Raw genomic sequence first — 144,179 nt, 5'->3', positions numbered from 1 at the left:
AACAAAAGCAAAAATGAACTTTTGGGACTTCATCAAGATCAAAAGCTTCTGCACAGCAAAGGAAACAGTCAACAAAACAAAGAGGCAACCCACAGAATGGGAGAAGATATTTGCAAATGACACTACACATAAAGGGCTGGGATCCAAGATCTATAAAGAACTTCTCAAACTCAACACCCAAAAAACAAATAATCAAGTCAAAAAATGGGCAGAAGACATGAACAGACACTTCTCTGAAGAAGACATACAAATGGCTAACAGACACATGAAAAAATGTTCATCATCATTAGCCATCAGGGAAATTCAAATCAAAACCACATTGAGATACCACCTTACACCAATTAGAATGGCAAAAATGGAAAGGGAAGAAACAACAAATGTTGGAGAGGTTGTGGGAACCCTCTTACACTGTTGGTGGGAATGCAAGTTGGTACAGCCACTTTGGAAAACAGTGTGGAGGTGCCTCAAAAATTTAAAAATAGAGCTACCTTATGACCCAGCAATCGCACTCCTGGGTATTTACCCCAAAGACACAGATGTAGTGAAAAGAAGGGCCATATGCACCCCAATGTTCATAGTAGCAATGTCTTCAATAGCCAAACTGTGGAATGAGGCGAGATGCCCTTCAACAGATGAATGGATAAAGAAGATGTGGTCCATATATACAATGGAATATTACTCAGCCATCAGAAAGGATGAATACCCAACTTTTACATCAACATGGATGGGACTGGAGGAGATTATGCTAAGTGAAATAAGTCAAGCAGAGAAAGTCAATTATCATATGGTTTCACTTATTTGTGGAACATAAGGAATAGCATGGAGGACATTAAGAGAAGGAAGGGAAAATTGGGGGTGGGAATTGGAGGTAGAGATGAACCATGAGAGACTATGGACTCTGAGAAACAAACAGGGTTTTAGAGGGGAGGGGGGATTGGTTAGCCCGGTGATGGGTATTAAGGAGGGCACGTACTGCATGGAGCACTGGGTGTTATAGGAAAACAATGGATCGTGGATCATCACATCAAAAACCAATGATGTATTGTATGGTGACTAACATAACACAATAGAATTTAAAAAATAAATAAATAAATAAATAAAAATTCATCACTTTCCTTAAGAATTTGTAATCTAAGAGGAGAGAAAAGACAAATATATAAATAATTTAAACACCTGGTAGAGGAAGATAAGAGCATGAAAGAGATATTAACAGAGCTCGATGGCACTCAAGGGAAAGAGAAATTACTTTTCAGGTCAGAGAGGAGGGTGTTTATGAGGGAGAGTGCCATTTGAGATGAACCTCAAGGACTGAGTAGAATATCAAGGTGTGGGATGTTGTGGCAAATGAGAAAGGAATCCTATCATCCCACCTAGTACAAGATAAGTGAAAGAAAGGAGTCTCAAAAACATAGACTAAAAAGCCAATGTAGAGTTCCTCAGTGTCTGAAATTTAGAATCTGTATGAAGGAATAGTTAAAACTAAAACTGGAAAAATTATTTGAACCTATATTGTCAATGACATAAATACCAAGAAGAGAAAAACTTTTCCTTAATTTGGTAAACAATGAGTTACCTTCAAATAATTTTTATGCAGGGAAAGGTGAATATGAATAAGAAAAGATGGGACCTTGGGCGCCTGGGTGGCTCAGTTGGTTAAGCGACTGCCTTCGGCTCAGGTCATGATCCTGGAGTCCCGGGATCGAGTCCCGCATCGGGCTCCCTGCTCGGCAGGGAGTCTGCTTCTCCCTCTGACCCTCCCCCCTCTCATGTGTTCTCTCTCATTCTCTCTCTCTCAAATAAATAAATAAAATCTTTAAAAAGAAAAAAAAGAAAAGATGGGACCTTATGATGGGCCAGGGGATCTTGTAGTAGTTCAGACAGGAAAAAATTTGGTCCTAATTCAGTGTATTTGGCAAGGGAAATGGGAATTTGACTTCATAAGCTTCTCATAATTTCTTTTTTTGGAGGACTAACATAGGACTACCAACATTCTATTTGCCTGGGAAAGGACATTTTAAATGTATGTTCTGGGGGCACTTGGCTGGCTTAGTTGGTAGAGCATGTGATTCTTAATCTTGGGGTCATGAGTTGGAGCTTCATGTTGGGCATAGAGCCTCCTTAAAAAAAAGTATGTTCTGATATAATGTCATGACCTACTCTGCAGTTAATATTGTCCACACAGTGATACTTAAAAGATCCTTATTGTCTGGTTGGGTCATCAAGACTGACCTTGTGGTCATTCACTCAATTCATAAATATGTATTATGCAACTACTATGTACACTGTACTCTTCTAGGCTCTGGAATTCTGCAAAAGCAAAACAGACTGCTCTCTTGGAGCTTACCTTTAGCAGAGTGAGAAAGATAAAAGAGAAACAAATATAAACAGACTACAAATAAAAGTAAAAGCATTGGATTTTATTCTGAGGTAGAGAAGTCTTCAAAGGTCTCTAACTTTGTTTTAGAAGGATCACTATAGTTGATGTGTAGAATTTTCATCTGTATTAGCAGAAGAGAAGAGATGAACTAGTGCAGGAGGTGAGTTATTCTGTGTGAAAGGTGATGGTTGTGCAGACTAGAGAAATAGCATGGGAACTGAGGAGAAACTGCAGATATTTTCTGAAAGCGGAGTTGACAAGGTGTGCTGATGGTTGGGTATGAGAATGAGAGGGAAAAAAGATGAAGGTAGACACTTCAATCCAGATAACTCTTTGCTGTGGATGACCCTCTGAGCATTGTAGCTACTGTGACCAGTAGCATACATGACCTAGTTGGTACATCCAAAAATGTCTCCAGACTTTGCCAAATATCTTCTTGGGGATGAAATGACCTGCAGTTGAGAGCCACTGTGTTAGAATAAAGAAGGAATAGATTCAAAAGGGGATTATTAAAACTTTGTTTTAAGATACACTAATCTGGGTTAATTCTTATACATCCTAAAGGAGCTATCAAGTTGGAATTTGTGGGCACAAATATATAAATTAGGAGAAAAGTCAGGGCTGAAAATGCACATGGGAGAACCATCAGCATATAAATGAGATTAAGACCTTGGGAAGGAAGGAGAGGCTTTGCAGTTACAGAAAAGAAAATGACTAAGAACTGAACTTGGAATGTGCCATGTTTAGCTGTGGGGAAGATGAATCAGACCCAGGTAAAAATAACTGAAAGTAAGCAAGAATGGTATTCCAGAAGACAAGACAATGTTTAAAACAGAGAGAAAAACTACTTCAGATGTTGTTGATAAGTCTAGAAAGATGAGGATTGGAATTGGGATTTATTACTGTGAAGGTTATTGGTGACCTAGATAAGAGCAGTTTTTGTAGAGAGGTGAAGACTGAAAAACTGAAATAAGTTCAAGAGATAATGGAGGTAAAGAAGTGGCACCCACTAAAACAAAGAATACTTTAAAAGAAATGTATAGATTTGCTAGAGAGGAGAGCAAAGAATTGAGCAGTAGCAGAAAGAGAATGTGAGGTCAAGGGAGGCTTTTTGCTTTTGTTTTGTTTTGTTTTAAAAATGGGGAAAACTGCCTGGGTGGCTCAGTTGGTTAAGCATCTGCCTTCAGGTCAGGTCATGATCCCAGGGTCCTGGGGTAAGCCCCGCATCCATCGGGCTCCCTGCTCAATAGGTGTCTGCTTCTCCCTCTGCCCCTGCTCCTCCCCCTGCTTGAGCTCTTTCTCTCTCCCAGCCGCAAATAAGTAAATAAAGTCTTTTTTAAAAAATGGGGAAAACTATAACGTATATGTTTGCTGATATTAATGATCCAGTTAAGAGGCAAAGCTGATGAAGCAAGAAGAAGGGAGAATGGCTGGAGTGAAGTCATTGAGTAGGGTAGTAGATGCCAGGATCTACAGCACATATGGAAAGATGTTAAGAGCATGGATGGTCTAATCCAAAGATTCCAGGGAGTGAGTAAGTGCTAGACTGTCAAGCCCCTGGAGCAGAAGTGAGTTTCAACAGGCCACTACTCAGAAATGACTTAGGAGACTTACCACCCAAGTTTGGTTCCCAAATAGCCAGCAGCCAAAGATATTGTTAAGGCAGCCAAAGATATTTTTCCAGCCCCATTGTGAGTAAAGCCAAGGGCCACTGTAGATACATTTTCTTGCACTGACTATGGGATTAATTTGGATATGTTGGTTGGAGTGAGGATGAATACGATTATTCCCTCGGCAATATCATTCACTTAGAAAAGTTCAGTTACCACCTACATGCAAAAATCATTCCCTATGTGCATATATAATTTTGGAAATACATTTACTAGGTAAAATAAGTCCACTTTTGTTAAACTCTGCATCTCTTAATTCCAGATCTGCCTTATTTTAGGTACTCAAAATTATTTTTCATGGTCTAGTTCAAGTGCAGTACTCCCAAGTTATAAAAATTGAATTGTCATGACCCTGAGAAAAATAGGAAATAGAAATTTTATTTTGCTCTATTTTGCAGGCAGATTTTTTTTTGCTTACATCTACATTTAAAATTTTATTTTTAAAAAATACACCAGATAGCAATGTAACAATGACTATGAAGATATGTCTTATGAAGTGATTTATAAAATGATTTCACAAGTTTTGTAATAACACAAACTGGAGAACTATAGAAGTAATTTGCTCTTTTAGGTTTTAACTGCTTCTGCAGATAGAAGGAGAGATCAGCCTTGATGATATTAATACATTTAGAAGGAAGTACTTACCAAATGCATATTGTTAATTTGGTTACATGGTTCGGCTTAATTTGACTGTATTTCTCCCCTAAGAATAGTTTATTGAAATGATGTCCTACAACTATGAACAAATTCAGATTATAAAATCTTATAATGCCCTTGCTTGTAATCACAAAGTAAAATTTTTTTACACTTTTGAACCTTTAGAATATATTCAGTGTATAACCTATCTATTTCAATCCTACTCTTAAATTTATTTGGTGCATTCTTTAAGGTCAGCAATGTAATACTAATTGGATCAAATTCCCTTAAGCACATTCTCGTCTCCTTCTAATGTACAACAAAATAAAATAGTTTTCATTGTAGACACAGTAGAAGCTTAAAAAGGAAAATAACATTGGATATTTATAAAATGCTGGAGTGATCTTTCTGCAGGGCTGCTTCTTGTGTTTTTTTTTCTCTTTGCTAATGTGGGTTTATCTTATCATTTTAACCAAAGAATTCATTATCTTAAAGGAGGACATAGGTTTTCTATTTTACATCTCCATTTTATCACCCTTTAATAATAAATTATAAGCTTATAAATAATGCTTATAACTATTCCTGGAAAAAGCACAATACTAAAATTCAGAATTTAATTCATCCACCATGCACAATAAGGATTTCCCTTCCTGTTAACATTTATGGAATATAGCACTTAGAAACAAATTGGGTTTCAATTCCTTTAAAAATATTTATTGGTTATAGGGAGTAGCTCCTTTTCCATACTTTTTGTGTGGGAGGCAAAGAAGGGGCTCTGTATACGACATCATTATGCCCTCATTCTCCTTTGGCAAATACCTTTCCCTGCTCTTTAGTCTCCCTGCCAAGGTCCATGAAATGTACTTTTGCATTTCTCTTCTCTTAACGAAAATGCATCAGCCTTTGACATATGAATATATACAAATGTGTGTATATACACACATACACACATATAGATACACATATATACATAAATACACATACATATACATATATATTATTCATATATACATCTTCTATGTATGTATACTAAAATACATAAGCTTTCTATATAACATTTGAATCTGATTGAGTTCATCCACTTTTGTACTTTAAAAGAATGGGTTAAATACAGGAAACCAATTAAAAAATTATTGAAGCAGTCCATGTAGCTAGGATTAAAGAAGAGGATATAGAAAAATGAATGGATTTGAGAATTATTTAGGAGGCAAAACCATTATGACTTGGGGATTGGATGCAAGGATGAAACAGAGGGAGATTTAAGAGCTAAAATCTAGGTGCCTCTGTCTCTAACTAAAATCCAAGTTAGTTTCTCTTTCTAAGTGATTGCAAACATCCCTTTGCCAATTCGATTCACCTGAAAAGTCTCTTTACTGTTAAATTTCATCATTTTCTGTAATGGAGTGACCATTGTTTAGTTAAGGTTTCGAGGACAAAAAAAGAATATGGAGTAAGAGTGGGACATTTTTCTTAGGTTCCTATGCCTAAACTTTAATGATTCTCCCTTCTTGAAAACAAAGAGTGGGTCACTGATAGGCTTTATCCTTACAAGTGACCCCTTTTTCCAAGCACATATAAACTGTTTTCTGTTACTGACATTGTCATTTACTCCATCGTATACCAGTCCCTCTTTTTAACTATTTAACTTATCTGCCATGATGAAAAATGGAAACTGTCATTACCACCACAACAAAAGATAAAAGAGTAGCCTGGAATCTGGTTGTGTCTGTGGTAGATATTATCCTTCCTTACATCTCAGAAAGTTAGCACTGCTGCTTGATAAAAGAGCATGATGAAGCAATGAGGTGCTCTGCATTGAGATTTGATTTGGAAGTTGGAATCAATATTCAAAAAGCTTCAAAGTATAAAATCAATGATTATTTTAAGGAAAAATTTATGCAAGAGAATATATGTGTAACAGGAAAAAAGAGCCCTGAAATTCCAGAGAGTGAAATTGCAAAGCCCCAGGAATCATGGACTTGGCATGGCCATACCTGAGAAGGGATGGCTGGAGGCACACATCAGAACCTGACAGTTTTGTTCCGCAGAAGGTCCAAGTCCCATGTACTTGAATGTGGCACGTGAACTTGGTGAGTAAGATTGCCAATTTGAAGGAACCAATCAGAGAGGAGACAAATGGAGCCTTCCCCAAGTGCTTGGAACAACTAAACATACCAAAACTTGTCAAGAACCTGATACCCTCCTTCCATATCATTTCTTTTTCAGCTAAGTACCAATGTATAAACCTACTCTTTTATCCCAGCCGTAAATAAAACAATTCTTGCACAGCAACTCCTATCTTAACTGGAAAGAGAAATATCCTCTCCTCTCCTCCATCTACATTCCCTCTCCAGATTATTTCATCTAAGCTCCAGAGCATTAAAAAAATCTATGTCCCGCCATTTCCAAATTTTTATTTTCACACCTTGGTTTCTCTTGTGAGCTCACTTCTACCTATCTGCCTATTTCTGCTCACATGTCTATTAGCTATCGTAAATTCAACATACCAAAAGAGAACTATTGATTCCATATCACTTCCAAAGTGATTTTTTTAATTCTTTCTATCTTAATTGATGGCACTACCATCTTCTTGGGTCCCAACCTAGACCTTATCTATGATAATTTTCACCTCATTCTCCATTGAACAGTAAAGGTTCTATTGATTATACATCCAAAATACATTCCAAATACTACGTACTATTTCTCACCATCTCTACTGCTACTTGCTAACGTAAGCTATGATTATCTCACTTACACCTCATTAATGGCCTCTAAGAGGTCTCTAATTCTATGCTAATGCCTTATAGTACATTCTCCTTATATCTTTTTAGCATAGTCTTAAACATTTCTGTGGCATCTGATTGCAACCAGACCAAAATCCAAATCCTGACAACCCCTGATTTGATCACCTACTATTCTCCAGCCCTCACATAAAACCTCTCCAGAAATACTGGACTTCTTTCTGATCTCTAAATAGACCAGAATTTTTTTCTGGGTCATGACCTTGGCACACGCTATTCCATATGCCTAGATCACTCTCCCCACGCCTCTCTTTTCCCCTTACTGTCACATATTTACCCCTTCTAGAATCAGCTCAGTTGTCACCACTTCAGACAGCCCTTCCCTAACCATCTTCATTGAAGTGGCCCTTCCTTCCACCAGGTCACTCTCTTTGCCATTGCTGCCCCTATTTTATTTTCTCTACAGCACTTAGCACTACCTGAAGTTATCCCATTTACTTGTTTACATAATTATAGACAGTGCTCTCACTTTAAAAAGTAAATTTCATGAAAGCAGGGACTGTGCCTTTTTGCCCTGAACCTAGAACATTGCCTAGGGCACATAAATCTTTGTTGAATGGCACAGACAGAGTATGGCCTCAAAATCATTCCTTAAAACTTCAAGTAATTTGACATATACATACTGAGAAAAACTTTGAGGAACTTTGGTGCTTATGGATTATGATGAAATGTTGCTTAGTACCCTGGATTATTTAATCAGATAATAACACCTACCTCAAATTTAATGGGACATCAGAACAATGGTAAAAGTCAATATGAATTAATAAGGAAAAGCAATTCAAAGATAATTCCCTGAAGAAGTTATTATCTCTTAGAGTTTCAAGAAAACAATCTTACTCTACTTCAGAAAACAAGACCTAAAGTTATACTTAGTTCACAAATAAGTATTGAATTATAATTTTATCTAAGATCCAAGATGATGAGTAATAAATTTTTTCATATAAGAACATTTGATGAAGATTAGTAAATATATATTCAAGTCTTTATTTTTCCTAAAGGAATATTATTAAGTTATACAACCCCAAAATAACTTAGCTTATATTTATTTCATAAAATGTTGCTAATTGCTTTTGGATTGAGATTCAGTTTCCCAATGCCCCTAAACTGATTAATAAAAGAGAAAGAAAAATCAACTTTTTGACATACATTACCTACATAAACTCCAAATAATGTATTAGCTAGATATATATCGATCTGAATTGTCATAAAGCTTAGAACCAGCTTCTGGGATAGAAACATCTGCTTGCTTTCCACTTTCCATCACATGAAGGGCAACACCACTACTTCTCACCTCCCCACCCCACCCAATCCCTGCCCCACTTACCCCATGACCTGGCCACAGTTTGCCTTTCCAGTCTTGCCTCCACACTGTCCCCACAAAACCTCACTCTATAGCCATTGCTGGTGGGTCATTATTGCTAAAATATATCACACATAGCCCCTCTGTTCAGGCTTTGACCATGCTTTTCCCTAGATCTAGAATGTCTTCCTCCACTAGTCAACCTAAAAAATGATTTTCTCAGGCTTCGAGAACAAGCGCAAACATGACCTCATATCTGCAGCTTTCTGTAATTATGTTTTTACTCCCAACTATCTAATCTTATTCAGAAAAAATCATTTCCTCATCAGTCTACCAATTTACGTTATAACATTATAACTCTACCACTTTTCTGCATGACACTGAAGCTTGACACACACTTGTGCTTGTACATCTATCTCACTTACTGGGTTGTAAGGCCCTAAAGGATACAAATTATTTCTTATTCGTATTCTTAGCAGCTAGATGGGGCCCACCAAATATTAGATGCCCAAGACATATTTGTTAAGTTGAAATCAAATAAAAGCTTGTCACAGAGGAAAGAGTGAATTGGATTTTCCATGCCCATTGGTTTTATTTATCTAGGTAACCTACAGAGCAATCAATCTTGTAACAATTTGTAAGAATCATAAAGAAGGCCAAAGGAGTCCAACCTTACAGTAGTCTTATCATTTGATAGAAGTAAGAGCAAGAGTTGATGTGCAAGTTACCTACCTTGGTTTGGTTTTACTGTTTAGTATTGTGATCTCCCTGTAATTTGTACAAAATAACTTTTTAAAGGGTATTTACAATTAAATAAAAGATTTAAAAATAATGAAAGCTATTACTAAAAACTATTTCTTTACTTAATAATATTTATTGAGTATAGATTTACAATAGCTGAGGCAGAGCCTTGCTCTCTTTAATTTCTCATGGACTAAATCGTTGAAATCATGGCAATAAATTATTTGAAGTAACCTGATGGATATCAGCAAAGAATCATTTTTATTATAATGTCATATGTAAAAAGTTTTTTAGAATTATCATATCAAATAAAATGGTTTCAGTCAAAATTTAGAGTGGCATTCTAGATGCTAGAAAAAAATAAATACTTTCTTAGTTTGGGAGGTGAAGACTAAAATTTCCTATATTTCAAGGTCAAGGATCATGAACTCTATGGATTCATATACAAAAGGATAAATCAACATATCTCTCTCTGGCATTCCTGACAAATTATTTGAACAATATAAAGGAAAATCATGTTCTGATTAAATACTGCTCTGGATAAATCTTAACAAATTTTTATCAAAGTCTGGAGAGAAACTCTTTCAAAGTCTTATAATATTTCCAGGGATAATATAGATGTGTGTTGTTTTTATACTCAAACTGCTATGGAGAACCAATGATTTACCTAAGTCTAAATCTGACCTTTGAATTCAATTGTCTAGGTACTTTTTCTTGGATAAGATAGGGCAAATGGAAGGCCTAGATTTTTTTTTAATTGTCTAAATTCCTTATTTTAATATAACATAAATACAACATAACACAATAACATTTGAATTTTTAATAAGGACTATCTTCTCAGTTTAATAACACAGTAGTTTGACAGACCCACTGTTCAAATACTAACTCATCAAAAAAAGCTAAATTTTTATAAATTGAAATAAGCATATTTTTAAAAGCGATCTTAGGAAAAGAAATGTTGTCCCCTCTTCAAAATATTGACCTCTCCAAAGAAGAATATCAAAAGCAATTGCTTTTAATCATTTCTTGTTTTAGGTAATTCTAACTTGTTAGTAGAAGGCAAAGTACTCTATCTTCATTTATAAAGACTAGTTTAAAAAGTACTGTTTAAATACTACTATGACATACATTTGAAATAATGACTCTAATTTTCAATAGAGAAAACTGCCTCTTGCATTTTATGTTATTACTAATTCATTGGGTGAAAATGAGAAGCATATCATTTTGGGTAAAGTCACAAGACCATGTGGCCAAGAAAGAATGGACTGCTGTCTGCTGCACTTGCCATTTCAATGTACTTAGTGTCAGAACCAATACTCATCATGATATGCTTCAACCCCACAAAACGGCCAATATGCATTCTCATTGGTCAGGCAGCCTCTCTCCCTCTGCCTCACTAATTGTTAAATAATTTGAATATTACCTCTAAATAGCATCCTATTAAAATAAGACTTATATTTGTCCCATATTTATCACAAGCTGTACAAGGTTATGCATCCATATGTATGTATATATATATTTATGTGTACACACACAGAAATGTGTAGATTTCTTAGATCATCCCTACAAGTTAATTCTTTTTTTCTCATTTTAAGATAGGGAGAGTGAACCTGAGAAAAGAGAGTAACTTTCTCCATGTCATTCTCTAAATAAGTAATGCAGCTAGATTTCAAACTCAAACAAAACTTATGTTCTAGGTATTAAACAAAATCTATCCAATCTCCATTCAGTATATAATAAAAAATCATGTTTTGCAGCATATAAAATTAAAGGTATATTTTATCATACTTCTAAGCCTATGTTCATTGACCCTCACACTGCTGGAGATGCCAGCAAACAGTCACCACAACGAGATGAGGTGGGACCCCTCAGGCTGTCTCAAGAGTATTTGGCCCTAGCCATTCGAAGGCCATGGAAAATTCTGACCAATCCTTGAGGATATCCACACAATGCAGAAATTTAGCTGGACCCACTTAGACCTGCTGCCAACATATAACCCCAAGCCTTCCCCCAGTGAAGACTCACTTGATTCCAGCATTTTTGTCCACTGTTGCCAGCACTGATATCCCCAGTGTACTGACAACAGCCAGCACTGGGAACCCTAATCCTATATAGCGATTGTAAGGCCTTGCTTCTAGACTGCAGCTGAGGCCATCAGTTCATAAGATCAAGATCAGAACCAAGCATATGATCTCTTTCCTCCCTGTATATATGAGTCATTGCCCAGAGTCCAAACCTCTCAGATCATCCAATCATTTCCTCAATTCTCATTTCCACAATGCTGTCAACATATTTTCTCCTAACCCAATATCTCATTCTAACATTCTTTCCTAAACCTTTCACATTTACCACTGATATTCCCCTAAATTATTTGTTATTTAAAATTACTTTAACTGAAACCTAGGTATTCCCAGAAAACAAAATTTCCTCTTTATCCTTCTCAGGCAAGGTGTTTTTGTGGGTTTCCCTCTCACATCCCAACTGTTTAAGTGTTGGGCTAAGAAGTGGGTTTAGTGTCCTCCAGGTTTTCATCAGGAAACATCCAAATCCAAAGTTCTAGAACTTTGTGATTTATATGACCCAGCTTCACCACTCTCCCCAACTCCAAACTCCAGGTCCTTCTTAAAGACTTCAACACCTGGGGCTCCTGGGTGGCTCAGATGGTTAAGCATCTGCCTTCGGCTCAGGTCATGATCCCAGGGTCCTGGGATGGAGCCCCACATCAGGCTCCCTGCTGGACGGGGAGTCTGCTTCTCCCTCTCCTACTCCCCCCTGCTTGTGTTCCCTCTCTCTCTCTCTCTCTGTGTCAAATAAATAAATAAAAATCTTAAAAAAAAAAAAAAGACTTCAACCCCTGTGCACAATCTCCATCTTCACCTTAACTGCTATAACCATCCCATGAATCCAATAGCCACCTGAATGAACCACCCAACAATCTCGACTGTGTTCACTCAACTTCCTAAGATCTCCTCCACTTCACCTAAGCCACCAACTCCCTCAATCACAACTTGAATTCTGCCACCTCAAGAAACTCAAATTACTCTCAAAGTACCCATTTCAAATATCCAACTCTGACCAAAACATCCCGTTCTTCCATTCTTCCAGTGACTTGCCAAGCACTCCCTCTAACCCCTGAAGCAGTTATTTGTATAACTCTTAGATCACCAACCCACTAACCCATTTTTTACTATATCTGGCAGTCTTTCTGTCTTCGGCTACACGTCTTCGGTGTATAGTGAACCACATTTCCAGATGAATCTCACTATAAACTTTCTCTTACAAAAACTTTCTGCAAATGTTTCTTAGTTATTCACCTTCACCTCACTGGTTTAGTCTGGTTTCTGGTTCCACCACTTGAAAAAAATTGCTCTTGTAAAGGAATTTACTAATGCCACCAAATGGCTAAATCACAGGAAAACTTATTTGACTTTTCTAGGGTTCTACAAGCTGACCACCAACTTCCAGTTCTTGAAAACCCCGTTTTCTTTTCTTCCTTAACAGGACATTCTCCTAGTTTTCCTCTTATTTCTCAGACAGCCCCTTCTAGTGGCACTCATCCACTCCTTCTCTGCTGCAAGACCTTTTAAATGTCAGAATTTTGTAGGCTCAGATCTAGGCTACGTACATGTTTAAATTTATCATCATTCCTTAAGTGTTTAGATCTCCTCCTAATTTTTTAAAAATTTTATTTATTTCGAGAAAGAGAGAGCATGAGTGGGGGAGCTGCAGAGGGAGAGGTAGAAGCAGGCTCCCCTGCTGAGCAGGGAACCCAATGTGGGGCTGGATCCCAGGACCCTGGGATCATGACCTGAGGTGAAAGCAGACACTTAACTGACTGAGCCACCCAGGTGCCCCATCTTCTCCTGCTTTTTTATATCATGAATATAAAGCACCTTTTATCCTGACCTCTCTTCTAAGCCTTACCTATAGCCAAATGCCTAAATGATATGCGAATGCGATATGTGAAATTTGGATATTTCACAATTAAATTGTTTATTTATTTAATTAACTTAACACTTTACCTCAATCTGCCTGTTGCTGTTAGGTAATGAAAAAGCAATTAACTCATGCATAATCAATAGAATTTCATGTCACAAATTCAAAAGTTAAAATCTACATTAACAAAATATTCTTAATATTTGTTTTGTTTCCCTAAACCACCACTAGGCCCCCTGCAGAGTTCTTCAGTGTATACTACTCTTTGTTCTTCTTTCTTCTGAAAAATACTCTGCTTTTCATTATTTTCAAATGTAATTGACCTCCTTTCAAATGCATATTGCTAGCTTTCCCTTTCAAAGAGACTTTGTAAGTTTATTTACTTGTGAGCACAGGGTTCATTCTCCTCCTGAATTATAAAACAATTCTTGAAAGCCTGGGGGTGGTAGTGGTGGTGAACTTGGGTTTCACTAACATATAAATGAGAATCTGTAAAATAAAATTGGTGTGTTAACGACTCAAGTATCTATATCTATATCTACCTGGTGGCTAGGTGCCTAATTTCTTTGCGCATGTAGATCATGAGTAAACAATGCCAGCCATATTTTCAAATTCAGAATCTGTGGTCCTTTTTTTTCCTTTGAGAACTGAGAGTACATTGGTGACCATGCCAGTGAGTCGACGAACATTTCCTGAATGCCCATCATCAGTGCAGGCCCTAATTTCCCTATATCTACCTGGTGGCTAGGTGCCTAATTTCTTTGCGCATGTAGATCATGAGTAAACAATGCCAGCCATATTTTCAAATTCAGAATCTGTGGTCCTTTTTTTTCCTTTGAGAACTGAGAGTACATTGGTGACCATGCCAGTGAGTCGACGAACATTTCCTGAATGCCCATCATCAGTGCAGGCCCTAATTATGACACTGAAGCTAAGTCACTATATGAACTACAAGAAAAGTAAGTCTAAGGACCCACCTCAAACTATTCTATGAAAAATAACCTGCTAGAGTTCCTCTTGTCTGTGTTTCATTGAAAAGAAAAACTGTGCCCCTAGCACCAACCCACTTCCAGCATGGTGGAGGCGTGGGCAGAGTGGCTTCTCTCTACAAACCTTCCGGTAATGAAGCCCTTCTAGCTGGGAACTGCATCCTGTCTGTCTGCCTCTCACTTTGGAAAACATGTTTATCAACTCAGAGATGAATCATTGCAGCATTTATGCTAAATCGACAATCCAGGGCGACACAGTTATTTTCCACTGCTCCAGCAGACTTTCTCTCCTATTTACATCTGAATCTCAGCCCACTCCTACTGAATAGAAAGCCTGGCCTCCTTCCAGACTTCCCAAATCTGATTCTGGAGTTCCCTGAGGATAGGTCTGATTGGCGTACACTACCTTGAGGACCAGCATGAGCTGGTGAGAAGCCTGCTGCTCTGCTCTAACTGGTGTGTTATGGAGATGTCATCCACTCTGAGTCATCAGCAGATGTAAGTTGGAGTACAAAGTGCCCTGCAATGATGCAGGGCAGAACAGAGTCAGGCTTCAGGTCCATTCTCCCCCGACTGCTGACAGTGTACAAGAGATTCAGAATATAAAGGTTCACACTGTAGTTCCTTAAAAGTAATGTCTGCCTTTTGTGAAGCAGTTCTGTGGTAATTAAAGACCTAGGGTTATGTATCAGACAGAACTGGATTCAGATCCTGACACTTACTAGGTAAGTGTCCTTGGGCACATTAATTGATGTCACAAAATCAGACTCCTCATCTGAGAATTTTGTCTAATCTTAGTATCTACCCTATAGAGTGGTTTTAAGAATTAAATGGAATATAGTATATAAAAGGCAGAACATAGAACCAGGCACAGGATGAGAGTTCAAAAAACAGTAATATTATTAAGGGTATTCTATACATTGTCTGTTTCTATAATAATCCAGCGTTCTTTTAGCTATTGCTAGCTTCTTTTATTTCTTTTTATTTAGTCATTCCTTTGACTTAACTCTCCATAGCACAAACTTTTACACCTTATCTTCCCTTTCACCTCAGAACAATCCACTCATCCAAAGGAATAAAGACAAGAAACCATTCATGTCTAAGAAGAGGCAGTAAATGAAAAATACAAATAATACTTTAAAACTCAAACACTAACTTCTTTGACATTAACTGGACCCAAGTCCTACCTAAAACCTGGGTGTGGTGTTTGCTTTTGTTATTCGTTTGTCTTTTGCTCTTGTGATTTCTAAAAATATGAATGGGCTTCAAATTAGGTCATTGAGTACTAAACCACCGAATATTTACTGATATGCCAAAATTCATAGGGCATTATGTTAGAAATAATACAAATACAGTGCAAAAGTCAAAGAAAGCCCCCATTCATACAATAGCTGAAACAAAAATCTATTTCTACCTGTACACTTGGGTTTTCAGCCATGTTCACTTGATGTTTGAGTAAGGCCGTGGCCCATCTGGATGTCTCTGTCGATCTCTATTTTAGCCAATCCATACTGCTAACAACTTTGCTGGAGTGGCCACTTGCTGTTCTTTTGGCCTTTTAAGTTTCTTAGATTAACTAACTTTTCTACCTCTGGTCTTCAATCAGTTTCTGGGTTTACAATCTCATATATTCCCATGTTTTAACAAAGTGCTGGTAGGTTCGGTTTTCCCCCAGGCCTCTCCCCTTGGCTTGCAAACAGCCTCCTTCTTATAGTGTCCTCACATGGCCTCTTCTTTGGTGCTCTTTCCTCTTCTTATAAGGATACCAGTCCTAACAAGGTCCATACTTACAATCTCATTTATTAACCTTAATTACTACTTTAAAGGCCCAATCTCCAAATAGTTATATCAGGGGCTAAGGTTTCAACATAAGAAATCTGGAGGAATACATTTCAGTCCTTAACAGCCTTGCAGATTATTCATTTGATAAAGATCAACCTCCCTGACCTTGTCTAGTGGAACACTGAAATAGCTGGACATTATTCTGTAGGTAGCTTCCAAGAAGTATGATGTTCATCCCAAAGGTAGACCTGGGCCCAATGTAATCAAATTACACAGGGCCTGGAAAACACTGAGACACATCAGTTGATTATAAAACCAATATTTATTTAGTGAGTTGGATTAAAAAAAAACACCTTTTTTTCTTTTTCATACTGAAATAATATTTCAAACATAGAGGTAATGTAAAGAATAATAAAATGGAAGTTAGGCACTCATCCAACTTAATCAAAACTTAGAAGAAATTTTATAATTCTTTTAAAAGAAACATAGTTCTTTTATTTTATTTTTTTAAAATGATTTATTTATTTGACAGAGAGAGATAGTGAGAGCAGGAACACAAGCAGGGGAGTGGGAGAGGGAGAAGCAGGCTTCCCGCTGAGCAGGGAGCCTGACGTGGGGCTCATTCCTAGGACCCTGGGATCATGACCTGAGCTGAAGGCAGACGCTTAACAACTGAGCCACCCGGGGTGCCCCAAGAAACATAGTTCTTTTATTTTTTTTTTATTTTTTATTTTTTATTTTTTAAAGATTTTATTTATTTATTCATGATAGAGAGAGAGAGAGAAACAGAGGGAGAAGCAGGCTCCCAAGGAGCAGGGAGCCCGATGCGGGACTCGATCCCAGGACCCTGGGATCATGACCTGAGCCGAAGGCAGATGCTTAACCATCTGAGCCACCCAGGCGCCCGAAACATAGTTCTTTTAAAAGAAATATATTACAGATGTATTTGAAGCCCCTGTGAATCCCTACTTGATCATACTCCCTTCTTTTCTTCTTAGAGGTAATCATTATTTTGAACTTGGTGGTTTTCGCCCTCAGGTATGATATTTTTATACTTTTGCTTCATATGAATAGACTTGTTTTTCTCATTATTAAATTTCATATAAGTGGCATCAGAATATAGGTATCGATCTCAAAATTCCTTTTATACATGTAGCTACAGCTATTTTAATTGTTGTATGGCATTCCAGGGTAGAATATGTCACAATGTAACTATTTATTCTTCTCTTGATGGACATTTACATTGTTTTCGATTTGTTGGTTGTTACAAGTAACACTTGAAGGACAATTTTTGTATCTAATCTTGTGTGCATGTTCAAAAGTTTCTCTAGAAACTGTAAGGGAGGAAAAAGTTTTCCCAGGTTTCTAGGTTCCCAGGTTTCTTCCTTTTCTCTTAAATCCTTTGCTTGTTTTTCAATGGCATTATCTGCCTTTTCTTATTGATTTTCAGGAGTTTATATATTCTAGATTTGAATCCTTTGTTGGATATATTCATTGCAAATAGATTTTGCTAGTCTCTAGCTCATCATAAATAAATTCATTTATGGTTTATGGTTGAATAAGTTTATCTTTTGCTATACAGAGAATTTTAATTTTCATATAATCAATGTCTTTCTTTAAAATTTTGGGGGAGGGGGCTAAGAAATCCTTCCTGACCTTAGCATCAAGATATTCATTTGAATTTTTCTTCTAAAATTTTAAAGTTTTATTTTCACATTTAAATTCTTAATCCATTAAATTAAAAAAAAGTGTGTGAATCTACTAAGAATACTAAATAATAAATCAATAACGTAGGCATGCATACTTATACTTTTTATCTGATAGTTCTAATATCTGAAATTTTAAGGGAAGTGATATCCTTGCTACTGTTTGTTATATCTGATGATTCTTGCTCATGGTAAATTTTTCCTTGTGGATTTTAAATTTTGTATTATTAACTTGTTTTCAAGATTCTTTTGTATGTGGATGTCCTGGGGAAACATAGGTTTGGCATGTCCCATCCAGAGTGGTTGTGTTTTTGCTTCTGCCAGGCATTCCAGAGGTACCATATCTAAGATTTCTTTTTAAATGTTATTTCTGATTATGGTTTTCTAGACTACCCATGTAGTTTAAATTGGAACCTTAATTCCACACAGTTATAAATTTTCAGCAGAGACACTTACTTTCCACCTGTGCCCAGAGTAATACTTACAAGTTTCTCTACGAGGGTAACTTTCCCTAGTAAAGTAGCTATTCTATTCTTTTAATGAGGGTATATCCCTCTAGGGGGCCTAGTTGAGTGTAGGATCTCTTTCAACTCATTCAACTTTTAAAACCTGAGCAAATAAAATAGAAACCTCCTCCACCCACTTCTTACCCTCTCTCCCATTCCACAAACCCGCCACCTAGTATGATTCTAGAGCTTCAGTACTTTTACTTTCTTATCTTGAATATTTCCCTTGTTTTCTTACATGTTCAGCTATGCATTTAAAAGGATTTTAAAAATATTATGATCATTCTAATTATTTTGTTGCTGTTAAGTATTGCTATAAGTTGATGTTCTGCTTTTCTATTTATAAATATTGTATATCAAATAGATTTACTTAGTGGTTCACTTTAATTGGGCAAAGCAGGATTTATATTCTTTTTTTTTTTTTAAGATTTTATTTATTTATTTGACAGAGAGACACACACCGAGAGACGGAACACAAGCAGGGGGAGTGGGAGACGGAGAAGCAGGCTTCCCGCGGAGCAGAGAGCCCGATGCAGGGCTCCATCCCAGGACCCTGGCATCATGACTTGAGCCGAAGGCAGACATTTAACGACTGAGCCCCTCAGGTGCCCCAGGATTTATAGTCGAAAAAAATTAACAAATAACTTTTATAGTTTCCATTTTCTTTTCAGCATTTTTATACATTTTTTTCTATTCAGAAATCACTTGGGAGGCATAGCAAAGGGTTTAAAATTCAGATTAATTTCCCATAAACAGTACGGCATCATGAATTATTTATTTTCAGAATTTCAACTGACTATGCCTGATTGCCAAATTTCTGCTGTCATGCAAATTCCAGAATAAATAAAATAAATAAAGCCCAACTGACATATTGTGTAACAAGAAATGTTCCCTATCTCCACCACTTGAAACTGGGAGCAGGGACAATTTCAATGTTTCCAATTTCTGTCAGTAATGTTTTGGTCCCATGCAGAACATCTCTCTAGGTACTTTTCCAGATGATCTGCTCCTAATACCACTTATCTAGCCATACCCAGAATCAAAGGATTCAGTCTATGTAATTTCTCACTTTCTCAGTCTGGAGAGAGACCATTCAGGAAAAAAATTAAAAATCAACCCAAATTATTTTACTCATCTCATCTATTTTTGCTGCTTTTTCTTTTCAAAACTCCTGTTCTTGTTTGCTCTTGGAAGACTGGTAGATGCCATATGGTTAATATAATTAACAAAGTAAAGATCTGCTTTGATTGTTAATATTCCCAGAAATCTGTTCAACATCTTTTCTTTTTTTTTTATGTCATTTTAAGGAGTAATATGGTAGGATCAGACTAATAGAGCCAATACAACAGATTTTCCAAAATTAAAAAACATAAGAGTAAGCATTTAAGTGCTTCTCGTGTTCATTCAACAAACCTGTCCTGTGAAGGAAGAGAGCAAGAGACCCTTCCAGTGTCCCCATTTTCTACTCAATGGAGATCATAATGTATCTTAAGCAAGTGTACTTGTTCATGAAGAATAAGTCATCAGAAAGTAGGTTTCTCACATTTTTCTTCTCTTATAAAATGCTTTTGACTAAAAATAAGTCTTTAAAAAACTCTAACACATGTAATACATGCTGCATTTTTTCTCAGTTGTCAGGAACATTAGAAGCCACTTCTGATGATCATTTCCAAGTAGCTTTAGATAATATGTTTCCAATATGAATCTTTTGGAGAATGTTCATTCTTATTTTCAATTTATATTTTTCCTTTAGTTTTTGTCTTTGACATAGAAATAGTGACATTTGCCCTCCCGAAATTTCACATCATTAGTCACTACATTGCATGGAAAGTACTTCAATATACATAGATAAATTTGTTTTATAAGATGTTCTGTATATCTTAGATCTTCCTTTTATTGGAATTTTGCTAATATGCCAATAGTGAAAACCACATTGCATTAAATAAACATAACAGAGATGGGGTTCTTTTATTACTATAAAATGACAAAAATCAATTTCAGTAGCAATTAAACAATTCATCTAATTGTTTGTATTATACAATACATGTTATATATGACATGCCTGATAAACTGTACATTATAACATATGTTATGTTACAAAATTTCTATTAATTAGAACTCTTTAAAAAGCAGAGTATCCTGATTAATTTCTGGTAATTTCAAGATATCTTTAAGTAGCAGAAAACTGTAGTAGAAATAACTTCAGCACTAGATAGCCATGTTTTAGAATCCTGCTCCTTCCACTTACTACTCTGAACTCATCTTCACAAAAATCTTTACTTTCATCAAAGTGAAGCATGAGTTAAAAATACCTTCTTTCCACTAAAAATCTACTTGGCACATAATATGTTCTTTTCTTCCATGTTTATTAAAGACATTTAAAAAGTAGATTAAGCTATGTATTAAATAATAGTTAAGGTAAAGTAATATAATTCTGTCTCTTTAGTCTAATTTCATTTTCTGTACTGCTGATAATATTGAAAACAAACTATTGGGACTACATCAAAACAAAAAGCTTCTGCACAGTGAAGGAAGCAATCAACAAAACTAAAAAGCAACCTACAGAATAGGAGAAGATATTTGCAAATGACATATCTGATAAAGTATTAGTATCCAAAATATATAAAGAACTTATAAAACTTAACACCCAAAAAACAAATAATCAAATTAAAATAGGCAGAAAACATGAATAGACTTTTTTTTTTCCAAAGAAGGCATACAGATGGCCAACACACACATGAAAACATGCTCAATACCACTTGTCATCAGGGAAATGCAAATCAAAACTTCAATGAGATATCACCTCACACCTGTCAGAATGGCTAAAATCAACAACACAAGAAACAACAGGTGTTGGCAAGAATGTGGAGAAAGGGGAACCCTTTTGCACTTTGGTGGGAATGCAAACTGGTGCTGCCACTCTGGAAAACAGTATGGAGGTTCATCAAAAAGTTAAAAATAGAACTATGATCCAGCAATCACACTACTAGGTATTTACCCAAAGGGGGAAAAAAAAATACTGATTCAAAGGGATACATGCACTCTGATGTTTATAGCAGCATTATCCACAATAGCCAAATTGCAGAAACTGCCCAGTGTCCATCAATTGATGAATGGATAAAAAAGAGTTGGTATATATATACGAAGGAATATTAATCAGCTTAAGAAAGAATGAAATCTTGCCATTTACAACAACATGGATGGAGCTAGACAGTATTATGCTAAGTGAAATACGTCAGAGAAAGAGAAATACCGTATGATTCCACTCACATACGGAATTTAAGAAATAAAATGAGCAAAGGGGAAAAAGAAAGAGAGAGAGACAGACCAAAAAACAGACTCTTAACTGTAAAGAACAAACTGATGGTTACCAGAAGGGAAATGAGTTAGGGGATGGGTTAAATAGGTGATGGGTATTAAGGAGGGCACTTGTGATGAGCACCAGGTGATGTATGGAAGTTTTGAATCACTATATTGTACAACCAAAACTAATATTGCACTGTGTGTTAACTAACTGGAATCTAAATAAAAACTTAAAAAAATATATTGATAGCGAACAGGTTAACCAATATTATTTAACATTCATTTGTATTTTGAGACTTTGTCAGAATTTTCAATGTTGCTTAATAATATTCATCTCAAACAGAAAAGCCTTGGTGTTCTCTGGCTTCTAGTTCAGTTTCATGACACTGTTGCTATTTCCCAACTCCCCATTCACCCTTGGTAATTTGCATTCTCCATTGATAGGGCATGAGTTTCTAGTGGTAAGAGCACATAAGGATGGTTGGTCTATAAGGCAGGAAACATTGGTCAAAAGCACTGTAGTAGCTTCCTCTTTCTTCAAAGGGGATCTGGAGGACTGGAAAAGGGCTACTACATATAGAAATATAAAAGATAAAAAAGCATTTGGAGCAAAAGAGGCACTGAGTTTATGATTTCCTATTATAGATGTTCTCCTTAATACTAAGATCAGTTTACAATGATAACAGGGTCAATCTTTCAAGAGGACATGCCAATTATAAACCTTTAAGTACCTAAGAGTAGAGTGTCAAAATACATGAAGTAAAAACTGACAGAATTGAAGGAAGTAATAGAATAGACAATGCAACAATAATCATTGGAGTCTTCAATATTACATTTTCAATAATGGATAAAACAACTAAACAGAAGATCAATCAGGAAATGGAATACACAAACACTAGAAACCCACTACATTTAATTGACATCTTCAGAACACTTCATATTTTATAATGTTTTACCTAAATATAAAAATGGAAAGTTTCCATTGTACAATAATTAACACTATAGTTAACATTTGCTATGTGTATACCAGGCACTATCCTAAGTGTTTTGCCTGTTTCTTATTTTTAATAGTCACAACATCCTAATAATTACAAAGAAGATTTTAAAAATTATCCTAACATTTCATAGCTGATGAATGGTAAGCAAGGATGTTATAGTGTGAATTATGTCCCAATTTTTTATATTGAAACCCTAATCCCCAGGACCAAAGAATGTGACTGCATTTGGAGATAGTGCCTTTCAAGTAGTAATTAAGTGAAAAAGAGGCTCTTAAGATGAGTTCTAATCCAATCTGACTCTTGTCTTATAAGAGGAGGAAGTTTGGACATGGAGAAACACCAGGGGCATGTGTGCACAAAGGAAAGACCATGTGAGGACACAGCAAGAAGGCAGCCATCTGAAAGTCAAGGAAAGAGGCCTCATAAAGAAACAAAACACACCAACATCTTGATCTTGGACTTCTGCCTCCAGAATGGCAAAAAAAAATAAATGTGTTGTTTAAGCTACCCAATCTATGGTATTTTGTTAAGGCAGCCTTAGGAAATTAATACAAAGGACCTAAACTCAAAAAGAGTCTGACCTGAGAGACCACAATGCTAACCACTGCTCTAGAGTATCATGGCTTACATGGTTATTTTTCTTTGTTCCCAATTTCTAAATATGTATGTGTTGTTCTAATCTATATATATTATTAATAGTTGTTTTGAACTTTTTCTCCAAATAATTGTAGAGAGCTATTTAGGAATAAGTCACCTTAGATTCTGAGTAACTTCAGAAACTTCAGGTTTCATGTTGGTTCACAAATGATGAATTTTATAAGAAACTGCCCTTGATTCTGGATCACCCATTCTGAAAGGTATAAAATGATTTTGTTAAAAACTGTTTTAAAGACTATTTGGAGGTTTCTGAACACTAAAAAATTTAGAGATAGAAAGAATCCCACTTGACATCTTGGTTACCATAACATTTCCTCTAATAATCCTGCAAGGATTTCGTCTTTGCTATATGATTATTTAAAGAGAAGGAATCCAAGGGAAATGACTGCTTGTTGAACACTTTCTGTGTATCCATGACCTCAGAAAATCCTGCCTAACATTATGGAAGAGTGCATAGGCAGCAGGTAAAATCTGAGAGCTTTTTGCCTAGGCTAATACATAAATTATCAGCAAGAGAAAAATAAATGACAAAACAATTATAAGAAAACTTACTGTCACTTCCAACCAATATGGAATACCTTACTTAATGTACATCAATAATGTCTAGAACATTTATTATTAGATTAGTAGGTACTTAGCTTCCTATGCCCATAATATTTTCTTTTCTTTCTTTAATTTGTAATATTGGAACACATTGCATTGAAGCACATATCAAAAGTGTCAATGATAAAAAAACATATCACAAAGGGAATAAACACCAGGGGCAAAGTTCCTACAATTTACATTTCTTTGAAACCTAGATTAGGCTTTTATTCCAATGATCTTATTCTTTTAGAGTTCAAAGTTCTTAAAATGGCAATCAATTTAAAAAACTCTTTGTACTATTGATTTGCAAATACTCTGGCAATTCCTCCCTCTAGAGAACAAATAGAAATGCCATATTAAAAAAAACCTATTTAAATAATGTTAAACTGGCACTAAAATAAGGGAAATCCTCAGATAATAAATATAAGACAGGTGTGAGAATCCAAGGAAGGATATCAAAGACTGATGACAGAGATTACTTAAAAATTAAAATATCTTTCAAAGATTGATGATGACCATTGACCTGGGATCTTTTACAAATCCTATTTCACCAAAGGTTTTGGTTTGAATAGTTACTGAAAGTACAGGAGATAAATAAGGGGGCCCTTAACAAGGCTGGAGCATTTGAAACACAGAACAATGAATGAAGGCAGGACTACCTAAGACTGTTAGACACCTGATGGGGGAGAACAGTATTTGATCTCCATCATTCACTACATGGAATCATCAATTCCACTGAAGTCAAGGATTAAATGTCAAAGGCAAACATGTAAAACATTTTGAAAAAAAAAAGAGGAAAAAAATCATTTCCTATAGGAAAAATCCATAGCTTTAACAATTTTTATTAGAAAATAGGAAAGATTAATAGTTTAAAACCCAAATTAAAAATTTATATTAAATAGACAAGATTCACAAAATTTAACACAAAGGACAAGGCAAATAAAAAAAAAGAATATAGTGAAATTAATGAAACAGGAAGCAAAGGTACAATAGAGTTTCAACTGAGCTACATAAACTCACAAAGCTATATAAAGAAGGTTTATTACAGCATTAATAAAGACATATATGAATAATCTGAGGAGTAGAAAGGGGAGATGAATACAAACACTGCATTAAAAAGTAGAGATTATTATAAAATCTATGCAAATCAATTTGAAAACTTCATTGAAAATGGTCAAATTCCTAGAAAAAGAAATACAGTAACTGAAACTGACTTAACTATAAACTGGAAACTTCAATAGTCCTAAATTCATTGAGGATATAGGAGTAAGAGTTTAAATATTTACATGAGAAAAATACTAGTCCCAAATCATTTTTACTAAATTCTGCCAGACATTCAAATAAGAGCTAACCCAATATTACATGAACTATTTGCAAAATGATGTTTTTCAGAGATATACACATAAGTGGTAAATTATAGAGAAAGTAAATAGTCAATATAATTTGAGATAGTTACCTTTAAACATAAATCAGAGGGCATCATGTAGAGACATAAAGGAGGATTTAAACTATTGGTAATGGTCTTTATCTTAGGCTGAGTGGTTGGCACATGGGTGCTCCTGTTATTCTGTACGTATAGTGTACTACAAACTTTTTAACTACCAGTAATGTCAAAATGCTTTAAGACAATAAAAAATTCTTAAGCTTTTTTTATTTGATTTTTCAATAAATAATACATTCACAAAATTCAACAATAAAAAAAATGTAGAAAGCTGAAAAATGAAAATTTCCTTCTTGCCCTTGTCTTAATCCACCCAATTTCCAACTCCCCCAACATACAACAAATGTTATTAATCCCTTTGGTTCTTCTGCATTTCCTCAATATACAAATATGAATATTTTATTTTCACCCCACTTTTTTACATTAATCATAACATATTCTTTACAATGTTCTGTCCCTTGCTGTTTTTCTCAACAATATATTTAGAGATCTATTTCAGCACATAAAGTGTTTTGTCATTTTTTTAGATTTGTATAGTGTTCTTGTTTATTTAAGCAGATTATATCAGATCTGCATATAACCATGGATATACCATATATTTTTAAGTTTTTCTTCCCAAATATTTTTCTCTGCAAACAATTATTCTATAAATATCTTTGGAAATATTTATCCTTGGAAATATCTTCTGAAATATTTCTCATGTGTGCAAGTATGTCTGAAGGATAAATTCCCAAAAGAGTAACTGGATCAAAGTATAGTCCCATTTGTAATTTTGACAGATATTGCCAAATTGCAGTCCTTCCTAAAAGCAATATAAGGAGAGCTTATTTCTTCATAGCTTCCTTGAGAAAGAGTATGTTATCAGACTACTCCATAGTTTGAATTTCTATTTCTCTCATTTTGAGTATGGCATAGCATTTTTTCATATTTTTAAAGATACTATATTTTCTTTTCTGTAAAACCATCTGTTCATATCAACTGTCCATTTTTTCTACTGGGTTTTTACTTTTCTTATCAATTTCTAGAAACCTCTTACTATATTAGAAAGCTTGACTCTATGTTGTGACATAAGTTGAAAATTTTCCTAGTTTCTTATTTGCCTTTTGACTTTGCTTATGATTTTTTCCATGCAAAAATATTTGAATTTCATGTTTTCATTTAGTCAAATGTATCATTTTTTTAACTTTTTGGAATTTGAATTATAGTATAAAGGCCTCTATTCCAAGATTATCAAAGCTTTCTTTCATGCTTTCTACCTATACCTCTGTGGTTCCCTTTTTTTAATTTGAAATTTTTAATATATTTGAAATGATATATGATATGATGTATGGAGCTATGTTGTTTTTCATCATAATTTTTTTCCCAAAGAGAAATCATATCTAAAGTAGATCACTCTCAACTTAGAATACAATAGTATCATAAGTACATCTTTTAAAATGTTTTATTTTAAAAGAGCATGACTCTGTGTATCATTTATATTCTCAGTGTGCATCTAATGTGCATCCAATACAATGTCTTCACACATTATTTTAACAGCCATAAAAAAGCAGTCAAAAAGTCACATAAAATGATAGTGGCCAAGTAATTCCAAAGCCATGCTTTCCAAACTCAACAATAGCAATCTGAAGTAATCTCCAGTAAAATCTGATGTAGAGCCTTTTTGCTCCCTTTTAGTGAACTGACTTAAATACGTTTATGCTTAGATTAGCCAAATTATTAAGATCCTCACTTCTCTCCATTTTTTTAAGGATTTCAGAAAATCCAATCCGTTAAATACTCCAGTCCGCAAAATTCCTGTAGTAAGTCCTACGAGGACAGCACATCAAAAATAAATACAGTAGGGGAAACACCTGAATCGAGTCATGGGAAGTTCTCCCAGACAGTAACCACAGCTCTCCTACATATCTTCACAGTGGCTGGCAGCCATCATGGAAATAACATTCTGTCCTACTTGCCTTAACTCACTGACAAATGTAGAGAAGATGGTCAAGCTAGATGGAGTAGCTGTGCTGAGATGCTCCACATCCCATTTCTTCTTGAAATCAAGGAACACATGCTTCTAAACACGATAGATGGCTTTATTAAATGACTATTTCATTTAGAGATAAGCCTGATAAAGTTTCATCTTCCTGTAGAACTGGGCTTATCCTGAAGCTATTGATTGCTAAGATCCTGAAAGGCTGGGAATAGTGGATATATACAGTCTGTCTCTAATTTGAAAATCCCTGAGTACTGCCCTCTTTGAATGAGTAGATTTCACCTAATGCAATACTGGTGGAGAATCCCAAGCAATGGAGAAAATGAAACAGGTTCATATGCAGGCAGAACAGAGTTAAATAGAAAAAGGGTAAGGAGAACAAGGGGAAAGTTATTAAAAGCAACAACAATATCACTGGACTGGTTGAGCCTTGGTTCTACCCTTAATTTGTTGTATGACTTCTAGCAAGACAGACTATTTATAGGTCTCCATTTATATACTAATAAAATAAGCAATTTGGATTATCTAATCTCTAAAAGATCTTCCAGTAGTGGCATCTATTATTCTCAAGGAATGTAAGAACAGAGGTAGTTTTTGGTTGAGGTGAGGGGGCTATACCTGAGGGATAATAATAAAACTTCTTTTGCTTTTTTTTTACTGAAGTGTTAATAAAAATCTGTCAGTCTCCATTAATCAAATATATTTATAATTAGTAAATATTCTCATAATTATTGCAAGTTAAAATATTTTTAGGTTTTTGTTTGTCTTGAAGTATACAGTTTCTTTTACTTCTCTTGAGAAAAGTTAAAACATGTTTGTAATGCCCATTAAATGACAAAAGGGCAATTGTGGCAAAATAAGTTTTAAAATTCTTTGCTCTAGAAGAATGCTTTCAACTACCCTTTAGTAAATACGTTGTGTAAAAATCACTATTTTTTCCTAAGACCAACTAGAATCTTCAGTATATAATCAATGAGGGAAATAAATTTATAAAGACTTCATAAACAAATAAGTTCACAAAAGTAGGCCATCTGAAGGGTGTCTATATCTTCCTGCTTCTAGAATCAAGATGTTTGATTATGATCATAATAAATTATGTCTTTTCTTCATAAATGTAATGAGTCAATTGTTGATGTTCTTAAATATTTTTTTATAAAAGTCAGCATGTGAAATAACTCAGTTTTTCTGTGTATGGATTAACATGCCATCTAGCCTGCCCTAACATGTACACTTTCCTTTAGTGATTTTCTATATGAACAGAAATAGAGAAGCTCTGCATTGCCTTAAGATGGAAGTCATTTGCTGTTTTTCTGCTATATTTCATAAGAGAAACTTTTATTTACTCATGGCGCCTCCTAGATGAATTATAATCAATATTCATGGTGTCCTCTACTCTACCCATATTTTGAACCTTTCCCATGGTGAGTCTCTCTAAGTATTTTATAATATGACTTTGCTTTTTAAAAAGCAAAATTTCTCATTAAGTTTCACATACCAGCAGGAAGTAATCCTTTTAATACTACCTAAATTAGTACCTTTGGAACTACAATGGTCAGAGCTTCCTTTAACTGTGGTACATAGAATATACCCAAACCTATCCAGGAAAACAATGGGTTTGTGGTTCTGTGTGGATAAGGGAAAATACCAGATGAAATGGAAAGATAAATCGTATCAGAATTTGCTGATCTTTGGTTCCTCTTTGTCTTATTTTCTGATGAAAATCAATGTTTGCTTTTCAGTTATAATGAGTTAGAGCAGTAAGGAATCTACCTTAAAAGGGAAAAAATTTTACAGGAGCTGACACCTCTGGACCACCCTGAAAGGCAGATGGTGAGCTGCATTACCTGTGAGTGTCAACAGCCCTACCCCCAGCCCCAGCAGAAAGGAAGGAACTAAAAAACTCTAATAGTCATCCCCAAAACAGCATGGATACGAGAATATGATATTGCATTTTTCCATGAAAAGGAAAGGGCCAGGTATCAAAAATTAGCTCACACTGTTGATACAATTATTGCCCCATTTCACAGATGAGGAAACAGAGTGCCAGCAGTCACACAAAGTAAGCTAGGCAAGTTTTTATCACATTGAAAACACCACGTGGCAGTATGTAACTTTGCTTATCTGCTGTTTGGATGTCTTCTCCACTAGAATATGACTTTCAGAAGAGCAGGGGCTTTGTTTTACTGCATATCCCTGGAACTTAGAACAGTATCTGTGGCAGGACAAGTGCTCAATAAATATTTGTTAATGTTGAAATGAAATAAACTGAAATCATCATTCAATCCACTCCACCGCTTCAAGGGGTAGACTTTATCATTGACACTAGCTTGTATCTCCATCTCGTCATTCTAGAAGTCAAGAAGTGACTTTATAGTGATTTGAAGTTAGACCAGTTTTATCAAATACATTGGATCAAATCAATAATAAATCAAAATAACATTACAATATGCCCACACATGTTTAAAATTCATTTGAAAGGGGCACCTGGGTGGCTCAGTTGTTAAGCTTCTGCCTTTGGCTCAGGTCATGATCCCAAGTCCTGGGATCAAGCCCCACATTGGGCTCCCCACTCAGCGTGAAGCCTGCTTCTCCCTCTCCCACTCCCCCTGCTTGTGTTCCCTCTCTCGCTGTGTCTCTTTCTGTCAAATAAATAAATAAAATCTTTTTAAAAAATCCATTTGAAAGCATTATATACTCCCAAACACTAACACCAATGTCGTGTCTCCATATTTTAATGACAAATTTATTCAAAGCTATTTAATATGATATATTTTCTAAATTTACAGAAATTTAGATTTTGATAAAAAAAGATTGAAAGGGATATATGCACATTCACATTTCTGAATCCAAAATTTCATTTAGTGACATTTTATTTAACAGAACTCCATTCATCCTCAGAGATCAAGAGGGACATGAAATAACCTCGACATGAAGTGGAACATTAATACTATGTTTTAAGAATATAATAGAGGACTTGTAAAATTCCTAAATCCATTTAAAAGTGGATAGAATTAATAAAATTTACCAATGAATATATCCTTATGATTCAATCATAAAAATAATGCATTAAAAAAAACAACAAAATTTGGTAGAAGATGACATGAACTACAGTATCTTCCATGCACTGTGTGTGCTTGAACTTGAACTCTTTATTTCTGAAGTGATGCTAAACACTTTCTTGAAGATTGGCAAAAAAGGATGTCACAGAGGCAAATGCCTTCTACTGTCCAGATGGCTAAAGATCAAAAAGTAAGAAACACAAGAAAATTCTGCCTTTTTCCCGAACATGGGCCATTTAGTCTCTTCTCTATAGAAGTTTTTCCAAATTACCCATTAACCCTGACTGCCATATATTTATGTAACTGGCAAGAAACATAATCTACATTGATTACCGATATGCTACACAGTACCCATTATAAAGCCACTAAAAGACTGATTGTCTTCGGAAAACATTTTCAAACATCTATTCTTATTCTTCAGGTTATAGTTCCTTCTTCAATTTCACCTTCAACACCACACTTATTTTTAGTATCTTCTTAATAGAAGACCTGGTAGGAGATGGTAAAACTGGAAGCTTGAATCATTATAATGTAGAGAAAGGCACACAGGGTTGTGGAGGGAAGGGAATAACATAGGTTTGGTAAGAATGTGAAGACAAACTGCAAAGGATAAAAATCAGCAACCCATCACAGGAACAAATATCTAAGATATTTGGTTACTAAAATTATGGAGCAGTCAGTCCAAATTGTAGGGGAAAAAAGTATGGGGATAGTCAAGGAAAATAAATGTGATTGTAAGGTTCAGAAAATAATAGCTGCTATTAAAATGCAGAGGAGAAGGGAGAGAACCAGTTGGAATATATGAACATGAGCAGTTCCTGTCATGTTGGTAACAGAACTATAAACCTCCCAAGTAAAAAAAATATACAAAGATATCAAATATAAAATGGAACTGATATGACTTCTGTTAAAGTGTTCCCAGACTAAATGGTTGTAATATATATTTCTAAGATCATGGGAAGATTTTAGAAACACCAAAAAACTTCATTTATGTTGTAATTGTTTCAGAGAAGAAGTGATCATAATTTCTTTTTCCTCTCCTCTTCTCTTCTTTCTCCTTTCCAGCTAAGGTAACTATCTTGGCATTTTCCCTTACTCTGGTTTCCAATATTGGAAGAGTTATAGTCTTTCAACTTCCTGCAAATTTTAAATTGGAACTAACTAGGATAATCAACGAAAAACAATTTACTATGGTTTTGAGCTCAAAATGATTTTCATCTGAACTATCTTGTAGTTTCTCCAAAAGTAAGGGTAAGCCATGCATATTATAGATAAAGGGTCCAATGATTTTAGACTAACTTCCAAAGACCAAGTTCAAACACTAATATAAAACTTGGGCCCTGGGGTAGAGACCAGATTTGAGGGAGAGTGGGATATAATTATTGATTCATGCTTCCATCATCATCAGGGAGGGGAAAACTCCCCCTTTGAGGATGAATAACAAAAAAATGTTTCTTATTAAGAAAAGAAAGGGGCACCTGGGTGGCTCAGTCATTAAGCGTCTGTCTTCAGTTCAGGTCATGATCCCAGGGTCCTGGGATGGAGCCCCTCATTGGGCTCCCTGCTCTGCAGGAAGCCTGCTTCTCCCTCTCCCACTCCCCCTGCTTGTGTTCCCTCTCTCTGTGTGTCTCTCTCTGTCAAATAAATTAAAACAAAAAACAAAAAACAAAAAACCACCTCTCCTTAAATGCATACTACTGGCTACTACATAACATAACATAACATAACATGCTGAAACAAATGAAGCTCTTCATGCAATCTTTTTGGATTTGCTACTAAATTCCAGGCACTACTAAGGCACCATTAATGCAACAGTAAACAAGACAGACAAAATCCCTGCTTGTGTGTTCATATTCTATTAGGAAAAAGTGTAAAATAAACAAAATAAATAAGCTATATGGCATATTAGAAGGTGACAAAAGCTATGGGGAAGAAATAGAGTAGAAAGGGGAAGTATGAAGAACTATAGGGCCATGTAATTTTAAATAGGAAAATTTAGAGAGTTCTCTCTAAGAAGGTGACATTTTAGCAAAGATGAACGAAATGAGGGAATAAACTATGTGGATATGGGGGATAGAAAGAGGCAGAAGGAACAAAAGTGCAAAGGTTCTGAGCTGGAGGAAAGCTTGGCAAACTCTTGGCACAGCAAGGATGACAATTTGGCAAGAGAATAAAGAGTAGAAGAAATATTCTTAAGAAATCTCTAAGAAAAGCCATGGTTGGGGTGAGAGGGTATATTATGTAGAACTTTAGAAGCAAGAAATTAAAGTATTTAACAATTACTTTTGCATCATACAGGTGAAAAGCCCAACCCAATCAGAAAATACGCTCTTCTGCTCTGCTGGCACTTACAGACTTCCTATCAACCCTCCTCATTCTCTACTATAAGGACATTGGTTTTTATTCTAGCAGGCTTTGAGAAGAGTGAAATGATCTGAGCTCACTCTTGCTAATGTGTTATAAATCCACTCTAACGGCCAAGGACAGAAGCAAAGAGATTAGTTTTTGGATTATTAAAATATTCCAGGTGGAAAATGTTGAAGTCTTGGAACAGGGTAATGATGTCATGGTTAGAGAAGTGGTCAGAGTGTGGATATTACATTTTGAAGGAGATCCCACAGTATGAGTTGGCTGATTTTGGATGTGGTTTTTGAGAGAGAGAGAGGAAAGAGGACGATTGGAAAGTTTTGAGCCCTGGAGCCCGGAAGGTTGAGTTGACACTTAGGGAGATGGAAAGGTTAAAGGAGAAGCAGGTTCAGGGTTAAAGAAGGGAAGCTTGGTTTTTTGTAAGTGTTAAATGTGAGATGTTCATTAGTCATCCACAGAGCAATGTTTAGACACATGAATTCAGAGGAAAGGTATTACTGGTCTTCTCCATGAATGGCAGATCCAAAAAAAATTTCATAATTTTCCAGCACTAAAATCTTATATGTTTTTGAAAAAATTTTAGGTAAAAATTTATAAATCAATAAGCAAACATTCAATCCTATGCAAGTGAGTGAATTATGTTTATATGTGTATAATGTCACATTTTTTCTTAAAAGGCAACAAAGTGTTTATGGTTTCTGTCTGATACTTTTTATGATTCCTGTTAGTCAAAAAAGGGGAAGAAGAGAGCATAGTCATTTTTATTTTCAGAGAGAAGTGATATTCAGAGACAGAGTTTCTGATGTTGTTGCAGTATGAAGATAGAATACACATCAGAGCCCTGACCATCGTGTCCTCATGGACTCTTTTTCTTGGCCAAGTATTTAACTCTTGATATCAGAAATCCTTGACATTTTGAAATCATTTTCTGCATGTACACTTTAATACACTTTAATGCACTTTTTAGTGAAGAGTGAATTCTGTATCTCTGGCTTTTTATGCATGCTCTGGTTGCCCTGGGTTTATTCCCACTCAAGATGCTTCTTCAGAAGCTGCTAGAAACATAGCCTCCTCCTGACATGGTTTCACAAAGAGGCAGCAATAATGATTCTTGATAACCTCAAAAGCTGTATACAGGGAAGTCATCTGCATTTGAGCCAGAGAAAGTCATAAAGTCTACCAAAGGGGTTCTAGGTAAATGTCTCTTTTCCCTCATTAGATTACTTTTCATCTATAGGTAGGTTAAATGAGGGAAACTCACAGAAGATACAAATGTGTATTTATTACTCATGTTTTTAAAATCAGGCTGAATAATTTTATTTTATTTAACATTTTCAAATGGGGTATTTTAATAGAATTTATTTAAATCAATGCTTTTTTATAATTTTGAATTTGTCTAATGCCATAACTTTTATTTTTTTAATGCCACTCCACACAAAGAGTGAAATGTTATTTACTGATCATTCCCATTGCTATATGCAACTTAAATGTTGATTTACTTCTTCATTCAAACTATCCTTTGAAATCTTGTCTAAAAGTTATACAATATTAAAAATGACATTTTGATTGAATGAATTCTGTTTCCCCTGTAAGCTCCAAACATAGAAGTGTCAGAAAAATCTCAGATATTCTAACCTAAATAGCTAACTAAAATTTCTTTAAAAAATAAAGTTATTGTTCATTTGAGATGACATTTTAGAAATTTACATTTTACAGGTGCAACAGATCCAATACTACCAAATTCAACATTCGCCATATGCAAAATGAATGCTTTTTTAAAAGCAGAAATGTATACTTATTCAAAAATTATATTATACCAGTTATACTATTGTATTGGAATAAATAGCTCCCTCAAATAGTAAACAGTGTGCTTAGTATTCTTATCAAGGACTTGTATAATTACCTCTTAGACATCTTGTTTTTTTCTGAACAGTTTTGAAAACAAAAACTACTTGGTTTTGGAATTTTATTTATATTTTAAATAAGTTGAAAACTGAACACTGGATTAGAAATAAAACAATGCTTTGAATCTCTGTTGTATGTAAACCAGCTTTCACCCATTGCAATTTTTTAAAATTATTGAGGATTGGCTCATTCTTAAAAGTTCCATTAACATTTATTTTGATTTTCATCTAGGTCCCTCTCATTCACCAAAAAATTATTTTGACAGAAAAAATGCATTGATATTGATATCATTAAGGACCCAAATATTTGTATTGAAACTTGAAACTAAGTCCAATACTGACCAAACAACCTTCTTCATTGTAACAATGTCCACTATCTACTATAAAAGTGCATAATCTATGCTTATTTTTTTGTTTTAATTTCAACAGTATCATTTGCATCCTCCATCTTTGAAAGATAGTACAATTTGGCTATTTCAATCCACAGAATTGCTCTTGTACATTTTTTTCCACAATCCAAAGGAATAAATTTCCACTCTCATCACAGAATAGACTTCATAACAGTATCTCCATGTGTGAGGTTAACCTATGGATATTTCCCAAATTAAAACTTGAATTTGTGAACAATTATGTTCTCTAAGCCATTAGGGTCATGATACAATAATGTTTCAAAGTCAAGCCTCCTTTTGTATTCTTACTTATTTGTCACCTTTCAAATAGTAAGTAGTGCTAAATAGTTCCAACTGCATATTGAAAATCAGGTTTTTTTCAACTAAAACAAAGAAGAAAACAAATCCTTTTCACTGCTGTAGATAATTATACATCCTGAATATTTAGCCAATCTTCTACTTTTATGCCAATATATTTTATACAACTTGCTGATTCTTACATGATCTAATGGCCTCATAAACTTAAAATGCACCACTATTTTTAGGCCATATATCTATATAGCATATTTAAATGGAATATAGGCCTACGAGCTTTTTGATGTGAAAAATATGGATACTGTATCTGAAAATTTAAATATTATGCCAGAGCTCTGCTCTTTTTATTTTGTGTGTTGATAATCACTCTAAAAAGTCCTCATGGCTGACGGCAACTTTTCAAGTAACCATTAATAAATATACACAAAATAACCAAAAAAGGTATTAACCAGACCAGTTAGACATTTAGATAAAACAATGGAAGAGTACATAGCCTCACAGCAGGTTTTCTTGATAGAATTTCTCTAAAGGACCATAGACATATCCATAAACCTTTAAGTTGTTTGGAGAAGGAAAGGAAGTCGGTTTCTGAAGATACACTGTCATGGCTCTGAGGGGTTTCTTTTTGTGAGAGGTAAACATGTTCCCCAAGGTCTAAAACAGTGCTCCATTTTCTTGATGCATCAGAGGGACCTCTGCTCCCTCAGGAATATTACAGAAACTTCAAATGTTCAATTTAACAATGTGACCCAGTTAACAATGTCAAAGAGAACCTAGCTGCTTGGCTTTCCTGCTTACGAATGTATGAATTTTCAGTCCTGTCAAGTAAACAAGCATTTTCTGTGAAAAGACTTAAGGAATGTCTGCCTACACTACACAAACTATTATTGAAATAAAAGAGATCATGTATGCCCACTTCAAAAACTTCCTTGCAAACACCTGTATATTGTTTTAGCGTAATGCCAGATTTGCAAATGTGTTCAAGTTATGGTATTGAACTGACACAATAAAGATTTAATGCTGTAGGGGAATGTTCAAAGCAAGGCCTCAACTACCCTTCTTCAAATGATACTCATATTTCACCCTTATTTAGATGCATGTATTTACTTTTCAGAAGAGACTACAAATAGAATCCATATTCTAGTATCACCGCCTTATCTCGTTCTTAAAGAGGCACTTCTTCATATTTCTTAGAGTGTATTTTCACGATAATCTCTTCCTTTTAAGATATCAAGCAAAAATGTGTGCAAATATCACTGACAGTAAAAGGAAAGTTAGTTATTTTTAAACCAGCTTTGGAAGCAGCTGCCCCTGAAACAACGGAAGAAAGAAAGGATATAAGAAAGAGCAGAACAGGCAGGGTGAGAGAAGCAGGAACTATTGGTCTGTTCTAAATCAAATGTGGTAATCCTTTGATGTCTACATATTTTCGGTAACAAGACAGCTACAAAAGGAAAGCATAGGTCTCAAAATAGGCAAATTCATTAGGGCAAACAGCCATGTGTATGCACGCATATGTACGCACAAAAGAGAAAGAGTGAAAGAGAGCACTATCACAATTAATTGACATAGAGGAGTGCTTATTTACTAAGTTATGTGACAACAGACATAGCTACGTAACAGGAAATTACATTAGGGGAAAAAAATCCCTAAATGGTGCTAGTTAGCTGATGCTGAAAGGAAGATTTATAAAGTTGACCAAATATCCTTTGACTAAGTAGCTCCAAAAACATTCCTGGACAATGAGTTTACTCACAGATTGAGCTAGATAAAGCAATTTCAAAAGGCATCATTGTTGTAATTTCTTCATTCATTTAAAAATATTTTACACAATGCAGCCAACTCTCAGTTGCTCATTTGAAGAAGAGCAGACGGACAGCAATAGGATGCAAAATTTCCAAATGTCGGGTAAGGGAGATAGTGGGAATCATACTTATAATTAGATAGGTATACACATACAATATGCCCTTCTGGTTATTTTTATATATGACACTAGCCTTATGAGAGGGGAAAGAAGCTGGCTATGCTGGTTGACATCTGAAGCTCGTAGAATTCTAAAATTTGGCAATAAACGGTGTATATCAAGAGAAACACATGAGAATGAAAAGTTGACCATCCTTCTGTACATTGTTTCTATTTTATCTTACTGCATCATATTGCCTAGCACTTGCTTCTATAGTATATAAAGTCCAAGACTATCAAATATATGTCAGGTAGGCCAAAATATAAGAATCCTGTGGTTAGGGTTCTTACAAAGGTAAGAGTTGCTGTAGCTTTTTACCCCCAATTCATTCCAATCTCCATAATATTTATGGGTAGAGCAGAGGGCCTGACATTATTCTTCCAGACTTGATTTGAGGTTGGCATTTTTAAGGTATATTTCAATCATATTATTTATGTATATTTATGTATTTTTACAAACACTGGTAGTCCATTCGTGATAGTACAGGTTGGTGTACTGATCTTGATATTAAGAGTTTTGTATAGAATTGTAACTGGAATTTTTGAAGCTTTTGGCTAAAAAGTATATAAAGGCTGCTACATGCCTTTATTTCTGTTGGTTTCCAAGAGTTCCTTGAGATATTTTTCTTTCAAAAGAATATTTTCAATCTCAAAAATTACCACTCTGAAAAGGTGGTAAAAATCTTGCTTTTTCACACTGGAATTTGAAATTTAAAGTAAGATTTTTAAAATGTGCTATAATTGCAGAATTTTTATGAAATGAAAACTAACATAAGCATTCCACATCTACATTTAAACTATAACATGCTATCTCAGATGCCCTCAGATGCTTTCACTATGTCTTATGGATGCAATATGTTCTTTCAATCTTTTCTGAAAAGAAAATCTATACTTATAGGATCATTAAGATAATTACCTTGAATTTGTGAGAAATTATATTACTCTTGGTCACCTGATACTGCCCACATTATGTTGAGACCTGTTGTTTTGTGAAGGAAAAATATATTTCACTAAAATGATACAGATTCAAGATTGCATTACAAATTAAATTAGAATTCCCTTAAAACAGGTTCACTGAAAGTCTGTTTCACTATACCTCATTTTCATTAACTTTAGTGGAAGTAGTTTTCCAGAGTTAGCATCTCACATAATTATTTATAACATCTCTAAGACCATTGAATATGTATGATTTATTTTATAAGCCTGTCACATCAAGGATTTATTAGAGCTCAATAAAAATATATATGTGCATGTGAATATATATATATATATATATACATATATATATATATATATTTCCAACCAGTGCTCAAGAATTAGAAATTAGCCCCTTATCTGTACATGGCAACTTTTATGTCCAAAGTTAGTTGTCAAAACACTATTCACGTATGAGTTCTCTTTCTCTTGGTCGAAGAGTTTTGGGGGGGAAATGTTCTTAAAGTACATCAGACATGGATACAATAGGATCTCAAATAAAAGACACATTATGAAGACAGCAGTTTAAAAAAATCCACTCTCTTTTAGAATACCACATCTTAATTTGGGGAACATATCTTTTCACAAGACTCCAGGAATTAAACAACATAGAAGAGTTCAAGTGTTTAGTTTACCAGCTCTTCTGCCATTCCTTGTCTCCAAAATTCAAGGCCAGTGATAGTCACTAGGACACATTTTCTGTGAAATGAAAATCACTAGGCAGGAAACACATTTATCATACTAATTTCCTAGAATCATCTAGTTACCTGTGTCCATTAAAAGTACATTGGAATATGACAATTTCAGAGAAAAACATTGAAACAATCACTATGAGAGCTGAAATATGGCTTCATAGGAAACAGGGCTACATTTAATTAGCTTCCATTTTGTATGTGTCTTTTCTGTTTTTTGTTATAGTTTATATCACTGGCATGGACTCATGAGCCAAACTTCTCCAATTTCAGTTACTACCAAAGTTCACAAACTTGATGTGAAGATTAGATTATATTTACAAAGAACTTGGCACTTACAGAATAAATTATTGACTTTTTTCTTTAACTCCAGACCAGGGCACCCATGGTTCAAGCAAATGGGAAACCCAATGCCTTATTATATATTATGCTACATTAACATGAATAAATAAGTTTCCAGCTGGTCATTCCTCCACAGTGCTGTCCCTGTTGCTGAAAACAAGTACCTTCCATTTCTAATCCATGGGGAGTGCAGAGAAGTTATCAGTCCAGAGATAGCAAAGGTTGCATGTTTTCTTCCTCATTTTTATCCATGCGTTTTAATACTGTAGGATCCACTACTGATTGGGATCTGGAAATGATAAGGCCAGTGTCAGTGAGTTATTACCAAATAATTACATTCCTTTCTCTGTGTTTTGTCCATTATTACTTTTCTCATGGATGTGGATTATCTTCCCTACATCAAGGGATTTATGAACTGAGAATGCTGCACATTTAGAGAGGGACATGCTTATAGTGGGTTTTGTATCAGAGGGAGAAAACAATCCCCTTTGAGCTCTAAATAGATAATGAGCAGCAAAGGATTCTAAATGCACCATAATAAGCTTAAGTTCTCTTCTTCACAATTGATCAAAAGTCTTTTTTTTTGAGAGTGAGAATATATAGTATAGGACAGATGGATGATAACAGAACATCTCCAAGTGGGAAATTATTATAATGAAATTATTGTTATGAGAAATGAAATAGAAATGATAGGAGTCTTAATTCCTGTCTTAAAGAGCTCTATGATCTGCACCTGGGTGACCCAACCAGTTAAGCCAGTACTCTTGATTTTGGCTCCAGGTCATGATCGCAGGGTGATGAAATAGAGCCCCGCGCTGGGTTCCACACTGGGTATGGAGCCTGCTTGAGATTCTCTCTCTCTCTCTCCCTCTCCTCTGCCCCTTCCCCAGCTCAAGTACAACCTCTATCTCTTTCAAATAAATACGAATAAATAAATCTTAAAAAAAAGATCTCGATGAAACAAATTCAATATGAATGTGCATTTTTAACCATCATTTTTTATTTCCAATGACCACATTAGAAAAAAAATCAAAATTTGAGAATTTTTGTTAAATTTCCCACTAGAACATCTGAATAAAATCAGTCTTACTCTGGAAAGTTTCATGAAACAATTTAAGACTTTAAAAAAAAAACCCTCTTTTATAGGTAGTGGCACTTTCTGATTAGGAGAGCAAGTAATTTGAACTCCTTATACCCGCTTTTGATAGTAGGTGGGAATTATATCTCAATTCATCATTAGGAAACAACATGAAACTGGGAAGGAGGAAAGTCAATGGAACATGCTACTGTTATGGCAGGAAACTGCTTTCTTAATAGCTATGGCATTAAAGAAGCAGCTGCCCTTTTAAAATCCTCCTCAATAATGAATTTTCCCCCTGCTGCTGCATTCCAGCCAATTGGCTATTGCTGTGGCAATATGCCTCTTAGCAAACCTCATTAACTCTCAAAAAGAAAGACTATAAGCTAAAATACAACTGCACATGCTAATGAAAAAGAATAGCAATGGAACTAATTATCAAAGCAAAAATAATTATAGGATTAACTGATTAATTGACTCATTCATTTAAGTAAACTTAAATTTGGTTCTAGAGAGGGAACAAAAAGGAAGGTGAGGACATTAAAACAGGAATGTTTTACTTCCTAAGTCATTTTCACCATTTTATCTCAATAATAGGTTATATATGTCTATATCAGAAAGGAGATCAACTAAAGTTGAATTAGCAGATGAGTGAGAGCGAGTGAGAGAGAGAGAGAAGTAGAGGAAGAAAAGAAGAGAAGGAGGAATAAAAGATTGTGTATCACTTTTAAATGCAATGATAATTTATCTTAGGAAAAATCATTTATATCATGAATAAAATACATTTTAACACAGCAGACAATTGCACAAAACACTTAGGAATTAGACCTTTACCACTATTTTACTTAGGTTCAACTAAAAAAAAAATTGTTTCCCAAGAAAAATCCATGCTAAAACACAAAAAAAGTTCATTTAATGTCCTGTACTGAAATATTAAGTTGACAACTGGTACCCACTTAACTACAAGTTCCATGAGCAGGGACTTCATCAGTTTCTCTCCTTATGGTGAGCACAACGCATATCACAGAGTCTTTTACACAACTAAATCTTGATATCTTAAATTCTACCCAAGAAATAGTTCCCATACTGAAAGAAGTTTGGTATTAGGCATTTAAAACCAAGAATAATGAAGATAAAGCAATTTATCCTATAAAAAAAGAAATTAACAGAAAACATGTTTTAAAATTCTCACAGTTAGATTTATTCTATAAATGTTGATATATATCCTAATAATATCGATCAGTACACACCAAACTTTTCAGACAGCACAAAGTACACAATTTAAGCATTTGCAAAAAAAAAAAAAAAAATATATATATATATATATATATCTCATGCACACACATGGGCACACACACCCACACACAATCTTTTAAATCTTTATGTTCCTTGACTATTAAAAAAATGATTAGACGGTATGGTGATTTTAAGGAAATATTTTAAATTACAGTGCACTATCAACCTGTGATTAAATTCTAGTTCGCTTTTATCATGCACAACCAGCATCAGAATTGTTGGATGATGAATACTGGCTCCAAATATAGAATAATTCCTCAATAAAACAAGCCAGGCAGAAATGATTTCCGATTAAGATTTTTTTTTTTTTGGTATTTAATTGTCCCAAATGTACTGTTATTTTAGTCCGGATTTTTTTTTCCTGTCTTATCCGAAACAACAGGGCTATTTTTACAGGACCACGACTTGTCAATGCATTGGTCTGTTTCTGCTGCCATAGAAGGAGTTGTTTATTATTAACTCACAGCATATCTGAGCAGTCTCCACATAGGCTCTGCTGTCTTTGCAATGAATAACTTTTTTTTTTCATGAAACCCTATCATTTAAGTTTAATTATTCAGGTATCATTTATTCATTTATTGTGCATCCACAATATGGTGCTATACCTTTGTGTTTAAGAGGATAGATTTTTGGACAGAAGGGGATTCCGATTCCAGTTCTGTTATTTGCTGGCTCTTGTGACCAGGAGGAGGCTATTTAAACTTCCTAGATTTTGTTCTTTTAACTGTAAGATGGAGAAAAATAACACCTACATCATACAGATACACTAAGGCTCAAATTCAATAATGCATGGATAAATCACAGCACAAATTCTGGCAGATAGCAAATGGTAGCAGTTAGGGAGATGACTTACAGAATCCTATGGCCTGTTTTCCAGTATTAGCCATGCTACTTTGCCCCTATGTGCCATGTGGAAGTTACTTACCTTCTCTGTATCTGGGTCTCCTCACCAATGAAAGGGAGATAGCACTACCTGATTAGTTGTTTACAGAAGCAAAGGAGTCAATATATACAAAGCATTAGATGGAGTTTGACAGGTAGTAACAATAGATGTTGATATTATTCGATAAAATCGGAGCTCATATTACAACGGCAATGTTAATATTGCTGCTCACTGCAGCTGTTATGTGCCTATCCTAGGCACTATCCTAGGTACTAGAGATGTAAGGTAAAAGATGTTCCTCTAGTATAAGGCCCCCACAATCGACTGAACTTTTTATCTTTTCACGTGACCATGCTATTCCTCCACAAATCAACACAGGAAAACAAAGTCTTCTTCTTACACATCTAGATAAATTCCCCTGAAGGAGGAAATATCTACAAGTCTCTGGTGAAGGAATGAGTTTTTTCCTCGCAACCTAATGATATTACAAAACTGGAAAAAAAAAATGGAGGAAAGGAGAGCAGGGGGGAACCTAGGAACAATTCTGTCCCATCCTTGATGGGGAGCTGCCACTCCCTGACACACAGAAGGTGAGAATCAAATGAAATGACTTTCTTAAGCTCATTCTTCACAAGTTTTCAGATAGAACCCTAAAAGCTTCGTAAGATACAAAACCTACACCAAACAAAGGATGGCTGAAATTCTAATCAATCCACGTCAGAAGCAAAAAACTCAGGGTTGGGGAGGTCGATGTGCCTTGAGCCAAGTCTGCAGAGGACAGAATAGCCTAATTAATTGGAGAAGAAAATCAGGATCCAAAAAGACTTCAAAAGGTGGACAGACCGAGCCAAATCTAACAAGATGGTGTTAATCAATTAAAATTATCTGCTTGGAGGAAAAAGCTAAACACAGAAAGAGAGAATTATGAGGATATGGATCTATAAGTGAAGAACCTTCTAGTGCTAGGGAGCTCAAAATGAGTCAGCAATGTGCTTTGGCTGCCTGAACCACAGCAACAGAGGCAACAACAGAAGCCAGTGAGGGCAAAGCTAGGGTTCTGGAACTTAGATGCAAGTAGTGATAGCAACAGATGTCACCTATTCAGTTCTGAACACTGGACTTATAAGGGGCCACTGACAGACAGCAGAGCGCTCCTTCATTCACTCTACTGATCCCCAGTGGGCACCCTTTGTGTTCCAGGCCCTACTCCAGGCACTGGAGATTCAGAGAATGGGACAGACAAAGTCATTGAAGTCTTCATGAAGCCTAAATTTGGGGAGGGGACATAACGTTAAATAAAATGAGTCATTTGACAGGCAGAAAATAAAAGAGGGGTCTGATAGGGAGTGACCAGAATGAGGAGGAAGTAGAGTTGATTAAGACCTAATGGTTGATAAAGACCTAACCACTCTCTTAGGGAGGTGACCTTGGATTGGGAGATGCAGGAAAAGAGCATCCTATGCAGCCGTGACACGTGGAAAGGCCTTTAGAGAGGAACAAGCTGGAGAGGGAGGCTGCAGGAGCAGAATGAAGGATATTATGGCTGAAAGACAGGGAGGAAAGAGATGGTGGGATATACTTAGAAGGGTGAGGGGGGCAGGATCAGATCATATAGCACTTTGTAAGCCATGTTACAGAATTTATTTTATTCACTGTATAATCATCAGTCATTAAAAAATTTAAAGCAGAGAAGTGAAATGATCTGACTTAGATTTTAAAAGATGTTTTAGATTGCCATGTGGATAATATATGGGGGCCAGGGGAGCAGGGTAAGGGTAGAGGCAAAGACACAGATAGGAAGTTTGGGAGGAGTGCAGGTACGCAGACTGCAGGTGATAGGATACAGCCAGGATGTGGAGGATATGGAGAGATACGTGCTCTGAGGAGGGAACCACGTTAGCGAACACGTCACAGAAGAAGTGGTTGAAGGAAATAGCACTGTTAGCTGGTAAAGGTAAAAACCAGGGATCACCAGTGACAGCGGTTTCCAAATCCTTATGTAGCTAGTTCCAGAGTGACAGCCTACGTCCTGCTATCTCAGAGGGTAGACAAGGAAGGCTTACGTCAACAACACGTTAGACTCTATACCTCATGGATTGGAACCCCAGTCCACTACACATAGACTATGTGACTTTGAGGATACAACATCCATTTAACAGGGTTTGTGTGAGGATAAAATAAATTAATGTTATGAAAAAGATACCTAGATAGGGACTGACTCATGATAAGTACATAGTAAATGGCAGATTATAACAACAACTAGGATTATTATTTTTATTAGAAGGAAGTTATTCTGGGGCACCTGGTGGCTCAGTCAGCTAAGCATCTGCTTTCAGCTTAGGTCACAATCCTAGGGTCCTGGGATCAAGTCCCAAATCGGGCTCCTTGCTCGGTGGGGAGCCTGCTTCTCCCTCTGCCCCTCCCCCTGCTTGTTGATTGGTGGAGAAATTAAAGCTGGAGATGTCTCCAGCCTTTCCCTTCTCTCCAAGGCATCGTGGAGCAGCCTGGGGAGAGGAGGACATCACACACACCAACAACAGTAGCAACAACAGCAGCAGCTGCACCAGGAGGCCCACTTTGAGAACAGCGGCACCCCAGCATGAACACAACTGTGACCAAAGGACCCTTGCTTTTCATCAGAGAAAGATGCAAGATAGTGTGAGGGATGACAGGGGTGATGCCTTGGTCCTCCCTGAGCCAGGTGAAAAGAGACTTGCAGGGGCTGTGGTACTTATATTTCTGTGATGGGAAATGAACAGAGAAATAATATTCGTTACTACTATCCAAGTGAACTCTGGCTTTCTGTGGCCTGGGGGAGCCTGAGAATTAGGTATCTTCTGGTTTGCTACAGAATGCAAAGTCAGAGGCAGCTATACATTTGGGCATGTTCAGCAACTCCCCTGCCTTCCATCACCACTAAGCTATGGCTGGATGTGTGTATGTTCACAATGAATCCAAAGCACCTAGGGAAGTGCCTATTACAGAGTATGTGTTCAATAAACCTGCATTGACTGAAAGAAAACAGGCATAAAAGTATCATGAGAGTCAAAGCAAGGAATCAGAATCTCACTCAGAAATGAACTTTATAAAGAGTAAAGCTGTAGGAAAATAGAACGTTTTGCCTCAGGAATGGCTAGACCTTTAAATCAGAAACAGAGCAGAGATACTAAAAAGAGAATATAAGTTTGAAATGTGTGTGCATGTGTGTGTATGTTTGTGTGAGTGTGTGTGAGTGTGCTTGCCATGGATCCCTTTCTTCAAATGAAATCTTATACAAAAGTCTAGTAAATTGCTTGGATAGAAGGAGAAGTTGTTCTCGTTGTGGAGATGGGCACTGTTCCCACACCACCTGCTAGGCCTAAGGTACTCCCCCAGAACTCTGAGGGTACAGTTTGAAAAACCACTGGATTTAGTGATCCCTAACAGCCTTGTTAGATTGTCTGTGAACATGGAACAAAACTGAGTTGACACTGCCTTGAATGACTTTATCTTTGACTCAAAATTCCTAGATGTCTAATCATGGGGGCATAAAAGGATTTAAAATCGCACTGAATATATGCTCCCCAAAAGTATAAACCGAGGAGTTCACTCGGGGCATTCCCACACTGGCTACAGCCCACTTCCCAGCCACCTCCAGCATACCTCTTCATGGACTTGGGGGAGAGTTCCTTTTCCACCTCCTTCACGGGCATGCTGTAGGAATCTACATTGTATTCACTGTCATCATCATACTCATGGTCTAGCAGTGTTCTTGCCCATGTTCCCATGTCATAAGGGGGCAGCATTCCTCCAAACTCAGAAGGCAGGATCTCGGGATGAATTAGTTGGTGTAGACTGTTCAGGTTGTTACCATGCAAAAATATCTACAAATGCAAGAAGAAGGGTGAGGAGAAACACACACAGGAGAATAAATACCATGCAAATGCTAGGAGAAGGGAGTGAGGCTAGGAAAAGCAAAAACAAGAGTTTTCCATGTCTGTTAAAATAGTTAAATCCTTCATCCACTCTGTGAAACATACAGGGATGGTACTGTTATCCTAATATCTCATATAGAAATCCTGAGGCATAGGAATCTTAAGTAGTTTCTAGAAAGTCAGATAGTGGTTGGCTTAAAGAGCTGAAACCTGAAATTTGGTTTCCTACTTTAGAGTTGAGGACATAAGCAGAATCCAATGGGCATGTTGATCTGTACATCATCTTGATGTTAGTTGTGCAAAGCTAATGATGTGCATAACAAATGCTGTTAAAAGAGACCATTCTCATAAGGGACTCATCAACTATAGAGCCCATCCAAGTTATTAAGCCCAAAAGCTGTTACCAGTATGGCTTTCTCTTTTATCATCAATAAAAATAAGAATACTGTAAACACTAAATTACTGCTTCATAATGCAAAGTGTGTGATGTAAATAAAAGTAGATTAGCATCATCATAATGAAAGGATGAGTGAAGGTTCACATCCCAAAGGACTTATGTTCTATAATGTTGCCAGCATCTTCTCTACTAGAGGTTTCCATGCTTATTGTTCAAATAAAAATGCAATAATGGAGTGAAAATGTAAAGCTGTATGTATACATTAATAATTGGTATTACCTAGAGCTTTTTTTTTAAACTGAAAAATTATTGGGGCACCTGGGTAGCTCAGTCGGTTGAGCGATGGACCTTTGGTTTTGGCTCAGGTCGTGATCTCAGGGTCGTGTGGTTGAGCCACACATTGGGCTCCTCGCTCAGCCTGGAGTCTGCTTGGCATTCACTCTCTCCATCTCCCTCTGCCTCTCCCCCTGCTCTCTCTCTCTCTTTCTCTCTTATAAATAAATCTTTTTTTCTTATTTTTTAACATATAATGTATTGTTTGTTTCAGGGGTACAGGTCTGTGATTCATCAGTCTTACACAATTCACAATAAATAAATCTTTAAGCTGAAAAATTACTCAAGGTACATACTCAAGATTTGTTTCTCCATAAATTGCTACCTCTTTTCTCTTCTTTCATTTCAATCTCAAAACTGTAGATCGGTCTTCTCTGAAAAAGCATTCGTGTCATCTCATATAATTTATATAATATTTGTTTAAGGATTATAGTTTATAAGTAACTTAGAAATAGTCACTCATGGTTTCTAAGTGACTCATACTTCAGGTTTATGATGAACAGGCTAACATAATTACCTTTGCTTTCTGTAATTTTAGAGTCCACTGAAGTAAATATATTGGAAAACAAAGAAAAACTAGTCTATAACATCCAACAAAATGATAGGGATGGGAATTATAAATCAACAAGTAATTTCAACAGATTATGGACCAGTAAAAACAGATGAGAGCAGGTCACTGGCCAAAATAGGCAGAGCAAAAGGCTGCCTGAAATATTTGATACGGAGCCTACAGAGGTGGAAGATGACATCTGCTCCAAAGCACATTAGGTTAATTGCAAACTTTACACCTTCCAGCTCCTCTTTGCAGAGCACAACAGCCTGCCCACCACACACACACACACACACACACACACACACACTTAGGTTCTTCTCATAAGAAATCAAAATAATTTGGGGGGGGGAGTTAAGTTCTAGCACCTGAAACTCTTATTTTATTAGTTATACAACCTTATTTCATTAGATGTTTCTTCATGTAAGAAATCTCTTCAAGTCATGCATGAGTTATCTTAATAAATCCTTAGAGAAATAAATGAAATCCTAGCACACTACTTTCTCTCTCTTTGCTAACATTCTTTTACATCCTCCCTCAACATCACTTTCAGCTTTGGCCTTATTTCCTCTTTCACTGAAAAAATAGGGCAACCAGATGAGACCCACCCACCAGCATCTGTGTCCGTATGCTTTGCCTCTGAGCCTAGTACAATGGAAAGATAAACTCTACAAAGGCCAATCTCTCCACCTGTGCACTGGAAGCCATCCTCTCTCCTCTACTCAGTTATATTGCTCAAGCAAGTCTCTTCTGTCTTTCTCATATCATCAAATTTCCTCTGTCTGGGAGATCTTTCCCATCAGAGGACAAACTTGCCAACCCACCTCCCTTCCCATGCCCCTCAAACATAGGCACAAAACCTCTCTTGGCCAGACTTCTACTTCCAGTTATTAACCTATTTCTCTCCTTCCCTTTGTTACAAAACTCATCAAAGGAGTTGTTTCACCGTCCAAATTCTCTAGCCCCATTTTTCCTGAGTCCAGTCCAAACAGGCTTTGCTTCCCACCATCACATGAAGATGGTTCTTGTCAGGCTCTTTCTCATTGCTAAACTCAATGTTCAATTCTCAGTCCTTATTTTTCTTCACCTCTCAGTAGCATTGGATATAAATGACTCTCATCATTGCAACATTTATTCCCAGCATTTCTTGATTTTCTCCTACTTTGACAGATGCTTCTTTTCAGTCTCTTTTGCTGATTATTTCCCATCACCCCAACATCTTAATGTCACAGAGCTCCAGGCTTTAGTTCTTGGATTGATTCTCTTCTCTAAGTGTACTTACTCCTTGGTGATCTCATTCAGTCTAGGGCCCTAAATATCATTCACACACTGAACTTTATATATTGCATCCAGACCATTCCTTTGAGCTTCAGATTGCTATTTCCCCTCTCCACTTGACATCTCCACATAAGAGGTCAATGGGCACCTCAAACTTAGTATGTCCAAAACTGAACTCACAGCTTTCTTCCCCAAATCAGCTCCTCCCTGTTTTTAATGTCAGTTAGTGGTATGACTGCTTCTAGTTTCTCAGGCTAAAACTGTCGACTCATCCTTAATTCCTCTCTAAGTTGTCAGTAAATCCTTTTGGTTCTTCATTCAAAATATATCACAAATCTGAACATCTGACCAATTCTGCCCCTACCGCCCCAAGTCAAACTACCATCATCCTTCAAACTATACTATTGCACTAACCTTCTAATTGCTCTCCCTGCTTTCACTCTTGCCACCTACACTCTGTTCTCAACACAGCAGCCAGAATGACCATGTCACGACATTAGTCAGATCACGTTACTCTGCTCACAATTCCCCACTGACTTCCCCTTTCTCTTAGAGTAAGTCCTGTAAGGCCCTCCATAAACTCCTTCTTTGAACACATCTACTATGTCCTCCTTGCTGAAACACACAATGCACACATTTGTCTCAGGACATTTGCAGTGCGTGTTTCTTCTGTCTTCCACTATTTCATGCAAGAAGTCTTGTCCTTGTGGGCTCCCTTGCCTCAGAGTACCTTACTATTCTAAGAATTAGCCTAAATAATACTTTTACTTTACCTCCCTACACTGTGCCATTAAAGAGATTATGGTAGGTGACCTGAGTGGAAGGGAGAAAAGTGAAATACGTTTGGGAATTAGCAAGGAATAGAAGAGAGAGTCCCCCATACTGAGGAACAGGTAGGAAGTTGCACCAATCAGTATGGAAGCCTGTTTCCTGTCAGCTCTTGGGAGTGGCAAGACCACAACCCTGAAATAGCTGAAGAATGCATGGAGGTTGAATCCTAGGCATTGGGTTCCAGCTTTAGTGAAGATGCTATTTTTCTTTTTCACAGACAACTTGGGAGCAGAAAGAGACCTTAATTCAAGAAACTAATACTGGCTTGAATAGTGAGGATGTCAGAAGTAGCCATCCTGGATGGAAAATTTCATTCTGCATGGAAGATTCCAGATATTGATGAGATTTTGAGAAGGGACACCCCTACCACCTAGGGTCACTATTCCCATTAGTTCATATGTTGGAGACTCAAAGTCAGATTTCATTTAATTAAAAAAAAAAAAAAGAAGAACCAGGAGTTTCCTTTTTGTGACAAAAGATGCACAATTATTCTTTGGGTTTTCTTTTGTCAGTTTTTCAGAGCACAGATTTATAGCATCCAAAGTATACAGTGTTTGAGTAATATTATGATGCTGAATCACTTGGAATACCCATAAAGAAATATAATAGCTTTGCACTTTATATTGATTATATAAGTAGAAATCAGAAGTGTTTTAACCTATAACTGTTTTGTCTTATGAAGATTTACAAGTCATATAGTTTTAATTAAAATGGTAAAGCTCAGATATCTCACTTCCATCCAGAATAATGCTATCCATGAATTTTTCCAGGCATTGTCAAAATTATTCAATTCAATCAAATAACCCCAAACCTGGAGCTTGGGGTTAGACTTGATCCTCCTTAGTCTTTTTCAACAGAGCAGTACATTGTGCTCAGAACAAGTCACCCCTGTATTCAGTCTTTCAAGTATTTCTCATTTCACTCTGACTGAAAGCCCAGACCCTTGCAATGGAATACAAGACCCCCTATGATGTGGCATACCATATTCCCTTCCATCCCATCATCTACTACCCTCCTCAGTAGCTCATTCTGCTTCAGCTTTCTGTGCCTTCTTGCTGTTTGCCAAGTGTACCAGGCATGTTTCTACCTGAGGACCTTTGTCTTTGCTGTGCCCTCTGTCTGGAACTGTCTTCCCAATAAACCCACATATTCAGCTCTACTACCTCCTAGCTGTGATTTAGAGGAATTTGCTTGACCTTCTGTGCCTCATTTTCCCATCTATAGAAGGAGAAAAATAACAATGCTTCCCCTAGAGCCATCCTTGTAAGGATTAAATGAATTAACATATGTAAAGTACTTAGAAGAGCATGTGGCCTAGAGTGACTACTACAGAAGCATTCACTAGTATAATATGTACTAAAAGCCCCAGCAGGTGTTTTGGATCACCTGATCACCTCTTCACAAAACAAAGTTTGTAAGTGTTATTTGGGAAGCACATCAATACATTTTTTTCTGAATTCTAACATGTAAATTAATTTGATTCTCACTGGTAGAAACAATTCCTGATATAAATTGTAATTGTTTACAGAAGGCTTCCTCCTATACTAACAGAACATTTTCAACAAATTCATATTCAGAAGACCTTCTGTTCAATGTTTGATACAAACACATACTTAACAATTACCTCTCCTCTATGCTCACAATGAGGCTTCTACAACACAGCTCAGAAATACCTGAAGTGCTTTCTCATTCATTGAGAAACATGGAAAATTACCTTCAATACACATTTAGAAGTAAAGTATATTTTACTTTGGAACTAATCATTTGAAAATTGGTCACAGCACGGTGGTAAAAATAGCTCTAAATCTGGAGATATTTGGATTCATATATTAGCTCTACAACTCTACAGCTGTGTAAATGAGTAAGCAAGTTACTTAACCATCTTAAGATTTAGTTTTCTCAGCTCTGAAATAGGAGGTAAGGCTTACTAAAGTTACGCTTCAGAGCCTTTTGGAGGATAAAATGAAATACGGGGCATTAAAATGCATTTTAAAATCTATATTATTAATAATAACGATAAATGTGTTCAGCATTTACCATGTACCGTGCACTGTGCTAAATGCTTTATATAAATTGTCTTATTCACAGAAAAAAATGATTATTTTGTTGTATGTACTTTGAATATCCTCATTGTTAGATAAAAATTGGTCTTAGAACTCAAGTAACTGGCCATTTAAAGAAATATTAATATTTCTACACATCAGCATTCTTTCTGAAATGTGTGACTGATCATGACAATCACTACAAAGTTATATTAAATATCACAAAATTCACTATATTCAATGTGATACATATTGTGAAATAACTTTCATATATCAGCTTATAAAGTTATAACTTTTCTTTGGATCTTACTTGAAATTAAGTGTACTAATAACAATCTAGGAACATGGCACAATTTTTTTTTTTACTTTTAAACTGAGGCTTTAATATATAATGAATGTACTGAAATGTTCTCCCAATTTGTGGGAAAGTAGACTAGCAGGCTTTTAAGTATTTCTTTCATACATACATTGATCAGAATTAATCATAAGGTCTTTAAGAATTTTTAAATGTCTTGTATGTTGAACATTTATATGCAATGTAGAGGCACATTTGATCACAGCCAATATTAGATACACATTATGCAGCATAATTCACTGAATGTGGGAGGAGAAAGAATATAAAAACAAAGAAACAAACAGATACCCTTTTCCGAGTCTTCTCCTTTAGGAAAGGCCGGATCACGGTGTACAGGGCATGGATATACCATGGTTGATTGACAAAATGAATTCCTCCAAATCGTGCTGGGAAACTATCCTAGAGGAACACAGAGTGGGGAGAAAATCAACACATGCTTTAGTATATTGAGAAGGCTTGAGCAAAGTCATATGGTATATAAATGTTATTCCACACACTTAAATGAGATGATTTGTATAGTTAAAATGAATAAGGAAGAAACTTACTGCATGAAACACTGTAACTTTCAGACCTAAACTGAAGCAATATGTAATGAAGCAAATGCTTCTCAAGCACAGTTTGTTGATAAGAACTTTAGCATTTTTAGGAAGTGCCGTATTTTAAGCCTACAAACTGATAATAGTCATTATAGACCAAGAAACAGAAGTAAAAGACATTAGAAATTTGTCAAATACTGAATCTATGTTAGGTAAGTGTTTTATTTAAATTATTTCTGTTAAAGGGTATTTAAATTAATTTTTTTAAAAAAATTTCACTATAGTCATCTACATTGTGACCACTGTCATATATCAAAACTCGCTTTATTCTATCTTATTTTATCAACTTCATTATAAACATTCTCCTTCCCTTATTTCAGCCCTAAAAAAAGGGGGGGGGGGACATGCATAAGCAAAATAGGAACTTAAATGTTGTAGTGTAAGAAATGTGGGGATGCATTTTGCTAGGTTAAATTAAGTCAAAACCCTCTGAGTGAACCCCACAGGAAGAAAATGGGCCTATCATAAAGCCAGCCTCCTCTTCAGCAAGAACTCACTTGTGTAAGGTTTGCATCTGAAGTGATGTTGAGAGGTGTTTTCTTCCTGTCTGCGACTAAACAGGTGCATCCCACTTCACTCCGTAATATGAAAGAAATCTTTAAACTGAATGAATTGCAACATCTGACATCACTTGAGTACGCTACGGATTCCACATAAGTGGACTAATTCTTGCTACTAGTTCAAAATCCCACACTGAACTGACTACGTAAGTCTCATTAAAAAAAAAAAAACTATACCACTAGAAGTGTATCTCTCAAGAGGTATCAGAATAACTGGCATTCTTCTGGGTTCTATTTAGAACATGAATGGGAACAAAGGAAAACTAAAGGAACTGAAATAATCACAGATGCATTTTTTAAATTTAAACTTTTTCTTATATAAGATTGATCAAAAACATGCACGGCATAACCCCATTAAAATGTTTTAGTTTGGGGGGGACACTTAGGAGCACTAGTAATTAATGCATCCTTTTCTATGTTGATCTTCAGAGCCAATGAGCATTTTTTTTTTACAAAGCAATTTCTATCTCTGAGAGTAACACACCATAAAAAGACAACAGTACTTAAAAAAATAAATAAATTAGAATAACAGTAAAATATGTCTCCTTTTATGTCAGTGCCTTACTTCTTTTATAAACAAGTACTTTTCATTCCTCAAGAAGTTATTAGAATAATAGAAATGAATCAGATAGAAATGCATAGTATTTTTTAAGCCACGACATTTTTATAGATTAAAAAAATAAAATCTATACTATAAAGAGAACGCTAAGATAAACATCCGTGTGCCCTCCACTCAGCTTGAGGAATAGAACACGGTTGGTAACCTTAGAGTTCCCTGTATTCATGTTCTCTGACCCTCTCCCACCTTTTAAAATTTCATATTGTAATTCTCTTGCTTTTATTTTATAAATATTATAAATATTATATTTTGCTTGCTATTTCTTTTATAATTTTGCATGTTTTATTTATTTTTATATTTTATATTTTATTTATTTATTTTTTATACTGTTGAGTTTTCTAAGCACTTAAACTTTATAAATATGTCACCAAAGTGAATGTATTCGTCTGTTGTCACATTACATTGTTTCTGAGGTTCCTCATATTTGAGTTTTACACATGTGCAGCTGTAGTTCATTGTCAGAGCTGGATAGACTACTGTTGTAGGGTACATCATAATTTATTTTCTCTTGTCAGTGCATATTGTTTTCCAAATATTTTGTCTGTTTTGCCATCACCAGCCCTGCTGCCCTGCAGACTTCATGCTTGGACATGTCTCTCGGGCATGTTCAAGTGTATGTGTGGGTATATCCCTCAAGTGTTAATGTTGAGTCATAGAGTGTACATTCCTCAACTTGACAATTGGTAACAGCAATTATATCAATTTATACACCTCCTTCCCCCAGCAATAAGGAAAGTTCTAGCTCTTCCACATACTGCACTCAGTATTGTCAATCTGTTTCATTTTTGCCAGTTTATGGTTTTTGAGATAGATTTTCATGTAGCTTTAATTCCCTAGTTAATTGGTCTTTCCTTCTTTTAATTCCATCATTAATAACATTATTTAATAATATAACCATTTAATACATAGGTATTTTATTTCTTAGTCCTTGAGCGCCTGAATTTGGTTACTGTCTCTGCTGATCTTGTTTACGGGACCTTGTTTATGGTGAACTCATATTTGGCTAATATTAATCATTGGGAATCCTGAAGGAGCTGGCTTGAGGACGCTTTTCTCCAGATAAGGTCTGTATCAGCTCCTACTAGCTCCTACTCCTACACCTACCAGCTATCAACCTGGTTTGGCTTCAATTTCATTTCCCATTTGGGGATTTCTCTGATTGTATAGCGTGTATTCCCAAACTCATATGAGACAATTATGGTCTCAGATTATTAGAGGAGACTATTATCATTATTATTAATACCAATATTATTATTACTATTATTTTTCCGCCTGCGTTTTGGAGAGGCAGAGAGGTTTATTTAAAGGTTTCCTAGCCAGCAGGGATTTTCCTAGCACAAACCTTCCCTAAGGGTGTAGCACCTGGACGAATGCAGAGTCTCACATTTAGTCCCCCATTTGTCCTCAATGTACACAAACCCGGTCTTGGCTTCTGCCCACCCCAGGCCCTAGGCAACCATTACCCGCTAAAGCTGTAGGTTCCCCCAGTCAACATATGCCGCCAGAACCACCTAGGCTTCACTTATTCTCCTGTTTTTTGTTTTGTTTTGTTTTTCCAGAAGGCTTTGTGTTCTTGCCTCACGGTTCAGGGGTGGGTGAGGAGTGGTGACCTCTCACGTACCCTAGAGTTCAGCAAAGAATCGGAAAATATTTTTGCTATGATTTATCTAACACTTCTGTGTTTCATGTCAGGAAGATCTTCAAGAATTTTTAACCTACTGCACTACCTGAAGCAGAACCACTTAGAATGCTTTTAAAACACACTCCCGGGGCGCCTGGTGGCTCAGTCGTTAAGCATCTGCCTTCGGCTCAGGTCATGATCCCCGGGTCCTGGGATCGAGCCCCGCATCGGGCTCCCTGCTCTGTGGGGAGTCTGCTTCTCCCTCTCCCACTTCCCCTGCTTGTGTTCCCTCTCTCGCTCTGTTTGTCAAATAAATAAATTAAAAAAAAAAATCTTAAAAAAAAACCACACACACACTCCCGAACAGGCGTTTAATCTCTAGAACAAAACTGAATAAACATCAGCTACCAAGTTGTGAAGCTAAATGTCTTAGCTCAGTGATTTTTAAACTGACAATCACATGGAGGCCATGTATCTTCTATTAAAAAATGAATATGCACACATACACACAAAACTTACACGAGTTCATGGGCTTTCTTAGATATATCTTTACGTAAAGAAGGACTTGATCAGCACCAGGTCACAGTTGAGACAGGAGGAAAGAGAAGGGGAAACACTGACTTGGCAGTGAAGTTCATCTAGGTTAAAATTCGGATTCAGGGCCACCTCTCAGGCATCAAAGTCCAAAATAAGGACAATATAATCCTTGATTCCTTCCTTCTCCTCACTCTGATGCCCGTGTTTCCTTCTTTTCTCTTCTTGTGGTATTACAATGCCTTGCATGTTATGCCTTCCGTTGCTGTCCTCCAGTCCTTGCATACTCAGTTCCAGCTTTTTGTTCAGTGTTCTTTCTTTTTGCTTTTCAGTTTTGGAGGTCTCTATTGGTATATTCTCAAGTTCAGAGATTCTTTCTTTAGTCATGTCCAGTCTACTAATAAGTCCATCAAAGGCATTCATTTCTGTTACAGTGTTTCTGATCTCTAGACACCTTCTTTTTCTTTCTTAGACTTTCCATCTCTCTGCTTATATTGTCCATCTGTTTTTGCATGTTGTCTACTTTATCCATTAGAGAGGTTAGCATATCAATCAAAGTTGTTTAAAATCCTCAGTCTGATAATTCCAACATCCCTGCCATGTCTGGTTCTGATGCTCCCTCTGTCTCTTCAAGTTGTGTTTTTTGACTTTTTTTAGTATGCTTTATAATTTTTTTCTTGATAGCCAGACATGATATACCAGATAAAAGGAACTGCTGTAAATGGGCCACCTGTAATGCGGTGGTGAGGTGTGGTAGCAGGGAAGAGTTCCACAGTCTTATGAGCAGGTCTTGGTCTGTTAGTGCCTCTGTGCCTCTGGACTGTGAACGCCCAAGTGTTTCTCAGTTTTTTTCTCTTCCCTTAGGTGGGACAGGTAGCCTAGAGCTGGGTAGGTATTTCCCTCCTCCCATGTGGAAGGCTGGAGTTGAGTATCTTCCTACCCCCAGGCCAGTTAGGTTCTAATAATACCCCAGCAGATTAGGCTCTGGTTAACTAGTTTCTCCTGCAGGCAGGCCCTGTTAAGAATAGAGGAGGGCACCAAGTGTTGTATGTAAGTGTTGAATTACTATTACTTCTATACCTGAAACTAATAATACACTGTATATGAACTAAGTGGAATTAAAACAAACAAACAAAAACCTTGGAGAAAAACAACAACAGAGTGCTCTGGCATATTTTGAAAAAAATTTTTTTTTCCTTTCCCTCTGACAGAAACACAAGGGGATTTTTCTCTAATATTTCCTGAAAACCTGGTCCAGCTCCTGGAAGTAAATCTCACAAAAGTGTGGAAGGCCCCCTAAGACTGGGCCCCCTGGAATTTTTAACTCTCAGCCTCATTCCCAATGAGCCCCCAGCAATTTGTCATTTAATGTTCACGACGTCCTGGCCCAACATTAGTTCCCACCAGGGTTTGCTTCCCCTTATGTGTCTCTGCTCCAGTAAGCCAAGACTCCCTGTATTCACCTGTCTGTTCCTCCAGTCTTGGTGACAGTGGTTTTCCCTGTTACCTCACTTCTCTGTGAATCTAAGAAGAGTTGTTGATTTTTTAGTCTGTCCAGTTGTTTATTTGTTGTTAGGACAAAAGTGGCATCTTCCAAGCTTCTTACATGCAGAACTGGAAACCAGAAGTCTGACCCTCTCACTTCCAATCATGCCCCAACCCCTGCAATATTTACAATCTCAGCTCTGTGTAGCTTCATATTTTCATACTCAGCCTCACAATCACTGTAAAACACCAAATCCTCTGTGTCCACTCCCCTGCTTGTCACCACCTCACTTCCCTGAACCTTCTTCATGTCTGTTGATGTCCATGTGCAGTTTTATAGCTTGTTGACTTGTTCTCTCCCTTGTGCCTGGCATGACTTCCCTCCCTTTTCATATTGTCTTCTCAAGCTGATCTTTTAAGACCTAGCTCAGGTGACACCACCTCCAGGAAGCTCTTTTCGATCCCTTCTCTCATTTTTCCATGCCTTGCTCTCCCTTGAAACCCATTCTCTGCCATCATGAGCACAGTGCCCAAATCTCTCACTGCACTTGCCATATGACCCTGATATTGTCTCTTCATTTGTCCGTCTCCACTGTTAAACTGTGAGTTCTTGGAGTGCTTGATTATGTGTTTTATATGGTCTGTTGGTGCTGGGCCTACATCCATTTCCACCCTCTTCATGCCCCACCCAATAGGGTAGGGGATGGAAGGCTAAAACATAAGAATCTTACAGCTGGGCTTCTAAATAAGAGTTCTGTCCATGAGAAGCATGTGAGCAAGATTTAAAGGACCAACTGGAGGCCACAGTTACATTTTTTGCTGCAGTAGCAGCTGCTAGGCAAACTCCAGGGGGACAACTATTTATGGCAGTGTCTGGATACTACCTTCCACTTTCTAGGTATCACTAGGTGAGAGGCTGCTGGGGTGGCAGTAGTGAGAGGGTGGGGACAGCAGTTTCTTGACCTCTGGATCACATCTGCAGGGTTGGGACCTCAAAACTAAGAAAGCAGACATAGTCCCCTAATGACATTGTAATTCCTCCCATGTTTTCAATGAGGTTTTGGTTTTTTTTTTTAAGATTTTTTTTTTATTTAACAGAGAGAGACACAGCGAGAGAGGGAACACAAGCAGGGGGAGTGGGAGAGGGAGAAGCAGGCTTCCCGTGGAGCAGGGAGCCCGATGTGGGGCTCGATCCCAGGACCCTGGGATCATGACCTGAGCCGAAGGCAGACGCTTAACGACTGAGCCACTCAGGCGCCCCTCCAATGAGGTTTTAAAGCAGGAGCTCCCTGTATTTAAATCCATTTGTCCTTGAACTATCCAGAGAGATTTCTGTTTTGTGCGCTGTACTCAGATCCAGACTGTGTGTGATTCATCTTTACATTCTCAACATTTTGAAAATGTGTGTCTGTGTGTATGTCCCAGAGCAGAGCTAGGTGAATGTTTCTTGAATAGAATAGATTCTGGTATTTACCCCTTAAGTAAACTATTTAAGTAAACTGAGCCACAATTTCCTTATCTGCAAAATGGAAACATTTAATAGGACTGTTAATGGCCAACCATAGCTGTTAGTCATTAAGCACACCTCCTAAGTACTGGGCTACCATATTAAATACCAATTTTTACTTTACAGATATGGAAATGACCATGGAGGTAATTTTATAATGTGGTTTAATGGGAAATTGGTCCTAAAACACTAGATAGTACAAAATAATAATTAAAATAACAGCTTAGAGGGGTGCTTGGGTGGCTCAGTCAAATAAGCATCTGCCTTTGGCTCAGGTCATGATCTCAGGGTCCTGGGATCAAGCCCCACATCAGGCTGCCCTGCTCAGTGGGCAGTCTGCTTCTCCCTCTCCCTCTGCCCCTCCCCCCTTCTCCTGTGCATGCTCACGTGCTCTCTCTCTCTCTCCCTCTCTCTCTCCCTCACTCTCTCTCTCACTCTCAAATAAATAAAATCTTAAGTAGACTAGAATAGAATAGAAGAATAGAATAGAATAGAATAGAATAGAATAGAATAGAATAGAATAGAATAGAATAGAATAGAATAACAACATACAATATGCTGATCACTGACTCTCCTGGCCACAGTGCTCTTCACTGGAGATGATGAAATAAGAAGTACCCTGCAATTAGTGAGAATACAGCCAAGATGGGTGGAAGAAAGTTAATAGAATTTCTATCTTCTAAAAACTTCTGGCAATTCACCTGCTTCCATTCATTTTCTTCTTGAGTGATACACTTTGTGCTGGATGTACAGATTGTCTTGACTGAACACTTGATTTAATGGAAACTTGGCCTGCCAAAGCTCTAGTGGAATTCAACATCTCTCCAAGCCTCTGTTGACCATATACTCAAGTAAATATCTTTCTTTGGGAGAAGCTGGATTTGGAAGTATTCCCTTCAAGCAATATGTGAGTTTCCTTAAAAACTGATTGTTGGGGCATCTGGGTGGCTCAGTTGTTAAGCATCTGCTTTCTGCTCGGGTCATGATCCCAGGGTCCTGGATCGAGCCCCACATCGGGCTCCCTGCTCAGCGGGGAGCCTGCTTCTCCCTCTCCCACTCCCCCTGCTTGTGTTCCCTCTCTCACTGCGTCTTTCTCTGTCAAACAAATAAATAAAATCTTAAAAAAAAAGTTGATTGTTATTGCCAACAATTACAAAATGGTATCAATCAAAGCAAAGCCTCTACCTTCTCCTCAATGACATATAAACTGTATAGACACTATAGATATTGGCACTATGGGCACTCTATAGAGAGGTAAATGTATGTATATGTATCAAATATACATAAGTGAGTTATTCATATACTTCTAGCAAAGTATGTTTGCCTCAGATGTCTAGCTATTCAAGAAGAAAAGTTGGAGAATGAATTATTAATATATTATTCAATTCTTTAATTGATTTTGATGAAGTACAAAAATTATGTGTTAGGATAATACTATTACGAGTAAATTGTAAAATTTGGGAACAACATAAATCAGTATAATTTCTGGTACAATCAAGGTACAATTTGCAGCCATAAATGAGCAAAATGAAGTTTTTGTAAAAATACAACTTTGGTCTTGTTTCACAAGACTGTCTAGCATTCCTAAAATGATCAAGAATGTTAAGAAGTGACCTCAGCATAAACATAAAGAAAATTGTATGTGTAGCTCACTCATTCAAAATTAAATTCATTAGCCTTTTAAAATATTTATTTATTTATTTATTTATTTATTTATTTATTTATTTATTTATTTTAGAGAGAAGGGGGAGCAGAGGGAGAGAGTGTCCCAGGCAGACTCCCCGCTGAGCTCAGAGCCCAATGTGGGGCTCAATCTCATGACCCTGAGATCACAACTTGAGCCAAAACCAAGAGTCAGACACTTAAGTAACTGCACCACACTGGCACCCCCATTAGCCTTTTTTTAATGTTTGTTTTTCTTTTCTACCTTTACTGCATTTTTTTGAAGCATATAATTTCAACTATTATATGCACTATGGCAAAGTGCATGTAATGATAAGTCATAGCATGCAACACCTAGAAATTACACTTTTAATTCCATAACTCTAGCGCTAAAATTATACTAAGATTAAAAATATTGCACTATCTTATGATGATTTTAGTATAGTTATTGGACATGATTATTGTAGAAATTCTGAACATCAAAAAAAGTATAAAGTATAATAAAAAAAAGTTACTCATAACCTTACCAACCGGAGACAAAAGCAATCTTAGAGGATGCTTCTAATTTTTTTCAGTTAAGTTTTATATAGATGACATGAAATTCTATATAAAAGTCTGGAATTATGAGAATAATTTTTACAATGCTTCATAGGTATAAAACATATATGATAATATTACTCTCTCTAAAAGTGTGCCTAGGTATAGAAAGTAGAAGATGACTATTACATCAGTTGGTACTACTTGTTCCTTAGATTACATCAATATTAGTTTCCTTCAGATATGTTTAAATTTAAGATTGGTCTGCTTTACAAAAAGTGTTAGGAAGAGGGGAAGATGGGGAAGGCATCCCTCAGAAGGACAGATCTAAAATGCAGCCCAGAATATTGAAGAGAACGGAGTGGAAATGCAAGAGTCCTCAGTGAAAGGTTGCCAATGTGGAGAATACAGATTTAACATTCTGGAGGGTAGGAAAGCCTCAAATAAGAGTCCTGTTAATAGAGAATTCAGAAAATGTTATTAAAGAGTTCTCTTAGCTAATCTAATAAAGAAAATCAGGACATGGCAAAAAAAAAAAAGAAAGAAAAAAGAAAAGAAAGAAAAGACAAGAGGAAAAAGAAGAAAAGGAAAGGAAAGAAAGGAAAAGAGAAAGGAAAAGAAAAGAAATGAAAAGAAAAGAAAAGAAAAGAAAGAAAAGAAAAAAAAAGAAAAGAAAAGAAAAGAAAAAACTGATGTGTCTTGACATACTAACCACACCATATTTTCCTAAATATGTCTTTTGGGGGTACTCTTTCTAGCTGGTATAATAGCATTTGTATATTCATGTCTATCTTTTAGAATGTTGTGTAAGCTATTTGTATACACAACCTACCTGTCTTCTAAAAGATTAAGATTCCTGAAGGAAATCATGTTTGTCCTAGTTCCAAAGTTCTGCTTCCATTCCCCACCTCTGCTATTCTGTGCAGTGTCTGGAACTAAAGAGAATGGGGCTATAGCTGTGATCCCATGTATGTAGTCTCATTAATACTGGGCAGGCAGATCTAGGGAAGTCATTCCATTGCTTTCATGAGGGAAACCAGGAATTTTACCAAAATATTCTAACTAGAGTATTTTGCCAAATTGAGAGACAACAGCCAGGAAACTATTTAATGACCAGCTAACTGGAATGTCTTTTTCTATGCCTGCCTCATAACATAATGAGCCATGTGTAAATGGATGCAAATAACAGATTGAAAACAAAGGCTCTTGACCTGGTACAGAGATAAGTTTTTAAACTGGGGTTGTACAAATGCAAGAGGATGCTTCACCTCCAACCTCTTAGCTTCTAACTGCCTGTTAAAACCTCATGCTATCCAGGTAAGCAGACAGTAAAGGAACTGGGTTAGATGCAAAGATCATGTAGAAACAAAATTTCACCAAAATAGGTAATTGCTCTGACATGTAGGGAAACAATAATTAACATTTTCTAAAGTTTACTTAACACTTGGGACTTTGAGAAAAGAGAAAAAATAATTAAATGGTTAAAAAATGAAGTCAATTATTGTTAGAGGAAACAAGACATCCTTCAAATATCACATTGTATTTCAAAATAAGCACTTAGCAAGATTTTCTATTTGATGAGCAATCTCTGAAACAAAATGAACATAAATTACAGATTTAAATTTTAATGATTCCTCAGAAAACAATGTCTTAATTTTAATAAGTGTTTTAAAAAACATGGATTAACCATGACAGCTCATTTAAAATAGTAATTAATTGTATACATTAATTTCCCATTAATATGTGGCATTGTAGGTAAAAATTCCTTTTAGAATTAAAAATTTTTAAGATATGAATATATTTTGAAATGATTTTGCCCTCCCAAATGCTAAAATCCTAATCTAAATACGCACTAAAATATAGATAGCTTTTTAGATTAAATTTTTAAATTCAAAAATTAATGTCCCTAGATTTGCATTTGCATTCTTTACGATATCTGTTTGTTCTAAGACCTTCGGCAAAATGTCAGCTATTGTTTAAATTGTCTATCATGAATGTGTGTCAACATGTATTTCTCTTAAGGGTGGTCAACAGAATGTGCTCTACCCAAAGGCAAATACATATCATTTCTGACATTTCTATTTAAAAAGTAGCCATTTCCCCCATCCTATATACATCAGTATTGAGCTAATGAAGACTTCATGACACTGTGACTCCTAATAATTTTCTTTTGCTCTGTCACTCTCCTTTTATGAAATTCAGTTCCAATTATAGAGATGTGCTAGATTTGTTCTTTTTCAGTTTTGTCTGAGGGTGTCCTCTGGTTTAATTTTTAAGTTAATTAGAAATGATGCCCATATACAATGAGGTTGCCTGATATTCTCCTTCACAGGGTGCATAAAAGAAAGCATCCAGGGACTTACTGAAGGGCTGTATGTTCTCAATGCAAATTACTGGAAAACCCGAGTGGATATATACTGTAGGGAGCTCAGGTCCCACACCAACATTTTGAATGCAGAAGGATTTTATTGCATTGCTTTCATGATTCTACAATCAGAATTTATTGTTTGGACTAAGAGAGTCTTTTAACTTTCACGCAAGAAGACTAGGAGGGATCCTCTCAGATCACTCAGAACACAGTGGTGGTCAAGGACTTCCCCAGGTTATAAAGCCACAGGTGCAGAGAAAAGCAAGAAGCTACCCTTTCCTCATCCAAGACAGCACATGATTATCATCTGCTCAAGTGAAAGAGTGTTTTGTGATGTTCTTATCACTGCTGTAATCTTAATATAGACCCATCATTTCTAAATTTTTAATTTTGTTTTAAAAGTCTTAAATAACAGTATAGTTGGCTTGTTTCAATCTACAAAGAATAACCCCAATTCCTTTTTTGACCAGGAAATTATCATTTGTAAATAACAAGTAAACATAACAATCACTTGTAAATAACATGTGAATATATTGTAAATAACAACATAACTTGTTATACATTGATGCCACAGACAAAACACAATGTCATTCCATTTTTTTTCTTTTCCTGCTAGTTTTGAACACATGTATTGAAGTAATCCATACATTCTTGGCTTCTAGGTTCCAGTGATAAATCTACTTACCCATAAGATAAATGCATCTCTGTCAACAAAATAATCCCTGCCACATATACAGAATTACTAAGTAGAACACAGGGACTATTATGGAGAGAAAGCCTCCTAGAATTCACTATGACTATATGGTCAGGGTCTCTGAAATTTGTGGACTAGAACTGACTAATCTATCTCAAAATCTCAAGTATATTCTAATTCTAGACACGTCATTATTTTGTTATTTTTTTCCCCTGTGCCCACCATTAATCGGTTGATGCTGGCTAGCTTTGCTTCAAACACGACCCTCCTCACCCTGCAGGGGTCCTTGGAACACAAATGCTGGTTTATTAGTTTAGATAAATCCCTACACCTGGATAAAACTCTTAAATTACACTGGTGACTTAGGGGCATCAACTTTGCATGGAGAGAGGAATGTCTGAGTCTTGAGGCAGCTTAGTGGGATATTATATAAAATATTCCTCCTCAAAAGAGCTCTTCCTAGCTAAAACTATTTCTTAAAGTAAAACCAACAGGGAAAACAAATTGGAACATGTTTAGTCATCATATAACTGAATGGGCAGGAAGATCTTTCTGAGTAAAATAAGTGTGGTATTCTCCCCAGCTACTTTTTCTGTCAGAGAAGGTTGATAACAGATTGAAGCAAATCACAGCCACAGAGCCTTAACGCGAAGACACAAGGCTTATTTAAGTTGATCGCTGCTGGTGTGTGCCTGGTACACGCAGGAGGCAAGACAGCCTGGAGAACACGACACAGGGCCATTCTCACACGTCTTCACAATCCATGAAATACCAATTTCAATCAAGTATAACAGCAGGAGCGAACCCAAAGTAAAAATTACCAACTTATAAAATTGTTACATCATCACGTTCCTAAGTCTTCTATTAAAAGTGAATGCATAGTAAAGGTAACAAATAATTGTGCCATTTCTAATCAAAATAGAATATGTAGTAATTTTCTGTGACCTGTATATTGAGGCCTCTAGCTCCAGTCTATAAGTCAACTGCAGCAGACCTTACTATTACCCCAGCCAGTATATCAATAATGGATTAGGTCTCTCACTAGACTTTTAAACTACTTTAGTAACACATATTCAGAAGTGCTGACATTCTCATATTCAGAATTGCCAGAATCTGCCAAAGTTAAGCTGCAGAACTTTGGCTAGAGGAGTTGAGAAGAGCAAATTATAAAAAGAATTAGGCAGAAGTCCTTAAGTGGATATTTCAGGACACTCCTGCCTACATCAGGCATGCGAAACCAGACCAGATTGTTTTTAATGATGAAACTCAATGCTGCAAGGGTTTGGCAAGACAGGAGGCATCAGATTCTGTTGAGGGAATATAAATTGGTAAAACATTCCTGAAAGAAACCTCAAAACATACTCCTTTTGTCCCCTAATGCCAGTTCTAGAAACCAATTATAAAGAAATCATCGTTAATTAGATAAAATTTTATGTACAACAGTGTTTTATATATATTTTGTAATAAGGAAAACATTGGGATCAATTTAAAGTTACTTTAACAAAACAGTGAATAAATGAATAATGTGTTTATAATATATAATGTTCAAAAGCAATTAAAATGGCATTTTCAAAGAATTCTTAATGACAGAAAATAATCAAAATATGATATTAGGTTAATGAATCAGGAAAAACATATTTATTTTAAAAAGGAATATAAGGTTTAGAAACATACACCAAAATATTAGCATGGTTAATTCTGTGTAATTGAATAATAGATGACTTTTATTTTATGCTTTGCATAGTTTATATTTTTCAAATGTTCTTATATGACGATGTACCACAGACTCTCACACACACACACACACACACACACTCACTCACACACTTGTAAATATGTCTAATGGTAAAAACATCATATACTTAAAAGAATATCAACATAAAGACAACAATATAGCCCTCTAAGCATCTATTAAATTTAGCAAATATTTACTGAACAGTACTCTAGCCTGGGAAATATAAGGGGGATGTGAACGAAGCAGAGGCCTTACCTTGAAGGAATTTATATACTACTGGTAAAGAGAGTAAGTAATATAAATCAAGAAAAATAACTTCCACAAGGTGTGTTTAGGTTTGAAGGAGAGAAACAATGCCAGAGACGGAAGAGAAAAATTAGAATGATGATGAAACTACTCCCAAAAGTAGACTATGGAGTAGACTTTGGTGTGTCAATGAGAATCTGGTAGTTGTGGATGAGGGAATGGAGCAAGTGTAAGAGTGTCCTGGGGAGAAGGAGCAGTAGGACCAGAGATGGTAAGGTTGGGCCACCTTTAAGATACCATTGCTAGGAGTGTTTGTCAGGAGTTGAGGGTAAGTGTGAGGAAATGCTGGTAGCATGGCTAAGAAGACAGTTGTGGAGTCTACTTGGACCATCCAGGTTGTCTTGCCAAAGCGTTTGTACTGGGCATTATTGAGAACAGAGTGGTATGTTACAGCCGTGCTGTCAGAACATTAGTCTAGCAGCGGTGTGCAGTTTGTTATGGAAATCTGACATTTTAATATTTACGTTTTAGTGCAAACACTTTGATGTGGAGACATTTTATCTCAGGTTAAAAAAAAAAACAACAGCTAGAGTTTTAGTTTAATTATTTTTTAAATGACCAAGTAATGTGTAAGCCACCATCTCCCAGGTCTTTCATCATGGCTACCCCCCACAGGACAACAGGGATGAGGTGGTGAAGGTTAGGGATGGTAGGGCTGGAGTTAGACTAGGGAGCCATAGTTAGAATAAGGATGGAATAAGGGTTATGGGTGTCTCTAATGCCTATTTCTTGAAATAGAAAATGGTGATTTGATGCTTTGACTTGCCCAGTTTGTTGGATGAATGCTTGCAAAATGTCCTAGTTTACCTGATTTCAAGAAAATGGAGATGTGTAGTCAAATCTATTAGCACTACACAGGTAACTAGATCCTGAATTTGAGTCCTATCAGGGTCTGAAACCATAAAGGGAAAACAAGTTACACATGTTAAAAATATGGGGAAGATACAGCTTAACAAACGGTTGGATGCAGAGGGGACCTACCACAGAATGGCTGAAAGCAGGTTGCTACTTTTTAATCTTGGTTAGTTCACCACTAATTGTACTAGAAACTGATATAAGAAAAGGATCAGATTTAAGAGGAGGTCTGATATGCTGATATTTCAGTGTTAGTAGCCATACATGTGAAGATATCCCGAAGCCTGGATAGCTCACACTGAAGTAAAGACATAGAAAAGCAGAAACAGAGCAAAATAATAATAATAATAATAAAAATAATAAGATTGGTGACTACATTGAGAGGCTATGGTAATCTGTATACTATTAAAATAATAATAATACACAATTTCCTCCTAATTTAAATCCCTGACCAATATCATGGAGCTGGCTTGAGTAAAGAGTTGGAGAGAAGAGGTCATTGAAGCCAGAACGATGTTTTCCAAGCATTTGCCAGAACACTTTTAGCTCTACCACTGCCTTCCAAGATTGTGTGATGTCCATATGGGTTGTGAGGCAATGGATTATAGAAACAGCTTGAGAGAGTCTAAAGATGTTTCAGGCACGTGTCCTTCAAAGAAGCACACATGAAAAACAGCACGACCAGGGCTCACGCACGGTGTAGGCAGTCCCCCTCTGCATGACTGCTAACGAGGAATTCCCATTCAGTCTCTGAACACCTCCTGCAAGGCTGGGGGTAAGGAAGATGATGTCTCAGTTTAGCTAATCTGGGAATATTTACCTTCTCTTATTTGTTAGTTTTACAACAGGAAGGAAGTGTTCAGATAGGGATCACCATCTCCTCTCCAAAATTCAAAAATACTTAATGAGTGCACCTCTAACTACAAAAAGAACTTTAAAGGCAATGCTTCAAAGATTTCACTTTGCTCTTCTTGTGTTGATCACAAAATTCTATGGATACTTACCAATTTTGGTTAATTTGAGAATACTCTAATTAACCACAAGGAAATTCATGTGGCCTCTGAAAGATTCTTTTTCCTTTTGCTTTATCCCCTGTTACTTTATTGTCAAAAAATAATCATCCAGAGCTATTCCTTAGAAGTTTTCCTTCCCATTACTGCAAAGTCTCCCTACAAATAAAGTTCCTTAGGAAGTAATACTCAACAAGTCCTTGACCCACGGTGCACTTCACTGAAATAGCAATGTCAATGATTTGCCTTTACTGTCTCCACATAGCAGTACTATGCACTCAAGGTCTCCATTCATTCTGGAATCTTGCAATGTAATTGGAGAGTTCATGTTAGTCTTTGGTCTGCCAATTTGTATAAACAAGATGTGCGAGCATCTCTATCTGATCAAGCATTCACATCAGAGCAACCACATACATCTGCAACCTTTCTTTTCATAATCTCAGTAATGACATGTAAATTAAAAATAAATTTCAGCCCAGCCCCTTACAGTTGCATAAGATCTCAAGGAAACACAGATTTTTCTGAATAAAGAAATGTTTCCAACTATTGCTTTGTGTTTGAATGTGTGCTTGCATGGTTTAGAGTGCTTCCTGGCTTTGACCTCTTCCCAGCAATTCATGAGTATAAGCAAGAGATTACATTCCTTGCCTTCACCCATCCTTGAAACCTAAGTGAACACAACAATTCTGAATTAGTGACAAAGCTGATAAATATCTGTTTTATATAACATGTGAATCTGACTAGGGCAATGCATGTCATTTTAGACATTGAAGTATGTGACATATTTAGGCTGCTATGTTGATTTATGTAATTTTTAAAAAAATTCACTCAATTTTTTAAAACAGACCATGGTTCACCTGTGAGTTACAGTTTAGGTGGATTCTAGAAAGTCTGTAGATAAAACACAGAGTTACATTTTTCTCCAACATCTTTATCTTCAATACTCTTCCAACCCCATCCAAATCATTTGCTATTAGATCAGATCTTGATGATAATCTTTTTTTCCTACCATCTGCTTCCCATTCCTTCAATACAGGTCTTATCTATATTCATGTTCATCTGTGTGTCTGTGTGTGTGTGTGTGTGTGCGCACACGCGTATCCAAAGGAAAGTTCCATTTGAAGGTTTAGGTATTAACTCTGAAGAAATAATCCCCACATTTAGGTAAAGTCATGATTATATGTAAAGTTCCTTTACATATAAACGTTAACAGAGGATTTTACTTTGAAGACTTTTGCTTTTATCTCTAATATTCTTTCTGTCATGTAAATATAATCAAAACCAATATGAAACAGCAAAAAACAATCCAACTTCTTTTAATGATTCAAAATAAAAATGCTTTTCTAAATATTATCCTATGGTGTTCATCAAAAGAGATAATAGATATTATCTCTTCATTCTCATTTAATAACTATTTACTGTTTCTACTATATATTGGCACAATGCTGGTGGTAGGACCCAGACAATGTGAGAGGTCACTTTTTTCACCATTCAGAAGGTATATGTAACTATTACTGACTAATTTTTTTTTAAATTTTGTAATATTTATAGACTCACAGGAAGTTGCAAAACTGAACAGGGAGATCCCATGCACCCTTCCCCTGGCCTACCCCAGTGGGATACTTTACTAAAATATACCATCAAAACCAGGACTTTGATATTGGTACAATCCACAGAGCCTAATTAGATGACATCAGTTTTGTAAGTACTCATTTGTAAGTGTGTATGTACGTACTTCTATGCAATTTAATCACCTGTGTGGCTGTGTGTAACCATCACCACATTTAATGTTATCATTGCTTATAGATTTGACACGAAAAAAGGAACAAAATCTATTTCTCTTAAGGATGTAAATTTAAAATATTTTCTAAATATAATCCAGTTGTCCACAGTAAGAGTGGATTTTTAAGGAAATAATGCCTTACCCAGAAAACAATAAAAAATTAGCTTGTCATTTTAAATCTTTTAATTTCATGAACCAAATAATACTAGTTTGAAATATTTCCTTTAAAACAAAAAAAAGAGGGGAACCTGGGTGGCTCAGTTGGTTAAGCATCTGACTTCAGCTCAGGTCATGATCTCAGGGTCCTGGAATCCAGTCCCACATTGGGCTCTGTATTCAGCAGGGAGTCTGCTTGAGGACTCTCTCCCTCTCCCTCTGCCCTTCCCCCCACTTGTGTGTGCATGCTCTCTCTCTCTCTCTCAAATAATAAATAAATCTTTAAAAATTTTTATTTTTTTTATTTTTTATTATTTATTTATTTATTTATTTATTTATTTTTTAAAGATTTTATTTATTTATTTGAGACAGAGAGAATGAGAGAGAGCACATGAGAGGGGAGAGGGTCAGAGGCAGAAGCAGGCTCCCCGCCGAGCAGGGAGCCCGATGCGGGACTCGATCCAGGGACTCCAGGATCATGACCTGAGCCGAAGGCAGTCGCTCAACCAACTGAGCCACCCAGGCGCCCTTAAAAAATTTTTCTTAAAAAGTTAATATGCCAACATGAAAAAGATAAACCACAGTCTTGAGTCAAAATTATATATCTAAAGATTGAGGAAAAAACACAACCCTGAGGAATAATTAATTTTAAAAAGTCTCACATCGGGGTGCCTGAGTGACTCAGTCAGTTAAGTGTCTGAGTGACTCAGTCAGTTAAGTCTTCAGCTCTGGTCATGATTCCAGGGTCCTGGGATGGAGCCCCAAGTTGGGCTCCCTGCTCAGTGGGGAGGCTGCTTCTCCATCTTCCTCTGCATCCCCCCGCTCCAACCCCGGGCTCACTCGTGCTCTCTCTCTCTTAAATAAATAAATAAAATCTTTTAAAAAAAACTCACATAGATAAAGAAACAATAGACAACAAATAAACTTTCAGTGTTTATGATTTACAGAATGCCCATAGCTTCTTGGACCAAACTATCATTGTATCATTTTAATTTTATAACTGAGAAAAATGAGGCACAGAAAGATTAAAGATTTGAAAGGTTAAAGCTCTAATCAAGCTGTTACTGCTCAAGGTGAGCATGGACTTTACCACACTTTCAAATCTTCTTTTTAGTCCACTCTGTTGTAAGTTTTTACTCATTAGTAAGTGTGAAAGAGATAAAAATTTACATATTAAACTAGCACTACCATCCTAAGAAAATACTGCACATACTCCTACAGCAGTGACATTGCTTTGATCACTCTATGACCAACATCCACCTTTATAATTTTCTTAGTTTAGGCAAAGAAGAAAATCAAGTTTTATTGATGAGATAACATGTGTTAAGCCCCATTTTTTTGCCATCCCTTAGTGCTATTAAGATGCCATCCCTGCCAGGGCACCTGGGTGGCTCAGTCGTTAAGCGTCTGCCTTCGGCTCAGATCGTGATCCCGGGGTCCTGGGATCAAGCCCTGCATGGGGCTCCCTGTTCGGTGGGAAGCCTGCTTCTCCCTCTCCCACTCTCCTTGCTTGTGTTCCCTCTCTCACTGTGTCTCTCTCTGTCAAATAAACAAATAAAATCTTCAAAAAAAAAAAAAGATACTCACTGCCACCTGTGGATGTTGCCACTCAGTTGAAATAAAAGTTTTACACCCTGTTTTACCAGGGAGGATTTCAGTGGTTTACAACTATACATAAAAGTATTTAAAAGTAGATGAGTATTGGAGCACCTGGCTGGCTCAGTCAGTGGAGCATATGACTCTTGATCTCGGGGTTGTGGGCTTGAGCCCCATGTTGGGTGTAGAGATTGTTTAAAAATAAAATCTTTAAAAAAAAAGTAGATGAAAATTTTCTGATTTAAAATGACTGAGCACATATATTTTTCTCCCTTACTCCTGAGGCTTCATTGAAAGTGATGGAAGAGGAATATTTTTTAAGAAAATGAAACCTGTCAACAGTGAGAGAAGTGGAGGAAAAAACCATCATTGCATAAATTATTTCAAAGCATTTTTAAAATAGGAGGAGATAAAAGTCTAATGAATAAAACAGAAGCAATATAGGTATGAAAACCAGGGGTGGCAGGATAGGGATATTCAACAAGAAATTGTAGATTAAACCAGGAGTCAAGTGAAAAATTATCCAAAGTGATAGCCACCCAGCAAAACTAGAAAGCAATTAGACAAATTAGAAGAGAAATGGCTAAAAGAAGAATGGTTTTTGAAAGAACAGAAGAAATTTCATGAGTAAATACTATGAAAAGATAACCATAAGATATTGGCAGTAAATAGTGGGAAAAGACCTTTTACAAAATTTTAATTATAAGCTCTTCTCTTTTATTTTTTATGAAGAAGTAAATATCTTACCTAATACAATTGTGTGTGTGTGTGTGTGTGTGTGTGTGTGTGTGAGGCTTGAACTAACAACCCTGAGATCAAGACCTGAGCTGAGATCAAGATTCTAACACTTAACCAGCTGAGCCACCCAGGTGTCCTCTGATACAATATTTTTAAATGGAGTTAAGTATAAAAGAAGGAAAAATAAGACCAAGAGGTTGAATCATGAGACTAATGAAATAAAAAATGGGCAAATATATCCCTGAGTGTTTTAGCATTAGAATTAGAGTTGTACTCCCTGACAATCTTCTGAAAATGGCCACTTAAAAGTTTATTAGATTCTTTAGCCGATATGTGAGCTGGAGTTAGAACTGGCATTGGCTTGAGAAAACAAAGGTGACCTAATAGAGACACCTAATGCAACAGAAACGTATCCTTCCTCTGCTCTGGGTTGTACTGAATGATAACCTTTCAGGCAGTATCAGGATGCTCCTTACAAAATTATTTCCACTTCATCCTAGTGCACAGCAAATAAAGCAGCATGTAAGGCCCTAGGATTTACTCCATGTGGTTTGGCAGAGGTAATTTGAATTTCAGATACTAATGTGAAGAAGAAAGTATGTGCTGTCATTTGGATCTGCACAGCCTAGTTCCACTCCAATATTACCTGGACAGCAAAGTCCAGTTTGGAGCTATGGAGAGAGATAAAGCGAATCACCTCTGGAAAAAAATGTTACTGAAGATAGGGGCGACCTTCAGCTTAGCCAGCAGGAAGTGAACAACCTCCAAGCATTCATATATGAGTCTGAACAACATATAGTTTCAGGTGATATAAAGCATGACTTCAAAGCAATTCATTCCTATTTCTTACTGCTAGAGCTTTGAGAACATTAAAACAGAACATGAGATAAGATTCTTGGATAACTGGGACTCCACTAAAGATTGAACATTACACAATGGATTCAAGAATCCTGTCTCTCACCTGTCTCTTATAATAGCTCCATAGGACCATGAGATCAAAGATCAGGCACAGATAGAATTGAACAAGAAAAGAACTAAATTTACACACTTTTATTAACAGCCTATTTAAAAACCTGTTTCAAAGAACTAAGAAAAAATAATATAAAAGGAGACATTGGGATATTATAAGACAACACTGTGATGGTGATAAATGTAACTTTTTTGACAGTCAGCATTTGCAGTGCTTTGACAGAGCTTTGCTCTCTCTGAATGGCTTGCTAAATGTCCAGTGTGCAGAGGTTATGAGCATTTCACTAAGTGAGGGTGATGCATCTTCAGGTTGAACACCATTCTCCATTTAAAATGATTCAGGTCTTTTGACAAAAACTGACTCATCAATCTGTGTTTTAATACACTGCTTCCTTACTACCTATGAATTCATCATCAGTATTTGTTAGAATTATGGTTGATGGCATGCTTAGAGTGAACCAACAACATGTTGCAACTGTTACAATGTTTCCTTCTGTTTAATCCATCCTTTATCACAGAACCGCTAGACTTATCTATTAAAATATACTTATCCTATCAAGTTGAAACTTGACTGATCACCTACAGAAAAAACTCAAAAACTTAAGAATGGCATTCATGACCTTCTACTATTAGGTATTTACTAACTTTGATGACCTTATTCCCTATTTTACTTCTTCATGAATGTTAAGATATGACTAAATTAACTTACTTGCTAATATCCAGATGCATAGTGTACATATTCACCTCTGTTTTCCCCCAACTGTTCTCAGACTATAATGTGTGTGTTTTTTTTTTTAAGATTTTGTTTATTTATTTCAGACAGAGAGAGAGTGAGAGAGAGAGCACGAGCTGGGGGCTGGGAGTGGAGGGACAGAGGGAGAAGCAGACTCCCAGCTGAGCAGGGAGCCTGATGCAGGACTCCATCCCAGGACCCCTGGATCATGACCTGAACTGACGGCAGAGACTTAACCGACCCAGCCACCCAAGCTCCCCTATAATATTTTTAACAATGCATTTTATTCCTTTCAAAATCCTTCTAGGACCATCTATGGATATCTCTTTTCTTAATCCTTTCCCTGAGTAAGATATAATTGCCCTGTTCTTTTTGCACTTTTACAGATCACTGGCTATTTGGTAATATACTAAGTAAAATAAATATATATTAAAATGATGTGATAGAATATGATATAATAATATACATAAATAATATATTAAAATATAAAATATATTTTCTAATAGTGGGAAATATTTGCCAAACTGATCAAAATACATGTGGAATAATTATACTTTTACTTGGGGATAAACTGACAACATTTTTTGCGTTTAGAAGTCAACCAGAATGATACACTATTCAGAGACTATGTCATGAGAGAAAGGGATGAAAGAACAAGCAATATATATTTGGAGAAGGAAATTATAAAATGAAAAATATCAGATCACTTCTAATGTTCAAAGGAACATACATTCTATGTTTTTGAAATATTTTTTATGTAAAAGACAGTGTATTAGGTGGAGTGGCAGTAACCCTGTGTTCAAGAGTTGGCATAAGAGGTGGTATAAAGTGCAAGATTCAGAGACAGGTTTTAGCTGAATTTAAGAAAAAACTTTGGTGCCAAACTCTTAAAGATGGCAAAGTCTGCCTTGTAAGAAGCTGCACTAGCAGGCTTTAAGTGTGTATAAACAGAAGTTGCATAATCGTCTCTTAAGACTACCACAGAAGTTAATTCTTATGTAAGATGGTCTGGGTAGTTTTTAAGTTTCTTTCAAATGCTAAGATTCTAAGATTCTAGACTTGTCTACACTAAGCTTTTCATTACAGCATTTGACATAGTATTTGCTCCTGTATTGTGCACCTATTAAAACTGATTTAGATCTGTATAGAATGGCCAACAGCCCAATAAAGAATCACATAAAATGCCCAAGAAATAGCATCCTTATTAGATGAGAAAGATCACATTAGGAAGCTCTCTGATATTTTAAGACTCAGTTTTCCATTCACCTGCACTTAGTTATTAACCTAGAGAGTCTATAGGAAAAAAAAAATTCAGTCACGTACCTGTAATCCTTAAATATTTAAAAGTATACAAATAATACATCAGACTGTATAAGATCATGCTTTAGGAAGAAAGTTGTAATCATCATGTCAAGGAGGGACTGGATAGGCGCAAGCTGGACTCAGGGCCACTCATTTGTCTTTTGAGATAACCAAGGCGAGAAAGAAGATTTAAATGAGGACAGGAAGAAAGGGTGGGTAGGAAAAGACATTGACAAAAAGTACCCTCCCCTTCTTTTCCATTATTTCTTGGTCTGTGCTACTATGGAATTCCAGCATCTCTGTGCTGGACTGCTACAAAATTCTCCTAAATTCCCACTTTTCCAAATTATTTCTTTAAAATTTATCCCACACAATAGATATTTGTATAGTGAAATCATGAACAAATGAATGATGTCACATTAATTTTTGTATTGGCCATTTTTCATGACCTGTTTTTCTCAAAATACCATTGATTCTCCATTCTTCATAAAATACAGTTTAAATTCAAAGTCCCTCCTATTTTGGCCCCCACCTACCAAATTCCTTCAGCTTATCTTTCTCACCTACCTTTACATCAGACTGCCTAGACTTATTACATATTCTAAATGCGATCTAAGCATTTTCACCTCTAAACCTTAGCTCTGCTATTTCCTTCCTTATATCCCTCTACATACCCATATCATGTCATCCTTGACTATCTATAAAGACAAGCATGATTGTCTTTATAAGGTGCAATTTCTGTCCACTTTTTTGTCTTTTAATTCATCTCTGGCTATCTTATTCAGATTTGTATAAAAATATTTTTTTTAAATAAGGCTGCTTGATAGCTGTTGAAATTCAATTTCCTTCCTTCTTCCTACCAAAAACTAGTTAATACATGCCAGGTATATTAGTATAATGTTTCAGATTATATACCAGCATAGTAACTTCATAAAACATGTTTTTTAAGCAAGTCTGATCTTTTACTACAAAGCATATTTACATTTCCACTGACTCTGCGTCCCTGAAATCTTGCTGCAGATTTTTTTGTGGTCCCCAAACGTGACCCATCATAGCTCTATATGTTAGCACTGCACAGTTTTCTTAAGATGAGCAGCTGCAGCTGCCTAATTCTATTAATTTACTCATCAACCTATGTTAATATTATTTTAAAATAGAAACTAACCTTTATTTGTTAAATAATTTGCTTTATTTTCTACTGTATATCATGGATATTTGAAATAAATATTCTATAATTAAAATACTATGTCCCCAATGGTAAAATGTGTAAAATGCAGAAAGAAGAAAAAAGAAAAATTTACTATAGTTCTATCACTCTCATGTAATAACTGTTTACATTCCAAACACATTAACATAAATGTGATAATATTTTACATTCATTTATATCATATATATTTTACTTAACATTATACATAGCCATTGCTCATATTATTATAAACTCTTTGCAAACATTACTCCTAAGACTTGAAAGATCATCCGTGGTAGAAACAACTTGGTATTGTGGGGTCCTTCTTTATGGGGACATGTACTCCACTTCTGGTCCTGGATTCTGAGTCTGAGAACTGGGTCAGATCAGGAAACTGGGCATGGTGTTCTAACCTTACATTGGGATAGCTGTCTTCATTCCTTTTCATTTGTTTTGGCTGAATATTTTAAGCAACACCCATTGTCTTCAAATCTATCTTTCCCATAGGAACTCCATAGCCCCCAAAGGCCAGACCCTATCACTGCCACTCTAGCCTTGCCACTCATTATAATAATTGCTCTCAACACACTTCTGATGTTTAAATGCCATCACCTGGCCAGTATTATTTCTGAATCCTACCATCCCAATTGGTCACGAAGTCCTTTTAGTGACTTTCTCTAATATATCAGCTCTCTTTTTCCCATAGTTCTTTTGATTACCACTTCTTCTGAATCTCTCAAACGCCTGAGATATTACACCATCCAAAGTATGCTCTCCCAAAAATATCTTATCCTACTTCACCACAGGTGAAAGTTTTAAGAGCTGCAGTTCTACAATAGGCCTTTAGTCCACTCAAAACCAGTGATATGATCCTCCTTGCTGGCCAGCTTGTGAGTTATTTAGCTGAACTAAATGTCATTCTTGCCATTGAGGAGCTTACCATATGGCTGGGAACAGTGAGGAGAGATATGTGTATTAATCATATCTATACAAGTCTCTTCATGTGGTTTCAACAGAAAATATTTGTGCTATTCTCAAGAGTGAAAATCTCAAGACTTTTACATCCTAGGAATAAACTAGTGAGTTCCTGTGTCATAAAGCACTAAGACTTATTACTATTATATTTAACTATGATTTGCAGCCAGGAAGGACAAAGCCAGGGGCTATAAACTTCTAAGAGAAAACTGTTAAAATGTGTGTCATTTGCAAGAAATGGTGTATAGGGGGGTTCTTCCAACATAACTTCAGTTGGTCAGCTCTGTCTGATCTGCCAAGTTAGGCTGGTTAATTACATTATGTAAAAATCATACTTCAGTCTAAAGGAGTAGCCTTCCTTTCACATAAGTTTGCTTAGATTCTCTTCTGGGGCACAGAGCAAAGAAGAAGTTCATGGACACAACTGATTTAACCAAGTGCCTTCTCTGACTAGGTATCATGCCAATCTCTCTCATACATGATATCTTGCCTAATCCTCATAATAATACCAGGTGGAAGGTATTAATCCCATTTTTAAAGATGTGATAACAAAGACTGGGATCAGTTAAGTAGTCTATCTAAAATTGAAATCTGGATGTGGCAGAGGAAACATTTAAGCCCAGGAATACCTGACTCTAAAGTCTGACCTATTCTGGCAAGTGTCAGGAAGAGACAATTTTGTTTTTAACTATATACTCTATAATTGTTCTCCAAACAACTCCGTATAAAGAAAGCAGATAATTGAACATGACTTTCCCAGCAGTTTGCTTGGGTGAAAGAAAATGATCTCTTTCTTCCTTACCTGGGCTCATGACAAAAACAACTCACAGTGTCACTTCTCTTACCCTAAATCCAACTTAAAAATAGCTCATATTCTTAAAATTAGGTTATAAATAACATGTGGGAAGCCTCCAAGAGGAAAGAAAAGGGAAGGCAATGCTGATACATGAACTTCCAGTAAATAATTCCAAAAACAAGAGCTAAATAATAAAGGAAACATCTTAAAAGGAGAACCTTGAGCCCCATAAAAAACGTAGTCTTAAACACATAAACTATGAGACTCAGGATAATGTAAAACAAACAAACAAACAAACCTACTTCAGCAGGGATTGTAACGAATTCTAAAAGCAGATGGGCTCACTTTAAAGGCAGTGATGACTAGAGAAAATCAAAACTAGAAAGCAGAAAATTGCAGACCCTAACAATGGAATTTCTAGGAGCTCTCCGTGGTGCTGCTCAATTCAGGCTAAGCCTCCTCTGATGGTTTCTATGCAGCACAGCAGTCACCTTAGCTTTTCTTTGGGTTAAGGTCCTTTCCAGATCTAAATATTTATAAAACTAGAAAACAGCCTCTTATGATTTGCAGCAGAGTACTTTGACTCTTCTTTCACTAGCTTAATTACATCTCTCAGTTTAGCACCTAGCAGTAACCCACTATGACACTGACCATCTACCTGGGTTGAGACAGCAGGCTACAGTTACCACCAAATGTAGTTTGTTTACCAGCTCTGTAGCAATCCATTATTGTCCTATATGGAGTAGAAGGTGCTTTCCTTAGCCATATTAGCAGAGATAATGGGATGACCAGAGGCATCTCTTTGAGATCTTCTTTTGAAACCAGTCGATAAAGTTGTCTATCTGCCTGAATCACTACCCAGTTGCAAATAAATCTGTTTTTCTGAGCTTCAGAGTCTTAGGTTATGTGGGCCTATAGTTATTTCCAAAAAAAAAAAAAAAATTGTGAGTATATCCCTTAGAATTTGGATTTTGGAAATAAATTTATTCTGTATTTCACCCCAGAAAAAATATATCCCTGGGAATTTAGATTAAAAAACATAATAATAACAAAACTATTGCCACATGAAAGAATAATAATTTCTCTCGAGACTCATATGTTAAAGTAAAAAAATGATACCTCATGAACGTCATTTCTATCATTCTGTGATCAAAAACTAGATAATGATTGGCTTTAAGGCATTAAGGAACTTCCAAGTCAATATAGCAGATTGAATAAGCTCAATGTCCTCACCTCCCTCTACAAATTTAAATGACAGTAAACAGTACAAACAATAGTAAATTTACAAAAGCATTGTGAAAGAGGCAAAACAATATTACTAAATCAGATATTTGATAAAATTTTAAAATATGAAAACTACATGTAGTTTTGACTTCTACCTCAAAGAAGATGGGATAATCATACTTTTCCTTATTCTTCCCATTAAGTATAACTTAAAAAACTGGGCATTACACATAAAAAAAAAAAAACATAAGAAGACTATGAAAGGTGAAAACACACCAGCTAGAAACCTTAGGATCCAAACAATGACCTGGGTAAAAACCCTGAGTTTGACTTTGCCTCATATATCTCAGACTTAGAGCTCAGGAAACTGCCAGCTGGAAATTCCAGTGGGCACAGACAAAAAAAACCCTAACAAAAGTTTGCTCTCACTGGGCAAAGGACCAGGAAAGGTGCACACTCACAACATTCAAAACTTTTAGGCTATAACTATGCTACTCCAGCCATACACCACGGGGTGGGGGGGGGGGAGAAAAAAGAAAAGAAAAGGAAAGGGAAGGGAAGGGAAGGGAAGGGAAGGGAAGGAAAGGAAAAGGAAAGGAAAAAATGTGACCTAATCACCACCCACACCAACAAAGGGTGAGAGGGAAGTCTAGAATGGCACCTTTTCCAGGCTGTTATGAGGCACCCCACCCCTACTCTGGTGGTCAGAGAAAAGTAAGTGAGCAGTCAGGACTTTCATTCTCTACTACATCATCATTAACATCCAGTTGTGAGCTTGTACAGTATTTTTATATGACATTACAACAAGGGAAACATGAGATTTCTCTGTACTACTTCTTAAAACTGCACATGAATCTACAATGACCTCAAAATAAAATTAAAAAGTTTAAGAAATAAATACATGTGATCATAAGACATTATGATATACAAAGGATTAAGACCACAGATACAAAGTCCATACTATAGGAAAATGAGAAAAGGGATCAGAGAAAAATTCAGAAGAAAGAATAATAAAAATGTTTGTTTTTCCAACTGAAAGAATAATAAAAATATGTCATTATGGTCTGGTAGACACATAAAAGATCTACTTCTAAGTGTGTGCTTGCAAATGCCAAAGATGAAGAAAGATACTAAAATCTTTTACAAAATATAAATACCTACAAAGCAACAAGGACTTATCTGAAATCAGGCTTCTTATCAAAAATAATGGCTGTTTCATAGCTATGAAGTAATGATTTCAAAGCACTGAGGGAAAATTATTTTGAATTTGTATTTCTATATCTAGCAAAACTATCAACCAAAATGGAAATGGAATAAACACATTTAAAAGAATTCAAATACTCTGACATTTTACCCCCCTGTACTCTTCCAGGTAAAACAAACAACCAAACAACAACAACAAAAACTAGAAAAAATGCAAAGACTTGAAGAAATGAACTCCAAGAAACAGTTAACATAAGTAAAATTTTAAAATTTTCTGAGATGGCAGTTTGAGATAGGTAAAAATCATAACATGAAATAAAGAGCTCCTAGAACACCTTCAAGAGGAAAGTGGCTTCCTTACAGTACACAATATGATTAAAAAACTAGGTGCTAATGATGTAACTTTTACTTTATTAATTTCTGTACTGACTAAAATTATACTGACTTCCGCATGTATTCCCTGTGTGACTAAACAATAAGTAAAACTCCAACTGGTTTTTAAAGCACTTGACAAATATTGGATGCTGGTGGACTCTACATCCTAGTTTGACAGAGATTCCATTCTCTAAATCTTTACAACAAGACTGTATAGGAGGAATCCTTTCAGTGTTTTAGTAGCTAATAATTTTTCCTAGGAGTTTCTCAATTTAAGTCACCTCATTAAAAAATGTATTCTCATTCTCACTTTTTAAAAAAGTCATATTCTCATTTTATGAAAATGAAGTCCCAAATTCAGCGGATTTCTCACTTTAAGCTAAAGCAACAATATCACTATAGTTGTCTTGGACACCATCTTAAGACTATGGAGAAATTATTTAGCTTTTCCTCCCTTTAAATTCAGGATGTTTGGAAATACTCATCTTAGGAAAGTTGAACTGATTGAATCACCGCCATGTTACCTTTGTAGACATATAGTTATAGTGACCAGGTATAAAGAAATTACCAACCCCCTTATCTAGGCAAAACTAGTCAGGTACAGAGACTGCTGTCAGTACAGAGAATGGATTGTAGGAAAGATGCACTTATCCATTGTGCTTGAATGTAGCAATTACACTTCCTTGAAACACTGTCTAATTATCACCTCTTCCTTTCAGAGAACATAAGCAAACATAAAAAAAAAAAAAGTTATTTTAGGCAATCAGTTTTGTGAAAGAGAATACAAGATATCCATTCCTCTTCTTCCTAGGATCACAGCTAGACTACACTTCTTCACTTCCTTTGTAGTTATGGGTATCTACTTGACTGAGTTTTCTAGCCAATAAAATTTGAAAGAAAGCAATGTGCATTGTTTTCAGGTCTGGCCCATAGAAAAATGTGTAATCCTCCATACTTTTTTACCTTATAGGAAAATGGAATGGAATTGAGCGAAGTGACCTGAAAACTATACCTAGAAAATGGCAGGACAACAAGGTGGAAGGAACATAGTCATTGACTCACTAGGAGAAGCACCTTATTGGACTTCATGGAAAGATGACTGAATCAATGTACACATTTTGGTTTGTTATAGCAGCTATTACTATGTTACATAACTACCTCACACTCACCCACATCTTAAAATTCGAACTAATTGGGATCTTGCAAAAATGCAGTTGACTTTAAGTTATAGAAACACACTGTTGGGGCATCTGGGTGGCTCAGTCAGTTAAGCGTCTACCTTCGACTCAGGTGGTGATCTCAGGGTCTTGATCAGCGGGGAGCCTGCTTGTCCCCCCTCTCTGCCCCTACCCCATCTCCCTCTTTTTCTCTCTCTCTCTCTCAAATAAATAAATAAAATCTTTAAAACACATACACACACTGTTATTAATTATGCATCAAATAGTAGTCTAGGAGGCACTCCTACTAGGAGTTTGTTGTAGTTTCTCCAATTGCAGATGTGCAGAAAACTAAGCCCATTAAAAACAGACATCAAAAACTAACGATGTAATGTATGGTGATTAACATAACAAAATAAAATTAAATTAAAAAAAAACAGATCTTCAGAACAGTTATAACGAAGGATAAAGAGTATCTTCTTTCCAGGTCAATCTTAAGAAAATATAACAAGAGTGCTACCCATGGATGAGACAAAAGAATCACTCACCTCCATGATTCTGGAAAAATGGTAGCAGAATTTTGAAAATTTATGAAAACAAAAATGACACCTTTGTTTGAGATTTCAAAAATGTTTGATTTAGATTACCTGAAGTTATATTTATGAAGGCAAAATGACTAAACATTTGAAAAATAAGCATGTCAATTTTATCAACATCTGTACAAAAATCTGATGATATTAGGGTCCTAATCTTTTCCCAACATTATTAAGATATGATCGACAGGTAAAAATTGTATATATTTAAGATCCACAGCATGTTTTGTTATATACACACATTGTAAAATCATTGCCACAGTCAAGCTAATTAACACATCTGCCACCTCACATAATGACCGTGGGGGGGAGGGGGGAGTGTGTGGGGGCGTGTGCGGTGAAAACACTTGAGACCTACTTTCTTTGCAAATCTCAAGAATACAGTACATTGTTACTAACTATAGTCACCAAACTATACATTAGGTCTCAGACTTATTCATCTATAACGGAAAGTTTGTACCCTTTGACCAGTATCTCCCATTTCCCTCACCTCCCAGCCCCTGATAACCACCATTCTACTCCTGTTACTATGAATTTGATTTTTTTTAGATTCCACATGTAAGTAAGATCATGCAGTCATTTGTCTTTCTGTGCCTGGTTTATTTCACTTAGCATGTTCCCAGGTTCATGCATACTATTGCAAAAGGCAGAATTTCCTTCTTTTATAAGGTTGAATAGTATTCCATTGCATCAGAACTAATTTTTTGAAAGGATAAGTGGCTGTTCACATTTTGCACTTTAGAACTGAGGAGAGTGAAAAAATAAAGTTCCACTGGGGGAGAAGGACGTATCAAGATGCATTTGCATTGCTACTAAAAAGAATAAAAGAGAACTTGCACTTACTCATCTTTTTTGTTCTCTTGTTAAGGACATGTCTAAACATAGCCAATAAAATGAAATGCAGAGCAGCTCATATGGTTCGTTCAGTTTTTCATATAGATAATTACTTTCTATCCTTTTATCATTATCTCACTGACTCAGACCAAATGATTGCTATTTGCTTCTTTCCCTTTTGTCACTGCAATTATTTATTTATTTGAGGCAAATACACTCTCCTTCAGTAGTGTAGAGGTATTAAATTGAAAGTGTAGAGGTATTAAATTGTATTGATGATTACTAATACTTTAAGTCAGCAAGTATGTGTTAAGTAACTCTAGAGCACACATCTCTTCATTTTTTGTCAAGGGTGACACATACTTCCTACAACTAGACATTTTAAACAGATTTAGCTGCTAATCAAAACATAAAATAGCAATTGTAATGCCAGAAAAAAATAGTAATATACAGACATTTATATGTATATATGTAATATATACATACACAGAATTATCCTAGCCCACTATCAAAGGTTATATAATCCTTAGCCCACTTGCTGAACTGAATATTATATATAGCTTTTACATACCTATTGTCAGCTTTTAAAAAGACTTCCAACGTCCTACTTCTGGGAACAAAACCTCTCAGCCAAACCACCACATTCTCACACCATGAAATAAAGCAACTTTAAGGGTTTCACTCATTTGTTTTAGGTTAAGTAACAACTGAAAGGAAGCACACTTAGCTCAGACAGCTATGCATGTGATGAAAAAAATGTCACTTTTTTTACACACTACCCTTGTCGCTGTTTCTCAATATGGTTCTGCCTGTGCATACAAAATGTGGAAATAAATGCTCCCACCTTCAGGCTGTCTGAATGAATACAGTTCATGAATCTGTGTTCATTTTTTAAAAAGATAGGCATGGTTTCAGCCCTCTCCCATCAATGCACCATAATGCTGCCTTAAGTTTACAAGGTAGCTTGAATGCAAGAAGCTTCTGCTACTGTCCAAAGCATTTTAAGCCTGAACACTATTGGCAGGTTAACAACCATTGCAAAGAACACTGTTGCAAAGCACAGAGACCTTTTGTTTTATTACAAATTTCTAATTTACCCAATGTCTCACTGATTTTTTTTTTTTATATTCTCTCTTAACCATCACACACACACACAAACACACACAATTTGGAAGCTGCCAGAAATTGTGGATAAGATTTAGAGGACTGCACAAACTAATGCTGGACTGAAGTTAATGGGGCTCCTCACCCGCTAGCCTTGGACAGTGATGTTCCAAGTCATTAGCATGTCTTCTGCTTTTGGCAAGCTCCCCCTGGTAGGACTGGGCTTCCAAACAGTCAGAACCAGAATTTGTAGAAGCAGTGCTGTCTGCCTTCCACATGAATGACCAGAGCTCCCAGAGCTAACAGATTGGTGGCTGCTCCTAACACTAGACCCTTTAGACCGAAGAAAGGGCTGGCATTAAGTACTGTAGATTGATTACATATTCTTTATTCTTTCACAAGTCCTATTTATTAAGGGCTCTTAAAATATCTGGCACTGATTTAGGCATTTTGTGATGGCCCTGACATCTGAGTTTTATGTAGCAACTCAAAGAGCTATTCAGTTCCTTGTTACAGCCAAACCTCCTGACAGCGAGCTGCGCCTTGACTACATTATGTACTTTTCAGCAGATGGAGTTTGGGGATTCCTGTGAAACTGTGAAACAAAAGCACTGAGACACAGCAGGACAGAGCTAAGAGGGAAAAACAGATAAATATATCCGAAGAACAATGAACAACACAGGTACCGTTAGTATTAAGTTAAAAAAAAAATGACAAGAGATTCTGGATTCATAAGAGTTTGAGTTTTTCATTACTAAAGAGTTTTAAGAATGCTCATATTTTATGAGAAAAAATAAAAATAGAACAAGGACAAGAAATATTAATAGAACATTGTTTCACTGTAAATTCAGTCTAAACTGTTCCAGGTATTTCCAAATATTTCATGTTTTAATTGGCTTTCCAGGGCTACAAGTCACAACCACTTAATCTTGTATTGATTTTCTAAGATGCTTCCTGTTACTATGACTACCCCAATCAATTAACTTCTTATTAGTAGCAAGATAATTTTCTTTCTTGTTTCTTTCCAATGAAGTCTGAATAATTTATTTCCACAAAAATATCTGTTGTTGCCTCTTATCTATCAAGGAACTACATTATGTTGGTAAAAATGTTTGAGGCCTTTTGTTTAAAAATGTGTTTATAGATTCTGCACAGAGAAAGCATACAGAATTGCCTTGGACCGATATCATGAGTGGTTTATCAATCTGTGGTTGTATTGATAAAAGTTCTCTTTGGCTACGGAAAAGTGCCTTTCACTTGGCCTTTATCACAGGGAACTGAGAGGCTGGCAATTACTCAAGGAGGATTTTCACTGGGAAGAAGAAAATCGTTCTGCCATAGGTCAGCCATTGTGACTTCTTTAGTTAGAATTGTATTCCCTAACCCAAAAACAAATTTCACTCGTAGTATAGCATGAGGATTTGGCATGGGAGAGCAAAGTTACTATAATCTGAGCCTACCCGCTTTTTCTTAAACACAGCCCTGGAAACAATAGAAACAAGATTCAGGAGAGACACTGGTCTTTGGAGTCAGACAACCTGGACTCACGCCTTTATGTCATTTGAGAAAATTTGGTTAACTCTCCTAAACACCCTGAAGTTTCATTTCCTGTCCTACAAAATGAGATCAATATAGTTACTCCATGGTAGTATGGGGGCTCTCTAAATCTAACTTCTCCATCCTTCTATCCAAGTCCTTTCTTCTACTCAAGAGATCTTTCCAAAACAAAGGAGTGATCAGGTCACTTGCTTGTCCCAAACCTCCCCCATGTCTGGAGAACACAGGACAAATCACATAGAATGCCATCCTCCATCCTATTGAAACAGTTCTCAGCCAGCCTTTCTTGGCTCATCCTCTGGTCATTTGCCTCAATTCACTTCTTGGTCTAGCCACCTCAAAACAGATTTATCATGTACCTTCAATGCTTTACAGCTGTATGTTTGTTCAAAGCACCTCCCCAAAGTTTTCCTGCCCAAAATGTTCTTCCTATCCTTGTCCACTTAGCAAACTCTTGCTCATCCTTCCAGGCCAAGGATATCCCCACAATCACCACCTTCCCAACTGTGCCTGGAGTTTCTCCCCAAGAAAACAAAGATTAATTTTCACTAGGTGAAACAATCTCATTTTTCATTTGGCTTCCAACATGAAAAAAATATTTTATTTGGCACCTAACATGAAAATATCTAGATGCTATTTAACCACACAGTGAAGTGATAAAAAAAAAATAATGCAATCTGTGTACTGATAACCTAAGCACTAAAAGCAAAAGATCATGTTATTCAGATCCCAAAGTCAATCAGCTTTAAGTCTAAATAGTCTAAGTAGTCACCGAATTGTGAGAAAACCAGCACACATGCAGAAAAATATGTCACCTGCCAAATAAGCTTATCCATATCAATTACTTTGAGCATGGCCATCACCTGTTAGGTACAAGATATATCATTTCTAATTTAATACTTTAAAATTGGTATAAATGAATAGACTGAGATTCAAACAAGGTAAGTAATTTGCCCAAGTATTTAGTATGTAGCAGGCTTGTCATCCAAATCCAGGCCTATCAGCCTCTAAAGCCTATTCTATTTCCACCCTTCCACATTATCTCCCTATTAACCTTGCACTTTGATCATAGGTAGGTCTTAAAAGCAATGGTCTATGTGTCTTTCTCCCAGGTTTCAGGTGCTATCTCTAGCCAGGTCACTCAAAATACTCTTGCTTGAGAAAAAGGGGGTTGGTGTGTGCATTTAGATAGGTTATACCTAAAGAAGAAAAGAGATGGGGACTCTTCAAAGCACAGTTGCCTCATCCCATTAATAATACACATTATTAAAGTAAGTTTTCTTCCTGGCACTAGACCCATTGATGACCTTTCTCATTTTTACTTCAACTCCTTAGAGTATTTTTTTATGTTTGCCTGAATAAAAGTAACATATTATAGCAAGATTATAGCATGATATAAATTATCGCTGAGTTATTAAAGATATCCTCATCTCTTAATTTCCCTGACTGGGTTCATCGGAAGGTGTTTACTATTGTGGTATACTGGTAGTCTTGGTGATGGTAGTAGTTGTGTTTAGCAACCTAAAATTGTGTACATATCTTACTTCAAACCTTTTTTTGATCTTACGTTAATCTCAAAAAAAAGTTTATTAAAAAAAAAAAGTTTATTGATGCTTTGCATGAAACATGGATCAAGGCAACAATGTCTCTCACAGAGCTTATGCAAAGTAAAACAGAGGAATGATTAGAAAAGTCAAAATGTTACTTCAGTAGAAGACAAACTAGGAAATCATGCTTGTCTCAATGAATGGAACATTTTTAGTACATCTTCTATTCTTATTTGGAATTACTATTTTTTTAAATCTAGATATAGGTATAAACATAGATACAAGATAGACACGTAGATACAGAGCATTTAAAAATCAATCCAAACTGGAGGAAAACTGAGTTTAAAGGTTAATAACAGGGGCCCTGGGTGGCTCAGTTGGTTAAGCATCTGCCTTCAGCTCAGGTCATGATCTCAGGGTCCTGGGATGGAGCCCCAAGTCGGGGGGGTCCCTGCTCAGTGGGGAGTCTGCTTCTCCCTCTCCCTCTTTCTCCTCCTCTCTCCGCCCCTCCCCCACCAGCTCGTGCTCTGTCTCTGTCTCTTTCTCTCTCAAATAAATAAACAAAATCTTTTTTAAAAATAAAATAAATATTAGTAACATGTCAAATTTATTCCCCATAAAGATTTCCTTTCTTTTAAGTGGCTTCCCAGTTCACAACCGGGGGAAATCAACCCTGCTTCCTCAGTCTGGGTCCTAGGAGAAAGGAAAGAGGACTGAAACCTTCATGGGGAATAGAAAGAAACAAGGCAGCCAGCACAGGTCCCCACCTGAGGAGGAGATCCTTCTCTCTCCAACACAAACACAGAGATTTAAATTGACTGTAGTTCCTATCTTGCTGACACTTAGCACTTAAAGAAATTTGGATTGTGGCCATGGCTAATGGGGAAGCTCCCAAACATGTCCCGGTTGTCAGTTTTCCCTCCTGGACTGACTTATAACACTACTATTGAATGACTCCATAAAGCATGTAAGTTAGCAAATAACAAGATACTGAGTCTATTCTTGAGGTGGTTTTTTTTTTTTTCAATTTCTACAAATAATATGAGTTCTCCAGTTCTTCCTGTAGCTGAAGGCCTAGCCTATCCATCTTGCAAAAGAAAGATGACAAGTTAAATTAAAAAAAAAAGATAAAACAATTATGAAAGGCTAGATTGCCATTCTGTGCTAAGTAACATGGTTGTGGTACCCAATTTTCTTTATAAAGCGAAGGACACTTTACACACTGCTGGCAATAGTGCAGAATTAGGACTGATTCCACATGAAAAATGCATTTCCAAACATGCTTATCCTGTGTCCTCTCTCAACCCCTATTAACTGTCTCTATGGAGTTTTTAAAAAGATGTTGTTTAAGATAAGACAGGAGCACCGCTAACTCACCCAGAGCAAGTCAGGAAACCTGCATCAGGAAAAAGCTATGCAGAGAAAAAGGAACAGTGTGCCTTATTCACTTCAGGGGCAAAATCCAAACTGTGAATTCAATTTGGTTAAGATGTCCTGCTGCCTGGAGAAATGGACCATTTTTAGTTGAGTCATCAGCCATCAATTTAAATGCCTACAGACACAGTCAGAAATTACTATGGAACAGAGATCTGGATAATTTTGGCTATTCAACATGAAAAAATAAAGTCTAGCATTCTGGCCTAATGAATGACAAAGATATAATTAGTCATTTTAAAACGAGATATTTTCAGCGGTAAAAGTTCGAAAAATTAACTGTTGACTTGCAAACTTCTAAGATACATGTTGAATATACAGAGAATAGTAACTAATACCACTCAAGAGTTAATTTGCAAATTTGGTAAAGAATTTAAGATTTATTCCATAAGTATTATATACAAAGTACTGTAAAGCAAACCACAGAAAGTGGAAGGACATCCTAAAACTTAAAAAGTAGGTTTATGACATGTCACTAACTAATAACTGATTTTCCACTTTATAGTTCCGAACCAGGTAAGAGTCGTTCACTGGAAGAAGCACCATTCCTATGTCAATTCCATGTGATGGCCCTTCCACCAAAACAACAACAACAAAAACCCGAATTAAGTCTAGAGAAGTAATTCAAAACAGTGATTCCAAATCTTAGATACCAAAATGCATATTGATTGATTGCTTTTCTAACAGCTTTTTGGGCAACATGAAGATATTAATGATCATATCCCTAATTCAGGAGGTTAAATGGAATAGTAAAACAAATATTTAGCTAATAATTAATATACACAGAAAAAGGAGGAGAAACAAAACAAAAAAGCCTAAATAGCTAATAATTAAAATCCAAAATGTGCTCTTTGTTCTGATTATCACGATAAAAATCTCAGGTCATCACCCACATTTATGCTTAGACATAGCGAGGTTTGTACCTAGTATTACAAACCCCATCTATTAAAAGGTCCATATCTTTCAACTTTTCTTCTATAATCCTTTGTCCAGTTAGTGTTTTAGTGTTGGTGCTTAAAAACGATTTTAAAAAAATGTTTTTATTATTCTTTAAGTAAGACATTTTGTCATTCTAACACATTAGATAAGAGAAGTCAAACACCAAAGCCTGAGAAACTGGGTCATTTGTCAATTTTTACCTGAAGGCCTTCAATAGCCAATCGCAGCATGCTTGGTGTAAGTTTGGAGGCTTGCTTGAAGGTGAAGTTACTCCAGTCTATGATCAAAACAAATCCATTCACCTGCAGCTCAGGATCTTCAATCATAGCTTCTAAAGAAAGTAAGATGGCACGCAAAATATCCACCAGTGTGTACCTATCAGCAACAGAAATGGACTACATTAAATCTAACGACCACTTTTGTCAAAGCTATAGAAAGTGTTTAGCACACTGAAAAGTCCTTTTAAAATACCTCAGGAGTCTGAAGATAATTTTGTTTAGAAATCTTCTTCCAAGAGGAAATTTATTCGCTGCACTCCAGGGACATAGTAGAATTTAACATGTATTCTCCCCAAACAAACTAAAATACTTTTGAAAATATTTTGTTTCATATTTTGCAACCATTTCCTTTACCTCCAGGCCTTCCTCTGATTTTCTAAAATCTCATCTCACCTCTCCTGAAAACTAGGCATGGTATTTTTTGAAGCAGCTCAGGAATGCCCTCAGTAACATTGACATTTCCCACCTTCACATTTGGAGAAGTTGAGAATGAGATTTGAAGGAGTTCCACCAATAAACAAGAACACTAGGGTAAACAGCTATGGTTAAAAATGTCAGCAGATTTTAATTACTCATATGGAGTTAATATCATAAAGATGCAATGAAAGAAAGAAGGATACGGGATTGAGTCTTTATCTTTTTGAGCCTTGCACCTTAGCACAGTGCCTGGCACATTGTAGGAACCCAATTAATGCTCCTTACGTTCCTGTAGAATGGGAGTAGACTAGAGTGCCAAGGCACTAATTAGAGTAAGATACTGCCTCAGCGAAGGCAACAGAACGAAGAGCAAAGAAAAAAAGCCAAATTTGAGAAGTATTTTAGAGGTCAATTTGTTAAAACGTAATACTTAATTAGACACAGAGACTAAGATTGAAGGAAGAGTAAAAGATGACACAAAGATTTTCTAGCTTCAGAGCCTGAATAAATGGTAAAATCTTTCATCAAAATCAATAATGCAAGAAGAGGGTACAGTTGATGATCTGAAAATGTAGAGCTTGGAATAAAGCCCATTGTAGTATTGGTGAGAAGTATGTAGTACACCCAGAAAGATATATCAAGTAAACACCTGAAAAAGTAGATCCTAAACTGAGGAGAAGGCTCAAGGGGGAAAATTCCAAAGTCAAAAACACACAGATCCTAAGTTCAAGTAAGTGAAGGAGGTAATGTAGTCAGAGCTGAGAAGAAAATAAAATAGTTATTCAAGAAGGGGATCCCAGCATTTCAAGAGGAATCACCAAATTTATGAAAATGTTAACATTTCAAGTTTTTTCCCCTCAGATATTCAGGTGGAGACATCTAGCAAAAGCTAGAGAAAGAAATGTTGACCTCAGGAAACAGGTGGGATGGGGAGGGCTGGTAGATTAGGGATAGAAATCCCTTCGATGAAGACAGTATGAGATAGTGAGTACATATGAGGGAGTAGTTCTATTTTTCACTTCTAGAAACATTTGGAGGTGAATGGAGAAAGCATAGTAGTCCAGAAAGGAACTTCAGGTGATTTTTCACTTGCTCTGGGTCTCATTTCCTCATCTGTAAAATCAGTAGTTTGGAATAGAATCCCTTTGGGATCCCAGCATTACTCAAGCCTACGGCACGGTGTCAGAAGACTTCAGGATGGAATCTCTTCCCTGTCCTTCATTAGCAGTGTGGTCCTGGACACGCCATTGATCTATAATTCTGAGGCTCAGTTCCGTTATATGAAAAAATGGAAGTACCTATGATTAGCTTACTCGATCTCACTGGCCGTGGGGGGCAGGGGGGGCAAGTTAAAGACACAATTCAGGGGAAAGCAATTCCACAGTGCTAGGTATACAGCAAGTGCTCAGTAAATGTTGGTTGGAATAGATACAGAGCATACTTTTTATTGTAATGGTAACCATAGACATAGTGTACTAAGCAGGATATAATCAGAACTAAAGGCTATTTGTACATTATACTTAAAAATTAATGATGATCTTTAGATAGCTTATTACTCTTATAAAAGGCAAGGATCAAGAGATTATTTTTAAACCTTTGGAAGGTATACAGCCTATCTTACAGGCATAAAGATATGGCATCCCAAAATACTTCCTGAACATGTAAGATAATAAAATTTTGTGTAGAGTTCTATTACCTATTTGTCTTTAAATCTGTAAAATATGTATGGTTGAATACCTTATTTGTCACTCCTTGGCTGGCCTATCTCCTCTATGAATATAATAGCCTAACACAGTGTTATGACAAAAAGCCTATAAACCTACACAGACTGGAAAGATGGAGGAGGAAGGCTATATTTCTGGTTTAAATTTGGAGACCTGTTTAAAAAAATACTCATTTTAATTCCTGAAATTCATAATAATAATTTTTCTAATTTTTAATTAGAAAAGTCCAATTTAGAATTTCTCCCTATTATGATTATTCTTATGTTACCCATAAGAACACCAAACAGCATTAATAATACCAAAATAGCATTAAGTAAAACTTGACTCTGAAATCAGCTTTGGAAGGATGATGTATTATATCCAGTGAGAATAAACCACAGCACCAGTAAAGGCAGACATCAAAAGGCAATTTGTTTTAAACAACACATTTTAAGAATGGTTTTCCAAAACTGAGGTCAAATCAAGAGAAAAATTTACAGACATATCATTATTCCCAAGGAAATACAGTAAGGCAAATCCCATTATCAGAGATGAAGAAAAGCAGCTTTGCCAAGTTTTCAAGAGCAAATTTCACCAAGTTTTTAAATTTACTATCTTTCTTCAAAAGGAGAATCAAATGATCCTTATATAAATCATTTTGATGTCCAAATTGAAGAAAAGAAACATTAAAACATCTTAGCTAACCGCATTCAAAGGGCAGGTCAAAACCACTCTTGACACTCCAGTCCTCTGTTGTCAAACATGTCTCATTACTACCATTAGCAGCTCAGCAGGCTCTTCATAAGCAGAACATTATTACATGAGATCTTGCTAAAGTCTGTCAAATATCCCCAAAGAAATGGAGGATTTTATGAATTTTACATCTTCTGGAATCCTACTTTCATTCTTCTCTTTGAGATTATTTTTAACTGTTACAATCTACAAACCTGAGGCCATTACAATAAGTATGCTCGTGTTTGAGGTTTATCTCCCAACTGTAGGAGCTCCACCATTGCTATTCTTCCCTTGTATGTTGGAAGAAAGCCATAAATAACAAACTAGCACATTAATGCAGCTCTCGACTCTTGATTGTGCTTCTCAAAACAGCATTAAGTAAAGCCTGCATCTGAAATCAACTTGGAGAGGATGATGCATAGCAGGTAGTAAGAAGAAATAATAACAACAGTAAGGGATTTTACAACCGGGACGCCAGACTATATAGACCATTGCTCTTGAAAGACAGCAGAGCTCCGATAATATGTAAAAACCGTATGGAGAAGACGGACACCTGTATCTCTTATTTGCTACGGATACAGTCAAGAGCAGGGAAGCTTGTTCTCTTGCCTCTGGCCATGCAAGGATTGGGGGTGCTGACTGACCTGTGCTGTCCTGGGGCTTACAGAGTGGCGTCTTCTACAACTTATAATCCGTGCAAAGAGCAACCTAAATCACAAACAGGTCATTTCCTTCCCATTCCTCAACCTTTTCTTTCAGTTTGACAAGGAAAAACTGGCATCTGGGCATCACATTGAACAGCACAACAACAAGCAATTTCCCTTTGTCACTAAATCAATCAGCCGTTATTAAATTCTTCATTAAGGCTATCCCCATCCCTCAGTTTTCATTAAGCCACATTTCTCATGTCTGAAGCACTTCTTATTAGAAAGGTGCTGAGGGGAAAGACAACAGCAAAGAATTGCCTCTATTAATGCCTCGGGGTATCTTTAGCGCTAAAGCTGGTGAACCTATCTAGGTGTTTTATATTACTGAGTGGTAATAATAATAATAATACCTCTATCTGTGTAATCATTTAAGATTTCCAAGGCAATTTCAAATGCATTATCTTAATCTCAAAACAAGCTCAAAGTCTCTATGCTGGCTTTGTTCCTATTATTTTGGAGATGAGGACACAGTCTCAGAGAATTTGAATGGTTTGCCCAGAATTACCCTGGGAGTAAAGCGGGGAGCCTAGATGAGAAGCCGGGTCTTTCTGACACTTGACTTCTTTGCACTCCCCATGCTACCTCATACCTAGAACACAGTCTAATGAATAGCTGTTCTGCTTTTTCAGGTCTCTGTGGCATGTCTGTCAGAAGACAGATCGGAAGTCAATACCAACATGTCACCTTGCCAGGTTACAGGGCAAGCTCCAACCTGTCCCCAGCAGCAGGTTTTGGGGAAGGAAAGGCGAGAAGACATTCCTAAGAGTCTGAATGGGAAGAGGAGAGATCTACAAACCCTAGAGAAAATATGAACTCTGAAATAATCATCTGTCTGGCTTATATCACTGAGCACAGAAGGTTAACTGTCTGAGCCTTGCTTTAGTTTTACTGCTGTGGGAATGTAGGTGAGTGAGAACAAGTGAATCACTGAAAATGAAACATCTACAGGAATAATGTCTTTCTTTGGAGAAAACAAGGTAAAACAATGTGCACCTACTGACATCAGAATAAATAAAATAAAACAAAACAAAATAAAGTAGAACTGTGCTGGAAAAAATGTAAACATCAGAAAGGCAACTCTTCTTTTGAGGGTAGAATACTCTCAGCAAAGGTCTGCTAAGTGCAGTCTTTGTCTTCGGAGATTTATTCCAGCAACTGAACTTTCTAATGGTCTATTCTGATGTTCGGTCAAGATTTTCTAAACGTTAGATGGAATTCTTTCCCGTAGATTTGTTTTTCACTAGACTCCTTTCGGTAACTGTCTATACACACACAAAAAGTTTGACCAACTCACTTACTAGTTGTATGGTCATGGGTGAGACACTCAACTGCCCAGAGCCTCAGCTTCCTCATCTGCAAAATGTGGATATCAATAGGACCTGCCTTGTAGGATTCTGATAAAGATTTAATAGATTAATGTTGTAAAGGGCTTAGAAGAATACCTGGCCCATCACACATGCTATAAAAGTGTTTTAAACGAATGAATAAATGAAGTAATTAATTAATGAATTAAAATGAAACAATAAAAGGTTAAATTCTGTTAACGGAGAAGGCGATGTTCTCTCTGCACAACACTGAGGAGCCCGCAGCTGCCCCTTGGCCCTGAACTTCGAGCACAGGCAAACAGTACCCCCATTAAGCACTTACAACCTCTCTGGTAGTTATTTAGCGCCTCATGTTTTTTCTTCCCCAAGGTCATATGCCCCTTGATGGTACAAAGAATATGTTACATGTCTTCATTTGCCCCTGGCACCTACTAAATTTCTATGTATGTAACAAATGCTTGACTCAGGCGTACTTTTTAAAAAATGATTTGAATTGAGTACTTTTTGCTCAGTTTGTTATTTGATGTTACAAAGACCTGACATACAGGGACATCCTTCCCCCCACCCCACATCAGGAGTGCTGTTTATTATCTTAGTAAAGTATATGCACCTGCTCTCTGTGACATAAAAGAGCTCAACCTTTCCCAGAATGGAGGAAATGAAATTCATTCGCCTAGGATAACATTAATTTACTAGCTGTTGGCTTGTTTTAAAATATCTTTAATCATTTCTTTTGAGGCTTCCTTTCAGTGCAGTAACCTCAAACCCTTTGCTTCTCTTCAACTTTGCTTAAAGTTGCATATCTAAAATATGAAAATAGCCTGGTTCATGCCAAACCCCATCAACATCCTACTTTAAGGTTGGCATTCTTGGTCTTCGTTGTTATTTCAAGTTTATTTCACTAATTACTGTATAATTGCCCCAGTTTCTAGAGACCGTCCTATTTTTTCCAGAGATTTATTCCAATATTCCACTAACATTTCTCAGGACAATTTTTTTTTCTTTCCCATTTTCCATGGTATGAACCAAGGGCATAGTTTGGAATAACCTGCAGTTTCCAGAATATTTATGAAAAAAAGCCTCCTTATAAGGAAGCAATACAGAAGCTCTGCTGGGACAGAAGTCCTGTGGAATTGACGCTTGCCATTTCCAGTTCTGACTCAATCTCAAAATTCACCATAACACAGCACAAGATGCCTCCAGGATTTGAAGGGTAAGGATTCCTGACCTTGACACAATATAAAACACAGTAAAACCAAAAATTGAAACATATTTAAATAAATATAAGTAAACTTTAATAAACTGAGACAAGGAGTCTTCAAAAATCTGGCCTCAGAATTAAGCCTATAATCGGTCTCCCTGCTCGGCGGGAAGCCTGCTTCTCCCTCTTCCCCTCCCCCTGTTTGTGTTCCCTCTCTCGCTGTGTCTCTCTCCGTCAAATAAATAAAATCTTTTTAAAAAAAAATTAAGCCTATATTCTTTTGTTTGTTTGTTTGTTTTAAGATTACTGAGTATGAGTGTTTCTCCCTAATTATATAGTTAATTACCCTTGACTATTCCTAGTAATTTTTACTTTATTTTGTTTTATTTTATTTTAGTGCACTTCCAGAGAAGAATGAAACTTTGTGGCTGGGATTAAAACAAACTTGTACAGTCTATGGCTGTTTAAAATGTTAATTTATTATCAACATAACCTTCTTTTAATTTGGAGACTGACCACGTTATTTTAATACATGGGAGCATATTCACAAGTCAATCAGAACTTGCAAATATCATTATTTTCTTTTTCATGAAATAGCCACACAATAGGAATAAACAAACTGACAATAATATGTGTTTTAGACAAATTCCAGGATAAGCTAGAGAATCGTAGCCTGATATTTGACCTGCCAGTCTTCTATCCCTTGCACAGCTTCAATACTATAAGTGATCACCAATGTTTATCATGACAAGCCAAACATAGTGCAAGATGGTCAGTGCTTCAAAATTGCCACTATATTAGGAATCATTTTGGTTTAGCTGCATTTAATTGTTTTCTAATGGTTATGAGTCAGATGCCAGATAAATGCTTGTTTGATGTACAAAAGTATAGAGAACTACTTTATAATTCTAACGAAGTAAAATACTACTTATGACCTACAGGCCAACTATCAGAATGCATGTCATCATTATGTTTCAGGGGCCCAATTCACTCATGAATATTCACAGGAAGTATGTTCCAGTGAATTTCAACTTCTCAGATACCTGCTCCTATGCTCCAGAGTCTAAACCGGTCTCTACTTTAATTCCAAGCTTCCTTTTCTTAAGATAGTATGATCTCTTCTAGCTTCATGTTACATTATCCTCACACTCTATTGTTGCAATCAGGTGGACAATTTGAAGGTATCTGCTGAGTCCTAAGCAGGGCACTATCATTCAGGAAGGAAACACAGCATATAATGCGTGGAAGACTACTGCATCTTAGCAATGTGGTGTAACAGTTCAGTTGTTTTTAATTTTGTGGAATTTATTCTTGTTTTCAGAAATTATGTTAGACAATGTGAAAGAAATGAGATAAAATTGTATGAATCTTTACCAAGGTATAGACTGCACAACAAATGTAACAAATCATCTGACCCTGTTCTATCCTTTTTAGAAAAACCACAGACCACATTGAAAGTCATTTTGACATTCTAGTATTTCAATTATTTTTTAGGTATGTTAGAAGGCAGGTACACTGTAAATATTTTTATTTTACCTTAGTCTTCCTGAAGATTCCATGTCTCCTACAAAAGCTTTGGAAATGGTCCAATCCTTTGCAATAACCTGAAACTGACCTGCACCACACTGCAGTATAAAGAAACACTATTTTATTTATAGTCACGATCTCATACACATTTACTGTTGCTAGTCTCCTGAGGAGCACAGAAAACTGTCCTACAAATTTCACACAGGAGAAAGTATACATCAGATAACTTCCTACTTAGAATCTTTTTTTTAAATGCATAACTCACTTCAACTCAACAAATATCAACTAGCAATAACTCTAGATCACGTGCTATTATAAATATAACATAAGACTTAGTCTTTTTGTTACACAAATTAGTTATTTCAGAGGTCTTTACAAAATTTTTTCAAAATTCGATTAAAAAAATCTTGCTTTCCCTTTTGGGAAGTTGGAAATAAGCTGTTTCGAAATAAAGGGAACATTTTCTTCTACCTCATTTCTGGAATTTCCCTGGGTAATCCTGGACGTTCCCACCTATTGTCTCTTTAAAACAATGCTATTTTACTTTCTTAAAACAATGCTACTTAAAAAAAAAAAAAAAAAGATTGTTAAAAGCCAGGCAATTCACAGAACAACTCAAGGAAGGTGGTCAGAATTGTGATCAGAAGTGCAGTCTTCTCAAGAGACCCAGGTTGTTTGGTCTGGCAGGATGAGAGCAGGATCTGACTCACAGAACGGGAGAGGCGTGGGGACCGAGAATTTGGCATGTGGCAGATCCACCTAACAGAACGGTAGTATGGGAAACATTGAGGGAAGGTGGCACAGACTTTGTGAAAATTCAAGTCAGATAAGAATTGAGGCTGCAGAGTGTAGAAAGGAAAGGGATTCAGACCCAAGGTAGGAAAGGGGCTGGTGACATCCTGATACTAGAGGAAGAAACTGCCAGAAACCATCCTACATGCTTCAGAGCAGTTCTTATGCATATATCTCAACGATAGAAGTTTACAGAATATGTCAGGAGGATAGGGCTGCTTATCCACTAGTCCTTGTTACTGATATACGCAGATCTGATTTTTTTTTCTAAGAATATAGGAAGAATTTTAGACAAGCTCTAAATAACTTGTATGCCTTCTGATCTTGACATAGTATAACTTCTTGATTATACCTGTTTGTTTCCAACCGTAGAAGTAGAATTCATAATTTTTAGCCTATAGGTCCAGATAGAGTATTTTTACAGAACATAGCTTCTCATTTTTAACTTCACGTACATGAAATTTTAGTGTTTAGGATTTTTGTGTAGTTTTAATACAAATACTTTTATATGCCAATTAATAAATCATCTCTCATTGTAGATTTCCAAGGAGATAGATTTTCATTACTGGTAACCTATCCTTTATATGAAAGAATAAGACAGAAAACTAAAACAGTTTCTTTAGTAAATCTGGAGTAATCAGCTTCCCATATAGATGAGAACTGTAAGTGACTTTCATCTTAATTAGGCTTATAAATCAGTGTGAATATTAGTTAACTTATAAAAATAAGTGAAAAAAGTCTGATATACATGCACGTCTCTGTGAACGCAATCTGCCTCTCTAATGATATCTTTGACAGACCCTGAGATATATTTAAATATAAAATTTCCACAGCACCCATTTCACTGTAGCTCAATAAATAAAATGTCAATCTAACTGACATATGGATTATGTTCCTTCTTGGATAGTTTTTTTTTTTTCAATTTTGATATACACAATAATTGGTTTGCATGACCCTACAATGTACATCTCAGATGGGAAAAAAATTAAAAGCTTCTTAAAGAGGAATTGTGGTCAAAAGATGGCATTTCATGGGCCTTTAAACTTTGCCACCTGATAAAAAGTAGAGTGAGATCTTTGCAAGTAACCAAAATAAGGAATAGACCTCTATTCCCCCTCAATAGCTAACTCTATAAGTTTCTTAGCTTTATGATTCCTTAGGTAGTAATTTGTCTTTTTATTTACCTAAAAGAAATCAGAGTAGTTCTCAACTTAGAATTATAGGGAACAGGTGACTAAAGAGTAAAAACTTGTTAAAAAATATTCACTTATATTGTAAGATTTCAACAGTCTGAGAAGCCTCTCTAGAAAACCATAAGATCAATAAGCTTTCTCAGTAACCGTAAAAGTCTTTTACAATTGTTCCAGAGATGTTTTCAACGAACCAGATGCATCAAAAGTCACCATTCACAGAACTAAAAATACACCAATGTTATGACAACCAGCTCCTCATGATTCATAGTTCTGGTAACATTCTCAAGTTCCATGAAATATATTTAGCTTTGAACTTAACTGAAACTACCTTACCCAAGACCCTTTCATAATTTTTTATGTCTTTCAGTCTGAGAAAATAATTTTGATTGAGGAAGTGGAAGAGTTCTTCTCTGCATTCTTCTGTTATAATGTAGATGAAATAAGAATATAATTTCTCCTCCATTAAAAAGCAACAGAACTCCAAAAGTCTACCAACTGACATGTCTGAACATTTTCCACTTGCTTACAAAAGATGAAAAATCACATCAGACAGGAAACACATTCTTTAGATTAGTGACAGGTGTAGAACGAGCATACCAGTCAGCCTTTATTTTCAGTGTCAGTAGGCATGCTCAGCGGCAGAGGGTACAACTCTTCCTTTTCATTGAAGTGACACACATCATATTATTCTTTCATCTACACACCACCAAGCAGAAAAGTTCCCAAGCAACAAAACTATTTGATCTTGGTTGAATGCCAGGCTATTCTTTAAAAATAAAACCTCAGTACTAAGGAGACAGATGATGATGATGGTGATGGTGATGGTGATGGTGATGATGATGATGAACCTAGTTTAAGAATTGCATTAGGGGAGGGAGGAAAAGTTGTCTCCATTCTCATCCTCATTTCTCCACAGAATAGTAAACTTACTCAAGAGGCGAAAAATTTAGCAGCTTTATTTAGAAGTTGAATGATTTAGATTGCAGCACAATATTAGGGTTCAGGAAGCATTTAGAGCTGCAGTAGAAACTAGGTGTTCACAAAGTAAGAGTTTCAAAGGTAGAAATAAAAGCCTTTCTCCCACCCCTTAGGATGCCCACCAGAACCTCATTTTGTAGTTCCAGTTTCTCTTTTCCCCCAGCCAAATAAACAAACACATCAAAGCTTTAAAACCATGACACTACTCAGGGTAAACTCTGGAAAATGGGAGAGTAAAAGAATCCCTAGGACAAGTTTGAATTTAGGATTTACCTGCTCTGATCCCAGTTGGCTGCAAAAAGGACTAGAATCTTCCTGCCATAGTGGTCCAGATTGGCCAGGCCCCCAGGGAAGCCATCCTTCAGTGCCTGCTTGATGCCAGGGTCAGTGGCCTTGAAGCTTTTGAACATGTCCAGGTTCTGCTGCCGGTACTCAAAGTACTGGGCCAGGAGGCGGAAGGCCTCAAAGTGATGAAACTTCCTGGCCCGCAAGAAGCGTAAGATGAAGGCATCATCTGTGCGCAGAAAGCCAATGTCCGGCCTGGTGATGACCATATCCCTCACCTCCTGGATGTCCTGGTGCAGTGTGTCTGGGTTCTCGTTGAGCTCCAAGCGAGCTTTCTCCAGGGTCTCAGGAGAGAGACCAGCTTGTAAATGAGTCATTGTTCTGCTTATTCCTGAACCTTCCCTTCCTCTTGCTGACTGTCCCACAACAAACCTGGCCTTTGCCACCACCACGCGCTGGCCTCCGGACCTCACTGCAGCCTGCTTCCTCTTCTGCACAGGAAATTATTTGTCTTGGTGTCCAGACTAGTACCCTGTTGCTCCTGCTTCCCCGCAGCTTTTTTCTGGGGGGTATAAACTTCTTTTCCCACCCCTTAAAAACAACGCGTCACTTTGGTTCCTTCTTCCCTTTCCTTTAAAGAGATGTGGACCTCTGGCGGGCCCAACACTCCTTGTCCTTCCTCAGTCCTAACAAAACACCCCTAAGCCCACCCTGCACGCTTGGCACTGATCTTGGTACTGTCCTCTTCTCTTCCAAGATGTAACAAAAACAACCCCCACGCACATCTCAGCCCCAGCTCTGTGATGCTTCTGCGGTCCCTACTGAAGGATGCGCCTGCCAGGGATAACGATGGGAATTCTGATTAATAATAAGGTGGCTCTTCAGCGCTGAGCTCCAGGGCGGGGAGAGAGCGTCTTTGCCAGAAAGAAAAAGAGAGAAAGGGAAAGAGGGGGGAAAGGAGCTTATTTTTCCTTCTGCTTATTCAAAGATGCTATTTTTAAAAGACATTTGTAGGATTTTGTTTAAAATGATTATGATCCAATTAGGTGGAGACTCTGCAGATAGCGCACCTTCCCTCCTCCCCTCCTAGATACACCGTGATCTCAGAAGGCACCAGAAGGGTTTCTGGTGGCGTTGGCACCAGCGTGGGCTTCCCCCCTTCCAGCCCCACCCGCAACTTCTGCCTTCCTCTAGCCCTTTATTTCAACGGAATTATGGGGGGGGGGGGTGCAGGAAGGAGAGGGATCTCTCTCACAATATGCGTTTCAAATGCGAGGTTGGGGGCGGGCGGGGCGGGGGGGGGGAGAAGGTAGAGGAGTGGAGAATAAAATTAAAATGTCTCTACCTTTTCTATGAAACCCCAAAGCAAGAGAGAAGAGCAGTGGGCTCCTACCAGCAAACCCGGAGGCGGGGACGCTAAGCAATGCGGCACTCCCTGGCATCCATCAGCCCCGGCTTCGGCGGCGGCGGCGGCGACAGCAGCAGCAACTCCTCTCGGTGGGATGGCACGAGCAGAGAAGAGGGGCGGCAGCTGGGACCCGGGCCGAAGACGCGCTGGGGAGCAGCCGTGACCACATCGTCCGCCAGCAGCCCGCTGCCTCTCCCAGCAGGAGGGTGGGGGTGCGGGGCTAGGGCCGCCGGCGTCCCAGGTCCTCGCCTGGCCCTGCCATTCGCGTCCCCGGGAGAAGAGAAGGGAGGGAGCGCGGTTCCAATGCCTGGATGGAGAAGGCCACGCGGGCGGCCGCCGCCTTTGTGCGCCCGAGCGGCGGGCGGTGGGCTCGGCGGGGCTGCTGCTGGGGGCGCGGGCCTCTCCCCGAGCGCGCCGGGCGGCGGGAGTCAGGCGCGCCCCTCCGGGCTGAGGCTGCCGCTGCGGCTCCGGCTGCCGCGGCTGGAAGAGGACTCGGCTCAGCCCAACTCCTCTCTAATTATCCCAGCACAGATCTGGCGGCGACGTAAGCGCTCGCTCAGCTCGCGCACGCACCCCGCTCCTCTCGCCCCGACTCGGCCGGGTAGGACGGCAATTTCCGCGGCACTCAAATACCCTGAGCCCCAGGTTTAGCCTTCTCCCCGTCGGCACTCCCGGGCAGGCTACCCGAGCGGGCATCACCTGGCCAGGCGGGGCTGCGACGCCTTGCAGTCTCCCCACGCCCCTCTCTCACCCTTTGTGTGCAAGACCCCAGAGCGGCCGGCGAGCAGCCTTTGTGGAGGGTAATTCACGTGAACACACGTTTTCTAGGTCCCATAGGAGATCATTTTGATGTGCAAAGCGTACGGAAATGTTTTGTGCTTGCTGCATTTGTAGTTGACAGAAATGTTCAATTTAGAAAAGAAGACCAGAGTGGGTTCAAAGAATTGTGTTGATGACTAAACCTCCGGAGGAACTTATATGAATAGTATTTCAGCCATAACGTCTGGCTGCTGAATTACTGTTGAAGAGAATGGAAATGAGCACCGGGGCCAAAAACACAAACAGTCCCAGAGGAAGGAAAAATAGACACCCCTCGACTCATTTCTCTTCTCGTAATAAAGCAACTATTTCTGGAGTTGCAATCATTCCCTTTAGTTTTATACATCTGTATACCGGAACCATCCTAAATGAACAGGAGTCTTTGAGCTTCACATGACTGTTTAAGGGTTTGAAGAAAAGGAATGTTTTCTCTTTTCAAAGCACAGCATGTATTACTGAGCCTGTCACCAAGAGCAACTTTGGCTTACAAACTAGAATGGGGTCTTAAGTTCAAGTCAACACAATGCAACAAATATTTCCTGTGCTCCACTGTGTGGGGGGTATCGTCTTGGGTTCTATGGATAGAATAGGCGGTCTTGAAATAAGAAAATCTTGTCATCCTTGATGACCATTGGAACACTCAGATTATAGGCACACACTTTTTGTTGTTCTTTAGCAATGGTGTTCACAAAAAGAGAAAAAAAAGAAGAGGGATGGCAGACCTCTAGCATTTTATTAGTTAAATTAATGCAAAGTTTAGTAAGAACCAGAATAAGAGAATACGTCACACACATACACACACACACAGGGTCATTATTCCTATGGAATTTACGCTTTAAGGAAGGCAGAAAATTATACACACACACACACACACACACACAAGGTCCTTCGAGGGCTTCATATAATTATGACTCTTCAAAAGCATTTTGAACGTAATATGAACTATTAAAATAATTTGGTTCACAGTTCAAAAATTTTTGAAAAATTTATTTTTGGCCAATATTCTAGAACATGAAGAAAATTTGTGTCGTGTGAACTGTACGAAAAGGTTTTATAAAGAGGTTTCACCAATATCGAGAGTTCTCCATTGATTTCTTGTGTTTCTGAACGTCTTAGGAGCAAGGCAAGAACTGCCTTTTTCCCAGACTCTCTGTTCAAGGCTGTGTGTACAGTGTTTATGGTGCACAGCCTTGAAGGAGCATCTGAAGCTAGAGATAGTACCTCCATCTGAATGAAAGGTTTGCTTCGAGCTTTGGAAGGTAGAAGTAGTATCTCCCTTCTGAGCAAAGGGCCGGCAGGTATATTTTGGTTCCCTGATCTCAAAGCTACTGTCCTGTGATGCCACCCACTAGGTGTACCAATGACATCTGACCCTCTTCTCTTAGGCTGGTGGGGATCAGGGCTCAGGAAACAAGCATAAAATATGCTGGTGCTTAGACTGCTTCTGTGCCTAGGTGATAAAGTTGTTTCTCTCTAACCCAAGGGTTTTGCAACTTCTACGGCAGACATGAAACGCTGGCTAAGTGAGCTGCTGGCTTGCAAGGAGGGTTACATCTTAGACCTACAGGTGCTTAAAAACCAATTACTTAATTTTGTTCTCTGAGATGGAAACAGTAGACCATATTTTTAGAAAGGAGTTAAAAGATAAAATTTGTGGGTCCTAGGTATGGTGTGACCTGTATTTAGTGATGGTGTTTTTAGTCTTTATCAATGATAGATTTGCTTCAAATAAGGTTCATTTTAATCTATCAATATATGATGTAAATCACCTCTATCGTGTAGTAGGTTTGTTGGAGTAGGTCAGATGTGTGTGTGTATATATACATATATATAGGAAATATTAACAAACTATTAAGTCCTTACTTCAATAATTTTACCACTATTCTCTCTCTACTTTAACATTTGAAATCAGTTCTGAAACCAAAATAAATATACAGAGTATTCTAAGAATTAAACAAGGTATTTATCCAGATGACTTCAAAGCATTTGATTCCTATTCAACATTAATTTACTTTGCCCAATTAATGCAAAGTAATGTAGGAACTAAATAGGAGAATACATTAACTAAAAAAAGGATTCATTAAAGTATTATTGGAAAAATAATTAAATTAAGGACTTCTGGTGTTTTCAAGGAACCTGAAAGCAGTTTGGTTTACTGCAATATTTAAAGTGGACAGAATAAGTAATTTACATTTCAAAACATCTTATCCCATCTACTGTTAAATAAAATATACATACAGAAAGGGGCACAAAACAAGATGTACAGCTCTATGACATATTACGAAGCAATCACTTGTATAAATACCCACCTAGATTAAGGAATAGAACACTGTTAGTGCCCACAAAGCCCCTCCTTCCTCCCCTCCTAACTACTTGCCTTGCCTCCCAACAAAGGAAGCCACACCATCTTCATTTTGAAAATAATCATTTCCTTGTTTTTCTTTAAAATTTTCCAACCAAATGACTATGCACTATAATTTAGTTTTTCCTGTTTTTTTAAACTTAAATGAATGTAATCATTCATTGTAATTTTGTGATTGGCTGCTTTCATTCAATATTATGTTTGTGAAATAGGAGTCTTTTTCCCTTAGTTCATCCATATTCAGTGATGATGCATGGAATTCCATTTTATAAACAATATACTTATATGTTCTACTGCTGGTGGAGATTTGAGTTGTTTTTCTATTTATGGCTGTTATGAGTCATGATGTATAAACATGCTGATCTACATCTCTTGGTGCACATGGACATATGTTGGAATGAAAGTGCTGGGTCATATGGGATGAGCATCTTCAGATTTACTAAATGACGCCAAACTACTTTCCAAATGGGTGTGCTATTTCCCCCTCCCTGCAGAAGTATATAAGAGTTCTCACATATCTCACTCTTATCCATCATTTTAACTTTATCCCTTCTGATTTTGAACAAGTGTATCGCATGGTGGTTTGGGTGTAATTTCCACAATTGCTAATGAGGTTGGCCATTTGTATAAACTTTTTGTGAAGTGACATTGCTCTCTTAATAGTGTCTTTTGATTGGCATAATTTTAAATTTTAATATAGTTCAATTTTTCTTCAATGAGTAGTGTTTTCTGGGTCCTGTTTAAGACTGTCTCAAGGTCACTCAGATATTCTCTGATATTACCTTCTAGAAGTTTTATTGTTTTTGCCTTTCATTTAAACCTACAATCCACCTGAGACTGAGTTTAGTGCATGGCATGAGAAAGGGATGGAGTATTTTTTATATGAATATAATGAATATAATATGGCTCAGCACCATTTTTTGAGACTGTTTATTGACAAGATGATCTTTTTTCCTATTGAACAGAAGAGCTACCATTGTCACAAAATAATTGTTCATATGAGTATAGATTTAATTCAATATAAATTTTAAGTCCCACAAGACACCATTGTTCTATAAACCAGTGTTCCTCAGTGGTTCTCAAAGTAAGCTTCAGATCAGCAGTATTAACATCACCTGGGAACTTGTTAGGACTATAAATCCCCACCTCTGACATCCTGAATCAAAATCCCGGTATGGGATCTCATGGTGTTGTTGCCAGCCTTTCACATGACTCTAATTTACATTAATGTTTGAGAATCATTGCCCTAGATTTACATACATATTTATCCCTTTCATTGTTCTTTATTCCTTCTTGTATCTCTGAGTTTCCATAAAGAATTGTTTTTCTTTTACCTGAAGCATACTCTTTAATATGTCCCTTAGTACAGATCTGAGGGCTAAAAATTACTTGTTTTGTTTGCCTGAAAGCCAGTTCTCTTGCTTTCCCTCTTGAAGAATATTTTGGCAAGGTATGAGAGTCTGGATTTGCAGCTGTGTTCTTTCAGCACTTTAAATATTGTAATCCATTTTTTTTTGGCTTGTATTATTTCTGTTGTGAAGTTAGCTCTCAACTCTTTTCATTATTCTTTTGAAAGTAATCTCTATTTTTCTCTAGCAGATCTTATTTTTCTCTTCCTGTCTTTCATTTTTAGCAGTTTCTTTTTATCACTTTGCTCTTTTACCACTGTTTTATTCTTGGATTACTTTATACATTTAAAAAATCCTTCTTGAGATTTAGAGGACTTCCTGATGCTATCTTGATGGATCTCATGTGTTTTTGGATTGATCTAAGTCAGAGTATCTTCATATGTTACTTCTGTTCCATTTTCTTTCTCCTCTGTTTTTGGAATTCTAATTATACAGGTATTATATCTCCTCACTGTTTCCTCTGTGTCTTCTTATGTATCTTCTGCATTTTCCATCAATTTTCTCCTCATCTTTCCTTTTAGATATTTTCTGTCTAAACTGCTTTCAACTTATTAAATCATTCTTCAACTCTTGTTAGTCTGCTGTTTTATCTCTTGACTGTCTCTCATTCAGTTCTCTTTTTTTTTAAGATTTTATTTATTTATTTGACAGACAGAGACACAGCGAGAGAGGGAACACAAGCAGGGGGAGTGGGAGAGGGAGAAGCAGGCCTCCCGCGGAGCAGGGAGCCCGATGCGAGGCTCGATCCCAGGACTCTGGGATCATGACCTGAGCCAAAAGCAGACGCTTAACGACTGAGCCACCCAGGCGCCCCCTCTCATTCAGTTCTTAATTTTTAAATTTTTTTTAAAGATTTTATTTATTTATTTGAGAGAGAGAGAACGAGAGACAGAGAGCAGGAGAGGGAGGAGGGTCAGAGGGAGGAGAAGCAGACTCCCCGCCGAGCAGGGAGCCCGATGCGGGACTGGATCCCGGGACTCCAGGATCATGACCTGAGCCGAAGGCAGATGCTTAACGACTGAGCCACCCAGGCGCTCCATTCAGTTCTTAATTTAATATTTTCTAGTTCTAGGATAACTGCTTAATACACAGATACACACATGTATGCCAATTATGTTGGAATTAGCAATCTCAGTTTTTATATCTATAGACATAATAGACAGTGATTTTAAATTCTTTGATAACTCCAGTGTCTGGGTTCCTGGTGGATCTGCTCCATTATTAATTATTGTTTCCATTGTTTCTGCTGGTTTTCCTTTTTTATTGTATTATCTCCTTGAGTTTTTGCCGATTTTAAAAAATTACATCCTGGTCATTGAACTAACGAAAGTACTTATAGCAATAAATTAAGATCTAGAATGATGTTCTTAGTCCAGAGAGTTTTTACTGTGGCTTTTATCAGTTGTCTTATGTCCATACATATGAACATTTGGGCACTAGAACTACATCAGTTTAATCCTATTTCAGGGAATGAAATTATCTGCAAACGAGCTGCAGTCTCTATAAGGGCAAGTGCATTTCTAGTTTACTTCCCTGTGGTGGACCCTGGAATCTAACAAACACCCATCCCCTACACTTTTGAAGCTGTCAAAAGTACTGGTTAGCCTCTCAAGCTCTCTCTTCAATCCTAAAATGCCCCTCAAGAAAAAGTAGCCCCCAATACTGGACATCCCTGCTCTTACTTCCCCCTGATCCTGTTTTAGTTTCTCTGATATCTTTAAGCAGGGTTTCCCTTTGTTGGTTGTCATCTCTAGACGTCCTCAGCATTCCTATCAATCTCCAAAATAGGGGTGCCTGGGTGGCTCAGTCGGTTAAGCGTCTGCCTTCGGCTCAGGTCATGATCCGGGGGTCCTGGGATCGAGTTCTGCATCGGGCTCCCTGCTCTGTGGGGAGCCTGCTTCTCCCTCTCCTCCCCACTTGTGCTCTCTATCTCACTATCTCTGTCTCTCTCAAATAAATAAAATCTAAAAAAAGAAAAAATCTCCAAAATACCCAGAGTGTTTTTTCTTAAGGGACTATAGGATAATTTAAACCAGTTTCCATATTTTCTTATTACTGATAGACTTTGTTGGAGACCATAATTTTATACCTACATCTATAATATATAATTAAGAGGTATATGAAGCTATTTTACCTGTAGGAACAATGCCTGCATTATTAAATCACTCCTAGGAGCTCACATGTACATGAAAAGAATAAAAATTAAACATTAGAACACATTTCTAAATTTTTCCTTTAGTAGTTATTTCTCAAGTGCTTTTTTTTTTAAGATTTTATTTATTTATTTGACAGAGACAGACACAGCGAGAGAGGGAACACAAGCAGGGGGAGTGGGAGAGGGAGAAACAGGCTTCCTGCGGAGCAGGGAGCCTGATGCGGGGCTCAATCCCAGGACCCTGGGACCATGACCTGAGCTGAAGGCAGACGCTTAACGACTGAGCCACCCAGGTGCCCAAGTGCTTATTTATTTCATCTGTAAGTTTCACTTGCAGACAAGTGACAGATGATCCCCCAAAAATAAGAAAATGTTTATATGTTTAAAATTTAATTAAATTAGGGCACCTGGGTGGCTCAGTTGTTAAGCGGCTGCCTTCGGCTCAGGTCATGATCCCAGAGTCCTGGGATCGAGTCCCACATCGGGCTCCCTGCTCAGCGGGAAGCCTGCTTCTCCCTCTCCCACTCCTGTTCTCGCTGTCTCTGTCAAATAAATAAATAAAATCTTTGAAGAAAAAAAAATTTAATTAAATTAAAATTTTAAGCTGGGGATTTTAATTTAATTTTTATTTTGAGATAATTTCAAATATGCAGTTTTATGAAATAATACAGAGAGATCTCATGCACCCTTAGTTCAGTTTTTCCCGATGGTAACACATCACAATCAGGATATTGACATTGATACAGTCAAGAGACAGACATTTCAATCACCACAAGGATCCCTCCTGTTACTCTTTTATAACCACACCCACTCTCTAAGCTGGGCTTAACTCTCAGACCCCAAAAACTATGTCCCTAATATATCTAAATGCACTAAGATTTTAGAATTTTCTTCCTTCCACAATTAGAGGATTCATAACCAGTAGTCTCCCTAACACAAGAGAGCATTACGAGAACTTTGAAATAATATCGTGACAATTTCCATTGTCACAATTACAGTACACAATCTCCATTGTGGTTGTTAATAGGCAAAACTCTTTCCTCCAGAGCTTTATTTTTACTTTTTTACTTTTTTTCATATCTGTGTAGTACTACAGATAAGTTAAAAATTAAAACAAAGGTACTGCCTTTAAAAGCATTACATTGACTAGGTGTTGCAGATGTAGTTGACAAATTCTCATTTCCTCTTAGTGTTGTGTTACCAATGATATCACACCTTCACAGAAACCAGTAATAGGAAATTGATCCAGCTATTCCCCTGATGATACAAATGCTTCCCAGAAACCCTATTAGATGCAATGGAGGTGATTGTATTGCTCTTCTTTCTTTCGGAGAAGTAAATGTAATTAAGGAGATAATCATATTAAATCTTACTAATCTGACAAGTTTTGCTTAAAGTTATAATAAATAATATACATGACTATTTTAATATCATTTCATATCACAGATCTATATTAAATTAATCTTTTAGTTATTTTATTTTATTTTGCAAAGTTTCTCTCTACTTTTAATAAAGACTTCTAAATGGATATACTTTGCCCAGGTCACTTATTTCCATGTGTCAATCGTTCCAATATAGTTGCACAGATGAAACTAGATTAAAATAATCATTAAGGACCATCTCAAGGAAAAACACTCTATAAAAGATTAAGAGGGGTGTGGGTGTGTGTGTGTGTGTGTGTAGTAAAAAAGAGCAATGAAGTTCTGGATGGATGTATATAAGCCTCAGCTATTTTTATCCTAATAAGCACACATGTGCTCACTCCCTGGGCAGCAGTTTGGGATCAAAAATACTAACTCCCTAAAATGAGTTTCCCCGATTTACGATACTAAGGAGTCTGTCAGGGTAAAGATACTGTAATAGATAAACCTGTGGAAAACTACTCTTTTGCTGGATCTCCTAGAGTTGTCATTTTTTAAATGAATGCGGTTGTATCCAGGCTTGTCAGAGTGGTGAACATGCCAGGGACTAAATGTCACCCTGTTGGTGATGTCTCGTCAGTAGATAAGAACAAATTCAGTTCTGCCTCATTGCTCTTGTTTTGAGGCATATCATTTCAGTTGTAACATATTTTCATACCAACTGCTCAAATTTAAATCACTTTCATTTTCTCAGGCATGATTTTGTTCTTACAAATATTGACAATCTGGGGCAACTGGGTGGCTAAGTTGGTTAAGCGGGGACTCGGTTTTGGCTCAGGTCATGATTTCAGGGTCCTGAGATGCAGCCCCAAATCGGGTTCCGTGCTCAGCGCTGAGTCTCTCTCTCCCTGTCCCTACCCCCCATGCTGCTTGAGAGTCTCTCTCTCCCCCCAATTCTTGCACACACCTCTGCATGTGTGCACTTTCTCTCCCTCTCTCTAAAATAATAATCTTAAAAAAATTAATAATTCTATGACTGTGTCATATCTACTAAAAATCATCTGATAGGGCCTAGGTTTGTTTTAATGGAATATAATTAGCTAAATTTCACATGTGTTAGAAGTAAGTTTTCTACAACAAGCACATAGAAACCATATGTATGTTTGCCCTGCCTTACAACCTCAATGCTAAGCACACATTAAAACTCAAAAGGCCACCAGTGAAAACAAGTGGAAGAAAAATAAAACTTGTAAAGTTAAAAAAAAAAAATCCCTATGTGTTTCATCTGTAGGCCATTTTTTTTTAAAGTGGAAATAGTCCTCAAAATATACAAGTAACACATTTTAGATTCTTGAAAGCAGTTGTCTTTGACATTTGACTCAATGTGTTATAAATCGGTTTTTCTATGATTTTTTTTTTTTTTTGCAGTTCATTTAAATCATCCTTTGGAAGTGTTTCCCTTGGATTTTCAGTAGCTCACTTCCTCTCAAGTGGCAGTTACAGACAGCCACGTGCCTTTCCCAAACTGTTTATCTTCTAGTTTACTAAAGAGGATTATACTGTAGAAGAAAGTCTTGAAACTTTCTAGCCGGCTATGTGTTGATGGATTATTAAGGTGACATTCTTAGTGATACAAAGAATGGTTTAAAAAATCATTCTAGGAAGTCATGGATTGATCCTCCCATGAAGTTTGAAAAAAATGTTGTTTAAAGATGCAAATGGAGTTTCAGTCCTTTACGAATTCGTTTGTTCTTTCACCAAATATTTATTGAGAACCAATTATGATGTGTGCCCCATGCTAGGCAAATCTGCTTCATTTTCAGCTCGGTAGGATATACTGTATATAAATTATCTGAACTATTAGAGGCTTATTTGGCCAAAGCCTCATTTTCAGGGTTATATAGCTAAGATCGTGTTTTCTGGTTTAAGATAGACATAGTTCTATAAATTTAGGCAGAATCCTTCAAGATAATGACCACTACCAGTGATAGTCTAGCCTTTCAAATTGATGCTATAACAAAAAATTTCCCCTTTTAGCATCCTTTATTTTTTTCTTTTTTAAAGATTTTTTTAATTTATTTGACAGAGAGAGAAACAGTGAGAGAGGGAACACAAGCAGGGGGAGCAGGAGAGGGAGAAGCAGGCCTCCCACTGAGCAGGGAACCTGATGTGGGGCTCGATCCCAGGACCCTGGGATCATGACCTGAACCGAAGGCAGATGCTTAACGACTGAGCCACCCAGGCGCCCCTAGCATCCTTTAAAAGCAGTTCAATTCTTCTGAGCCACTCCACATGGCCAATTTTAGATATCATCCCATGAACTCATAGGTAAGATAAGCCTTCAGGTTTTGTGCAATCCCTGGAAAGTTTGCCTTACCCAGTATTCTTCCTCTCAAAAAAAAAAAAAAAGTATATCCAAAAGGAAGATGGAGTTATAAAAACCGAACCCAGAATTCTCCTCTCAGTTTATATGTGTGAAGAAAAATGATTTCCAAATGTCAGTACTTTAAGTCTTAGTGGTAACCATGTGATGTGATACACCCCACACCTGGTCTTTACAAAATGTGTCTGTTGCTCTCTGTAATTAAGAGTTGCTGGTCTTGGCCTCATCAAATAGAAATTTATTTAGTTTTTGTGTCTGAATGGTTAGATGTCTTCGTTTGCTAATAGTACTATTGATGACAGTTTTTAGCTGTGTCAGCTGCTACCTTAGCATCTCTGCCTCTGGTTGACCCAGCTCCTCACAGTCAAATTGCAACAGGGTACTTCGGAAGATTCTGGCCCTTTTCAGCTTCCCAGATCAATCAAAACAAAAGTAAGGTGTCAATCAGAAGTTTCAAATTCAAATGGCATGAGGGACCCAGCAGCAGGGTACCTGACAATGGGAAGCAGGCTGAGTAAGTCCACGGAGCATGTGGGTAACTGGCCGACTTGAAAGCATACCGATTTCTTTTCACACTGTGCGGGCCACTGAAACATCTTCAGCGCTGCCCATTTGCAACCCTTGACATTAACTAGTATCTTCTGCCTAAGCTATTCCTCTATGGTGCTTCCAACCTGAGGTTTTGTGGACTACTGCGTCTTCTGCATACTCAAGTTGTGCTGCCTTGCTGTCCTCACCCCACCACCTCCATCGCTTTAGTGACTCAACTCCTCAGGTCAGGTGGTGCCAGAAGCTGGCCTTAGCCAGCATCCGTATATTCTCCAGGTCACAGACCTCAGAACTGCCTTGTATTAGACCCACAGGTGGACCCAGTCCGTAGGAATGAGCCATGAAGCACGTCCCAGATCTCTGTGTATTCACTGGCTGTCTGGTTGCTTATTCTGGTTGCTCTCCTCGTGGTTAGAATATTGCCTTTTATCTGATACCAGGCACCAGTCATCAATAGGCCATTGCTCCAGAAGGTGACCATGAACTCTCTGACTGTTGAATTTTCTCCGACCAGTCTAAGGACTGCAGGCTACACCTTGACTACCTGAACGTGAGGCCGGGTCCCAGAACCCACCGCTTCTGGAATCAGTCAAAAGCCCATTTCTCCTCCAACACTGTGTGGGAGAGATATAGGCCCCTCCAGAAAAGCACCAGGGGCTCAGCAACATCTCAAAGACTAGATTTTTGGGCTCCATCTTCCTTCCTTTATTCAACCAACATTGTTCCTGAATCTATCAAAATTGCAGTATACCTTGAGTAGCCCAGAATAGGCCTTAACGTGGCAGTTGGCTCAATCTGTTAGCTGTTCGTTTTCACACTACTTGGTTACAAGGGTTAAGAGACGTATTTATGATAAATGCTTCCCGAACCTCAGCAACGTTGCAGTATGTGCCTATCAAGTTACTATGGAAAAAGATTTGAACAATTTTCACAATGAGGCAAAACATAATAAGACAGTAATATCATAATAAGAAAAAAACTGTTAATAGCCATTTTATCCAGCTATTTTTCAAATTGTATATTGCCAGAACACTAACCACTGAAAATAATGTCCTACTTTTATCTTCTGATCCTGTAATCCTCTAGAAGCTACAAAACAGGACTTCAAAGATAGTTGCAACTTTTCTGGGATCCAAATTACTAGGGAATATCAGAAGAGTTTGATGTATATCCATGATGGAGCAGAAGAAATAAAATACTGATGTCATGATTTCAAAATTAATCAAAGAATAAATAAATTTATAAGGCTATAAGAATTCTCAAAATATAAAAGAACTGAGGTGAAAAAAGCAGCTCAACTCTTCAAAATACCCCTTTCAGCCCAATTCTTCAAAATACCCATTGCTTCATACATATGGATTTATTCATTACCCCCTATAAGCATTACATACTTCCTCCTGGGGCTACCCATTCATTACTCCTTGCTCCCAAGCTTCAGAGAGGAGCTCGAGCCAGATGTGTTCTGGCTTCCCAGCAGAGGGAGCTGCAAACTTGCTAGAGCTTGACTAACATCTAGGGGCCAAAGGCACAATGGTCACCTGGGGGTCTGGGCTATCTAACTAGTGCCAGTTGCAAGTAGGGTTGCCTGTTTTTTGGGGGTTGGGAGGGCTGATCAGATAAGTTTAAATTTCAGATAAACAACAAATAAAACTTTTTTAAGCATAAATATGTCCCATGAAATACTTGAGACATACAAATTTTTTTAAATTAAATTCAAATCTAACTGAATATCCTACATTTTATTTAGCAGTCCTCATTGAAAAATCTGTTGCCTACAGAGGGGATGAAAGAAACTCTAAGAGTAAAAAACGGGGTCTATTTTACCAATATAAGAAATGGAAATGGAAACAGGGAAGAAATAGGGGAAGAAGCTGGTGAGCAAGATCATGGCGATGGCCCTGCACCCAGGGGTCAGGTAAGCAAATGCCTGTAGGACTAAGGGGGTGATGGAAAGTGTGAGCAGTGGATTCGAGAGGGATTTTCTATAGGAAGTCAATAAGGTGTCCGCAGTCTGGGAAGCTGCTTATTTGATTTGTCTGGTCTAACTTACGTGAATGCCTTGACTCTTAGAAGCAGGGCAGACTCCAAAACATGCCTCCATTTCCTGCAAAGGAACCTGAGACCTGGAGAGTTCGAAGTTCAGAGAAACTCAGTGAGTGAGTTAAATGTGTCTTTGAGCGTGATCTCAGCCTTTGAAATGTGCTACGATTTAAAGGACATGGAATCAGCAGGCTCAAGGAGATCCTTGGGCTTCTTGGAATAAAAAAACAATCTTCCTGACATTGACTTCCCAACACCTGACGCAGTCTCAAAGGAGCCGCTCTGGATGTTTACGTTGATTTGATGTTTTGTGATTATGAGACTAAAAATCATTTTTCTCCAAAGAAAATAAATGGGTCTTTCAGAGCATCAAAGACTATATATTTGTTTCAAAAATGATCAGTAAATCAAAATGTAATTGAGACTTCTACAAGGGGGAAACAAGTAATCTGGTAAAATTAATTGCATCTCTTTATTAACATAAAGTTGAACTATTTCATTTTGAACACTAAAAACATATTGAAGCTGTCTCTGAACAAGACAAAACACTCCTGTTTTATAGGAAATAGTTAGCAATACTCAATGTAATGTGACCAGGATTTAAATTATGGGATGGATGAGGAGTACCATGTAGAGGAGAAATGAGCTGGATTAATTTCTGGTGATGTGCTTCTGGAATAATGTCCCATCTTATCCTCCCTCACGTCGCACCGCTAGCCGGGCGCCTTGACTGCCTCAAGACTGCCACTTTTATAAACAGCACATCCTTTCCACTAAATGAACAGCATAATGCACACGAAGACTGGTGCTTCCGCCTAAGAGGCTCGACTTGGAAACAAAATCATTTTGAGCATAAAATATTACATTAGACACTATGAGAATAAGAAAATGGCACGCAATTAGGAGCATCAGTCAAAGCAAAAACTTTAGCTTATCTCATAAGCTTTGTCTTTTTATTATAATGCCCAGACGGCCTGGTTTACATAAAAATTAACTTAGCTGGTGTGGCTTAAATCACCCTCTAAAGTTCATTTTACTACTTATATAAAAATATATTTTAAACTTTTTCAAAGTGGACCATTTCTTATAATGTCAAATAATAGATCAATATTATGCTAATACCTATCAGCTGTCATCATACTTCCATGAAAATGACAAAATGAAAATGTATTCTTACATAAAAAAAATTTTACCTTCTGCAGAGAAGTCACCAAATTGCTAATACTGGTAAGTGTTTAGATGAAGGCAGAGAGAGAAGATCAAAGAGGGATATCATAGAGCTTTAAGTAATTTGGCACTATTTTATTTTTTAGTATGTTAGTGGGTGTAAGGGTTTCCTCATGATATTTTTTCTATTTCTATGTCTTAAATGTTTCATTAATAAGCTTTTAAGAAAGAAGAAGACATCGGAGTTGCTTTAATCATACACATACTTTGGTGACCTTTATATACAGGTCAAGGTATGTGATGCACATTTATTTAGTATTTAGTATTTTGCATTGTATTTAGTATTTTATTTAGTATTTTGTCTTTTGTCTTTTCACCCATCCTCTATGATGTTTTCATATTCATCCACTTGCAAATCAAACAGTTTGATGAGCTATCAAAATGGCCTTGGATTTTAACAAATGGTTTCACTTATAGAGTTCTTCACCCTGATGAACCCCTCTAACTACCACCCTATCTTTTTCCTCTCCTCTCCTCTCCTTTAAAAGTTTTGAAAAAGCTGCTTAAGTGTCCATCTCATCCTAGTCATCTTCCAGCTGCCCTTGACCATGCTCTCTGACCTGCTTCATTACAATGTATTCACCAGGAATTAGTGGTTGTCACTAAAAAATTCTTGCTAAATATCACTTAATCTCTGTAGCATTTGCACTGTTAATACCCCCATCTTTCTTGTCATATTAGCAAGTCTTCTTTAGGCTTCTGAAATCTGATGTTTATTTAGTTTCTCTCTTTTGAGTCCTGTTTCCACCATTTATTAGCCATTTTCCCTTGACAGTTTTACCCTAAGTCTATTTTTACCTCTAAGTCTAATTTTCTTCACTGTAAAGATTACTCACTGTAGCATTACTTGGACTGTTCATTGTATTCATACAATAGAATACCAAGCAGCTATTTTAAAATATAAATCAAATCAATTGCAATCATCTGGTTAAATTAAGTTGCACAAAAGTAACACAATTCTTTAAAAGAATGATCAATAGCAATATAAATATGCAGAGTGTAGGAAAATTTAGAGGGATATGCACTAAACTTTACCAAAATTTTTTTTATAGAACAGGATATAGAGTTACCTTCCAAATTATGTATTTATATCGTTGTGAATTTTGTGAAAGCATACATTACTTCGATAGCTATAAAATATGGAAGAGAAAGTGAGAAATAGGAATATAATAGACATCATTGTCAGATTGATTAAATGATATAGCACTTGACACTGTGGTATATGGAAAGCCTACAACAAACATAAACTATTATTGTTACCTCACTGCACCTTTGTAGTAGTTTCATTATTCTTCCTCCAATCCTAAAATGTTTATGTTTAAGATTGCATTTTCAGCTCCTTCCTCATACTCCATGCACATACCCTGCCACTTCCATGCCCAAAACTCACACCTCTCTAGACAAATTACCCTAAGAAGCTCCAGACTCCCTTACCAGAGTCTCGGGCATATTTCTGCATGTAGATCCTTCAGGCCTAAAAATGCAACATACGTAAAACTGAAGTCTTCATCTTAACCTTCCATAAGTACTCTGCCTCTGGGTCCCCTACTTCAGGGACTGGTATGACTATCAAGCCATTGCACGAGCCAGAAAGCTGAAGATCAATCATTATTCTTCCATCATCCTTCACAACTGATCTCTAGTCTAGTCTGATCTTCCCTTTTATCCACTTCACAGCTCTAGAGCTCATCCACTTCCAACCTTGTTTAGGCCCTCCATCATATCTGTAACCACCCTGTATTGGTTTCATTGCCCCAGCTTTATACCAATTCATTTATTCAACAAGCATTTACGGAGCTGAGTTTATAGCCAGTGGGGAGAAAAATAAGTAAATTTGTAGTTACAACTTCTGTTTCCATCAGTGTCAGCTTTATTATTCTTATTCCATATAATACCACATATACATTATTCACATTCAGTTTTTTTAAAGAACACGAGGATCTTAATGTGATCATATTATAGGATAACAATGATATCGCAGTGATAATACAGTTGATCTTGAAGATATAGAGTAGATAAAAACCAGCTTAGAGGTGGACTGGGAGATCTCAGGGAAGGCTTCCTGGAGGAAGTAACACTTGAGTTGAAGCTTAAAGTATGAGTAGGTGCTGCCTGGACAAAGAGGAAGGGGAGAAATGTCCAAGTCTTTGCACACTCTGATCCACAGTCTGCTCCCCAATCCTGGAACATACTTCTTGCACCCTTCTTCACTGTCAAGGTAACAACTACTGATCATTCAGTACTCAACTTGAAATAAACCTCATTATAAGACATACCCACCTCTATCCAAGATTGATCTGTGCTCCTATTCTGTACTCATAACACTCTATGATAAACTCGTATCACATATCATGCTCTAGTGCAATTACCCACTTTCTCCTTTTTTATCTTGTTCTCTAGTGTGCATAAGTTCTATAAAGCGAGGGCTTGGTCTTGTAAGGATATGATAAATACATGTTGAATGAATGGATAACATCGTTTGGTTTTCTGGTTTAAGGAATATACCAGGTTTCTCAGGGAATACAAAAGCTCAAATAAATATATCAAATAAAATATACTAGCAGTGATTTAAAACAGATAAGAAATAGCTTTATAAATTACATGATAGAAATGGCATTAGTAAGAGTCAAGAGACCAGATATTAGTTATGTCTCTCTTACTTGCTGTACTATTAGGCTAGGTTATTTAAGATCACTTAACCACTCTTTCTTCATTTGTAAAGTAAGAGTGTTCAGTTAAATGATTTCTAACATACATTTATTTCAAACTTAAAATCCTTTACTCAGATAATAACATTAAATGTAAGTAGAATATATGTTAAGTACAAATGCTTACCAGACTGCTTAACTAACAATATGCTTTATTTACTTCTATTCAGTTGTGTAAAATGGGAGTATTGGAAAAAATATTTATCTTTATAAGCCATCCTGGTTTGACCAAATATCTTTCACACTCTCCTTCTAAATTGCTTTGTTTCTTGTGCTTTTGCTACTGAATGGAAAATCTAATTTTTAAGTAGAATTGAAGTGGAACACATTTTGTCTCAACTATAAACGGTGACTTGAACCCTACTTTTAAATCTACTCTTCGTAATTCAGTTCTAATGACTATGATTCAACTTTAGATAAAAATTCACTTATCAATTGAATGATCCTGTTCTCTGGCTGTGTGTTTTATTAGTACCTTTTCATGCATTACCTTCTTTGATTAGAGCAATACAGAAGCTGGCATGGAGAATTCAAAATGTTAGTATTATCCTTCTTCAAATCAGTATGATTTAATGTCAGAACATTGCCTGCCATATGGCTTACAGATGTAGAATTTCCAGTTTTAGATGAACAAGGTAATATCACCTTTGAGAATCTATCCACACACTGTCAGAGCAAAATTAAAAGCAATTCATCAAAAGAGCATACTGACTGTCTTAGTAGAACGGACATTGATTCTGTACCAATTAAAGCAAACATGACTCACACTGAATGGAAATCAATTGACTCTATCCGTATAATGAGCTTGATCCTCCCCTCACTGTCTAGGAGAATGGAGCTATGAAGGTGGTTAGGGGAAGGGGATGTGCTCTGTATGTCACGCAGCACTGTACTGAAGTTCAGGAAAGCTGAAGAGAGTCCCAAAGAATGCGTGGGCAAGTTAAAAACAGACACGGGCCAGCATACACGCTCCACTCCACTTAGCTGCCAGCCGATCTGAAGAGGGAACTGCAGAGGGAACTCGGGGCAGTGGTGGCCCCCCGGGAGAGACCCAGCTTCTCCACGGAAGAAGACTGCACTAAGGGGAGCATTTGGGTGAGGGGCAGAAGAGGCCCCTTCTCCCATTTTAGCCAGGCGGTGTGCAGTCCTCAGGGCAAAAGCGTGAAGGGCAATGCTCTCTAAAGTGTTGGGTGTTGACGTAACCCTAATAGCGATGAGAATTGCACGATGCATCCTCCCCATGCTTCTATTGTAGATGCAAAGATTCCCCAAATGTATTTTTAAATGGAAAAAAAATAAGTTCTCGGGTTCTCCATAGTTTGTGATATAGCACTAGAATGGCCAGAACAAAAGCTTTAAATCTCATCAACTCCATTTATTAGATGTTCTAAACCTTTCATGGTTTATACAGACAACTGAGCATTGCAAGGTGAGAAAAGAGGAACAACCGCTGTGGTGCCTGAGAAAGCGCTGGGGGTAGCGTGAACTCAGTAAGTCTTACACAGAATCATGGGAGCAGCCGCCTTGACTAAAAAGCTTATTGTGATTCTATGCCATTTTTTTTCCCACAGAAACTGTTTAATTACATGATGTTATATAGGACATTTAGAAAAACTGCTGATTATAATCCTCTCTTCTCTTAAAAAAAATGTTTTCTATTATCAATTACAAATACTCTATTTAATCAACCTTCCTTTGAGCTTGTGGATAAAAAGAAGGAAGGAAAAATCTATGTATATTTCTTCAGGCCTCACACTTGTTTATGCAATTTTTTTTAATGGTCTCTCAGGGCAAGAAAATATATTACCTTATATTTTATTTTTTTCAAGCTCTGGATACAAATTGCAACCCATTAGTTCAACATTCTGTTTTCTTTCCCACTCTTCTTTTCCTCTGGACTTAATTGCTCCTTACTTTGTCCTAACTTATCTGTACCTCCTTAAAGTACATGCTTTATTCTGTCTAGCGGCTGACCTTTTTTTTTTTTTTTTTGCCATGTTTTTCTCTATGACAAGATTGCAAGCTCTTAAAGGGCAGTGCCCATGGCTCTTTCATCCCTTACAACCACAAAAAAATGGTACTCTCCGAAGAGGAAAAAAATCTCAATATTTTTGTGTCCAATTGAACTAACTTTAACTAGTCTAAAATAATCTTACTTTTTAAAAATCATTTAGGAGAAAGCATAATTTCTTGCAAACAGTCAGTCATTGTATTCACCATGAACACCATGATCTCTAAGAGTCCACGTGAGAAGATTCATTTAGTCACTATGTTAGGTAGCAATACACCAAAAACAGTTTACAACCTCAATGCAAAGATCTGATGTTTTAATGTAAGCAGCAATGCAAAAACATAGCATTTTTTTTCTTGCTATTACTACTTAATAATAAGCATCTAAATGAAAAATGAAAATGTTTGTCAATTATATGGTGTTTTATTGACAAAAGACTGAAATGTCAAATGGTCTAAAGGTATATTTTATATATACCATATATTCAGTTGCTGTTTCTAAATAGCTACCTGCTTGACGTCATTTGAAGTGACTCACTTTATACTTTCGTACAGCCTTGTACAGATTATGACTTTAATTCACTTTTTACATGCTTGTTCTTCCATTTAACACATATTTATTTGGTGCTTACATGCTTAAGAAGCCTTGCTAAAACGTGTCTTTGTATTTGAGGTTTACAAAGCCAATTTGCATTCTTTACCTGTTGCATCCTTGTAACCAATTTGCATTCTTTACCTGTTGCATCCTTGTAACAACCCAGTATTTGTCTCTGAGGTAAAGGACATTTTTAAATTCTCACCTTAGAAATAAGAACTGAGGACACAGAAGTTAAGGTGCATGACAGAAATCCCATTGTTAATATGTGCCTGAATTAGGACTGGTAACTCAAGGGAACCAAAAGCTTGCAAAGTCTCCATTCCACTCTCTACAACGTGAGCATATTTAGAGGAATAACTGTAATTGTCATATTCATTTGAATATTTTCTTGCATCATTCTTACCCTTTAACAAGAGCTCTATGCAGATGAAATTATTGACAGGTGAAACGACATGATGTCTGGGATTTACTTTGAAACATGCTGGGGGAAAAAATTGAGAGTAGTGAACAATTTAAAAGCAACGGAAAAAAAATGTTGATAATTGTTGAAGCTGGGTTATGGATATTGGGGACTTTGTTATGCTCTTCTCTCTATTGTTGTTCATGTTTGAAAATTCCCATAATGAAAAGTTAAAGAAAATAAAGAGGATTTTTAAACACCCACTTGGGAGCATAGATGGTAAATTATTCAAGTGGAAGGTTCCTTCTGATGCTGAAAGGAGAGTAAGTTTGGAGAAAGTCCAAGATTATAACTCTTAGAATTTTAGACCTGAATATTCTGGTGAAATTCCTTCCCTTTCAATAAATAAAACTTTCACTTTCCAAAGTGTTCCCTGAGTAGTCAAATTATTCCATGGTCTAACCAAACAAATAAACAGTTGAAGGTAAAATTGGGCATTAAAAACAAAAATTAAAATTCCTTCTCAGAACAATGGGCAAGAACCATACAGAAAGGGGAAATGATAAGAAAATTACCATTTGTATATGTCATTTTCAAATTCTATTTCTATGGCTTGTAACACTTTATTTTTTTTTAAAGATTTTATTTATTTATTTGACAGAGAGAGAGACAAAAGAGAGGGAACACAAGCAGGGGGAGTGGGAGAGGGAGAAACAGGCTTCCCACAGAGCAGGAAGCCCGATGCGGGGCTCAATCCCAGGACCCTGGGATCATGACCTGAGCTGAAGGCAGACACAATGACTGAGCCACCCCAGCACCCCATTGGAACACTTTAAATTTAAGACTTTTAACAGAACTTAGAGAATATCATTTTAAATAATTCACAATAAAGCAAAGAACATGTACACATTTAATATATATTAAGAGGGCGCCTGGGTGGCTCAGTCGTTAAGCGTCTGCCTTCAGCTCAGGTCATGGTCTCAGTGTCCTGGGATCGAGCCCCGCATCGGGCTCCCTGCTCAGAGGGAAGCCTGCTTCTCCTCCTCCCACTCCCCCTGCTTGTGTTCCCTCTCTTGCTGTCTCTCTCTGTCAAATAAATAAATAAAATCTTAAAATATGTATATATATATATATATATATATATATATTAAGAAAAATGAAAAATTTGCCCTTGAAAATCATGATGTCGGGTAACTATTCTAAGACCCTTACACAGCACCATAGGGAAAGGATGATACAGGAAAATGATTAGAGATTCTTTATCTCTAGTGTAGGCACGACAGCCCTCAGCATGTCACCTGTGAAGGGAAAGGAACGTAAAGCAAGAATTCAAAAGTAAAATTGGAGATGTGAAACATTGGGCTTGCCCCCACCCATAGTGACCCAAGAGTAATACTTGGCACGAGAGATTAAATGTCCCCTGGGAAAAAGAAAATGTTTCCGATTTCTTCTCAAGACACGCAGACCTGAACTTTCTGTGGAGAGTAACTAAACTACCTTCAGTGATTTGTGGCCACTTCTTTGAGCATCTAATTATAGTCTGTGTCTATCAAAGTAGGCAGAAGTTAAGAGAGACAAAATTGAAACATTAATAGTTTCTAATTGTTTCTGCATTAACTAAGGCCAATAGAATTCAGTTTTTGTCAGGAAGTCAGGAGCATACCACACTTGAAGACTGAAGGAAAAGAGGATACAAGTTAGAGTCGCATTAGGAGAGACAAAGTATGAACATTAGGAATGCTCTTAGTTCTCCCCTTTACCTTCAAGTGATCACACAAGATGCTGTGAATCAATGTTAATATTTCTGTTGCTTTTGAGCTGTTATGATGATTTTGTCAATCATTTAAGGCAGGCTAACTCTAATGTAGAATTTCTCCTAATGGAGTCTTCTTTAGTTTTCTCTCACATGTTTTAAGGGACCGGACTTTGCTGTTATGCTGCTCTGTCTTGAAGTCTTCCACACCTTACTTGCTGGAGCATGTTGCTTAAACTCTCTGATCTTAATATTTGTACAGGTAAAATGGACATAGGTGTGTCTACTTTTATAGGAGTTTGGGGAGGGTTAAATTAGGTAACACAAGTGAAGAGCTTACTGAAGAATTTGACACAAAGTAGGTACTTGGTAAGTGGTAGTTAATAATATTCTGCTCAATAGAACATACTTTCTTTTTTCCTAAATTAATTTTTCTTTCTATTTTAAATGAAAACTGGTTGGTCACAGACCAACACATCCCACTGCTCATGCTGACATACAGTCTTGATTTTCCAGGAATCAAAGATCCTATTTTAATTGAGTGTAATCAACATCATTGTTTATTTACCCAGTTGTTTTATGTTTTTACAGTGGAAAAAAAAACCAAATACATATGAAATCTACCTTCTTAAATTTTTGTGTGTACAGTACAGTATTGTTAGCTATATGTACATTGTTGTACAGCAAATCTCTACAACTTTGTCATCTGGTATGACTAAAACTATTCCCACTGAAATGAGGCTCCCCATTTCCTGTTCCCTCCAACCACAGGCAACCACCATTCTACTTCATCTATAAGTTGGCCTACTTTAGATACCTCATATCAGTGGGATAACACAGTACTTATCCTCTGTGACCTGTTATTTCACATAATGTCCTCAAGATTTGTCTCTTTTATAGCAGAAGACAGAATTTTTATCCTTTTATATATATATATAAAAAGTGGTGTATATATATATATATATATATATACACTTTTTAAAATCTTTTCATCTATCGATGGAAATTTAGGTTGTTTCTACATCTTGGCCATTGTGAATAATGCTGCAATGAATATGGGAAGCCAAATAATTCTTTTAGATCCTGTTTTCACCTTTTTTGAATATCTACCCAGAAATGGGATGGCTGGATCATATGGTATTATTTTTAATTTTTTGAGGAATCTTCATACTGTTTTCCATTGTGGCTACAATCATTTTACATTCCTACCAACAGTACACAAAAATTCTAATTTCTTCACATACCGGCTTGTTATTTTGTTTTTATTTATAATGGCCATCCTAATAGATGGGAGGTGGTTTTGATTTGCATTTCCCTGATGTTAGTGTTATTGAGCATTTTTTTTAATAAACATTTTGCTCTTTGTATGTCCTCTTTGGAGAAATATCTATCCAGGTCCTTAGCCCATTTTTTAATTGGTTTCTTTGCTTTTATACTATTGAGTTGTAGGAATTCCTCATTTTTTTTTTTAGATATTAACCTCTTATCAGATACATAGTTTGCAAATATTTTCTCCCACTCAATAGGCTGCCTTATCACTCTGTTGATCACTTCCTTTGCTGCGCAAAACTTTTGTTTGAAGTAATCCTACTTGGGGTTTTGAGGGGTTTTTGTTTGTTTGTTTGTTTGTTTTTGCTTTTGTTACCTGTGTCTTCGGTATAATGTCCAAGAAATCATTGCCAAGATAATGTTATGAAGCATTGCCCATATGTTTTCTTCTAGGAGTTTTATAGTTTCAGGACCGGTCTTTAATTCATTTTGAGTTGATTTTAACATGTGATATAAGAGAAAGGTCTAATTTCATTCTTTCACATTTGGATATCATGCAAAAATATGTGTAAATCCAGCTTTCCCAACACCTTTTGTTAAAGAGATTACCTTTTCCCCATTGTGTAGTCCTGGCACCCTTGTGTAGATATTTTAACAATACTAATTCTTCTAATCCATGAAAACAAAATTCTTTCCATTTATTTGTCTAATTTCTTTTGCAATGTTTTGAAGTTTTCAGTGTACAAGTATTTCACCTTCTTGATTAAGTTTATTCTTAACTACTTTATTCTTTTAGATGTTATTGTAAATGGGATTGTTTCCTTAATTTCCTTTTGGGATTATTCACTTAATTTTATAGAAACATAAATGATTTTTATGTATTGGTTTTGTAACTTGAAACTTTCCTGAATTTATTTATTAAGTTTAGCAGGTTTTTTTTATTTGTCATTAGGGTTTTCTACATATAAGATAATGTCATCTGTGAACAGAAAGAACTTTACTTCTTACATTCCAATTTTTAAAAATATTTTATTTATTTATTTGAGATATAGAGGAAGGAGAAAGAGAACATGAGCAGGGAAGGGGGGCAGAGGGAGAGGGAGAAGCAGACTCCCTTCGTAGCAAGGAGCCCAACACAGGGCTCAATCCCAGGACTCTGAGATCACAACCTGAGCGGAAGGCAGACCCTTAACCAACTGAGCCAACAGAAGCCCCTTTACTTTTCAGTTTTGACAACTTTTATTTCTCTTTCTTGCTTAATTGTTCTAACTAGGATTTTTATTTACTATGTTGAATAGAAGTTCTAACAGTGAGCATCACTGCCTTATTCCTGATGTTAAAAGAAAAGTTTTCAGGTTTTGCCATCAAAATGATGTTAGCTGTGGGCTCTTCATATATAACCTTTATTATATTGACATAAATCCTTCTATTCTTAGATTGTTGGGTGTTTTTATCATGAAAGTGTGTTGAATTTTGTCAAATGCTTTTTCTGCATCTACTGATCATGTGATTTTTATCCTTTGTTCTGTTAATGTAATGTATCACACTGATTCATTTTCAGAGGTTTAACTATACTTACTTCTCAGGGATAAATCCCAAAAGGTCATGGTCTATGATCCTTTTAATATGCAGCTGAATTTGATTTGCTGGTATTTTGCTAAGGATTTTTGCATCTATATTCATTGGGGTTGTTGGCTTTAGTTTTATTTTCTTGAAGTTTTTTTGTCTGGCTTTGATATCAGGGAAATGCTGGTCCCATAGAATGAGAAGTGTTGCCTCCTCTGTCATTTTTTAGAAGAGCTTGAGAGGATAGATCTGAAGCAAATAATACATTATATGTTAAAAAAAAAAAAAAAGAAGAAGAAGATAGCAGGAGGGGAAGAATGAAGGGGGGGGAATTGGAAGGGGAGACGAACCATGAGAGAATATGGACTCTGAAAAACAAATTGAGGGTTCTAGAGGGGAGGGGGGTGGGAGGATGGGTTAGCCTGGTGATGGGTATTAAAGAGGGCACGTTCTGCATGGAGCACTGGGTGTTATACGCAAACAATGAATCATGGAACACTACATCAAAAACTAATGATGCAATGTATGGTGATTAACATAACATAATAAAAAAAAAGAGCTTGAGAAGAACTGGTGTTAACTTTTCCTTAAATTTTTGGTAGAATTTGCCAATGAAGCCATCTGGTCTTGGGCTTTTCCTTACTTAAACTTCGTTCTTTCGGGTCACCTGGGTGACTCAGTGGGTTAGCATCTGCCTTTGGCTCAGGTCAGGATCCCAGGGTTCTGGGATGGAGCCCTGATTTGGGCTCCCTGCTCAGTGGGAAGCCTGCTTCTTCCTCTCCCTCTGCAGCTCCCCCTGCTTGTGCTTGCTTTCTCTCTCTCTGTCAAATAAATAAACAAATTCTTAAAAAAAAATAAAGTTTCTCTTTTTTTTGTTGTTGACAGTTTCTGATTACTGATTCAATCTCTTTAGTCATTAAAGATCTGTTAAATTTTCTATTTCTTCATAATTCAGCATTGGTAGGTCTTATTTATCCATTTCTTCTAGGTTAGCCCATATGTTGGTTTATAATTATTCATTGAAGTTTGTATAGTGCTTTTTATTTCTGTGGAATCTACTGTAATGGCTCCTCTTTCATTTTTTATTTCATTTATTTGGGTTTTCTCTCTCTCTCTCTTTCTAAATCTAGCTAAAGTTTTGGCAGTTTTGTTGCTCTTTTCAAAATATAACTCAGTGATTTTTTTTCAATTGTTTTTCTATTCTCTATTTCATTGATTTCTGTTATGATCTTTATTATGTCCTCTGTTCTGCTAACTCTGGGCTTCGATTATTGTTCTTTTTCAAGTTTCTTGCCATATAAATTTAGTTTATTTGAAATCTTTCTTCTTATTGAACATAGGCATTTACTGCTATATGCTTTTCTCTTAGTACTATTTTTGCCACATCCCATATGTTTTGATATGTTTTCATTTTCATTTGTCTCAAAATATTTTTTTAATTTCCTTTTAGATTTTTTTTATTTCATCCATTTGTTGTTCAAAGGTGTATTATCTAAATTCCATACATTTGAATGTCTTCCATTTTTCCTTCAGCTATTGATTTCTGATTTCATTCCACTATCATCAGAAAGATACTTGGTATAAGTTTCCCTCTTCATTAATTTGTCAAAACTTGTTTTGTGACCAACTATGTGATCTACCCTGGAGAATATCCATGTGCATTTGAGAAAAATGTATAGTCTTTTGCTGTTAGGTGGAACATTTTATATATATCTGTCAGATTCATTTAATCTCTATTGTTTTTCAAATCTTTTGTTTCCTTCTTGATCTGTCTGAATGTTCTATCCATTAGTGAAAGTGGGGTATTAAAATCTTCTATTCTTATGTTGCATGCTGTCTATCTCTCCCTGTAGGTCTGGCAATGACTGGTTCATATTTTGGGTGGTCTGATGTTGGGTGCATATATATTTATCACTGTTATATTTTCCTGTTGACTTGACCCATTTATTATTACATAATATTTTTCTTTGTCTCTTGTGACAGTTTTTGACTTAATTTTTTTTGTCTGATACAAATATAACAATCCTTACTCTCTTTTGTTACTATTTGCTTGGAATATGTTTTCCATCCCTTCATTTTCAGCCTATGTGTCTCCTTAAATCTAAAGTGAGTGTCTTCTAGGCAACATATAGTCAGATCTGTTTTTTTTTTAATCCATTTAGCCACTCCATGTTTAATCTGTTTTTGTTTAAAATAATTACAGAAAAGGAAGGACTTACTATTGCTATTTTATTAATCGTCTTCCTGTCCTGTAGATTTGCTGTCCTTTTTTTCATAATTCTTTTTTTTTTTTTTAAGATTTTATTTATTTTATTTGAGACAGAGAGAATGAGAGACAGAGAGCATGAGAGGGAGGAGGGTCAGAGGGAGAAGCAGACTCCCTGCTGAGCAGGGAGCCCGATGCGGGACTCGATCCTGGGACTCCAGGATCATGACCTGAGCCTAAGGCAGTCACTTAACCAACTGAGCCACCCAGGCGCCCCTTTCCCATCTAATTCTTTTAGTGTTTTGTGATTATTTTGTAGTGACATGCCTTGGATTCTTTCTCATTTTCTTTTGTACATCTTCTACAGTCATTCTTTTTTTTTTTGCATTATCATGGAGCTTACATAAAACATCTTATAGTTATAATAATCCATTTTTAGCTGATAACAATTTGAATCACATACAAAAACTCTACTCTTTTACTTCTAGCCCCCCATACTTATTTTGTGTTATTGACATCACAAATTTCATTTTTTATATTTTGTATCCATTAACATATTTTTAGAGTTATAGTTATTTTTTATACTTTTGTATTTCAAATTTCATACCCTATGTTTAACTCAATGAAATAGCACTGTGCTTAGTGTATCTTAATTTGTCTTTCAAGTAGCAGCTTAGATATGTCTTGTAAGAAGTGTTCTTTGAAAGTTATGTATAAGCATTAGAGAATGACCATGTGTTCAGTCACATGCTTATACATAACTGTTGAAAAACACTTTTTACAAGATGTATTAAGTGAAATGTGTCTCAAAAATGCATTACAAAATTTATGTGCCATCAGTATGGTATTACAATATTCTGTATTTGTCTACATATTTATCGTTATCAGCAAGCTTTATACTTTCATGTTTTTGTGTTGCTGTCTAGAATCCTTTCATTTCAACTTGAAGGACTCTCCATGGCATTTCTGATAAGGCAGGTCTAGTGCTAATGAACTCCATCTACTTTTGTCTATCTGGGAAAGCCTTTATTTCTCCATTTTTGAAGGACAGTTTTAGTGGATATAATATTCTTAGTTGGCAGCTTTTATCTTTTAGCATTTTCAATATATCATTCATTCCCTTCTGACCAGCCAGGTTTCTTTTGAGAAATCTGATAGTCTTATGGGGGTTGACTTATACTTGGCAAATCCCTTTTATCTTCCTGCCTTTAAAATTAGACCCTTATCTTTAACTTTTGACAACTTGATTATAATGTACCTCAGTGCAGACATCTTTGAATCATTCTAATTAGAATCTGTTCAGCTTATTTAATCTAGATGTCCATTTCCTTCTGCAGATTTGGGGATTTTCAACATTATTTCCTCAAATAAGTTTTCTGTGCTTTTTCTTTCACTTCTCTTTCTTGGATGCCTATAAAATACATATTGTATTACATACATGTAATGTATGTAATTACATAATGTAAATGTATTACATACATTTATGATATTTCATAAGTCACGTAGGCTGTCTTCCCTCTTTTTCTTTCTTTTTTTTTTCTTTTTGCTTCTCTAACTTGATTGTTTTAAATGCATCCTCTAGTGAATTTTTCAATGAAGTTATTGTATTCTTCAGCTCCAAAATTTCTGTTTTGTTCTTTTTTATGTTTTCTTTTTCTTGGTTGATATTCTCATTTGGTGTGAGCATCATTATCTTGAGCTTGTTTAGCTTGTTAGCTTGTTATTTTGAATTCTCTGTCAGGTCATTCATTTGCCTCCATGCCTTTAGGGTCAATTTTCAAAGACTGTTTTTTTCCTTTGTGCTGGGATTCATACATTTGAAAAAACAGCCAGATCTCCTAGTCTTTACAAACTGGCCTCAAACAGAAAAAGACTTCCACCAGTCAGCCCAACTATAGATTCTAGGGGCTTCTCAAACCTTCCCTGTTGATGCATCTTCCCTGGACTTGGATATGTAAATTCCCAATTATAGGAATTTTCCATTTACTTTTTTTAGCAGCTTATAATCTCTCGTTTCTTCTGTTGTCTGCATGTAGTACTATAGGTTCTCTGGAGCTGCCACAAGCCACCCTCTTATGTTCTCAGGGGCCCCAAGGCTTTTAGAGTGTGCCAGATCCTGTCAGCACTCCCAGTCAGCAAAACAGAAACTAGTCCCTTGAACAGCCTCTTGGGAAGCTGGAAATTTGGATGCATGCTCCACTCTTGTCTTCTTCCCCCACCCCAAAGGAGAGTCCACCAAGCTATTTATCAGCCTCTATCCTCTGGAGGAGCAACAAGCCATACAAGTCTCTTTTATTCTCAGCAGCCCTCAGGCATTGAGTATGCTGGTCCTGTCAGCACTCCAAGACAAGCAAGACAGAAATCTGTCCTTTGGGCAGCCCCCTGAAATATTGGAACATTGTATGCATGCTCTAACTCTTTCCTCCCCAAGAAAAAGCCAACAGTTGGGGATTTTCTCCTGCTTATTCACACTGACCTGGGAGAAGGGACTCTGGCAAGTGACATTGTGCTTGTCCAGTCATGTTTATTCTTGGAGGTTCCCAACGTGATGCCCTTTACTATCAGAGCTTAGATTCAGGGAAGACAAAAGCTAGTCCCTTGGGCAGGCCCCTGAAAAATCTGAATGTTGGAAATGTCTCAATATTGTCTTTCTCTCCCCAGGGAGAAAGCCAGAAGCTTGGAGTTTTTTCACAATCATACTGCATTGTGCCAGGGGGGGTGGGACCATGGTGAGTGAGCACCAGTTTCCATGCAGCTGTTTCCACACTTGTGGGGGGCGGGGGGGAGTACAGGAGTTTCTTAACCAGCCTCAGGGGTGGGTCTAACTCCTCCAGGGGTTATCTCATTCCTTTTGCTAGTGATAAGATTAGCTGGGTTTAGGCCATTGAAATTCAAAGAAAAGGGGCACCTGGGTGGCTCAGTCGTTAAGCATCTGCCTTCGGCTCAGGTCATGATCCCAGGGTCCTGGGATTGAGCCCCACATCGGGCTCCCTGCTCAGAGGGAAGCCTGCTTCTCCCTCTCCCACTCCCCCTGCTTGTGTTCCCTCTCTTGCTGCATCTCTGTGTGTCAAATAAATAAAAATAAAATCTTAAAAAAAAAAAAGAAATTCAAAGAAAAGATTGCTGTTGTTGGAAGGTTCTAGGAAAGTCCACCTTCTTCTGAGAGAGCCTCCAGAAGTGATGTCCCTCTCACTCTTCCTGCATGTGAATGAGGAGGCATGAAGCTCAGTTGCTATTGGCAGGCATCTTAGGGCCATGAAAGAACTGGCCTTAGGTTGAAACCCAAACTGTGTATCACTGCACAGACAAACCAAAGCACCAGCGTCCCTGATAATGTATTTGGTTAATTGAATCCATCAACACTAAAGCCCACCCTTAGCTTTGGATTTCTTGCAGTGTGGATCCTTATTATATAAGTTTGAGTCATATATTCCGATTGCTTCAGACCAAAGCATATGGGATGAATCAGAGAATGCCAATATCTCTAAAGCTCAGTTCTCTGATCTTTAAGGTCCTTGTCATGATTAAATGTGATAATGTTTGTAAAGATTCTATCAGTGTCACACATTCAGTTTTCAGGATTAGTACCCTCTTATGTTTTGCATAATGAAACTCAGTATTTCTTTCTCCACATACCTTTAGACTTATTAAGGAAAGTGCTTTCTGTTTCTTGTTTGCTATGATAAAAACAAATCTCACATGGTTCCCAGAAGGAAAGAGTACAATTTCTCTGACAGAAAAAAAAATGTGTTTTTTTTTTCTCTTTTGTTCCCAGGAACAAGATTAGTATAAATTCCTTGTCAATTCCCACCCCTATGCCTCAGTCTCATTTTTTTTTTTTTACAAAATTTTAAGTTTGCATGCCCGAGAGAACTGTTGTTCATTATGTTATAAAAATTGGAGTAGAGGATCTAAAGCTGACAGTTCGTGTTCCAAGTCTAAGAGAAGAAAGAATGTTCTCCCAGCAAACTCGACAGATTTTATTTAGGCAGCAGTTTTTACATAAGAGCAAAAAGGAAAATGTACTAACATGGTAGGCACTGGACTAGACCCTGGGATTTAGTCAACCAAATATATATAATTTACAAAAATGCAAAAGTAGTGGGAGATTTGAGGCCTTGCAGATTCCCATTTGTAGTCTGAGGAATCAGTTGGTTCAGTAACTTCCACCCTGATATAAACTCCCACCTCTTTTCATAGAGACCTTGGAGTGTCAATCAGATGGACACTATGCCAGGTACTAAGCTAGAACAGATTTAAGCTGATGCAATTAACGTTTAATATTTCATGCCCCCTTGTGAAAGATTTGTGCCTTTATGAACCGTATCGTTTATATGGTTTGTGGATTCATTGGATAAATGACATGGATTCAAATAGTGCCCGTTGTAACAGAGGGAAGATTCTTAATTTTGTGTGTTGTCAGGCAATGTTTATGATACTTTAAACCTTCCACACAGCTAGTGACAAATTGTAACTGAAGAGACAGCTAGCTCTAATATAACTCTACTATAGATTTTTGCTCTCAGAACGTATCATCAAAGATATTTTTTTCCAACTTAATGCGCATCACTGCCCTTCACTTACGGATTTAGCTTCCTACAGAGTTGTTTTTATTTCTCCTACCTACATTTTCTTTTTAAACAAGAGCTACACTTCCTTAAGCAGTTTCAATGTAGCACGCAGTTTGGAACTGCATGCTTTCAAATATTGATCATATTACCTTCTAATCCATCAATGTCCATAGCTTTTAAAATGGACCAAAACCTCTGTGGAAAGGAAGCATACAAACCTAACCTAGAAAGGTCTGATAGAGAGTGTCAGCTGGATCCTCCCAATGTATAACTGTTGGTTGCGAATAAGGCATTTTAAGAAGTTCATTAACTCTGAGACTGTTTAATCATGATTTACAAAGGATCTTGTACTTACCTTGCACGTAAATAGCTGTTCATACCTGTCTTCTAGATCTCTAATATAAGCCTTCAATTTAGGAGAAAAAGGTTATAATAAGTCAGTAGGTTAAGAATTAATATAGCTTAAACAATTTTATGTCAACTGAACTATTTATTAAATACTGTAGCACCAGGGGTGCCTGGGTGGCTCAGTGGTTAAGTGTCTGCCTTCAGCTCAGGTCATGATCTCAGGGTCCTGGGATTGAGCCCCACATCAAGCTCCGTGCTCGGTGGGGAGGCTGCTTCTCCCTCTGCCCCTCCCCCCTGCTTGTGCATGCTCTGTCTCTCTCAAATAAATAAATAAAATCTTAAAAATAAATAAATAAACACTGTAGAACCAGGTTAAATTGGGAAAAGAGTAATAAAGAAATTATAAAGCATAAGTCCTACTTTAGAATTTAGTTGAGAAAGGAGAATAAAATTTGTGGATATATATGTGTATGTGTATATATTTTATAGGGAGAGTTTTATAGAGTTATAGTTATATATTATTATATAGTTATATATAACCATGTAGCATATAGTTACATAATTATATATTATTTATATATTATATAACATACTTTTAAATGTGCCTAATATATATGTAGTATTATATTTACATATATTTATATGTGTATATGTATACATGGCTTATTTACATTTAATATATGTTTATTATGTAATATACATTTATTGTCTATAATAATATAATTATATGATAAAGCACCAACATCTAGTTGTTTTATTCATTCACTCAATAACCATTGTGGAGTAGAACAGAGGTTGGCAATTTTTTTCTGTAAAGGGCCAGATAGTACATATTTTAAGCTTTGAAGAGACCATACAGTCTCTGTTTAGTTCTGCAACACACAAATGAATGGGTGTGGCTGTGTTCCGATCAAAGTTTTTTCTGTAACCAATAAGGCTCTCTGACCTAGCCTCTATTTGCCCGCTGTCATCATTGAATCCTTGCTTGCTCACCAACACAAGGATTCCTTGTTTGTGGTTACCACCACAAGGTTTAGTACTTGTTTCTACCTAGAATTCTATTTCCCCAGATATCTGTATGACTTGTTTCCTCGCCTCCTTCAAATCTCTGCTCAAGTATGATCTTCTGAATCAGCCTTTCTTACCATGTCATTTACTACCATGATATATGATATTGAGACCTCCCCACAACCTTGTCCAAAACCCTGTATTTTGCTCCATGGTACTGATTTAGCTCAGTGGTTAGGAAGAGCATAGATAGACTTGGGAGCAAAAATGTCTGGGTTGAATTCTGGTCTTTTTACTATTGACTGTATGACTTTAGGTTAATTATTTAATCTCTTTAAAACTCATTTTCCCTGGGCGCCTGGGTGGCTCAGATGGTTAAGCGTCTGCCTTTGGCTCAGGTCATGATCCCAGGGTCCTGGGATCGAGTCCCACATCGGGCTCCCAGCTCAGTGGGGAGCCTGCTTCTCCCTCTGACCCTCTCCCCTCTCATGCTGTTTCTCTCTCGCTCGCTCTCTAAAAAATAAATAAATAAAATCTTTAAAAAAAAAATAAAACTCATTTTCCCTTATCCATAAAACAAGCATACCAACAGTATATAACTCATGGAGCTGTTTGAAATGATTAGTTAATATATAGTTAGTATAATACATATAAAATGCCAGATTAATATTGAACTGAATGAAATTTCTAAAATAATAGAGGAATAAAAAGAAATAACCAACAGAAGGCAGGGAAGCAGGGGAAAAAAGAAAATATGAAAAGCAGAAAACACAAAATAAGTTGCAAAAACAAATCCATATAATTAACCACTAATTATAATTAGCTCCAAAACATATAAATGGCTTAAATCCACCTGTTGAAAAAACAGATCGTTGGGTTAGTATTTTTTTTTAAAGATTTTATTTATTTATTTGACAGAGAGAGATAGCGAGAGCAGGAACACAAGCAGGGGAGTGCATGGGGGAGAAGCATGTTTCCCACTGAGCAGGGAGCCCTACATGGGGCTCTATCCCAGGACCCCGGGATCATGACCTGAGCCGATGGCAGACACTTAACAACTGAGCCACCCAGGCGCCCCTGGGTTAGATTTTTGAAAGAAATCCACCTCTATGCTACTGACAAAAGAAACATCCACAACACTCACACACATATATACACATACATATACATACATGTGTACGTACAGATGGAACATAAAATGATGGGAGAAAATATATTTTGCAAAAATTAACCAAAAGAAAGCCAAAGTAGCATGTTAATTTCAGACAAAATATAAGTTAAGGCAAAATCCCTTAGAAGAGATAAAGAAATACATGAAAATAAAAGTACAACTCCATCAAAAGATATAACAATGATGAACTTGTATGTACCTGTCTAAGTCTGTTATAACAAAATACCACAGACTGGGTGGTTTATAAACAACAAACATTTATTTCTCACAGTCTGGAGGCTGGAAATCTGAAATCAGAGTCCCAACATGGCTGGATAAAGGCCCTCTTCCAGGCTGAGGGCTTCTTGTGTATTTTCAGGTGGCAGATGGAGCTAGGAAGGTCTATAGGGTATTTTTTATAAGGATACTAATCCTGTTCACGAAGATCCACCTTCATGACTAAGCACCAAAGGTGCCACCTCCTAATAGCATCACATTGGGTGTGCTGGATTTCAACACATGAACTGAGAGAGGGAAGGACACAAACACTCAGACCGCAGTAGCACCTAAGGTATATGTGCAAGCATTTTTATTGTAGCACTATTTATAAATGTGTTATTTCTCAAAGGTAGAATCCAGGTGATGTTAATTTTTAAATTTTTAAAAAAATTTTATTTATTTAAATAAATAAGAGAGAGAGAAGTCGGGGGAGGAGCAGAGGGAGAGGGACAAACTGACTCTGCGCTGAGCACATAACCCTACAAGAGGCTGGATCCCACGACCCTGAGATAGTGACCTGGGCCAAAATCAAGAGTCCGTTGCTCAACTGACTGAGCCATCCAGGTGCTCCTAAATTTTTTTGTTAAAATTTTTTTCCTGATTGTATATAATGGACATTATTACATATAATTTTTAAAACCAGGAAAATAAATAACTTTAATTCAAACATTTACAGGGAAAGCACAAACATTTAAATATGTATGCATCATGACATCAACATTAATTTCTATTTTCTGGAAGGAATGCTCATTAGATGCTTGTAAATTAGCTATTGCCAACTGAATATCATTCACATTCAGATGTTTCTGTTTCTTGTTCCTCTAACTTTAGTTCAGTATAGCACTTTTAGCCATATACCCATAGTAGAAATTCTTCACATATTTATTGAGAACATAAATATTTATTAGCTTGTCTTATTTCCCTCCAGGGTAACCTCAATCTGTATCACCACCCACCAACTCCAGGCTCTCATTTTCCACACTTCAATTTTGCAGAGATGAGGGTGTATTATTTATGTTTTCACATATACATTCTAAACATTTGGGATGCTATGAAAACCTTCTGCTCTCATTATCACTCATTTAAATCATTTTGCACAATGCCACAGGAGAAATGGTTTGAGAAGGAATAAAACATTTCAGTTGTTACATTTTAATGATTTAAGCAGAAATGTCTGGATTTTTTTTTTTTTCAAACACCCTATTGTCATACTAAAGGGAAATTTTTTGCATCCATGGGTGGTTCTTTCTTAGTCACCTCACCTCAAGCACTTGCTTACGTGTTCTCTCTCAATCTCCCTCTAGCTCTTTCTCATCCTCTTTCTCATCCTTCTTCTTAAGCCTTGGGGTAAGCTCGAACTAAGGAAAAGAGATAAGCATTAAATCGTAGGTAAAATTAGAATTTTGATTTACACTTGATTTTATTTTTTAATATCTGAAAATGACTGAAAAGCTATAAAATCATTTTCAAATGCTGAGAAAGGGGTAGGAAAGATTGATCCTGGAGGGTGTGTTTGAGTGGATGTGTTGGGAGAAAGGCTCTGCTTTCCAGTAGTACTCTCCTGAGTTCCCTCCATGTACAGAACCAATTAAAATTCATTTCTAAGGTCTGGATTATTCATATCATCCCACTCCAGATTGTGCTCAGTGGGCTCCACACAGGGCTTTGTTATACAAGTGCTTCCAAGTTGACATGATCTCCAAAGGTCTTTCTTATACTCTTAAAATACCTGAACTTCACTTTGTCTCCTCTTAAAATATCTAATCTTCACTTTGTCTCCACCAAAGGAGCAGCACTGTTATCTTCAAAATGCCAAAGTTCCATAGGAATCTGATGTTCCATAGGAAAGAATTCACTCTTACTTTAAGCTTTTATACTAAGTCAATTCTTTCATGCATTGTTTCTTCTTCTTAGGATGAATTACAATTTGTAAAATTGAACTTTCATATGATTGTCCTACCAGTTCTCCAGAAATGTCCATATATGTCTGATTCCCAGATAAGAATGTAGTTTGAACTCAAGTGGGAATTCCCACCATATCAGTCAAAATCAGTACCTCATCAAGTTATGTAAACTCTTGTTGTTTTGTTTTCTTAGCAAAGGAGTAACCAGAAATAGTTCAATGCACACTATAGTTAAAATTATAACTGGAAATAATTAAGCATTTAAAAATATGTACACATGTGAATTGTAAGTATCCTGTAGCACTAGACCATATGCCACATATAATTGTGATTTTTAAGTTCATGTCTTTCTGGAAGTGATGTCAAGACAAAACTTTCAAAGAATGAAATCTTACCATTTGCAACAATGTGGATGGAGCTAAAAAGTATTATGCTAAGCAAAATAAGTCAGTCAGAGAAAGATAAATACCATGTGATCTCACTCATATGTGGAATTTAAAAAACAAAGAAATAAAAAATAAAGCAAATAAATGGGGTGGGGGGGAAGAGATGCAAACCAAGAAACAGACTCTTAACTATAGAGAACAAACTGACGGTTACCAGAAAGGAGGTAGGTGGGGGGATGGGTTAAATGGGTGATGGGAATTAAGGAGGGCACTTGTCTTGATGAGCACTGGGCATTGTATGGAATTGTTCAATCACCATCTTGTACACCTGAAACTAATATCACACTGTATGTTAACTAACTGGAATTTTAATAAAAATTTGGAGAAAGAAAAAAAAAGACAACTCTGTCAAAAAACATCAATAACACTAATACTCTTTCAATAACCCCAATAACAAATACTCTTTCTATCTTTTGCTGACACTTCCTAATTATTGTCACCAGCAACCAGCAGATTTCTTCATTTTAGAACCTCCCACTCTGTAGTTAGATGACAGGCACCAAAAAGGCCGTTCTAAGCAATGGGTTGTCCCAGGTTATGCAGTGATAGACAGAGCCATGACATTAACATATAAACTACAAACGGGTTAGGTATGGAAATGGATAAAGTGCATGGTTAAAAATAATTCCAAACAGAAAACCTAGATCTATCGTTTCAAAGTACATACCTGGTGACATGTGCATTGTAATGGAAAAGCTTGATTCTTCAGTTAATATTCAGCTCTTAACACTTGATTTCACTGCGCATCATCAATCCTCACATTTTAAAGAAACTTTTCTTTTCCTGTCTTTCTACCTATTTCATTATCATTACTTATGGTCATCAAATTCCTCCAATAAATCTAAGTGCATACATTTATGTCAGAATGTGCCTAATTGGGTATATTTATGTATACCAGTGTGTGAGATGGTATAACAGCAATACCAGAAAAGACTGGTTTCCAAGTGGAACCTGTGAGGAATAAAGAGAAGGAGAAAGGGGCGCCTGGGTGGCTCAGATGGTTAAGCGTCTGCCTTCGGCTCAGGTCATGATCCCAGGGTCCTGGGATCGAGCCCCGCATCGGGCTCCCTGCTTGGCGGGGAGCCTGCTTCTCCCTCTCCCTCTACTGTTCCCCCTGCTTGTGCTCCCTCACTCTCTCTATCAAATAAATAAATAAAATCTTTAAAAAAAAAAAAGAGAAGGAGAAGATTAGGCATTTTAAGAATCTACTATCTGATGAGACTATAGTACCATCAATAAATTATCTCATTTAATTGCCATAAGATTACCAGTATGTCCTCTTCTTGCTAATGAGGAAACTGACATTCAGAGAGGTAAGTGGCTTGCTACAGTGTACACACTCGTTAATTACAAAAATGATATTCGAGCCTAAGTCGATTACAGAGTTCTTATTCTCTAAATTATACAATAATTCCTCTCTTTTGTGCTTATATTCAAATACAGTTGGGGATGTGTGCATTTGCCTGAATACATTTTTCTTTTAAAGGCACCATAAATAGCATATGTCTGCACATACACAGACTGTGTAATCACAAGGGCTGAGAACATCAGATAGACTATTCCAAAACATAAGTCTTATCCAGCAACCAGACTTCACTGATGATTATTAACAAAAGATGACAACCGAAGCACCATGTCCAGCATCAATATAACAGAGGCTTCCAACTGTCAGATACAGATTCCTGAGTCCATTTTCCACACTGGGAAATGTTGAGGTTCCAGAATAATGAGTTAATTGAGGGCACGTTCAACTAAAGGAAACCCCTTAGTTTTGGAGTCTGTGCACTTAGGTATCATGTTACTCACGTAGCTCTGTTCTGGCTATGATTTCTTCAGTGCAGTTGTGGTCCATATATTGCCAGTTGTTTACAATAAACAGACTGAACAAGGTATACGCTTCTAAATGCACTCCTAAGTCAGTCATCAGTACGTGACAAAAGTGCAGCAGCCCCATTTATCATCTAGCTGATAGATTCCTTTAGTCAGTATTAGAGAGGACTGCAAGCTGTAGTCAAATGATGTTAGATTTTTTTTTAAGATTTATTTATTTATTTTTAGAGAGAGAGAGAGTGCAGGGCAGAGAGGCAGGAGGAGAGAGAGTCCCTAGCAGACTGCACTGAGTGAGGAGCTAATGCAGGGCTCCATCCCCAACCCAGAGACCAGGACCCAAGCTGCAACCAAGAGTCAGAGGCCCAACCAACTGCACCACCCAGGAGCCCTGGTGTTAGATACTTTTGAGAAGGAAAGATATCAGGTATAACAACTTCTTGTTAACTCTTTCTCTCTGCTGACTTTATTGTATAGAGATTAGCTATAATTCTATCTGGATCTTGAAAAACATGAAGAGACAAATATACTCTTCTGACTTTTAAAAAAAAGGATGGCTATGATTGTCTATATAATATATATACAGATTTATAGCAGCTGAATGCATTTACAAACTACTTGTGGTAATATAAAGCTCTTTCAGAATTAAGACATTAAGTTGCCGAGTACTGTTTCAACGTGTCTGGGACAGAGCTTCTGAGAGTATGCCTAGAAAAAAAAAGAGGTTCTGGAAAGGCTCTCAAAAATATTCTTCCTTCTCAGTTATGTCAATTAAAGGTTATTAAGTTTTCAAGACCTCTCTTTGGACCATCAATCATTCACATCTATGCATGAATTAATCAGTTAATTTTTACATGTTTCTTGCTACAGATTGGCAGATTTAATAAAAGAAGAACAGAGTAAGTAAATTAGGTGAACTTTGGGGAAAGAAAGGCCTAAGTTGGGTCTCAGAGTAAGCAATTTGACAGCAGTAACCAATTTGAGGAGAAAATTGGGGAAGTGCCAATACAGAACGGGAAAGAGAACCAGAAGAACTCTCAACACAAATCCAGCATCCTAGCAATGTTGACAATGGCAAATCTTGATGATGTCCCCAAGACCACACCTTAAAATCACATCCTGTTTGTCCATCGTATACCCTATATACAACATTCTCCACTCTGCCTGAATTAGTCTTGTCAGCTAGGGAGTACTAGCTTTATTAAGGCAATATCTCTGTATAGAAATAGAGCCACTGAACTTTCTTTTCAGACTACCTGTCTATTAGTAGTAAATAATGAGAGAGGTTGACTTTAATATAAATGCAGTTTAGGCTAGAGGAGATACTGTGTCTATAACTAAAACAAAATGTTGTGTACAATGAGAAAAGAAAAAATGAGAATAAATTAAAAAAAAGTTCATGAAACTTACAAATATGGTGACTGAAATAATAATTCAACTAGGAATTAGATGATAACATGGAGATTATCTCCCAGAAACCAGAACAATTAAAAAGAGGTGAAAATGTGAGAGGAAAGATAAAAAAATGAAAAAGACCAATTCATAACACAAACGTGTAATCACTAGAAATTCTAGAAAGAAACAATAAAGAAAAAAGGGGGAGGAAGTTATTACTTAAGCAATAAAAAACAAATATCCCAGAGTGGAAGTAGGATAACAAAGGTGGACAGCACTGAAAGAAAAAACAAAACACGACATCTGATTATGAAACTGTAGCACACCAAGAATAAAAGATTCCTGAGGATTAAGTTGATCACTTGCGAAATTGTGTATGAAAATTCTCATCACTAGAGCATGGTAGACATAGAGCAATCCCTTAAAAAAAAACAAACAAAAAAAAGATCTAAGGCAACACTTTTTCATTCTAGGAGTCTGAAATTAGACAATTATCAATCCTTTTGACAACAAAATTGAGACATTTTCACAGACGCAGAAATCAAAAAAATTTACATCCACACACTTTTCTTTAGGACATAATTTAAGGCAATGTCCAATCAACAAAGATCTCAGCCACGAAAAAGTGCAGCAGACACATTTCAAAAGCCAATTTTTCTATTATTCCTGCTTTTGGCGGGGGGGGGGGGTGATCAGAAGGCCATCTATCTCTCTTCCAGATGATCTTGGAATGGTGATCTTAGCTCCTACTTTATGGGTAAATTTTGATTATTTAAACCATCATACCAATTCCAATTTCCTTGCCAATAATTGGCTTAAGAGTGAGATGAGAGCAGAAGTCTGCACAATGGCTTCTAGGGAAGGTTTTGTTAATCCTGAAATAGAGAAATATAAAAAGAAACTCTGGATATGTCCATGGCCTATATGTTGCCACACTGACAGCAAAAAGAGAGTTGGACAAAGATGTGCTGAGGATGGCAGAGCAGGAAGATGGAAAGTAAATTGTAATCTTGTTTTCATTTCATTGCTGAAGTAGACAACCCTGGAATTACCAAATCTCAGGCCTTCTTTTGCGTGAAGTGCTTATTTCTATAATCACTTAAGTCACCTTGGTGTGGTTTCCTGTTACTTGTTCAAATTATTCTACTGATACAAGATAAAGGTATAAGATTGTGGAATAAAGGGTGGAAAATAAAGAAAATCTCAAAATAATAGTTATGCAATACGTC

The 144,179-nt window shown here is 36.8% G+C and overlaps 1 protein-coding gene across 1 annotated transcript; it reads right to left on the bottom strand.

Annotated features, from left to right (window-relative positions):
- Positions 1–38,948: 38,948 nt before the first annotated feature.
- CLVS2 (clavesin 2) lies at positions 38,949–102,685 on the bottom strand. Its single transcript, XM_045866068.2, has 5 exons — positions 101,788–102,685; positions 90,859–91,033; positions 52,657–52,767; positions 46,311–46,531; positions 38,949–39,700 (listed from the first exon to the last, which is right to left on the bottom strand). The coding sequence occupies exons 1-5, from the start codon at positions 102,174–102,176 to the stop codon at positions 39,613–39,615; spliced, it is 984 nt and encodes a 327-aa protein (XP_045722024.1). The 5' UTR covers positions 102,177–102,685; the 3' UTR covers positions 38,949–39,612.
- Positions 102,686–144,179: the final 41,494 nt, after the last annotated feature.

Source organism: Mirounga angustirostris, unplaced genomic scaffold, assembly GCF_029215605.1.
Source record: "Mirounga angustirostris isolate CCGP_5_RB_7025 unplaced genomic scaffold, mMirAng1.0.hap1 SCAF_8, whole genome shotgun sequence".
Lineage (NCBI taxonomy): Eukaryota > Metazoa > Chordata > Mammalia > Carnivora > Phocidae > Mirounga > Mirounga angustirostris.
The sequence above is the reverse complement of the archived record's forward strand: the minus strand, read 5'-3'. Positions and strand labels throughout refer to the sequence as shown.

Excerpts from the sequence above, each read along its gene's own strand:
- CLVS2 (XM_045866068.2), bottom strand. The coding sequence starts at position 102,176 with ATGACTCATTTACAAGCTGGTCTCTCTCCTGAGACCCTGGAGAAAGCT. Across the intron at positions 91,034-101,787 it reads GCCAACTGGGATCAGAGCAG|GTACACACTGGTGGATATTT; the intron begins GTAAATCCTAAA and ends TGTTGCTGATAG. Across the intron at positions 46,532-52,656 it reads AGGAGAAGACTCGGAAAAGG|ATATTTTTGCATGGTAACAA; the intron begins GTATCTGTTTGT and ends TTGCATTTGTAG.